This window comes from Globicephala melas, chromosome 6 (assembly GCF_963455315.2).
Source record: "Globicephala melas chromosome 6, mGloMel1.2, whole genome shotgun sequence".
NCBI classification, from domain to species: Eukaryota; Metazoa; Chordata; class Mammalia; order Artiodactyla; family Delphinidae; genus Globicephala; species Globicephala melas.
In genome coordinates, this window is record NC_083319.1 from 98,986,340 (window position 1) to 99,129,996 (window position 143,657).

Genomic DNA, 143,657 nt, shown 5'->3' on the forward strand with positions numbered 1-143,657 from the left:
TGTACCGCCTGCATGGTCATTATTTGGGTTCCTCCTTTTTTCTCCCCCATGAAGGTTAGCGGTAAACCCCTCAGAAGAAAAGGGCCTGTGTGCCTAGACCCAGAGTCAGCAAGGAGGTGAGGCAGTCAAGGTGGCCTGCCTATGAGACACACAGCCCATGGGACAGGGAGGAGAGCTCCAGGAGAGGAAAGGGAGATGGCCGAGGGCCAAGAAATATCCCCAAGGCCATCTCTCAGGACTACAGTCTCCCTCTGCATTATCTCCTCTACCAAAGTGGAGGGAGTGGTTCCTGGAGGGAGAGAAAGGACCAGAGGGATATTTTTTAAGCATCTTCTGTCTGTTTTTCTTGAACAAGGTTTAGGGGATGGGTGAGGGACATCTCTGGGTGGGTAGATAGGAATATCCATCAGAGCTCTCAGAATTCCCTGGGGCACTGGGAAGGGTGGGGTGTAGTTTGAAAATGTATATTCAAGGGCATAATAATTTCATATTTTAAAACAAAATTAAATGCCTGTCATTTTCATAATGCAAACTGTGGAAAAGAAAATCCAACAACATGCTTTTGATTGCTGGATCCGGGCATCAAATTGTGCCATGATTCTCCGCGGGATGGGAGGACCAGCCCTGTGGTGGAGCAGAGCAAGATCCCCAGGGGAAGAAGCGAGATTTTCATGCTCATCAGATTTGGACCTGGGTTTTCAAGTTTGAGAATGGTGGCACTGCATCAGGACCTTCACGGGGACAGTTTCGTTTGATTGGCTCCTTGTGGCCAAGGATGAGATTCAGCACTTTCCCAAACCTCCCGCTCGAAGGAAAACCCAGGGCTAATGGGGAACCACACATTCCCGGTGCCCACCACAGACAGGAGCCTGGGATCTGAATTAATTTTAACAAGTAATCCATAGGATTCTTAAATCAAGCTGGATTAAAGATGTTAAAAAAAAAAGAAAGAAAATTGAAATTGTATCAAGCATCTTTTCTGACCATAACGCTATGAGACTAGATATCAATTATGGGAAAAAACTGTAAAAAAATACAAACACATAGAGGCTAAACAATACACTACTAAACAACTAAGATATCAAAGAGGAAATCAAAAAATACCTAGAAACAAATGAAAATGAAAACCCAACAACCCAAAACCAATGGGATGCAGCAAAAGGAGTTCTGAGAGGTAAGTTTATAGCAATACAATCCTACCTCAGGAAACAAGAAAAATCTCAAATAAACAACCGAAACTTACTCCTAAACCAATTAGAGAAACAAGAACCAAAAACCCCGCAGTTAGCAGAAGGAAAGAAATCATAAAGATTAGATCAAAAATAAATGAAAAAGAAATGAAGGAAACAATAACAAAGATCAATAAAACTAAAAGTTGGTTCTTTGAGAAGACAAACAAAATCGATAAACCATTAGCCAGACTCATCAGGATAAAAATGGAGAAGACTCAAATCAACAGAATTAGAAATGAAAAAGGAGATGTAATGACTGACATGGCAGAAATACAAAAGATCATGAGAGACTTCTACAAGCAACTATATGCCAATAAAATGGACAACCTGGAAGAAATGGACAAATTCTTAGAAAAGTACAACCTTCCAAGACTGAACCAGGAAGAAAAAGAAAACATGAACAGACCAATTACAAGCACTGAAATTGAAACTGTGATTAAAAATCTTCCAACAAAAAAAAGTCCAGGACCAGATGGCTTTCACAGGACAATTCTACTAAACATTTAGAGAAATGCTAACACCTATCCTTCTCAAACTCTTCCAAAATATAGCAGAGGGAGGGACACTCCCAATCTCATTCTATGAGGCCACCATCACCTTGATACCAAAACCAGACAAAGATGTCACAAAGAAAGAAAACTACAATCCAATATCACTGATGAACATAGATGCAAAAATCCTCAACAGAATTCTAGCAAACAGAATCCAACAGCACATTAAAAGGATCATACACCATGGTCAAGTGGGGTTTATCCCAGGAATGCAAGGATTCTTCAATATACACAAATCAATCTATGTGATACACCATATTAACAAATTGAAGGATAAAAACCATATGATCATCTCAATAGATGCAGAAAAAGCTTTTGACAAAATTCAACACCCATTTATGATAAAAACTCTCCAGAAAGTGGGCATAGAGGGAAACTACCTCAACATAATAAAAGCCATATACGACAAACCCACAGCCAACATCATTCTCAATGGTGAAAAACTGAAAGCATTTCCTCTAAAATCAGGAACAAGACAAGGGTGCCCACTCTCACCACTATTATTCAATCTAGTTTTGGAAGTTTTAGCCATGGCAATGAGAGAAGAAAAAGAAATAAAAGGAATTCAAATTGGAAAAGAAGAAGTAAAACTGTCACTGTTTGTAGGTGACATGATATTATACATAGAGAACAATAAAGATGCCACCAGAAGACTACCAGAGCTAATCAATGAATTTGGTAAAGTAGCAGGATACAAAATTAATGCACAGAAATCTCTTACAATCCTATACACTAACAATGAAAACTCAGAAAGAGAAATTAAGGAAACACTCCCATTTACCACTGCAACAAAAAGAAAAAAATACCTAGGAATAAACCTACCTAAGGAGACAAAAGACCTGTATGCAAAAACTATGACACTGATGAAAGAAATCAAAGACGATACAAACAGATGGAAAGATACATCATGTTCTTGGATTGGAAGAGTCAACACTGTGAAAATGACTCTACTACCCAAAGCAATCTACAGATTCAGTGCAATCCCTATCAAATTACCAATGGCATATTTCACAGAACTAGGACAAAAATTTTTACAATTTGTATGGAAACACAAAAGACCCCGAATAGCAAAAGCAATCTTGAGAAAGAAAAATGGAGCTAGAGGAATCAGTCTCCCTGACTTCAGACTATACTACAAAGTGACAGTAATCAACACAATATGGTACTGGCACAAAAACAGAAATATAGATCAATGGAACAGGATAGAAAGCCCAGAGATAAACCCACACACATAAGGTCACCTTATCTTTGACAAAGCAGGCAAAAATACACAATGGAGAAAAGACAGCCTCTTCAATAAGTGGTGCAGGGAAAACTGGACAGCTGTAAAAGAACGAAGTTAGAACACTTCCTAACACCCTACACAAAAATAAACTCAAAGTGGATCAAAGACCTAAATGTAAGGCTAGACATTATAAAACTCTTAGAGGAAAACATAGGCAGAACACTCTATGACATAAATCACAGAAAGATCCTTTTCGACCCACCTCCTACAGTAATGGAAATAAAATCAAAAATAAACAAATGTGACCTAATGAAACTTAAAAGCTTTTGCACAGCAAAGGAAACCCTAAACAAGACGAAAAGAGAACCCTCAGAATGGGAGAAAATATTCATAAACGAAGCAACTGGTAAAGGATTAATCTCCAAAATTTACAAGCAGCTCATGCAGCTCAATATCAAAAAAACAAACAACCCAATCCAAAAATGGGCAGAAGACATAAATAGACATTTCCCCAACGTAGACATACAGATTGCCAACAAACACATGAAAATATGCTCAACATCACTAATCATTAGAGAAATGCAAATCAAAACCACAATAGGGTATCACCTCACACCGGTCAGAATGGCCATCATCAAAAAATCTACAAACAATAAATGCTGGAGAGGGTGTGGAGAAAAGGGAACCCTCCTGCACTGTTGGTGGGAATGTAAATTGACACAGCCACTATGGAGAACAGTATGGAGGTTCCTTAAAATACTAAAAATAGAACTACCATATGACCCAGCAATCCCACTACTGGGCATATACCCTGAGAAAACCATAATTCAAAAAGAGTCATGTACCAAGATGTTCATTGCAGCTCTATTTACATTAGCCAGGACATGGAAGCAACCTAAATATCCATCGACTGATGAATGGATAAAGAAGATGTGGCACATGTATAAAATGGAATATTACTCAGCCATAAAAAGAGACGAAATTGAGTTATTTGTAATGAGGTGGATGGACCTAGAGTCTTTCATACAGAGTGAAGTAAGTCAGAAAGAGAAAAACAAATACCGTATGCTAATGCACAATTACAGAATCTAAAAAAAATGGTGCTGATGAACCTAGTGGCAGGGCAGGAATAAAGACGCAGACGTAGAGAACAGACTTGAGGACACAGTGGGGGAAGGGGAAGCCAGGATGAAGTGAGAGCCTAGAATGGACATATATACACAACCAAATGTAAAATGGATGGCTAGTGGGAAGCTGCTGCATAGCACAGGGAGGTCAGCTGGATGCTTTATGACCACCTAGAGGGATGGGATAGGGAAGGTTGGAGGGAGGCTCAAGAGGGAGGGGATATGGGAATATATGTATACATATAGCTGATTCACTTTGTTGTACAGCAGAAACTCACACAACATTGTCAAGTAATTATATTCCAATAAAGATATTAAAAAAAAAATCTCTGCTCCACTTGGAGATTTTTCCAATGCATGGAGTGAAGTACAGAGCCATATCTGTCTTTTCCCCAAAATGGTTATTCTGTTGTCCCAATATCCTTTAACTAAACTTCATCTCTACCATATTGATTTGAGATGTCACCTGTATCATTTACTAATTTCTTATGTATGTTCTGAGCTATCTTGGGACTGTTCTGTTTCGTTGGTCTGTATATCTCTTCCAGTGCCACATGGTTTTCATTACTGAAGCTGTGGAGTATTTTCAAATTCTCTGGTAGGGCTAGTCTCTTATTGTTCTTTTTTTTTTTAAGTTATTTCTCAGGTTTTTTTGTTTATTGATTTTTCTATATAAACTTTAGAACACCTTGTCTAGTTTCAGGGGGAAAGAAAAATTTGCTGGTATATTATTGGGATTGTATTAAACATATAAATGAACCTAGGAACTATTGACCTTTTCATGATATCGAATGTTCACGTCCAAGAGCATGGCAGGGGCTGGGGTGAGGAGAGAGAATGAGTTCCAGCTGCAGGGTCTTGAGGCAGGTGTGTGACAGGTAATAAGTGTGGTGAGGGTCAAGTCTGAATTTACCGTGTTCCCCCAGCCATTCCTGCTGTGATAGTTTTGGAGCCAAAGTTCACCCCCATTGTTCCTAGTTCACTCCTATTACCTGAGATTTTATGAGAGGACATAAGAGGTACTGAAGAACTTTAGCAGGACACGACAAACATGTGATCTAATTTCAATCATCTCCTGAATATCCAATTTAGGATTTCTCAAGTGTCACTGTGGGGAGGAAAAACACAGGAAGACAAGTTACAAGATGAGTGGGTGCTTCCTACCTACTAAGACTGGGGAGTGGGCTTTACAAGGAGGGATATGTTTCCAGACACCCCAGAGCATGCAGCTGGGTTCAACAGCTTGCAACTGCTTAATACAGGGGCTGGGGTCTTATGGCACTGACACCAAAGGGAACGTGCAATATGGGTTTTAAGTTTTCAAGTTTAGAGAGAAGAGCCTTCATGGATGGTAGAGCAGGGCCTCAGCAAGACATTGAGATCCATGAAATTGCCCCTTGTCTTTCAGGTAGGCCCTTCCCTCCATCCATCTGAGCCTTCCTGCAGACATATGAACCTCCCGCTGGTGTTGGGCAGGTCATATTCCAGCCACACCAAACAACACAGGATGCTCAGAGGCAGCAATGGATCTCACCTCTCTGTGTCTCTGCGCACGCTGTTTTTTCTCCTGGGTTACCCTTTTCCCCTTGGCTGCCTAGTATCTCTTGTCCATTCTTCCAGACTCAGCTCAAGCAACCCGCCACCTCCATGAGGCCACCCTGACCCTTTCCTGTACACCAACAGTCATTAATGCTCTGCCACCCTCCTGGGAGTGCTGTGTGCTCTGTACATCCTCTACTTGCTACGCCCAGTGGTATGCTTCCAAGAAGTCCTCCCCATTAGACCCTGAGCTTCTCCAGGGTGAGGACTTCCTTCACATTTCAGTGCTGGACACATAGAAAACATACAATATCTGTTTGTGAAAATGGACAAGCTAACAAGGCAATAAGCAGGAGGCCCCGGGTTCAAATCCCAAACCTCCACCACCACCACCTACCACAACTAAGTGACCTTGGGCAAGGTATTAAACCTCTGTTAACCTCAGTTTCCATGCCTGTAAAATGGAGCAAATAATAACACCTTCTCATAGGGTTGTTATTAGGATTAAGGAAGATAACCCACGTAAAATGCCTGAAAGGAACATAACTAAAACTAGCCACTATCATTGCCGTTAATGAGATTTTAGTAAACGAGGTTTGAAGCTTGAGTTTAGTATGAAACAAGAGGATCCAGGGCCGGGCTCGGGGTCGCATTTCCTGTAGGAGAGCTCTTTCCACCTCTTCCAATAAATGTTCCTGCTGCAGCTGAGGCCAGAGTCGGTGTGCCGGGCCCCGCCAACGCAGATGGACTCAGAGTTTCCCGGGTTGAGTGTCCTTTGGAGCGGCTGCCACAGTGACAGAGAGCTCCTGAGCTCACCACAAAGGCTGGGTTGGCATCCCGGTGACACGCGGGACCCAGCAGGGCAGAAGCACAATTATAGCTCCATGGGCCTTCCGGAGCATTCAACAGAAATGCTTGCTGAACAGCAAATCCCAACTTTACATGCAGTCCCATTGGAAAACCGCTGACAAAGGCCCGGTTATGTAACTGAGATGGCAAATAATTAGCACAAACGCTCCCCAGCAGAAGCAGAAGAAACACCCTCTAAGGCCTGAGTCATTCTCCAGAAGGAGACTGCAGAGAAAGTGGCTTGCCTGGCCCAAGTATTCGGAAAGGGCTTTCCTCCCGAGAACAGACTTAATTGAAAACCTTTGGAGGACACCCTGACGAACCGAAGGCCTGGGGATCTACCCGGGGTGGGTGGGGGAGAAGGGGTGACAAGTCTTTCTTCACTTCCTGAGAAGGTGTGGGGAGAGGACAGGGGACAGGAGTTTATGGGCACCAGGCACCCACACACAGAAAGGGGACGCCCGTGCTGCTGGCCGGCCCATCAGGCACTTTTTAAGGCAGGTCCTCCTTGGGCTCCCCGTGGTCAGCACATAGCTGGCTCTGGATAAATGGGATAGAATGAATATATTTTTCCTGCATCTCAGGCTCCAGGCCCTCAGGGATTTCCAGAGGACTAGGGGAAGATGTGGGTCATCAGGGCGGAGGGGAGGGTGGCAGGCAGACCGCCTCCCCCTACAAGGTCCCACCTGCCTCCTTGACTTAGTCACCACCCCTGGCTTCCTTTGTCTGAATCCAGGAGATGTGTTTCTTCCAGCTAAGGGTTAACCCCCAGCTCTCAGCCATGTGGAGTGAGTTCCCGCACAGATTATAAATCGGTGAGGACTTCATAAAAAGCTGCTGAATAAATAGGCTATGCTTTAAAGGCCCTTAAATGTGAATTTAATTTTGTACTGCAATTCGCATTTGGAAATTTGCTAATTGCCAATCCGTGCATGTGTACAGGTGGCTGCCCTGAGTGGATGCGTGTGTAGGCATGATACAGCCTCAGGGCAAACTTCAGAGGCTTAACCGTGCACACGAGCCCCCATCCCCACCCTACCGCATTATTCATGCTGTCTTTGGCAATGCTTTCTGAGCGTTTGACTTTGAACCCAGCCCGGAGACGAATCAAGGCCTTCAGAGTTACCCCCGGTCTGCTCCTGATGCCATCAGCCCATGTAAGCCACGGGCAAAGGAGACCTCACTAAAAGGCCAGGCCCCCTCAGCTTCCACAGGCTGGATTGGTTGGGATTCAGGCTCTGACCTTCTTCAGAGCAAACTTCATGGACAGTGCCAACTGCTCGACACAGCCTCTGACGCATTTCCACCAGGCACAGCGCAAAGAACAGTGACCCAGGCTCCCAGGCTACAGTTCCTATCCCAGCCCGGTCGCTCATGGGCTGAGAGATCCCCACCCCATCATTTAACCTCTCTGGCCATCAAGCTTCTCTCAGAGAATCCAGATGAAAACCACTGCCAGCCTACTTCACAGTCCTGAGACGATGAAACAAGATCACGGCTGTGAAATAGCACTTTGGAAACACAAAGCTACATGCCTGCACCTCGGGTAACGACTGCAGCTTCAAGACAGCGCCCCGAAGCCCCGTGCTCAGAGGGCCCATAACCCCAGGCCAGGCTCAGTCTGTCCCCAACAAGGGTCTCTGCTTATGGTCAGGTGGAGCAACATGGTGACGGGGAAGGTGTCCTTGCCTGATGTCAGAAGCCCAGGGTGCCAGCCAGCCTGGCCACCCAGCACTTGTCTAGACCCCAATTTCTCGCACTGTAAAATGAAAGTCAGACCATCTGGCCTCAAAGGCCCCTCCCAGATCTCTGTGCTAAAGACACATGGAACCAGACCAGTATTTGCCTGGACACTTTTTCTAATGGTGTCAGAAGTTTATTTGGGGATTTGCAGAGCCAGCGAGCCCAGTCCCGAGCCAGGTGGTCAAGATGACCCAAGAGGAGCATCAGGCAAGGCACCTGGCTCCGGGGGCTAAAAGTCAAGTTAGAACACAGGACACATGGGGCACATCATTCACAGTACCGGAGACTTCTCTGCACTCATAAAAATTTGCTGAGCGCTTCCATCGGGCCAAGTACTCTGTTACACACTTTACTTGTGTGGTTTGGTTGCATCTTCCACAACCCCACGATGGAAATTCTATGACCTCCATTTTTATGAATCAGACAACAGAAGGTTAGATGCAAAGCAACTTGCCCAAGTTCACACAGCTGTTAAGGGACAGAGCCAGAAAATGCACATCCTGCTTCTCTCCAAAGTCTCTAGTCCTGAGCACAAGGCACTTGCCGGCTGGGCTTGGCAACGAAGGCTTTGTGGAAGAGGAATGTCGTTGTTTATTTGTTCATTGATTTATACCCCTCACCCTATGTAACTCCAACAAGCTTTAAAGTTGTGTTTGTAATAAAGGTGTGCAATAATTGTAAAAGATCAAACCCCAGAGAGTAGAAAGAGAAGATGATTGTAGCTGACATTTGAACTAAAATGTTCTATTTAATCATGTGTTCATTCATTCATCTCTCCATTCTATGAGCATTTATTGAGTATCTTGTAAGGTCCAGATCCGGATCCTGTGCAGGGCGTACTGAGCTGAAGGACACACTCTCTGACCTCAAGGAACTTAAAGGTGATGTGTGTGTGTGTGTGTGTGTGTGTGCGCGCGCGTGTTGAGAGAAAGGAAATGAGACAGTCAGCCTGATAATGTTCTGTAGAAGGAAAGCACGAACACCAGGAACACTGAAGTCAGCCTCTTTCCCAGACTTGGGGAGTCAGAGAAGTTTTCCTAGAAGGATGTGTAAGAAAGGTTGGCTAGTCCAAGTATTTCAGACATTAGAGCTCCTAAGCACACAATTTAGTTGAGTTTTCTGGCAACCAAAGCAGAAAGGGGAACTACGATCCGTTCCACAGTAGTCTAACATCAAGGGAGCCTTTATTTCCCTGTACTCAAGTCTAAGGTCACATGTATCCATATTTCAGGGACATGGCCTATAATGGGCAGTGTCTTCCAGAATGGGTCTGCAGACAGTGCAAACCTTCATCAAGTGGCCGTGACCTACAGCAATCTCCCAAGAGAGCCGAGAGTAGGATGCTGGAACGTCACCCAGTGCACAGAGTTAAACAGGGAATCAAACTAATGCAGTGCCCCTATGTGGCTTTCCAGTTCCCAAACTTGGTGCTGCAATTGAGCAGAAGAATGTAGGAGTAGGCAGTGAGAAAACCAGGAAAGGAGAAGGGAACCTATTTTTTAAGAGCCTGCTACGTACCAGCCCCTGCACTAGGCATTTCATCCAATACCTCCAACTCTTCAAAGTGGCTTCCCAAGGTCACAACGCTGGAGCTTACTGTCAAAGACCTGGAAATTGAGCTGGCCCGGGTTGAGACAGCCCATCTTCTCAAGTTGGCCACCCACAGCTCTTAGCCACTCTGCTCATTCTAGATTGCCTGACACCTGGTCCAAACCACTCACTTGATGGAAGAGGAAACTGGGGCTGACAGATGCAAGTGACCTAGACCAGGAGGAGGACCGCTTGCCTGACTCCCTTACACATTTTCCTCCCAGCCTGGCTCATCCTGGCAGATCAGCTAGGCTAGAGCCCCCACTAACTGCTACTTCTCAGTGGTGAGGAACTTTTTAGGACCCCTCTGCCCTTTGCCTGCCCTCCATCTCAAAGGCATGGCCACTTCTTACAGCTCTGAAGGCCAGACACAGAATTCTCTAAGGAAAGAACACATCCAGGACTCTATCCAAAGGAATGCAGTGTCCCAAAATCCCATCCATCTTTTATTAGGAGACAATATCCACCCAGCGCAAGGAAGCCAAGAAAAGTGAAAGGGGACATCCTTCCACCAGCCTGCTCTGTAGATGCTTCTCTCTTCCCATGCACACTTCCTCTGATTTCTCTCTGAGTTCATGTGCAAATAGCTAATGAGATTTTTAAAAGGCAAATGAGGGACTTAGCTAAATTCCTCACTAGTTGCAAATTATCACAGGAAGAATACCTTCATGGGGGCCATGGAGGGAAATGGCCCTGGGCGGGAAGGCAGGCAGACAGACAGCAGGACCCACCGGCTGAGTGGGCTTCCTCCCAGCCACTGCTAGGACAAATCGTGGTCCCCGTGGTCACCTGAGACCACAGGAAGCTGCGTGGATGGAGGACCAGGCCAAAGAGGCAGCGTTCATACAGTCGGGTCATTTCTCTGTCCACTTCCTGTGATTTGCTAGTCAGTCAGCTTCCCACGAAGGAACTCAGGGTTTGGTTCAGAGAACTGTATAAGAGGAAAAAATTCCACCCACCCTCTGTGTTCTGCCAACAAGCAACTTCTACGTGTGCACATATACATATATACCCACTTGTGTACACATATCCCAGGGGCCCTCACTGCAGAACGAGAGCATCAGAAAGAGAAAACATGTGTGACCCCGCAGTCATGAAACCGACAGAGCTGATCCACTGAGCTCCACGAAGCATCCTTTTAAGTACAAGATCGTCAGCAAATTTAGAAAACTTAAGACCCAGGGCTGGCCATTCCTGGTCCCTCCCTTTTCCTTTGTCTTCAAAAGTCAGCATCTTAACACATATATATGGAATCTTAAAAAAAAAAAAAAAAAATGGTTCTGAAGAACCTAGGGGCAGGACAGGAATAAAGACACAGACATAGAGAATGGACTTGAGGACACGGGGAGGGGGAAGGGTTAGCTGGGACGAAGTGAGAGAGTGGCATGGACATATATACACTACCAAACGTAAAATAGGTAGCTAGTGGGAAGCAGCCCCATAGCAAAGGGAGATCAGCTCGGTGCTTTGTGACCACCTAGAGGGGTGGAATGGGGGGATGGGAGGGAGACGCAAGAGGGAGGAGATATGGGGATATATGTTTATGTATAGCTGATTCACTTTGTTATAAAGCAGAAACTAACACACCCTTATAAAGCAATTATACTCCAATAAAGATGTTAAAAAAAAGTTAGCATCTTTGTGACCCCTGACCAGAGAGAGGTGGAGGAACTTTGGCCTCTGACCCCAGCCCTGGCCACTGACCAATGTTCCTCACTCTCTATCACCATTGGCCAGGAGGATGATTATCCTATAGAGGCCCTCACCCAAATGGACTTTTCATGAAGTTGTGTTTGTCCACCAGAGCACATTGGAATCTTCCCATTTTATGGTTCTCCTGAGATTGTATGTTTCCTCCCCATTTCAAGAGGCAGCTGTTGGTCTCAGTTATAATGGCTTGGTGATTTTCAACAAGCTCCCTGTCCCTTGGCTAATGGCCTTTCTCAATCACATACCTGAACAAGCAAGACTGGGTTTCCCCTTTCCTTATCAGTAGTTCCCACTTAGTAAATAACAACCCCACCCCCACCCCACTCCCCTTTCCTCCCTCTCTAACCAGCCTCCTCCTTAACCCTTCCACTCTCAGGCACGTGCCCTGGGTTGATTTTTCCTTACTAACTTCCCAGCTTATTTACCAAGACACCTGGCCGCAGTGCAGGGCAAGCATGCACTCTTGGTGCAAATTCAGAAAGAGCCTTGTAGAAGCCCGGCTTTTCTGCACTGGAATGTCATTTTTTTTTCCCCTAGGAGGTTGAGGCTGGGGAAACCAGGACATGAGGTTATTTAAAGGGACAGGATGCAGAAATCCAGATGACAGTCGGCTTCATTATGAGATAAGCTTCCCGCAGAGGAACTCAGCTGAACTTGTTTAAACAGATGTCCGAGTCTCTCTCCGCTACCAAGAAGCTCTCCCCACAGGGTTCCCTTCAACATCCTCCTCAATTCCGACCAGGCTGAGATCCACGGTGCTTTGATGGCTGAACCAAAATTCTCTTTATTCTACCCAACAGAACAGAGTTTGCTGAGCAAATTAATTCTTTTAAATGAGATTTCAGGGTATGTATGTAACCACCTAAGAGAAGAAACCAAAGGAGGATCGGACTAGGAAATAGAGTCTGGATTTCTAGCCTCAGCCTTGCTGCTGAGGACACACTGCGTGGCCTGGGATACTAGGTAGTCTCTGGACTTGCTTCAGCAAGGGAAAAGTTGTCCCAGGCTAGCACTCTCTGGGCTTCTGCTTCAATATACTAATTCCAGATTTCTGTTCCTCATTTTTTCTCAGTGTTCTGCCTGCACACTCTCCTGGGACCCACTGAAATTCCATATCTACTTTCTTTCAGTCAATCAACAAACACTTGCTGAAGTTCCTCTCTGCCAGGCACTGTAGTAGGTGCTAAGGACATGGTGCTAAAAACACAAAAGATGAAGATCCTGCCCTCTTGGAGTTTACATTGTAGTAGAAGGAAGTAGATAATAAATACCCAACACACACTCTGCACACACATGAACATATATGTGTATGTATGGTATAGTGGATCTGAAGGTGATAAACTTTGGGAAAGTAAATGTTCAAGATGAGAAGTCCTGAAGTAGGGGGCAAGGAAGCGTGCCTTGGACAACGACGATCTCTTTAATTAGCTGACATCTGAGCAGGGAACCTGAAGGAAGGAAGGGAGGGAGGGAGGTGGAACAGCCACTACAAAGACGCTAAGGTGGGAGCCAGCCTGGTGTGTTCATAGAACAGCAGGAGGCCAAGGTGGCTGGAGCAGAGTAGGGGCAGGAGGCAACAGTTGGAGAGGATGTGGGAAAGGCAGCCAGACCAGATCCCGGGGACCTCCCAGGCCATTTCAAGGCCTACTTTAGATATTAGACTATATTTGTTAAGCAAGATTCTATAGTTTCGATTTTTTATTCATTTAGATGAGTCTACCTTAACTCCCCAGTTAATTCAAATGAGAGGAACTTGGCCCCCGGTTGTAGAGGGACGCAAGAAAATGCACAGTGAAATCTGAGGAGGCTGAAACGAGGGGGGAAACGGCAATACTTGAACAAACCACAGGAGCAGAGGAGGCTGCCTAACATACTGATGTCCACCTCATAGTTTCTGCTCTCAACTCCACTCCCTGTGGAAGGGAGAGTACCCTACAAAGGGGCTGGACCAGACAATGCGGAGATGCAGACGCAACGATGGCGACAGGGAGGCCAGTTCAGGGACTTTGGGTGGATGGTCCCCCGAGATGCTGCCCAGCTGGATCCAGCCTCTGAGAGGAAGAGCAGCCTGACCGGAAGCAGAAGACTTGGAGGGAGAAAGCCTCACTTCTCCAGGGCCTGCAAATGCTGAACAAAAATGCCTGCACCAGAAGGTGACGAGGGAGCAAGCCAGCCAGGCGGAAGAAGGCTCAAAAGGAAGAGGATGAAAGACAGATTTCCTGGAAGAGAATGATTCCAAGTGTGCGCCAAGCTGAATTCCTAACAGGACACAGCCATGGGGAGTCAGCGAACCTTGGGGCACAGCCAGGGCCATACCCGGAGCCCACACCTGTGGTCTCAGAGCCCACCTGCCAAAGGTGGAGGCTCTGGAGTCGCTTCAACAGCAAGGGAAGGTGTCTGAGGCCACAGCCCAGGCCTGACAAAGAAGATGAGTGGGTGGGGGGTGGGGATGGCAAATTCTCTGGGAGAACAGCCCCCAGGGATAGAAGTCAGAGGTCCTGCAGATGATGAATAGAACCTGAGCGGGTCCCCGGGAGCACCCATCTCCCACCGGAATCAGTCACATGATCAGTTTCAGTTACAGTTATTCAGATGGAGGTGGCAACCCCAGTCCTCCCACTGTCCTGAGTGTATCAAATTTTATGCTGAGGATGTGGATTCCTGAGTCCACATGGAGATGCCCAGGACGGGGCCAGGCTGAGCTGTCCCCCTGATGCGTGGGGAAGAAAGTCCCACCCTGCTCTCTGAGTGGGGTCCCTTTCCCCCGGCAGACTCGGGCGGGTGATGGGGTGGAGTGGAGGAAGTCCCGCCAGCCGACGCCCAAAGAGGAATGCGGCCCCCAGCGCTAGCTCAGCCCCACCTCCACTCGCGGCAGGGAGGGACCCAGCAATCGTAGCTGTTCCCCAGATGGCCCAGGCTTTTTCTAGGCCTGTCCTTCCACAGCTGCCCTGGGCTGGACAGAGAGATGCCTGGGTTTGTGTGAGTTTGAGGGGCTAGTGAGGGGTCATCGCCATCCCCTGGGATGACAGCATCTCTGGACCATTTCCAATCATCAATAAAGTCAAGTCTCCTCTATTTGGGAGAGAAGGTGATTTCAGCAGCCCGCCAGGTAGAAATGCTATAACTGTACTTCTGGGAGGCAGGCCTTTTCATCCTTCATGTCACTGTGGCCTCACACTCACCCAGCTTTCTAACACAGTGAGAATTAAGAGTGATTTCAGGTTACTGGGGCCCCTGAAAGAAAAGGCATTTCATCTTCCACCGAGGATAAAAGTGAAGGATGGACTGGGCCAGTGGTGTTATCCCACAAGGATTTGTTTGGCCAACCAGGCCGGACTCTCGTTTTGAAATGGAGACGAGTGAGAGCCGCGGCCTGTATTTTAAATTGTCGAGTTCCCTCGTGTGGGTGGGCGGGGCAGGAGAGGAGAGAGGTCAGTCCACCAGGCTCAGGAAAAATTAAGGGGGAGGTTTTCCTGGAAGCCTCTCTTCTGGCTGCAAGAGCTTCAGCACCCTGAATCATGCTCACGGTGGTAACTATGCAAACTCCTCCTACAGGGACGTTAGATGAGAATTAGTCACTTCTGCCTGGCTGGTCCCAGTGGAGGAGGCTCTGTGACCTCTGACTGCCCAGCAGGATCCAGGTCAAAGTGGTGACTAGAGAGCACCCTACCCAGGGAGGGAGGCCAGGGCCGGCTCGGTGGGTGCTCCATGTGGCCGATGGGTATGAACTTTCCAGGAAACACTGTTGTCTGAAAAGAGGAAATGGGGCAAAGCATGAGGGGCACTACTGTCCGCCATAACCAGAATGAGACCCAAGGCAGCAGTCTGCAGTTCTGCATAAGACGATTGGTGAAAAATTGGAGCAGCCAAGCAGGGTGGTGGTGTTTATTGAAAGAGAGATGAATTCCGCCTCCTTCCAAGCTATTCTGTGCCAGGCTGGTGGGTTCAGAAACAGCCGGCAGTCACAGAATCACAGAATCCTACTGTGGACGGGAACCTTGGAGAGCAGCGTCTCTGACCCTTCCCTTTGTAGACGAGGAAAGTGGGGGCCGGCCAGGTTAAGTGACTTGCCGACAGCCACGCGGGGGCTCTCAGAGCCCCACTGCCCTGCTGGACCTTCTCTGCATTCACGTGTGAACTTCTCCCCTCACGCCCCTGGAGCGGCAGCTTCCCTTGCCCTGGACCACAGGTCCTTCTGATGCCTTCCTGCAGACCAGGGAATGGCACCCCCTCCTTAGGGCTCAGGTGGATACACGGATGCATGAGTTGAGAGCAGCTGAATTGCAACCTCACATGCCCTCCCGGCCCGATGCCCCTGTACAGAGGACAACTTCAAAATCACCCGTGCAGCCCTCGTGCTCCAGACCACACCTATGTTTGTATGGCCCACAGGCTACCTGGATTCTCCCTCACAGCCCCTGCCCAATGTGGGGCTTCTCCTCCCAGCGTCCTCTTCCACCAGCTCATCTGCCTTTACCTCCCTGTCGCGATGGCAACCTGACTTCTCTCTTCCTCCGACCTGTGGATGATTTCAGCCCCACCACCCGTCATTACTTCCTGCCACCAAAGCCCTATGGTCAGAGAGCCTGGGATTGAGAGCTTGGTCTCAGAGATCATCTAGAAGAGGGGGGTCAACTCCAGCCTGGGTCTGTTTTTGTAAATCCGGTTTTATTGGAACACAGCCAGGTCCCATCACTTACGTATTGCCTCTGTTTTCGAGCTACAGTGGCCGAGTTGGTAGTGGCAACCGAGACGCCATGGCCCACGAAGCCTATCGTATTTATTACCTGGCCCTTGAAAACAAATGTTTGCCAATCCCCAATCTAGAGCAACATTTCTGAGGCTCAGGGAAGTTCAGTGACTTAGCTAGGGTCACTAGCTGATGGGTGGCCAAGCCAGAGTTTGAGCCCAGGTCCCCTGACAGCCTCTCCAGGTATACCCCAGACTTCAGGAGGAGAGAATATGGACTTGAATATGTCCTCAGACTCCCGCCTCATTGCCAGCCCTTTTTCCTATAGGGAAGTCACAGGGGAGGCGGTTCTGCTCACAAAGCGTCAAGATGACTCAGAACTCATTCCCAAAAGCTTGGGTTGCGGACCTGGGGCTCCCTCCCTGCAGGGAGTTCCTCAAAACCCCTGGGGGTGAAGCTGCTCTGGTCTTGCCTTGGGCCCCACCAGGGATGCCACGCCAGCCTGCCTGCCCCAGCTCCCACGGCCAGTCGATGCGTCCTGGTCTCAGTTTTGAGCTGGCGCACCCACGGCAAAGGCACACCTTCTGCCTCCCCGAGGGGAGAGGGCGTGGCCACTCAGACAGCGGACTCCAGGGAGCGTGACATTTGGATGTTCTGTAGCCACTGTCCTCAGTGACTTGCAGATCAAATCAACTCTGCTTTACATACGGGAGGAAGTTTCCTTTTTTCCCTCACCTCCCCCCCGCCGCCCTCTTAACTCCACTTGGCCATGCTTCCAAGAGCAGAGTCCAGGGGCCTGATCATGTCTTGTTTCTGCCGCAGGGAATCCGTGAAAACATCTCAGGACACAGAGAGGAGGAGAAAGGAGGGAGAAGCTCCAAGGGCAGACCCCAGCACCGCTCCTCCCGCTGCCAGGAGGAGGAACCCTGGCCGGCCAGGCAGGAGCTAAGAATCTACAGAGGCCCAGCGTCATGTGGCCACGGGGCGAAGGGAGGGGCGTAGCTGAGTGCCAGGCACTTGGCAGGATATCCCGTTTAATCCCAACACCGTTCTCATGAGGCAGGGCTGCCGGCCCCTTTTCACAGATGAGAAGCTGAGGCTCACATTGGACATGGTCACCCAGCTGGTGATCAGCAGGTTTGGAATTCAACCCCAGGTCTGCCTCACCCCCAAATGTACCCTCTTTCCCGCCCTGGAGCTGCCACAGCCGGGCCCAGCTGGGGCCTGGGGATGAAATCCTTGGAAGGACTCATGAGAGCAGCGTTGGGCAGTCCTGGGAAACCTGTGTTGCCAAACAGGGCCTGGGGTGCAGGGAACTGAGATAACAACTCTGTGTCTGATCTCAGAACAAGGCAGGGAACCAGCCTTGCGGCCCACACACCAGGGCCACCAGGGCCAGGGAGTGGCCCGCTGGATGCCAAGTCCTCTGAGCCCCTGAACCAGCCTCTTTGGATCCCCCACTGCCGCTGTGGGTCTCTTCTAGGCCTTTAGCCCAGTCGAGTGGTCCCAGCTTCATTGAGAGGAGGGTGGCAGGGCAAGAGCCAGGCAGGAAGCTGATGTCTGGGTTCTGGGCAGAACCACAATTGCCCCAGGCTGGAAGCTTCCCCAGGGAGGGCAGAAGTATCCCCTTGGGTTTCAGTCTTGACAATATACTAGAGCTTAGAAAACAGGATAAGACAGCCTTGCAGACAGATGCATATCCCAGGTCAGCAGTCCCCATGGGGCTGGTGGCAAAAAGAAAAAGCTCATTTTACAGACTGCTGACTCTGCAGTAAAGGCACAGTGGGCCTATACTCCATGTGGACGACTCTCCCCGAAAGAACGCGAAAGTAATTTCAGATCTCCGGTGGCCCCTACCAATCTTGTCTCAATTCCTTTCCTGCTTCTCTTCACTTATCTGTCCCCCCAGCCTAACTTCAAAGTGTAGGCTCAAATGCCTTAATGTTACTAAGATTCATTCAAGCCATTAAACTACTTAGCATTAAGATAGTGAAACTTTATTCTTCCCAGTTTTATTTACATATTTTGAGAGGATCATGGAGAACAGGAATCATCTCAACCAAAGGAAGGAATATTTAATGGTAAAATTTCAGCTATGTGATACCTGGGTGGGGAGAAGTTTTAAGGCAGAGTAAAGCTGCCCAGCCTCTATTCCTCCTTCATAATGGCACCTCCATTTCATTTGGGGAAATTTTCTCTCCCCCATGATGCAAGCCAAGGGCTTACCTCCCATTAGGGATGCCAGACGTGACATACAGCCTCCTCTCCCACCCAAGTGGGGCAGGAGGTAGGCACAAGGCCCCAGCTGAGCCAGCTGAATGACAATGGTTGGTTGTCGCTCATCACAGAGACAGTGGCACGTTGACCCTGTAGATTGTTCCTTCTGTCCCTTCAAATGTCCTTTGGTTCCTGCCCGAGCCTCCCTTGGTCCTCCCATCTCCCACTGACTCTATGAGCCAACTTCTCCCAAAGCCTTCTAAGTGAGTCAGTCGTTGCTGTTTGCAAAGAACATGGATTGCCAGCTGAATGCCACAGCTGCTCTACCTTGCTCTACCCACGTAAGGCCAGCGGTGGCTGGGGAAGAGGGCAGGCTGGCTCACTGTCCCTCCATCAGAGGCTGGAACATAGCACACCAACCTGATCACCACCAGGGACCAATGTTAGTGCGTGTGCAGCCAGGAACAAGAGCCCCTGGGGGGACCCAGGATTGGGAGAGAGAAGCATCTCGTCTCCCAGGGGTGACAGGATGGGATCACGTGCAGCCCTGACGGTCATGCTGACACAAGGAACATCCCTTCTCCTGGCAGTCTTCCCTCCTCCCTGCTGCTGTGCGCATACTCACACATGCCCTGAACACACACGAGCCCACACCCACCAGCACGCATGCGCGCGCACACACACACACACACACACACACACACACACTTGGCCAGCAGGCATTCCCCTAGTATTCTCTGAAGGAGAGTCTCTCCAAGAGAATATGGCAGGCCCAATGTCCGGGCAGAGCCTGGGTGGCAAACGGAGAAAAAGAGAAAAAGGATGGACTACAACTGTCTTCCTTCTCTGCTGGGACCCAAGAGGCCAGGTCTCTGCCTTCACAATCACATACCTTAAAAAAAAAACAGGAGTCCCAGCAGGAAGATACCACCCACCCTACATAAGACAAACTGTGCCGCCTCACAGGGCCACCCAGGCAGCCTTCTAACAAAAACATCTGCAAGATGTGATGTCAGGTTGTCTCCACCCCGCCATCCCCACGGCTACTTTCATTCTCTTCCAGTTTGGGACCAACGGGCATCGGTGCTGATTGGGAAGGGAGGGAGGCGATGACAGGTGAACAGCCCGCAGGCTCAGCACAGCTGGGACCTCAGCCCCACCGTCTCCTAACAGAGTTCTATCAGCCACACCGAGGACACACGACAGACACACGTGTGCACACGCGGACACACACGCTCTCCCAAGGCCCACCAGGAGCCCCCGGGGAAGCAGCCACGAGGTTGGCACTGGGCCAAGAACAAAATAGGGACAAAGGCACACCCAGAGTGAGGCAGAAGGGCAGACCGCTTCCTAGTACGTTTATTGGAGCCTCTGCTAAGCGTGATATAGATCAGAAACCCTCTTCCGCTGCCCAGTCAACCCGACTGGGGCGGGGACACAGGGAGCCAACCACCTTCGTTTCCCATCATAGACAACATTATTAAAAAAAATAAACTTTACAGTAATACATTTTCGATCATCTGTTAGGGTATTATTTCATTAGTTTTGTTCCTTAAAAAAAAGGAAAGGAGGGGGAACCACACGATATATGTATACGGATGTGTATATACATATATGTCGAGAAAGGAGCCGTGTAATGTACATACAGTGTGCATACATCTCGGAAATGAGGAAAGAGAAGAGCGAGGCAGAGAGTAAAGAGTTGGAGAGAGCCGCAGAGACCAGAGTGTGGTGCAGGTAGACGGGCCCCGGTGGTCTTCTCTGCCCCTCTCAGCGCCAGCCCCTCCCTCCCAAGGGAGAACCACCAAATGGACCCAAGAGAAACCAAGGGAGTGGACAAAAAATCATTTCTCTTTGATTTCAAAACTCCTGCCACCAAGCAGGAAGAATCAGCCTTGAGGTGGTATCCAAGTTTTGCTCCCAACCCCCAACGGGATATCCCAGGCAGGCTGGGCTCCCAAGCCCCCTGGAACTGCCCCGCCTCCCACCCTGTGCTTCCGTGGAGGTCAAGGGGGCTCAGCACCGCAACCCTCCACAGGTCAGATCCAGCCCTCAGAGAAGGGAGGCGAGATAACCTCCATCCTTGAAGCCAGCTGGAGGTGCTGAAGGTACCCAGCTGGACCCCAAGGCGGGCAGCCTCGCTGCTCTGCTGCCTGACGTCCCCCGCCAGCCCCCGGCAGGTCCCCAGAATGGGGAGCTTGAGGAGAGCGGCAGCCATCCTGCCCCAGCCCATGTCCCTTAGGCGGTGGGGATGTCATCCTGGTCTCTCATGTCAGCAGGGTCCAGAGAGGAAAACACCAGAAGAAAGTGAAGGGCATCTCTAGACCCTTGTGCCCTCCTCAGCACTGGGCTTCCCCTGCCAGGGGACCTCTGGGCCAGCTCTTAGGCTGCCCGCCTGCTTGTCTGTTTGGTTTAGAAAAACTTCTCCAGAGAAGAAACCTGGGAGGAGACAGGTTCAGAGACAAGGTGGGAAAAGACTTTTTTTTTTTTTTTTTTTTTGCAAGGTGTGTGTGTGTCTGTGTGTGTTTCCATTTTGTCAGGCGGGTGTGCTCGTCCGTGTAGCTTTCGGAAACCTCCCAGAGTCTACAAGGCCAGCTTCAGCATCAGGAAGGAGACAGCGGTCAAGGCAGCCGATGGTCTGGCTCTGCGGGGGCCTGAGTTAGGTTTGACCACCCTTTTACTCCCTGGGATGATACTGGTCGTGAGCTGTGGCCAGGCAGAAGCGGGAACAGAAGCAGAAAGAAGGACAAACGAGTCAGTAGGGCTGGGATCAGGCAAAAAAAAAAAAAAAAGAATAAAAGACTCTGGAAGTGGAGCACTAAGGCCCCTGCCCTCCTGGTCACCCAGGGGACCCTCTTCGCAGAGCCAGGCTTCCATGGAGCTGGGCTATGCCTCAGCTGACTACTCGGGGAACAAGGCAGCAACCCCCAGGGCAACGGGCTGCTCTCCCTGCCTGGCTAATGCAGACCAGCGAGGATGGGGATGGTATAAAGATCTAAAGGAAGAAAGTCTCGGGGTCCACAGGACCTGCTTCTGGAGAGGGGAAGGGAGGGGAGGGGAGGGGTGAAGAGAGAAGCTACGTTCTCCGGGTTCCTAAGTTTGCTGGAATCCCTCCTCCACAGAGCCTCCACTGCACACCCCTGTCTGAACTCTCCCTCCTTCTGCAGACTCTTTCACTAATTTTACTTCTCCTCTAAGTTATATATACGCTATACATATACATAGTCACAGATCTACTCCTGTGCTGGGGCTCCTTCACGGAAGGGCCCACGTCCTGTGCCATCATTCCACCTCCTCAATGTCACAGAACCAGCACAGAGCAGGCTGCTGGGAACACCTGTCTTAAAGAGTCAGGAAGGCTTGCCAGGACCTCTGCTCAGAGCGGCCTCCTGCGTCTCACCCAAGAGACAAGTAAGGGCCCTGGGTGCAACATCTATACCCACCTACCCTCACCCCCAACAGAGTGAGCACCTACCAAGGTCCAGGTGGGCCAGAAGCTCAGCCAGCCCAGTCCATGCAATGGAATCTGGGAGCTTCAAGTCCAAGGCACTCCTGGAAAACAACCCACTCTGGCCCAGCCCCCGGCACCCACCCCCACTCAGGCCCTCACTCACCTCTGTGAAGCACATGCTTAACTCTTTGGAGTTATTGGCCTTCAGTCCCTGCTCCTGTGGGAGAGAAAGCGCTAGTAAGGATGGATCACTGGGGCTGGGTCTCTGGCCGGGCTTTGTCCCATGACTCAGATGAGACGACACATTCCATGGCCCTGCTGCCCACCCCTGACATCACAGTGTACACGTAAAGAGCACTGGCAGCACAGAGACCTTTGCCCTTCTCTGACACTCTCAGTGATCAGGGCTCTTGAAGAAGGGAGTTCTAACTCTGCTCTCCCACTTACAGCCTAATAAAATAATAAGCCACTCCCGGGTCTGTCTACCATACTCAGAGTTCCTCTGGATGAAGCAGGGACCATGTTTTCTTTCCTTGTATAACAGCAGCTCAATAAATGTTATACTCAGTTACTGTTTATTAACCACCATTCATTAACATATCTGTGAATGAATGAATGAATGAATGAATGCCACAGATCAGAACTAGCATCCCAGTGCCAGCTCCAGAAAAATCATGAGTCCTCATTGGGCTCATGGGGAAGAGAGCTGTGATTGATTAGTGATGTCTGCCACTGGGGCAGGTTAGGCGGACATCTGGCCATGGTGCCAGGTGTTGGCTGTTCCACCCTAAACGGTTGTGTGGCACCTGGGAGCTCTGTGGTCCAGGTGAGGAATGAGGAAGGAAAGCTGGCTTGGTGATGACTCCAGGGTTTTCCACCCCTGGCACACCACCTGGATGAGGACCAGAGGGTAGGTGTGATAAGCAGCGCTTTGCTGTCTCCATCATAATAGTGACCCATGGGAACCAGCTGGGAGATGTGATGCTTCTAAACTGGCCTCAAATGGCTCTGGTCACCAGAAGCAACTGGGAAGCCCAAGAAATTATGCCTAAACCACTGCTCTTGGCCAGAGATATGAAGGGTGCTTTGAACATCACAGGCAATCTACCACCCAGGGCATCTGGTCAGCTAAACAAGGCCCCAGCTGTCACACAAAGGCCCCAGCCAAGAGCAGAGTCACTACCGAAGGTAGAAATGTGATCATGGGGACAACGAGTGCAGTCGAGACAGAATCAGGGACTCAACCAAGGAGCATCCTGTATAATACCTCAGCACCAGTGACTCTGGGTGCCAAGATCTAGCCCGGCCAAGCCACCAACCTGCATCCCTGCAGAAGGGTGTGTGCTCGGAGGCCCTTGCGGACCCAAGGACTGGATTCCACTGCCCAGGACCAAGTGCAGCTCCAGATAGGGCTGTGGGAGGTCACTGCCTGATGGAGCCTGCCCACCCCACCTCAGAGGCTGTGCTGTCACCATTAGCTTACACCTGACTGCCCCCCACCATCCTCACTCGGTCACCTCCCTGAGCAACTCCCAGCCCCAGCTAGGTCCCCACCTATGACATCCTGTAGCCTGTCAGGGTCTGTGCCACGCAGCCCAGCACCTATATTTCCTGGCAGCCTTTCCAGCTCTAACTGTTGCAGGTACAGCAGCCGTGTCTCCGCCCCCTCCAGGGTCCCTGTCTTCTCCCTGGCGCCCCCTCCCACAGTGCTCACTAAACAGGAGGCTGTGTGGAATCACAGGCAGACAGCTGGGGATCCCGGTCCTCTCCGCTACCTCAACCAAGAAGCTCTATTTTGACTTGTTTTATATGTTGAAGTTATATACAGAATTATTTTTAAATATAGTCTGTGGTGGGCTTCCCTGGTGGCACAGCGGTTGAGAGTCCACCTGCCAATGCACGGGACACGGGTTCGTGCCCCAGTCCGGGAGGATCCCACGTGCCGCGGAGCGGCTGGGCCCGTGAGCCACAACTATTGAGCCTGTGCGTCCGGAGCCTGTGCTCCGCAACGGGAGACGCCACAGCAGTGAGAGGCCCGTGTACCGCAAAAAAAAAAAAAAAAAAATAGTCTGTGGCTTAAAAATAAATAAGGTTTGAGAAAATAGCTAAACTAGATGACCTCTTGGCCTGACCTTCTGTGACAGGATGCCAGCTCTCAGGGAACCCCGGGTCCTGGACACAGACCTGGACACAACTTAGCCTGGTCAACCACACAGAGAGGAGCCGTGGGGGGAGGAGGTGGGATCTGAACGCTCAGCTCTGGAGCCGCCTGGGACTTGATAGCCTCCTCTGAAGAGGGAAGACACAGGAGGGGGTGTTGGCAAATATTAGATAGGAAGCAAGAGGAAGAGGAGAAGGAGGAAAGGGATAGGAGTAAGAGGAAATGAGAGGAGGGATGAAGTAGAGAAAAAGGGAAAGACAGCACCCAAGGAGACAGGAGCACCAGGTAGGGAAGAGGGGGAGGGAGGGAGCATCGGGGGAGGAGAAGAAACAGGAGAGGACCCCTTCATCCCGTCCTCTGACCCATATTACCACGAGAGAGGGATGCCACCTCCCAGGACCAGGGCCAAAGGAATCTGACCCACTGTGTGGTCTCTGACAGGCCACAGGGACCTGGTTTGGGTAAGAGGACTGGGCTCTATGAATATCAGGACAGGACCCCTCCCCATGCCCCTTCAGTGACCCATCTTGGATCCGTCATCCACAGCACTTGCCCAAGCCCTTCTGAACCAATGGCATTTCCATCTGGCAGGCTCCAGGGCTGACCTGCCACACACTGAACACGTGCTGAGTGGCCAGGTGACACACTGTGCTTCCTCTCACTGTCCTCAAGTACTTCCTTCAAGTGCTACAACACCCAGCTTACAGATTTTTGTCCTCAGAGACCCATCCCAGCCTTTCCTTTTTAGACTGCGGGGTCCTAAGTGTTGGTGCCCATCCCCGTGGAACAGCCCCTTGATCCAAGGAAGGACCCCAGAGGCCAGAGGCCAGGGCTCCAGTCTTGGTTCAGCCACTGACCCCAGGCAAATCCCTTCATCTACCAGCACCTCGGTTTCCTCATCTATAAAATAGCGATAGTCAAGCGAACCTCACTGATACACCGTGAGATACATGAGACCGTGCGTATGGTGCAGTAAAGCTCTGGACAAGTATAAACGCCCCTTAATCCCCAAGCGTGATGCAGAGCGAAGCAGCGTTTGCATCCAGTAAACTCCCAGGACTGGGGCTGCAGGGTGAGACCCAGGTCAGCTGGTAGCCTGGGGCTATCCTAGCTCTACCCTGACAGCTCAGCAAGCAAAGCCAGGGAGAAGTCTGGGCCCCCGTGGGCCCCTCCACCTGACTTCCAGAAAACACAGAACAGACAGCGAAGGGGTGAAGGCTGCAGTAATCTCCCCCGACAGCAAGCCCAAGACCTCTCCCCCAGTCCTGGGCACACAGAACAGTGTGGGTGTTTGCCAGTCAGCCAACCTTTTCTGAAAGTGGCAGATGGGGGAAGTGCAGAGAGAAAGAGGTTCCACTACCTAATGCCCAAGCCTCAGGCTCAAATTCACCGTCTCCTTCACCATTAACTCCCCCCCACACCATTCCCCTGCAGGGGGTTCCAAAGATGAAAGAGTCACAGCCCTGCTCACACCCAGATGAGAGAAATAAACACCCACAAGGTCACCTCTGCCCCAGTACAGCAAATGGGAGGGGGAAGAGGCTCTATCTTCCCCAAGCCCCCCACGGTGCAGCTGTCCTCTGAGGTCACACCCCTCCCCAAGACCACCCTTGATGCCTATCTCACCTGATTATCTTGGTGGCAGGAAGGGAGGATGGCAGCAAAGACAAGGTTCATCCTTCTAGAAATTTCTCTCAGAGGGGCCCTTTGCTCAGGAAGTTAGAAGGAAATTATCGTCTTCCTCCTCTTCCTTGCCACCTCTGTCCACACTCCCGAAACTGGGTCTGGCATGCCCAGGTGCCAGGGACCAAGTCCAGTGTTGTCTCTATGGGAAAACCCCTGGCCGGGGCTGGCAGGCCCTCTCCTGTGTCCCCTGCTTCTGTCCCCGGCCCCATCCCCAAATCTCAGTGCCCTTGGGGACCTCCGTCCTGCACATGCCCACCCCCAGTAACACACCTCGCCCTCCTCCACTCCCCACCATCCACTAGTACAACCCCTCTTTTCTTTTTTTTTTTTTTTGCGGTACATGGGCCTCTCACTGTTGTGGCTTCTGCCGTTGCAGAGCACAGGCTTCGGACGCGCAGGCTCAGCAGCCATTGCTCACGGGTCCAGCCGCTCCACGGCATATGGGATCTTCCCGGCCCGGGGCACGAACTTGTGTCCCCTGCATCGGCAGGTGGACTCTCAACCACTGCGCCACCAGGGAAGCCCAACCCCTCTTTTCTTACCTCTGATGACCATTGACTATCACTGACTATTGCAAAAATCTCCTAACAGGTCCCCCAGTCACTCTCCCTCGACAACAAGTCTCCACCTGCTGTCAGATTAATTTCCCAAATCACACTTGTCATCAGACATCCCTGTTCAGAAGCCTTCAGCGGCCTCTCCACACTCACCAGTTCAACCTGAAAATTAGGTTTGACTCCCCACCCGCTCCTTCCCATATCAGAAACCTGCGTTCTCCCAAACGCATGGCCTGTGTTCCTCTAGGTCAGGGGGAGGCAAACATTTTCTGCAAAGGGCCAGAGAGTAACAATTTTAGGCTCTGCCGGCCATAGCGTCAGTCCCAACTTAACTCTGCCTGCAGCACGTGGACAATACATAACAATAGGGTATGGCCCGTGTTCCAATAAAACTTAATTTATTCAAACAGTCAGCAGGCCAGATTCAGCCGGCAGGACCCGCCCCCCTCCTCAGCTGCCCTATGCTGTCCTGACTCCCGTCTCTGCTCCCTCCTCACCCACCCCTCCCAGTTCCACATCTCTGCATCTCCGTGTCCTCAATTCTCCCTGTTCCTCCAGGCCCAGCAGCAGGGTACACCTGGTCCATGAGTCCTGTGCGTCCACTGCCAACCCAAAGCCGCCTCCCCGCTCTGCGTCCATAACGCCTTATCCAGCCCCCTGGCGCACCCATCACCTCCTGCCCCGTAATTCTCTGAGCGTGCACCCTGGCCCTCCTGCTGGTATGAGGACCAAGGTACCAGCCTCATATGCTGGTCAGCCTCAGTGCCTGGAACAGGGTGACGCGCGGTAAGAATTTACGTTGAATAAATGAGGGAATGCATTGACGGATGAATAAATGAATGAGTACAAGGGAGAGCCAGAGGGAGGGAAGAAAAGAAGGAACGCATCAGCCTCTCAAAGCTTTGAAACGAGCCGAATCTGTAAGTCAGAAACGTATGCCTAATAGGCATACGGATACACTGAACAGCCTCTGGGTCCCGGGCTCTGACAGCCACCGGCCTGCGTGCTGAGTAAGAGACCCGTCCAGGGAACAGGCAGGGGGCTGAGGAGACAGACGTGGCTGCCGGCTGCTGAGCCTGTGGCCGGCATGTGGTGAGGAGGGTTCATGGCAAGCCCTCCAAACTCATTTTTAATTCCCCCAGATGTGATGGGCACTAGCAAGGGTGAGAGCAGAAATTGGCTGGTGGAGACAAGGAAAGCAAAGGAGATTGCGTTAATAGGGCCCCGCAGCCCTGCAGAAGGTGATATGACAGGGTCCCGCAAACTGGCCCAGAGCCACCCGCCGGGAACACCAAGGACACTGGAAACAAACCAAGTCCAGGGAAAGTGGGAACCCACTGCCAGTCTGCCCTGCCCTCGCTGCACTGCCCCGGTCCAGGCCCCATCTTATGACAAAAGAGCCTTCTATCCAATCCTCCTGCATCTTCACCTTCTTTACCTACTTCTTTACCTTCATACTTCACGACACACAGAGGGCATCAGTGAGAGGGAGGAAAGCTGAATAGAGTTGCCTGCGAGCAACACAACAGACCATTTTCTAGAACAGAGAGCAGGAAGTTCCCATCAATCCAATGATCGGGAACTCTGGGCTCTTCCTCTTGACCTGTGTGGAGCGCCCACTCGATGCCAGGCACAAAGCACTCAGTTATAAGGGCTACCAAGGGGGTGATGCGGCCCCTGCCTTCCAGGGATGCTTGTCTGGTGCGGGGAGCAGAACACGTCGTGATGGGGGCTGAAGGGAGGCAAAGCGGGAGCCCTAAGCAAAGAGAAGGCAGTTCTGCCAGAGTCGAGTCAGGAGACCACCCAAGAGGTGACATCCAAGTAGGACTCAGAGGCAGAGGGCTGGAAGAGAAGGGAAGGAGACGCCCTTCGCTCAGAGGAACCGACGAGCACAAGGGCCAGCATGTTGCTCAGCCTGGCCGTTGGGCCTACACCAGGGGTGCCTGATGGGCTTCAGAAACAAAGGACCCTGGATGAGGGTGCAAGATTGATGGCCTCCTGTAGATTCCTCGCTTTAGGGACCACTGGGCAGGAGGGAGGGAATTCACACAAGGGGTGTGTGTGTTTGTGTGTGTGTGTGTGTAGCAGGGACAGAGGGGGACACTGTTCTGCAGATTCTGCCACAGTTTCTCCAAGTTCCAGAGAGCCCCAGGCTGGCAGGGCCACCCGGAGAGGGAGCCACAGCCAGGAACGGAAGCATATGAGAGCCAGACTCTAGAGAGCGTCAAGGACCACAGACACAGGGCCCACTCGGGGCCTGCCCAGCTGCCGGCTCCTCTCTGGTACCTAAGACACCCACAGTTCTGCTCAGCAGCCCCTCGGTGGAGACAACAGTCCCTCCAATTCCAGACCCCGCCCCACTGTGGGAAAGTCCTTTGGGGGAGGGGATTTGGAGGAAGAGTCAGCACAGCGCAGCCAAAAGAAAACTGTCCAGGAGCCGGGGGCCGGGGGTGCTGTGAACAAGCCACTGTCCACACTGGCCTCCCATCCTTTGGGATTTGAGAAGCAGCTCTCAGAGAGCCCACTGACGCTAACATCCAATCACTCATGTGAGGTCCCCACCTGGCTACCATCTCTGGGTCAGTGAAGGAGGTTCCTAAGGCTTCCCCCAGGGTCCACCTGTGGATAAGAAGGAGGACAGAGGTAAGTGATCTTGCCGCTCTCTCCAGGGGTGTCTGGGGTGTGCGGGCTTCCTCTCCCTCCCTCCCTCCCTCCCTCGCTCAGCTCCCTGTCTCTGCCCTCACTCGGAGACTCCCTTCTGTGGCCATGGGTTGCTGTCATTCCCAAGGGCCCCACAAGGGCCACCACAGAGCCCTTCCAAGCTAGCAGAGCTGAGGGAGGGGGCACGGGCTGGGGAGGGACAGACCACCCACACCAGCCTCCAGCCAAGCTGAGGGCAGGGTCGTGGGCTTATTCCCTCTGCACGCCCAGCACCTGGCACAGAGGAGTAGGTGCTCATTTAAAAGACCGCAATTAGGGCTTCCCTGGTGGCGCAGTGGTTGAGAGTCCGCCTGCCGATGCAGGGGACACGGGTTCGTGCCCCAGTCCGGGAAGATCCCACATGCCGCAGAGCGACTGGGCCCGTGAGCCATGGCCGCTGAGCCTGCGCGTCCGGAGCCTGTGCTCCACAACAGGAGAGGCCACAACAGTGAGAGGCCTGCATATCACATAAAAAAAAAAAAAAAACCACAAAATAAAAGACCGCAATTAGGACTTCTCTGGTGGCGCAGTGGTTAAGAATCCGCCTACCAATACGGGGGACACAGGTTCGAGCCCTGGTCCGGGAAGATCCCACATGCCACAGAGCAACTAAGCCTGTGCGCCACAACTACGGAAGCCCACGCGTGCCCTGCAACAAGAGAAGCCACCGCAATGAGAAGCCCGCGCACCGCAAGGAAGAGTAGCCGCTGTTCGCCGCAACTAGAGAAAACCCGCGCACAGCAACAAAGACCCAACGCTGCCAAAAATAAAATTAAAATAAAGAAATTTTAAAAAATGAAAGAATAAAAAAAAAAAAGACCGCAATTAAAACAGAATCAGAGGCCCTTTCCTTTCAGTTTCTGTGAGAAAGAACGGGGGTATGAGGGTGATTGTGGGTGGGTCCCTCTGAGGGTCTGCTTCTCTTCCATTCCTCCTGGGAGGTCCGCCCCTGCTGTCCCACCCAGAGTGACTTAGTCAACACATCCAAGTGGACGGACCCTGGGGCCAGGCCTGGGGGAGCCCCCTGCCAGACAGCCCTCCAGGATTCAAAACACCTATCATGTGTGTAAGGTTCCTCACATACGTCATCTCTCATACAGATCGTGTGTTAACCCCACTGGAATCAAACCAAGTGTAAGACAAGCCCCCAGATGGTGAGTCAGCAGAAAACCAGGCTGGGGCTGAAAGAAACCAGGCGATGGTTTAGCAAACCACTGGAGGGAAACAGCGGGGGGGAAAAAGGGAGTCAGAGGCATCAGGCACTGAGGGGGCTGCGGTGGGCATGAGACCAGGGCTTTGAACTTCTCCACGCCCACAGTGACTCTGTGGGAGTATTAGGAAGGGTCCACAGCCCTTGATGAGTGGGCATCTCCCCGGTGAGCCAGCCCCAAGGGGCTGGGGAGGAAGGTTGGCAGTGCCCAGAGAGACCACGCCAGAGCCTGGTCACCTGACAGGTGGCACAGCCCTGACCTGCCGAGCTGCCCGCCACTCTAGCATGAAATTGAACTGGCAACCGTCTGTGGAGTGGCCACCGAGCCCCGCCAGCAGCCGCTGAAGCGTGTTGAGTGTAATTAGAAGCCACCCAGGGGTGACACGGGCACCTCAGCCCAAATCAGGAGGGGCGGCCTAATGGAGGGGAGCGGGGCATGGAGGAGCCCATGCTGGGCCTGACCTGAAGGCACTTGGAGGTCAGCTGTTACAGCCCACCAGGAAGGGAAGGGGGAGTGGGCTTCCCAACCAGGACGGGCACCAGTAAGGGGTGCCCGGGGCAACCTGGATACCTCTGCCAGGCCCCATCCCTGCTCGGGTCTCATGCCAGCACTCTGAAAGCCCACTGCTCTTCATCTCTGGCTGTATTGAGGTTATATTGACCATCAAAAATTGTATCTATTTGCGAATTCTCTGGTGGTCCCGTGGTTAGGACTCTGCGCTTCCACTGCAGTTGCCCGGTTCGATCCCTGGTTGGGGAATTAAGATCCCTCAAGCCGAGCGGCATGGCCAGAAAAAAGTATATTTTTAAGGTGCACAATCTAATATATATAAATATTGTAAAAAAACTCACCACGAGTCAATCAACACATCCATCACTTCACACTTCTACCATCTTCTTTTTTTGCTTTTTTTTTTTTTTTTTTGCACTGAGAACACTTAAGGTCTATACAAATTTCAAGTACACAGTACAACACTGTCAACTACAGTCACATCACTGTAACCAGTTCTCCAGGACTTACTCATCTTGCAAGACTGAAACTTCGTAGTGAGTGCTCACTGGTGATCCCACGAGCCCGCCCCACTCAGACTGGCATCTTCATTGCCACACGCAACCGGGCCTGTTCCCCCAGTCCCCAAACCTATGCTCACGTTGTGCTCTCACTGGCTGGACTCCAGACCCCACCTCTCCTTAGCAATTCCAGCCCCAATTCCTGCCTGAAACATCCCCTTATCCCCACCACCACACCCTCACTGTTTCCCCCCTCCTCTGTTTTCCCTGATATTCTGCACAAGGTCTTCTTCTAAACTCTTTGTTCTATAGTATGAGTGTGTATATGAGTATATATGAGTGTGTGTGAGAGTGTGTGTGAGAGAGAGTGTGTATGAGTGTGTGGGGGGGGCACGTTCTGATTAGAACCAACATCCTAAGCAAAGAATCTACTGTAGCAAATGGTGTGACAGCATGAAGATAGCTCAGCAGAGAGAAAGGCTGAGTGGGGAGCCCTGTGGTGTGTCTCCACAATGCCACCCACGTGGTCTCCTCTTGTGGCACTGACCGCAGCCCACGTCTGGTGCTTGTTGAACTGTCTGACCCTCGACAAGACCACAAGGACCACAAAACACAGGACTGCATCAGCCTCATTCACCAGTGTCTCCCTAGCATCTCACATAAGACGTCGAACACAATGCATGCATGACACACATTGGATGGATGCATGGATAGATGCATGGATGGACGGATGGACAAACAAATGAAAATCACAGGTTTTGGAATCAGATGTAGGTTTGAAATCTTATTCCACCACTAACCAGCTGTGTGACCTTGGGTGTGTCGCCTAACACCCCTGGGCTAGTTTCCTGCGTGTACCACAAGAATTCCAACAGGTCATGGTGTGAGAATCAATGAAATAGGTAGAGTCTACTAGCACAGTACCCAGTAATTAGTAGATGGTTAATAAATGGTAACCATTCCATTTCTCCGGCACCCCCGTGGTATCTAGTACAATCCTGTGACAGAACAGGTGTCTGATACTTGCAAGGTGACAGTTAGTGAATTAATCATGGAAAACTAGCCCCCATCAGCTCTTCCTGCCTCTTGGGTCCTGATCCAAAGGGAGGAACTTGCGCGCCTCGTCCCTGGTCCCCAGGCTGTAATTTCCCACCTCGTCTCTGGCATCAGGTGCTTCTCTAAGCCCTCAGACTGTCCCGGCTCCGTTTCCCCAGCGGCAGAGCTGCATCCCCTCACCTGGACAGATGTGCAGGTAGTGATGACGCTGGTCCCCAGGCTGGTGCTATCACTGAGGTCGTCTGGCAAAGAAGGCGTTTTCTCTACCCGAGGGGCCTGCGTGGCCTGGAATGAGGGGTTTTTAGGGGACAGGTTCACATCTGTGCCATTGCCAAAGGCCTGGATGGCGTTCCCTGTGGGGAAAGAGAGCAGGAGACATAGAGAAATCAGGGGCCCCTCCATCACTCTGCCCCTTGCCATCCCAAACTTGACCTTCCCTGTGATAGCCCAGAGCTGGGGGCATGGTGGAACTCGTCCAAACGAACTTGGCTGAAGCTCCCTTTCAGATAGCTACCAAGGTCTCATATTGAGAGAAGAAAAGAGCAGGAAGGAAGTTGAAAAAGAGAAACTGGAATAAAGGAAATGTACCAGATGCGGAATGAAGAGGAAAACAGGAGGAGAAGTGGGGTGTGGGGAGCCGGGAGGCGAGGGGCAGGCTGTGTCCAGGGCGCAAGCCCACCTTCTCTGCGGCATTCAGTATTGCGGACCACCACGCTCACGTGGCCCCCGACGTAGTCCCCCTCCCCAGGTGGCCTCATCCGCCCCCCACTCAGTCAGTTACACTAACCCACTCAGGATCAACTAATGGGACCTCTTGGACAAAACTGCGTCCCCAGGCCAAGAGCCTGCATGGAGCTCCACCTCCAAGTCCCAGGTGCACTTCAAGTTCATCACGTCACCCCCTGAACTAAGCACCACTCCCTCCACCGCAACATTGCCTCCCACTGCGTTTCCAGTCCTGACGGTGACATCTTTCTCCACCCAAGTCTCCCAAGTCAGAAACCTGGGGTACTCAGGACACTTCCCTAACCACCCGCTTGCCATCAACCAAGGCCACCTCCCCACTCCACCCCCCGCCGCTGCTCTGGATCAGTGGGTGCTGTCCTCCCCCGAGAGCACCTACAACAACCTCTAGCGGACTCTGTGTTGGGTCACCTGTGCGAACCACATCCCTACCCCCACCCCCTCCACACCAGAACCAGAGAGTGAGCCTTCCGAAATCAGATCTGACCATGGTACCACCTGCCGACACCCCTTCAGCAAGCTTCACGCCACCTCTGCCACCTGCAGGACCCTAAGATCCAAACGCCTTCAGATCTGCAAGGGCCCTCACCAGGAGGACTCTTTCCACCTGTCCAGGTGACCCTGGGCATCCTTATGCAGTGCGGCAAGGCTAAGTGGTCTGCAGTTCCTGAAACCCACCTCTGCCCAGAGCGGACGAGCAGGCCCTCCCTGCCCCTTCAGCTGACCAGTGGCCAGTGACCCCCAAGTGGGTCTGAGATGCCTTCAGGGTACCCCTCCTCCAGGCTGACTTGGGCAGCCCCACCCTGGGCTTCTGCAGACCCCTCTGCAGACCTCCACCCTAGCACGGTTCCTCCCCCACCGTACTGTGATGGCTGTGACCCCCTGACAGTGCACCTCCTTCAGAGGGTGAGCTGCTCAATGACAAACACTGTGACTTCCATCTCTAAGCCCCCCGTGCTGTCAGAAAGGCAGGATGGACAGATGGACGGAAGGAAGAAAAGAGGCAGGAAAGGGGGAGGAGATCTCCAGGTGGGTGTGGATAGCGAGGGTGTCAGACTAGAAAGACCAGGCAGGCAGAGCTTGTGGCTGACCTTTCCTTCTCTCTAGCCTTCGGATTAGGAGTTTGATGACACTCCAATTCCAAGGGGAAATCGATCCTTAAAGGGAAAAGTGACAGATGCTAAGACCTCACGCCAGGGCTGTGCCTGAAGGAACCTGGCTGAGACTGTCAGGATCACAGACCAGAAACCTTCGGCCTTGACTCGACATAGGTGGAAGGCCTCCAGTGGCCTCCGGACAGCTCCGGGGTGAATCTCCGAGAGCACAAAACCCATGGTCTCCGCAGGCAACCCCCCCAGCTGGAGAAGCCCTTCAGGCGTCACTGGCCACCGCAAGGGGAAGGAGGGAATGACCAGGCAGAGCTCCAGGGCCCCCTGGGATAGGAGGGGTGGGGGGTGGCTGCTGGCTGCGGAGGACATGGCAGGACTCACGGAGGCACGGGTTCTCGGTGAAGTCCCTCAGGAACTTCTCACACTCCTCCTCCATGTTTCCGCTCCCACGACAACTGCACCAGGGGGACACCACGATGCCAGTGGGGCTGGAGTCCACGTAGTTGGGTGTTATATCAAACCCTAGGCAGGGAGAAAGGGAGGCAAAGGAGAGAGGAACAGTAAGGCTTCCCCTAGGGCCCCCAGACCCCAGGCCCATCAGAGAAGAGGCTTCAGACACCACCCTCCCTCCCATCCACCTGCCCCTCAACACACATATATCCCAGCTCACATTCCAAACCACGGGGGTCAGCAGGGGGGCATGGCATAAAGGACAGACCAGGGCGGCAGAGGGGATACCCAGGAGCCCCCCGACCCCGCACCCGAGAGCACGGGCCCTCGCTTTCTCTTTCACCAACAAGCAGAGCATGTGTCCTCCAGTCAGGGAGGCTAAGGCTCTCTCTTGGGTTTGGATCCCAGTGCCAATGTTGACCAGCAGGGTGAACCTGCACAAGTTACTTAGCTTCCCCAAGCCTCAGTTTTCCCATCTGTAAAATGGAGCCCCACCCCCGCCTAGTAAGGGCTGCCGTGAGACTTAAATAAGACAGTCCATGTAAACTGCTTAGCACAGCGTCTGGAATGTTGCACAATGAATGTTACCCTTTCTTCTTATTTGGGAAGCTCCTAAGGCCCCAGGGGCCTCCTCCCCCATGATAAACCTCTGGCTCCCATCACAGCAGAGAGGGGCCAGCTCAGGCTGTCCACCCGCTGGCCCTGAGCTGGGCCTCGGTCTCTAACTGAGCCTGGGGCAGCCAGGAGCCACCAAGAGCCCGGGTGGGGGCAGCTTACCGATCATGCCCGCGTAGGAGCCCAGACACGCCTGGTAATTGTCGGTGGGGCAGCCGGTGAGCGTCCGGTAGGAGGCACGACAGTTGGCGTGGAAGTCCGCCAGCCGGGACCTGGGGTCAAGAGAAGACCCATCGGACAGCAAGTTAGTCTGGCGGCCCTCCCGCTTCCCTGGCAGCAGAGCGGCTCCTCCACAGCCTCCCAGGGTGGGAAGAAGCCAGGAAGACAGAGAGGAGGAAGACGGAGGGAAAGAGCTTGGAGGGCTTTAGGCTAGGAGCTCCTTGAGGACAGGACTTCCTGGAGACCCAGGCACCCAGGTTAGGCAAGGCCTGCTCTGAATGGGTCTCTCCGTCGGAGGAACACAGAGGGAACCCGGGTGGGTTTGCTGAGAATGCCTGGGACCCAGGCAGGAAGGCCAGGCCCTGCTTCCTGCTCAACCCACTCCTGGTGACCTTTCCCAAGTCCTCCAACACAGCACCACTGCCACTCACAGAATGGGTACAATCATCCCTGCCCAGCCACTTCATAGAATCCGTCTGGGGGTCAAAGGGCACAGCCCCCAGGGAGGTTAAAGAAAGAGTCCCCCTAGGACGAGACATCCCCTGGGCATTCCTGACCCATCTCTTCTGCATCAATCAGAGCAAAGCCTCCCCTGCCGTCCCTCCACCAGCTTCCCCATCCTGCAAGGCAGAATCAGCCTTTTCTTCCCCGGGTGATGTAACCTGTCATCACCCGTTCCTCTCTGTCAGTGCAGATAAAGCTGCTTTGGAACCACCTGCACACAGCTCTGTGCTCCCCACTCGACCATGAGCTGCCTGAAGGCCGCTGCTGTCTGACCCAGTCTGTCTCCAGCCCCCAGTACCTGGATGCAGAGGTCACAGGGAGCCCAGGGCACCCAAGTCCAACCTGCATAGCAATTCCCGTTCCTTCTTCTTCCTGCCCTAGCACCCTGGCCCCAGGCTGTTACCATCCATCAGCCCAGGCCACCGCCCACCTCCCCACCCACCGGGGCTTCCTATAGGCGAGTGCCCTTTGCCACAAGGTCCTCGCCATCATATCCCGAGTGTCCTACAGCAGCTGCATGCAGCAAGTACCAAGGTCTTGTTCACTGGTGTTTTCCCAGTGATGGGCACATAGTAGGACCTCGAAAATACGGGCTCGGTGAGAACTACTACAGTAGCCACAGGAAGGACCAGAACCCAGGCCATCTGCCTCCCTGCCCAAGCTCTGTCCATACCGTGAGGTACCTCACAAAGCCATCCCAAAGGTCACCCCGAATTCAGCTCCCCTGCTTCTCCACTGGAACTCTGTCCATATCAGGAAGGAGCAGATAGAGAAAAAGACAAGAAGTTGAGAGAGACCAGGACAGCCTAAGAGGAACGCTCTCAACACAGAGGCGGCTCCTTGGGTCCCACCTGGTTTCCCTGGAGGCCCCACAGTCCCGGGAGAGGGGGTTTAGGAGAATGAGGAAGCTCTCCAGAGTGATTTGACCCCAAAGAGACCTTGAGTGTCCCTGGATCCCTGCAGCCCGCAGAGGCAGCGAGGTGCTGGAGATGGAAGGTGAGCTCCCAGCTGAGAGCTGGGGGCGAGGTCTCACTTCAGCTCCGCCCCATCTTGCTGCGAGACCTCAGATGAGTCCTTGCTTCTTGGGGACTCAGTTGCCTTATTTATGCAATGAATAAAAGTATTTTCACAGTCGGGGAAGATGAAAAAGTTCTGGAGACGGATGGTGGTTAATGGCTGTGCAACAATGGGAGTGCACTGAACGCCACTGAGCTGTACGTTTAAATATGGTGGAAACGGTCAATTTTCTGTTGTGTGTAATTGACCACGATAAAAACGTGACTTAAGAAGAGGTCCTTTCACATCCACCTTTTATCACGTAATCCTCACAGAAACTTTGCCAAGATCTGCCAAGCAGTTATCACCATCCTCCTTCACAGAAGAGGAAGTTGAGCCTAAGAGAAGCTGAATAACTTGCCCAAGACCCCAGAGCTTCCGAGCAGCGGAGCCAAGACTCCAGCCCAGAACCCCAACAATAAGGGCCACCCCTTCTGGCAGGTCCTCCACCCACATCCTGCTCCTCTATAAAAGTATCTCGTTCTCCATAGGAAAAGAGAAGGAAAGCTGCAGTGTCTCCGCCCTCCTTCCTGCCCGTAAATCACACCCTCTATTGCCTCACCACCCAGTCCCCAAAACAGGGAAAAGCAGCATTTCCAGCCAAGCCCCCAGCCCCTGCAGAATGACACTTGGGGGCTTCCCTGGTGGCGCAGTGGTTGAGAGTCCGCCTGCCGATGCAGGGGACGCGGGTTCGTGCCCCGGTCCGGGAAGATCCCACATGCCGCGGAGCGGCTGGGCCCGTGAGCCATGGCCGCTGAGCCTGCGCGTCCGGAGCCTGTGCTCCGCAACGGGAGAGGCCACAGCAGTGAGAGGCCCGCGTACCGCAAAAGAAAAAAAAAGGCAAGAATGACATTTGGTCTTGAATGGCCAGACCGGAGTCTGTCCTGCTCCATGAACTAGCAGATGAATGAAGGTCAATGAGAGATGGTCTCTGCCCACACCCCGGACCTCCAGAGACCTGTCAGGGGGCCAGGAGGGGACACAGACTTAATAGGTAAAGGAGATTGGGAGGCCAACAGACCAAAATCTCTCAGCAGCTATCGTGGGGTGAACTGTGTCACCCAAAGAGCTAGGTCCTCATCCTTGGTACCCGTGAACGTGACCTGACTCAGATATAAGCTCTTTGCAGATGTAACCAAGATGAGGTCACGGTGGATGTGGGTGGGCCCCCAACCCAGTGTCTGGTGTCCTTATAAGAAGAAGAGAAGAGACACAGACCCAGAGTGAGAATGCATGTGAAGATCAAGGAAGCCTTTGGAGTGAGGCGCCTACAGGTCCAGAAATGCCAGAAATTGCCAGCAACACCAGAAGCTAAGAGGAAGGCATGGAACAGGTTCTCCCTTCAAGCCTTCACAGGGAGCACAGACCTGCCAACACCTTGATTTGGGACTTCTGGCCTCCAGAACTGTGAAAAAATCAGTGCCACCCAGTTGTGGCGCTCTGCTACAGCAGCTAGGGAAATGAATACAGCACCTTCAAAGATTTCACTGTTTTGGCCAAATGTCTGCCTCCAGAAGGAGCCAAGGGGCTGTGGTCAGGCCCTGCAGTGAGGAGGACCACAGGGGTCAGCGTGAAGCCACATCCAAGCTCCTGCAGGGTGTGGGGCTGCAAGATTACAAGCAGAGCTGCTAGGTACCATCTCCTCCCTACCAAAGAGATGTTCTAATAGGATCTCTCAGCCAAAATACAGGAGTCCATTCTAATGTCATTTGATCACACAGAGAGCCCAAGCCCCTCCTACCAGCTCCCCAATGCTCACTGTCAGTCCAGCCCGTGAAGCCCTTTCTGCCCCTCCAGCCACATGGACTTCGTCCACCTCTGTATTCCAGCTACACATATAGTCTGGACCAGTCAATTTCATACTTAATTGCATACAGACTTACTGATATTGCCCTGTTCGCTCTCTCCAACTGGAACACACATTCCCAAAGTGGCAGACTCTACTGATTTCTTCACCCATATCCTCCAAACCCCTTTGGGCAAGTGGTAGATATCCATTCATCTTTTCTCCAAATACGTATTGAGGCCCTGCCATGTGGCTGACAGACTAAGGATAGGAATGGCACGCCTGTCAGTGCAATGTCAGGAAGGTAATTCCAGCTGATGGGGTCAGGGCTCCACAGAGGTCAATGCCGGCTCACCATCCCGGAGGAGCATGCCACCTGCTGCAGCAGACCTGAGAGCCCAGCTCCATCCTCCCGGAAGCTCACCTCCCTTCTGCAAGGCTGGTTCTCCAATCACTGACATTAAGAACCTCAAGGATCTTGCTGTCCTCACCATCCATGAGGCTTCTTAAAATATCACTGGGTCCCAGGCTGGAGATGGAGGGAACGTGTGAAAATGGGAGTATGATACCCTCAGAGAGAGACAAGGTCATCCAGAGAGAACGGGTGGGTAAAGGATGTAAGCCAGGACATGGAAAGTGAAAGAGTTCCAACACCAGGTGCAGTGGGCCAGTGAGACCCCTCAGTGAGGAGGGGAGGGCAGATCCAGCTGCTGGGAGAGCAGGGAGCAGCTGTCACACAACCACATTCAGTCTACCGCTCGCCTGCTGTGTGACCTTGGGCAGGCCTGGTGTGTCTCTGTGCTCAGTGTCCCCAGTTATCAAATGGGGTGGGCTGTGCCTGCCTATCTCCCTCACGGGATACGTGGGAGAGCTGGGGCACAGAGAGGAGACACTGTCCTTATCTTTCTTCTCTACCCAGCTGTCTCATCCGCAGCACCGTGCCTGCCACAGACAAACGGGGAGTAGCTTTTCCTGTGTCTGATGTAGAAGAAAAATACCTGTTCACCCCTCCGAGGCGGGTCTGGACCCCACACAAGACAATGTGAGCCTATTGGAGAGAGACAGCTCCCCCTCTCTCCCCGCCAGGCTCCAGAGTCACCCTGCTGGACCGAGGTGAACGATGGCCTCCCTGCCCCACGTCACTCTCCATGCCACGCTGAGGACACAGGAGGAGCAGCACAGGCCCCTTTGCCAGAGCTTGGGTGACCCATGGGGAAAGGCCACCTCGCTCCTGGGAGGCTACAGCCTACTTCCTTTACAGCAGCCCTGTGGCTCTCTTCAGAGCACAGGGAGGGGAGGGAGAGGAGCTAAGGGGAAGGGTGGAGGGAAGGGAAGCGGCCAGGCCTTCTGTTGCTCCATTTCTCTGTCCTCAGCATCCAGGCAGCCTTGGCAAGCCAGAGTGACAAATGGGGCCGTTTAGGAGGACGCCGTGTCCAAGCCTCCAGGAGGCCTTTGATTTCTCAAGTTCCCTCTGTCTGTCCCTTAAGTCACACCAAAGCCCATAGCAGCCGGCTCCCTCCACCGGCATGCGAGACCAGCGGGGCCAACTTCCGTCAAGCCCATGACACTCTCAACTCCAACCATGAGTGAATCAGTCCAGTCCTGGTCGGTACAGTCTCCAAGGCAAATGTTATCCTTTTTATAATGTGCGGTGAGGCAGCTGGGGATCTCGGGCCAGATACCACTCGTCCCTGCTGACGCCATGAGGTCCCCAGTCTCTTGGACTCTGCTCTCACTTCCAGGAACAGCCTTTTCCTAGACCAGCCTCATCACTTCTCAGATTTCTGCCTTGAAGAGCCCCCATAGGAGTGATGGCATAAAAGAAAGCATGAGAGACAGACAGACAGACAAAGAGAAAAAACAGAGAGCCAGCAAGAGAGCCAACAATGAACACGAGTCAAGTCCATCTCAGCAAGATGGAGTAAAGACTGCCAAATGAGCTCAGGACAGCAGGTGGGTCTGTCCAAAACACACAAACCCTCTGTGGGCTTGTTTCCTCAGCAGCTGTAGCCTATGCAATCACAGGAAAGTGGCAAGAGAGGCAGAGAGAGACATCTGACCCCCAGTTTTATTAAACAGTCACCAGATTAAATACAGGATGTCCATTTAATTTGAATTTCAGATAAACAATGAATATTTTTTTTTAGTATAAGTACATCCCATGCAGTATCTGGGATATACTTACACCAAACAGTTTTTCAATGTTTGTCTGGAATTCAAGTTTAACTGGGTAGCCTGTATTTTTATTAGATCTGGCAACCCTATTTGATGGACAGGTGTGTTCCTGAAAGGAAAAAAGAGGCAAAGCTGGAAGTGCCAAGGTCAACCCACATAAGCAGAATCATCCAGAACTGGGGGGCGGGGGTGGTGGTGATGGGAGAGGGTGGACTTCCTACAGCTCAGTGGTTCTTAAAGTGTGGTCCGCAGACCCACAGCATCAGTGTAAAACTGGGAACTTCTTAGAAATGCAAATTTTCCAGATCCCACCCCAGATAGAACAGATCTTAAATCTAGGGGCAGAGCCCAGCAATCTTCATTTTAACCAGCCCTCCAGGTGATTCTGATGCAGGCAAAAGTTGGGGGATGAAGCAAATCTGCACAGGCTTCAGAGCTGGGATTGTGGGAACCCTCCAGACTCCACTCCCTGGTCTCAGCTTTAAATATACCTACGATATAGCCCAGCCCATGGAAGAAAGTAGTGCTTCAGGCTGTAGCCCAAGAAGGTTCACAGTTACAAGACTATGCATGTTTGTACACACACGCGCACACACACGCACACGCACACACACACACACATTCCTATCCCCATACAAACACAGTTACACTTGGGTACACACCTCTCGCTTCTTTCCTTTGGCCTTAGCCAAGAAAGTACAGGTACCTGTTATCAACAAATCCCTCCCTTGGTGCAGATTGTAAACACCTTCCCAAGCACAAAGACTCTTCTCAAATCTGTCTGGCCTAGAATAATACTACAGTAAATTGCTCCCCCGAAGCCCAAAACATTCCAATGCTGGCCAATACGTGGCTTTAGGGTCTGAAGCTCTTGGCCAAGTTCCCATTTATCAGGTTATACCTGTTACGCTGCTGCCACAGAAACCCATGGGTTTCTACTGGTTTAGAATCGGAGGAGGAGTAAAGGAAGCTAATATTTACTGAGGATACACATGTGCCAGTCGTGGTTATCGCATTTAACTTTCTGAAAAATCCCACAAAGTAGACATATTTCACAGCGAGGACACGGCAGCTCCAAGAGGTAGGTCGCACGGTCACACACCCTACAGCCAGCAAAGCAGGGCCAGGCACCTGCCAGTGAGGACAGGGTCTTTCTCTGGCTCTGCTGCCATGACCCGCCCCCACTAACAATGCTTCCAGACGGCTGCCACCAGCACTGCTGCATGCTGATGAACAAGGCACTTGAATATCTTATGGAGGAGAAAAAGGGTTCCCAAGAAATGCAAATTACTCATGGTGGTCTTCAGAGACAATTTAGGGGAACACAGAGGAAATGGCTTTCATAGACCCAAGAGCCTCTGGAATGGCTTTGCGAGGTCTCCTCCGGTGGTGCAGGGCACGGTTAAGTAGGCTCAATGTTACGTGACACCGAGAAAGGGGAAAATGGATTTCCCCCGCGTGCCTGTTTTCTGACGCCTCCAGGGCTCACCGTGGACAGCCTGAGCCCCCGTCATTTCCTGCCTGTTCCCGAGGACTACCGCCACTTGTCTCATGAAATCAAGAATCCACTTGGCTTCCTTCCCTCCTGTTTATTCTTTAAGTGTACACGGATACTTATTCTTTCTGCCTAGAACAGCAGCTCCCCTTAGGGGGTGGGTTGCGGACTTCCTCCTCCGGCCAGGTAGTTCTTACAGGCTGTCAACCGTGGCACTCCACTGTCCGGGGCCACAGGTGGACACGTGACCCAGGCTTGGCCCACCACACAGCTCTCTTCCTGGCCACACTGACTAGTCTAGGTATAAGGAAGTAACACAAGCCAGGCCAAGCAGAGCCCTGCCCAGAGACTTTCCTAATGGAGCAAAGAAGAACATTCTTTTCTTTCTGGTTATAAGACACTATGGATGTGAGCCCAGATAAATTGGGACCATAGATCTAGCCTCTTGGTCACAGTAAGGATAAGCATGCAGCTAACCTGCAGAGAGAAACAGAAACTAGAGACAAGGAGAGACAGAGGGAGACCTATTTGTGTGAGTCCTGGAATACACTCCTGCCCTTTCTAGATTTTACTGGAAGCCAACAGATTCCTTTTTAATTTTTCTTAAGGTAGTTGGGTCTCTGTCACTTAAAACAGAAAAATTCTTGGGAATTCCCTGGCGGTCCAGTGGTTAGAACTCCGCACTTCCAATGCAGGGGGCCCAGGTTCTATCCCTGATCAGGGAACTGAAATCCTGCAAGCCACGCAGCACGGCCAAAAAGGAAAGAGAAAAAAAGAAAAATTCTTCACTACTGCTTAGCTTTGCTCTCTGATTTTATCTGATCTTCTTTGTCCAAGTTCAAAGCAAATAAAAAAGGCACACACTGAAAGGGACACACACCAAAAACCAAACCCACAAAGGGTCTATCTAATCCACGTGAAAGAAGCAGGATCCCAGGAACACTTCAGTGGGAGTAACTTGGAAAACAGACGATGGTACAATTCATGAAGGAAGACAGACCTGACCTTGGATTCTTCCTAGAGAGGAATGGTTCAGATGGGTAAGCCACAGAAAGCCACATCGCTATTGAAAATGACAAGGACGTAGAGGATACCAACATGTGAAAATTTAAACATGAAATCATGTTAAGGGATAAAATGCAGGAGACAATATACTTTATGCACCCTGGTTACGAACAGGGGAACATGGTGAGTGTGTGAACTGACACGATCCAGAATTAAATTTCAGAAGATGCTAATAGAATACACTGTTTATTATGTGCTCTTTTAATAAAGCTGCTTTAAGATGGTAATTATTTCCTTACATTTAATGGAATGAGGCCCCAGGAATCCTGCGTTTTTATAAACAACGATTTCTCGAAGCCTTTGGCTAGAGAAAATGTTATTGGTTCCAGAAGCATCAGCAAATGGGACTGACCCTAGATCCCAAAAGAAAGAGGCTGAGAGAGCAAAGCTACCCATCTCAGAGCACTGGCCCCTCACTCCAGGGCAGCTCCGAGTCCTAGGAGCTTGCAGGTGAGAGAATTTGATGCCACACTGGCAAATGCAGGTCAGAACCCTTCTGGACCTGACCAAGAGCTCAGGGCAGGCTACTGTAAGGAGAAATGTTTGCTCCCTTTCCCCAGGAGGTCCTGAACTCTGAGAGAACCCCACCCCTCTACAGAAGGAGGCCCACCCGTGAGGTCCAATTTCTGACATCTTGTCATCCTGGTTGGGTCTGAAATTTGGCTCAGTTCTGTGTCCTGGACAAGGTCATTAAACCTGTCCAGGTTTCCTCATCTGCAAAACAGAGGTGATAATAGTACTCACCTCCTCGTACAGTGGGGACGAGGATTGTATGAGCAAATGGGTGATGCTGCCCCCTCAACACCTGCTACACTGTTATCGAGATTAGGGGACTGCTGAGCATGGGACACCGTGTAGAAGGCATGAGCTCTCCCTTCAGGCCACAGGAGTATAATATCTGTGATCTATTAACAAGCGTCTCCTGCGTTTACCCTGAGTCACACAAAGTACTTCCACTAACACCACCACGCTTTACCCTGACAATTCTCTGAAGTTAGCATGATTACCCCTGTTTTACAGGTAAGGAAATAGCGGCATAGAGAGGTTAATTAACTCACTTAATATCACAGCAGCAAGGCACAAGACTTAGCTTCAAATCTTAGCTCCAAAGCCAGTGGGTCTTCCCCGCCACCACACTGCCCCCACCCTTACCCAGCCCTCTCTTTTCTCAACCCACTGCTCCCTCCCCTTCTCCCAGCATGTGACAGCCGCAAAAGGAGAAAGGCTTATTCCTCTTCTAGTGTCATCTGTGGGAATCAGTGAGGTGCTACTTTCCTCCTTGGCCCCCCCTTTTCCATCCAGTCTGGAGCTAACCCAGCATCCCCTCTCTCCTCCCGGTGAGCCATGAGGGCATCCAGAAGTAATGACCTGGAGATGACTGTGGTTGGAGCCATGGGACCCCAGGTGACCAGAAGCAATCAATTAGACCCAGGCCACCATCAAAAGACTGGCATGCCAACCAGAGTGGCCAACAGAAGCCTGCTTTAGGAGAGGATTGGGAGGGTCTGGATGGGACAGAAGCCAACCCGAGCCCACATGGACCTCCCACCCAGGTCCCAGAGATGGGAGCCAAGGCCACATCCTTCTTCTAGACATCACCATTGGATATAGCCCTTCGTGTTCTCTGAAAACACAGGCAGATGGGCAGATGCCCTTTTCCCCAATTTCCCCCCAATCCCTTCACCTAAGTTCCAAACCTATTATTACCTGGTAAGAGGAGAAAAGAATTAAACGTATGCATCATTTGATTTTAACTGAAGGACTGTTCTATTTCATTGAACTGCTAAGTAAGCTGAACAAGAGATTGTGTTTACATAAGCAAACCCAGAGTCACTATAGACTTGCTGTCACGTTAAGTCAATACTTATGAAGGCTGTCTATTTAATTATTCAGTGAGGATTGACTTATTATTGTGTTAAGAGTGTAGTTAGCCTTGAGCTAGGTAGCCATCCAGCTGAAAGATTTCTTTCAACTTTCTCCAAATGCTGATATGGTTCCTGCTGGTGGTATGAGGTTAGTTTCTTCTCTCTCTCCCTCCCCACTGCCACCCTCCCTCCTGCTCCAGAGCAAAAGGCTCCAGGTCCACCTCCTTTAAGTCCTTTAAGTCAGGGGTAGCAGGTGATCCTGTGGTGGCCAGGGAGCAGGCAAGATCCCCATGGCCAGTGGTCGGCCTCTCACGTGATCTTCCTAACCCCAGGGATTAGTCCTAAGATTCTGACACTTGAAGTCTCATGAGCTAAGTTCAAGCACTTTCAACCTTTATTCTTCCCATTCCAGAAGCTGAAGACCTCCCACTCAAAGACCCAGATCACTCCCCACCTTTGCAATTCCCCTCTCTCCCACCTCCACAGAGTGTTTCTCAACCTTCACAATCCATCCAAACCCTATGATTCCACGGCATGTTGTTACAGAGATTCAGATAGGCTCTGACATCAAATCACATTTCGTAAAACATAACATACAGAGGAACATCCGGCCTAAACTACAGGCCAGCACGAGGGGCACAGTGACTAAAAGCAAAACCCCAGGCCTCAAACAACCTGGGTTCGAGCCCCAGTTCTGCAGATCACAAAGGGGACAAGCTTGGGCAAGTTACCCCACTGTGAGAATCCTCAACCAGAAAAAAGGTCTAGTCATTTCTGGGAAGTGTCACCGAGATTCCCGTACAGCACCTAGAACTGTGCCCAGCACGCTGGCCTCAGCTTTTTGAGGGACTTATTCTGACTCTGGTGACTATGGCCCCACTCATGCCCCCAAAGGAGGACTTCCTGGGTTTCAGGAGCCCGTCACTTGCCACCCTGACCCTCACCCATAATCGGGACCGTGATGACCTCTCCATCTCATTTCTCCCCGTCCTCCTCTCTCTTGCCCAAACCCTCGTAGCAACAGCAAATGGCACAAGTTCCCCAACCGTGATGCTCCACAGAGCCTTACCCCACAGGCTCCTCCCACCAGGATTGCCTTCCCCCAACCACACGCTCCTCATCTCCTCTTCCAGTTCACCCTTCCAAACCCAGTTCAGGAGGTGTCGGCGCTTCCAGAAAACTTTCTGAGAATGATGCCTTGCCCCAACTCTGAACGTGTTTCACAAACACCAGTTATTATGTTTTCCCCACCAATCATGGCATAATTTATATTTTTTGTATCTGTTTCTCCCAGTAAAGTATCAATTCTTTCAGAACAGAAATGACTTTATTCATGTTTGAATCCTCAGTGCCCAGAGTAGTGCCTGACACTGAATACAGAGCCTTTTGGATGGAAGGGGGAAGGGAGGGAGGGAAGAAAGAATGGATGGATGGATGGATGGATGGATGGATGGATGGATGGATGGATGAGTGGATGGATGGATGGATGAATGGATGGATGGATGGATGGATGAATGGATGGATGGATGAGTGGATAGATGGATGGATGTGTGGATGGATGGATGAGTGGATGGATGAGTGGATGGATAGGTGGGGACTATATCTGGAGGCACAGAAGATTTTCCGCTAAGCAGGAAAAGAGTCAAGAACTCTCCAAGCACCTCCCCTTGAAAAATAAAATTACAAGCAGATTTCCAGGTGGCAGCAGGGCAAAATGCATCAGGGTCACATTAACTTTGGCACTAAGATAGGTCAGCCCCCCAAAATGCCCTTGGGTGGGTCTGTCTCCCTCCCCTCCTCAGACACTGCCTGGTGGTTGTTAGGAACTTGGAAAAGTATCTTTGCTATCTCTGATACCAGCCATTTGCTAAAGGAGGCCCCAGTGGCCTGCAAGAATTAACACACATGCTTAAGCACCACTCTTAACATGAACAAGTGCCTTGGGGACCCATAGAGGAAAATCCAATGGGTCCCTGTGGAGAAAGGCTGGGTAAACTGTCCATTCTCAAACAAGCAGAAGGGCAAAAGGAATCAGTGTCAGGGTGGAGTATTTGGATCAAAACACCCGCTGCTTATAAGCCGTAAACCCTGGAAACATCACGGTAACTCTTAGTGCCTAAATGGCTCTGACACCTATACAGAAGAGTGTGGAAATGAAACCACATATGCAAAAGTAAACAGTGAAATCACATATGCAAAAGTACCTCCGAAAGATAGAATTCACTCTGTACATGTTTTTTCTTTTTCTCCCTAGGAATGATGAAAAGAGAATAAATGCAGGGGGCCAGAGCAAGGACAGGAGGCTGGTGTGGCAGGGAGGGAGAGAAGCCTGCATACCGCAGCCTGGCCCAGCAGGACGCAGGAAGGACCGGAAGTCCGGGTCTGCTCTCACAGAGGACTGGGAGAACACACACTCCATCGGGGCCACAGAGGCTGCAGGGGACCTTGGGCCCTCAGCCTGGCCCCCCGGCGTCCTTCATCCAGGCCTTCTAGAGCCTGCTGCATAGATAAATATTTTTCCATTCAGGCAAATATCTGGGCAGCTATGCCACCACTAGGAGTATTTCTCATTATATAGACTAATGAGAACGCTGTGCTTCCTGGGAGCTATTTATCAAGGCAATATCCATTATAAATGACATTTTTCCTCAACTAACAAAGGATATGAGGCTGGGGAAGCTGGTTAAAAGGAAATGTTTAGCTGATTCCAGAAACCATTCAGAAATTAATGACCCACCCCCTTGCTGGCTGGTGCTCCCCTCTGTGCTCTGCCTTCCACTTGGACCCCTGCCCCTGGCCCCCACCGGAGCCAGCAGGTTGGGGAAGGGGAGTGACGCTGGCTCCAAGGAATATCCTGCCTTAGGAGGAGAGCCGAGTCTTAAGCAGCAGCATCACTGAAGCATATAAGACCAGATTATTTGCGGTCCCAACTTGCTGATGCAAGATGAAAAATACAGCAAACTACAGCTGCTGAACTCAGCTTTTTTCCTTTTTCTTCTTTCTCCTTCGCTGAGGTTAGTGTTTTACGAAAAAGGCTTTAAAAATAAAATCTATAAACTGAGGGACCCCAACCTGTTAGCTTAAGGTCAAGCACACAGAACACAGCATCCAGAGAGGAAAGAACTGAATCCGGGCCGTCCGTCTCACCTGCAAGCAGGATGCTCACTCACACGTGTCCCCACAGGCACGCCCAGGTGAAGGCCCTGCCACCCTGACGGATGCAGCACACGCAAGGCCACACACACCTCCAGGCAGGAAGTCCGCATCCCTCCCAATCACAGGCCCGTCCCCTAAGCCCTGATTCTAGGGCAGGTCCTTCCTGCTTCTACCCTCCAATTCCACAACAGGTGACAACTCCAGGATGACATCAGAGGGCTGGGAGCCATGCCCCTCCCGTGTGGGTGGTACTTGCACCAACGCTGATTACAGGGAGCTGCGGTCCTGCAATGGGTCCAGTGCCTCCCGTGAGGAGTGGGCTGGATGGAAATCAGAGGAGACACGGCAAACCACTCAGGGAGAGTAAGTGGTCTCAAGGTCCCAATGGATTTGTCACCAGCTCTCTGAAAACTTCTACTGTAAATCAATGAAACGTCAGAAACTTGGAGCTTATGAGATTTGAACCGGAGTTTGGCTTCATCCAAGAAGACAAAGTGTGAAGGAAGACTGTTCCATGTGACAGAAAAAACATGGTGACTTCTACGTGAAGACGTAACACCAGGCAAGGAGTGAGAAGAATCTTAAGTGCTCATCAAGTGTTTGAATGCATTTATCTCAGAATAAGCAGTTCCTCACTGCTTCTACTGAATCTCTCATGCATACCCTAAAAGGCTCTGCTAAGGCCGAGATTCAAGAGATAGGAGACAGGGCTTCCCTGGTGGTGCAGTTGTTGGGAGTCCGCCTGCCGATGCAGGGGACACGGGTTCGTGCCCCGGTCCGGGAAGATCCCACATGCCGCGGAGCGGCTGGGCCCGTGAGCCACGGCCGCTGAGCCTGCGCATCCGGAGCCTGGGCTCCGCAACGGGAGAGGCCACAACAGTGAGAGGCCCGCGTACCGAAAAAAGAAAAAACAAAAAGATAGGAGACAGAACACAGGAGTACAAGGTACAAAGGGAAGAAAAGCCTGTAAGTGGAAATCGAGACACAGGGAGGAGCAGACCCAGGAAGAGAGGAAAAGCCATCATGGCAACAGTGCAACAGAGAGGGAAGTGGACCCCGCAATGGGAAAGGATGAATGAGTAGGTTCTTGAGGCAGAAACAAGAGTAGCATTTGTTCTGGATGCAATGAACAGAAGCCTTTCCAGGACACCTGGGCAGCCCTGGGCAAAAAGATTCCCCTGAGGGGCCTGCTATAGACTGAATGTTTGGTCTCCACAAAATGTATATATTGAAACACAATCCCCAATATGATGGTTTTAGGAGGTGGGGCCTTTGGGAGGTGATTAGGTCATGATGGAAGAGCCCTCGTGAATAGGATTAGTGCCCTTATAAAAGAGATCCAGAGAGCTTGCCCCTTCCACTTTTGTTGTTATACCCCCTGTATATGGTATTTCTGATAGCAGCTCAAATGGGCTAAGACAGGGTTCACCACCAAGCCCTCATTCTCTCCAATGAGTACAAGGGGCAGGGCTCCCCAGGAGAATTCTGAAGTGAAGGTAGGTTCCCCCCAACTGCTCACTCTGTCCTCTTCCCAGTCAGCTGGAAAGTGGGTTGGCCATAACACCATTGGACATCCAGCACTTCCTGTAAAACACACTCCAGTTCCTGCATCCTGCTCCTGTGGTAGGCATCTGGGGTCAAGGTAGGAGGCAACATCTCCGTGTGTCAGCCAAGGTGGATCCCCACGGCAGCTGGCAGACGGCAGGGGTGACTCGACAGGTATGGCCCCAGTGCAGGGAGTCAAACAGGGCAGGAGAAATGAATGCTGATGGGCACAGTGGGTAGAAAGCTGCAAACCACAGACCTACCAGGACACAACAGGGGCCATGTGCCATCAGGGTCTGCTCAAAGAAAGCCACCAGAGGACACCCCAAGAGGCACAGAGCCTGAAGACAGCAGTCAACCAGGCTGATGATGTCTGAGCCCAGGCCCCAGGGAGCGGTCCTCCAGCTTCCGGCACAGGAAGGTAATGTGTCCCAGCAAGACAGCCTGACAGTGTCCCCCCATAGACGGTCTTCCATGGGGGCCTGGCATTTTGCGGTGGTCCTTCTCGTTGCCCCTTGGCCTACTAGACGTGTACTGGATGTCCTTACAGGCAACGTGAATTTCATCTGGGTATTGCTGGTGGTGATGGTGTTCAAAGGAAAGAGTAGAACCTACCATTGCACTGAAATGGGGTACAGTGGGTTTTAATATACGGAAATGAATGTGGCAAGAGGAAGGTAGACCAGTTGTATAGCTGATAGGAAGGCCATCCCTTGAATACCCAGCTGCACTCCTCTGCAGTAGTAGGTCTGCAAATAGTAGGTAGATAGACAGGCTGTTGGAAGGCCTTAAGCAGAACCTTCCAAACCAGGAGGCAAACTGGGAATGGCAATTAGAGATCAGGTGGCTGGTGATCTGCAGGGAAAGGACCTGTAACGGGTGATGACTGACATTTTAAATGAGGTATCCAGGACCCCAAGACAACGGTAAGTCCATGTGCATAGAACTGAACAGAAATGAAAAAAAAATAACTATGTTCCAGTGGACATTCAGAAGTTGTCAGAGGACGCCCCTGACCCACCCTCTAGGCTCAAATCCAAGTAGCACACATAATGGCATCACACGGAGTGTCATTCCTGGCGGAAGTCTCTGCGGGACACACTCAGTGTGTTGACCAGGCTACAATGGCCCACTGCAAAGGAGCCACAGCCCAGGTACAATCTCTGGACACCAGCCTTCCAGGCTAGGACTTTCTCCCACTCACCCTCATACAGCTGACCTTCTCAAAACCCATCACTTTTGACCCCTCCTGCTCTAAAAGGAAGCAGAGGGAGGCAGCAACAGCCATGAGAGCACACAGGATGCCACCCAAGCTTCCACATTCAGAGCAGAGCCAGCCAGCTCGGAGAAGTTGGGGAGTCAATGATTAATATCAGTTAGTTCATCCCAAAGGAGGTTTCTGAGTTTCTCCCAAAACTGAGACCTCAGAGCTGAGTCACTCCAATCCAGCTCCTGACAAAGAACAAGACCTGCAGCCTCGCTCCCACCACCAGGAAACAGGCTGCTGCCACCAGCAACGACACACTCAAGAGGCCGAGAGGCTCCAAGGCAGGCGGCCAGGTAGAAACCTTCACGGAATTCCGATGCCCAGCCCGGGGACAGCCACAAGGATGCTGAGCCAGCCCAGACACTCGAGATCTGAAATCTGCACCATGGAAACCTGGTTTTCTTTATGCAGTTTATGTTTCCTGTATTTTTATGCAGTTTATGTTTGCTATAATTATTTCTATTTCAGTCCTGTCTTTGCAATTACTGAGACCTACCAAACTAATAATAATAATAGCTAACAATTTTGAGCATTTGCTGTGTGTCCGCTAAGCACCTCTAAAAGCATTAACGTGTTTAATCCTCACAAAATCCCCCACCAGACAGAGAAGGAAACCGAGGCTTGGAGAAATGACTGTGGCATGCCTGGGAAGTGCTGCAGCTGGGACTTGAACACTGGCCTGTCTGGGGTGCAAGCCCAAGGCTGCCAGTCCTCTCAGAGCAGCAGAGGGGCCTGGGCCACTGCTCCCATGTGGAAGGGACATCGCCCTCTGGGGTTGGGTACAATGGTGGCAGCAGAATGTAAGAAAGAGGCCCCAAGGAGCGGCCACAGCCACCAGGGCAGAGCCAGTGCTGCCTGACCTTAAACACGCTCTGCCATTTTTTCCTTCCCCCTCAAGAGTCACTGGGCTTTGTTGCCACGAGGAAGGCTCGCCCCTTACAGGCCTACAGCACACCTGCTTTTCTTTTTTTTTTTTTTTTTTAATTTTTATTTCTGGTTGCATTGGATCCTTGTTGCTGCGTGCGGGCTTTCTCTAGTTGCGGCGAGTGGGGGCTACTCTTCGTTGCGGTGCGTGGGCTTCTCATTGCGGTGGCTTCTCTTGTTGTGGAGCACAGGTTCTAGGCACGTGGGCTCAGTAGTTGTGGTGCCTGGGCTCAGTAGCTGTGGCTTGCAGGCTCTAGAGCACAGGCTCAGTAGCCGTGGCGCACGGGCTTAGTTGCTCCGCAGCATGTGGGATCTTCCCGGACCAGGGCTCGAACCCGTGTCCCCTGCATTGGCAGGCGGATTCTTAACCACTGCACCACCAGGGAAGTCCCACGCCTGCTTTTCTTGATCTCTGCCCTCAAAATTGTGTCTTTCCCCAGCTCCTCTCTCTGCCTAGGAAACCATAGAACCCCTCACTCACGCCAGAACAGACCCCAGCCCATCCTCTCCCAACCAAGTGCCCTGGATCCCACCATCTTACGCCCTCTCCCCTTCCTCAGAAAGCCCCCTCCCCTTAGCATTTTCCCACCTTTCCAAGCAGCATCTGCCCATTTGAGGTCCCTCCTACCCGCCTCTCATGGGAAATCAACTGTCATGAACTTTGCCAGGGCCCACCAGCCTTGGGGGTCACAGTCTTTCTCTAGCTAGGGACGCCCCTGGAGAAGTGTGGGAGACCCTGCCTCGGTGTGTTCCTGTCCCATGGCCCCCACGGCAAGTCACCACAAATCGAGGGGCTTAAAATAAGAGAAATTAATCCTCTCTCAGTTCTGGAAGCATCAAGGTGTCAGCAGGGGCGTGCTCGCTCTGAAGGCAGCAGGAACGAAGCCTTCCTCGCCTCTTCCCACTGCTGGTGGCTCCAGGCAACCCTCAGCGTTTTTTGGCCCGAAGCTGCGTCGCTCCAGTCTCTCTGCCTCCGTCTTCCTCCCTAGATGTCTAGGCCTGCTCTCTCCTTCTTATGAGGACACCAGTCATCGCATTTAGGGCCCACTCTAATCCAGCATGGCCTCATCTTAACTAATTACATCTGCCAAGACCCTATTCAAATAAGGCCACATGCTGGGGCTCCAGGTGGACCTTCTGGAATTTGGGAAGGGAGGCTATTTAACCCACTTGCACTCGTCAATCCCCTTCCCCTTATAGCGGGCACTTGACCTTGCCGCCCCCGACCCCAGCTTGGTTCAGATGCAGGCTGAGACCCTCTGTGTCTGGCCTGAGCAGCCACTCCTCCAGGACCAGGCTTTTGTTCTCCAGGGTCTCAATCTCTGCACGGGAGAGAGACAGGGCCTCCCCTGCCCATGCTGGGGGCCTTCTCTGGGTAGGTCCTGGGAGAGAGGATTGGGGCCGCTCCAGCACAGTCCCTAGGACCTGCACCGGCAGCCATGACGCCCTGGGGGAGCGATTCCCACTGTGCTCTCCCCCTGGCAAGGACAGCTGTGGGGCCTGGGCCTCACTTCCTCTGGTTCCCAGACTCCAAGCCTGCGTCCCCCAGGGCCAGGCATGCCCCAGCGTGGGAGAGGGAGAGGCCGTGCGGGGTGCTGCATTCAGCAGCCAGACCCGTGCAGAGGCGCTCCCCACCCTTGTCTGGCCACAAGCACCGGCCTCCACGCTGGGCCGAACCCCGTCTTCAAGGCTCAGGCCCACCCCTGCATTCCATTCCCACCACAGTGGTCTCTCTGCACTGGCCTCCCACTTCCAGCGACTCTGTGGGTTCACGGCAAATACTTTGATTGTTTTCCAAAGGATAAACAGACAGGGGTCATTTTAATAGTAAAAACACGCCAGCTGGATATTAAAGCAAAAGTGTTTAGATGCTCCACGCAAGCCAATGGCAGATGAATCTGGGCCACTCTCTGGCCCAGGCACACTCCTTCCACCATCAGGAGAATTCTAGAGAACACGGAGAAGCAGAAGACATCAGAAAATAAGCTCCTCCTCACAGGTGAACCTAAAACGTGGATTTGTTTGTCAGGCCGCACATCCAGGACCTTCTCTGCAGGCCCCCGTACCAAGCCGGCTCCAGGCATGGGCCCCAGCAGCGGACCTGGCACCCGGGTGCCTGCAGGTGTCAGTTCTCAACTTTCACAGTGAAGAAAATCACCCAGGGAGCTTTGGAAATTGGATTCCTAGGGCCCCAAATCCAGGAAGCTGCCTCAATAGGTTTTAGGGAGGACCTGGGAATCAGCATTTTAATAAGGGCCGCCATTGATGGAGATGGGGGCCCACGGGCCACATCTGGAGACACTGCAGAATAACTGTGAAAACACAGCCTCTGGAGCCAGCCCTGCTTCAGGTTCCATCCTACAAGCTGTACAGTCTTGGGCAAGTCACTTAAAATCTGTGGCCCTCAGTGCTCTTATCTGAGCACAGAGAAATAATAGGAGGCTTGTATAGAGTACTTGAGGCTGCGTGTGACAATTCCTCATAGTGACAGGTACCTAACACACAGGCACGCCATCAATGCCACCTGCCTTGGAAGGCCACAGCCTTCTGGGCAAGCCTGGTCTCCCTAGGGAATGGCATTCCCAGCATCAGCTACAAGGGGAAGGGAAAGGTCCCCTCCAGCAGCCTTGCCCTCGGGGATCTGGACAACAAGGAGTCAGGCCTGTGCCCAGGGAAGCAGATGCCAAATGGTGCCTACCACGCGGGCAGCCCAAGACCAGAGTACGATGGGGATGGGGGTGGGTAGCCACAGTGGGAAAAACAGATAACCTGGGCTCCGGGTACCCTCCGTGCCTACCTCCCTTTGGCTCCCTTTATTTAAGTGTCATTAACAGCTGATCCCGGCTGTGTGTGAGGTTTTAGAAAGTGGAGAGGCATCTCCACTGGAGCCTGAGTGTTAAAGGGGATCAGGGCTGCCCCCACCCCTTCACACTCGGGAAGTGGCAGTGGTCATCCCTGAGAGAGCCCCAAGGGAACGGGCCCCAGGAGAGGACAGTGGAGCCCAGGAGATTTCCCCCTTTTCCTGTGGAGAGACTGGGTTTCGTTATTATTAAAGCAGATGGCAATTTCTTTACAGCAGTAGCGCCTACAGTGCAGAGACACTTTGAGGGAACGTGCTGATAAAGTCCACGGACCACCTCTAGAACATCCCTCTCCCTTAGGGACACACACTTTCATTCACTCAAGCACCCTCCTCTGAGTACACACTCATCCCCCAAAGAACACACACGCTTGCATCAGCCTTCCTCCCACTGCCGTCACCAAAGGGCATCCTCTGGGTGGAATCACCAGAGAATGACTCTCTCCTCTTTGCTCTTCCAGCCACCAGAATTAGGAGGACCCTGATCTGCCTGGCCCCCGTGTTTCTGAGCCTGGGAAGCCCAAATGCCACACGGCACAGCCCGCGGGCCTATGGACCGGCTCTCAGACCTGGAAAGCCTAGAATTAGAGATGCAGCACCCAGGATGCCCTGGAGAACTGATCCGACATCTGCACCCCAACCAGAGAATCCAAGGAGGGGGTGGGCCATTGGGCAGAACTCCCCACATCCTCCCTTGCCAGGAAGAGGGGAGACTGTAAAGCGTTTCTCTGGTTCTCGGTGTTTGGGGTGAAGAGGGACCTTCGAGACCAGTGAGCCCAACCACCTCACTCCAGAAGTGAGGAAGCTGCTGTCCAGAGGCCCCTGTTTCAGCTCCTACCTGCACGGCAGAGAGGCAAGAGTCTGGCCTTGCACAGGCATCGAAGTGGAACGCCCTTCCTCCAACAGCTCCACTGGTCAAGCTGCGCTTCCCTCGGTATTTCTGTCCCCGCACCTCCTAAGGCCACACACACACTGCCTGCATCTTCTCATGCAAACTTATAAATCATAAGACAAAGACACTTTTGACCTCACTGGGTGGCAGGAAGTTTATTGATGCCCTGAGCCCACAGTTCTCCTCTGTCACATACTCCCTCCTCTCCTGCCCAAATCCCAGAAATAAGGCAAGCCACCGTTGATGAAGCATAGAAGTTGGGATATCATTTCCTTCACTCCCTTTGCTTTCAGATAAAGGAGCCAAGGCTGAGAGGGTACAGAGCACCTCTGAGGTTTCCCAGACAGATGGGGCCGGTTTGGGGGCAGGACCCAGGAATTCTGGCACAGGTGCGTCCCTTCCATCAAGCTGCTGACACCACCCCAGCTCCCACGTCCCTCGTATCTGAAAAGAGGCCCTCACGAATATAAATGGGTTCAGCTACTATGGAAAACAGTATGGAGGTTTCCTAAAAAGCTAAAAATAGAGTTGCCGTATGATCCAGCAATCCCACTCCTGGGCATAAACCTGGAGAAAACTCTAATTTGAAAAGATACATGCACCCCAGGGTTCATTGCTGCACTGTTTACAACAGCCAGGACATAGAGGCAAACTAAGTGTCCATCGACAGATGAATGGATAAAGAAGATATGGTGTATACACACAATGGAATATTACTCAGCCATAAAAAAGAATGAAATAATGCCATTTGCAGCAACATGGATGGACCTAGAGACTATCATACTAAGTGAAGTAAGTCAGAAAGAGAAAGACAAATATCATACGATATCGCCTATACGTAGAATCTAAAATATGACACAGATGAACCCATTTACCAAATAGAAACAGACTCACAGACATAGAAAACAAACTTACGATTACCAAAGGGGAAAAGAGGGGAGGGATAAATGAGGAGTTTGGGAGTAACATATACACACTACTATATCTAAAATAGATAACCAAGAAGGACCTACTGTACGCAGAGGGAACTATAGTCAATATCCTGTGATAAACCATAATGGAAAAGAATATGAAATAGAATATGTGTATACATATTCTGTGTACACCAGAAACTAACACAGCCTTGTAAATCAACTATATTTCAATTAAATTTTTTTTTAATTTCTGGAAAGAGGCCCTCACCGTGCACTCTCTCGACCTGGTCCACACAGCACCCTAACTGGAGACTTACTGTCTCCACCGCTGACTCAGGTGCTTGCAGTGAGACACAGAGCAGAGGCAACAGCTCCAGGATGAGAGGATATCCCCTGCTGGTGTGACAACCCTCGCCCCTCCAAGATCCAAACCTCCCTCAACCGAATCCCCAGGCCCGCCGTCAGTGATAAAAAAGGTAGAATTGTGCCGTTACCCAAGGTCATCAGGGAAAACTACAGATGATGAAGATTCCGTGATATTCTTTGCAGAAAAAACAGAGTTCGCCTCTCCTTATCCATCTACGTAGCCAACTCTGATTCCAAAAGGCCTTAATATGCTCTCATGTCCCTTTTCCAAAGTCATCTTAAAATATATATTTTTAATCTGAAAAGTCCACCATAATAGCACTTTTGTAGGTCACTCCTCAGGCAGCCCGCCAAGAACAAGGAAGCCGCCTGCATGGGGAGTATGGAGTTTGTACACTAAAATAGATATTTTACTCCTAAGAAAATCCTTCATCTCTTTGCTTAAAGTCTAATGGTGCCTAGTGCATAGATAATCTGAACACTCAGGTAATCTGCTTTTCTGTTCCAGAGAAAACCAGTGAAAGAAAACGGATGACAGAGGGAAACTCCCAGGGGCAGACAGAACCTTCAGCGAGAAGTGACAGCAGACACAGTGAAGGAAACAGAAATACTAGAAAAGCAAAACACAATTACTCAAGATTCACGGTGTCTGAGGCTAATTAGTGTAGGGTCCAACAGTTCTCTGTAAGTCAGTAACACCTGAAGGCATCGCAGACGCCATCTGTGCGAATTAACCGGTAGTTAAGGAGAGCACTGCGTCAATAAGAAAAGGTTAAGTTACCTCCTACAATCTCTGTTTAAGGCAAGAAAGAGCATTCAAGTATCCAACAAGTGGGAAGATCCCACATGCCGTGGAGCGGCTGGGCCCGTGAGCCATGGCCGCTGAGCCTGCACGTCCAGAGCCTGTGGTCCACAAAGGGAGAGGCCGCAACAGTGAGAGGCCCGCGTACCGCAAAAAATAAAAAAAAAAAAAAGAATTCAACAAGTATTTCTTGCACCCTCCACTGTGCCAGCCCTAGGCTAGGTGCAGGGGCACGTGGACAGGCCACGTGGCAGTTGCATGCAGGATAACTTGGTGGAGAAGACACCGAAGAAGGAGAATTGAAATGATAAAAGGTGCTTTCCCTTCCTCCCCCGACACCCATGTGTCCCTTCTAGAAGGAGAACAGGATTTTGAGGCCGGGAGGCCTGAGCGTGCCTGCCGCTAAGAAGAGGCCTTATCTTCAGAAGCCCAGTGAAAGCAAGCCAGGAGCAGGAGGTGCCAGGGCTTGGTGATGGAGAGGGCAGAGAAGCCCAGTGGGGCAGGAGAGAAAACCATTCCCCAAGCTAGAGGAAACCTGGGCCCCCTGCTCTAGGGCCCACATGAGGGACCCCGGGAGCTGCTGAACAGGGAGTCCCCATGGCCTTGAGGGAAGTGCCCGGTCAGCGGGCTCCCTCTGGGCACATCTGGGGTCAGTGGAGATTACAACTGTGGGGTCTCGGGGCTGCCCAGCAGATGCTGAAGGCCCCAGCCCCACTGTAAAGCTGGCAGAGGGAGCAATGCCACAGGCGGGCAAGCAGCCTCCTCACCGCTGCAGGTTCCCATGCCCTGAGCCTGGATCCCGCATGCCACAGACAAGGGAAGCTCCATTAATGGTATTGCATTTCCTGCCGGCCAGGCTGGGGCAGGGAGAACCTGGAGCCAATTTAGAAAAATCAGGAAATGTGACCTGACCCCAGAGTGTGTTGTAGAGTGAAATCCACACATGTTACAACTGCAATGCATCCTAAGAAGACCTCTGACGGGGGTCGGGACAAGCGGTGTAGGAGCACAGGGAACAGAAAACATAACCTCCAGGAAGACAGAGAAGCTTCAAAGAGATGGTGACCTCAAAGGGTCTCCTAAGATGAACGGGAACTTTCCATTTCATTAGGAGGACGGCCCAGGCAGGGGAGCTGGTCCCTGCAGGACCCCAGAGGCAGGAAGAGCAGAGGGAAGTTACCCGTCCAGGGAGGCTGGGGCACAGGCACCTGGAAGGAGGGCCAGGAGAGGAGGCTGCAGGCGGGGGTCCGAGGCAGGCGGTCCCAGATCCCAGATTCTTCTGGAACCAGAGGCGGGAGGGCCCTGGGGTTTGAGTGCTTTGAAAAGTTCATTCTGAGGACTTATCTGATGGCTGCTCACTGCCGAGCTATTTGCTTGCAAAATCCATTTCCAAATGGCCTGCTCATCTGTGAGAAGCTACAGGGACTATATATCAGGAGCAGCCATCCTCCCGATGGTCCGCCGCTGTCTCGCAGCTTCCTTAGGCTGCAGCCCCTCCTATTCCACCAGACCCAGCCTGCGGGTCCGCACACCCACACCTCGAATCACCAGGCACCTACCCTGAGCCTAGCCCCAGGCCTGCCCGCAGCCCGAGATCAGGCAGGGGAGGGTCACTTCTCGTTAGAATGAGCAGACCACAACCCCTGCATTTATGCACGGCCCCTGGTCAGAACCAAGGGAAGACGCCCACAGGCCCACCACCGCAGCGCCCCCGCCCCAGCATCCCACACCTGAGGATGTGCCCTTTCAATCCTAGGAGAGAGGAGACAAAGGGAGAGAAAGCCCTGGCCCCTCCCTCATTTCAACCACCACCTGGCAGGTTCTCCCGGGCCCAGCAGGACTCACAGCTGCTGAGTTGGGGACCCACTGAAAACCCTGCTCTGGTTAAAATACATCTATCTGCAGCATTCAGAAAATAGCTATCTACAGTATTGCTTTCAGCTATAATGGAAAACTGATGGCTTTTATCTCCCCAACTTTATGACTATTGATGGGATAGAGGCTGAGGTTTGATGACCATTTAATAGCCGACCCTGTGCAGTTAGGAGAGCATCAGAAAGCAATGAAAGCACTGAGATGATCGTCTGGCAGAGAATTCTCTGCTGAGGTCCAGGAAGCAAAACAACCACCCTCCCCAGGCTCCGACAGGAGAAGAAAATCAGTCATCATCATTTCTGTTTCTCCCCCCTCCTTTTTGCCATTGACCTCTGAGAGGTTGATCCAGGGGGGAAGGGAGGGCAGTGGGGGACAGGAGCAATGCAGGTGTGAGCCCTTATGGAGAAAGGGAGGGTGGGAGAGGGGCTCTGGACTGCGGATTCCCAAGATGGGCACCCCACGCCCCGCCCCTTCCAGCCCAGCCTTCACTGCGCCATGGACAAACCAAATGGGATTCTCGCGCAACAACAAGGGCTCAGGACTGTCTAACGAGCTTCCTGCAAAGAGCTGGAAGGAAAAGGAAGGAAGCGGAGGTCCGGTCTAGCCCGTGATCCAAGTGGTCTTAGACCTCCTGTCCACGGCCAGAAGCCAAAAGCCACCTCCAGGGCTCTGCATGGACTCAAGCATCAAGCCTTCCCTGACAGTCCGTCCCTTCCCCCTGTGTGGGGACCTACCCGTCGCTGCCCGCCTCCCTTTCCACAGTACAGGCCAGGACCCTGTGCTGCGGAACATCACAGTTTTAAACATGGTGGGGAGGGGTGTAGGGGAGGGGGATTCTTTGCAGCATTCCAAGTACCGTCACGGCGCTTCTCTCATTTTCTGTTCTACGACAGCCCCATGAGGTGGACAGGACAGATTTGATTCTGTTTTTTTTTTTTTTTTTTTTGCAGTACGCGGGCCTCTCACTGTTGTGGCCTCTCCCGTTGCGGAGCACAGGCTCCGGACGCGCAGGCTCAGCGGCCATGGCTCACGGGCCCAGCTGCTCCGCGGCATGTTCCCACATGCCGGACCGGGGCACGAACCCGTGTCCCCTGCATCGGCAGGCGGACTCTCAACCACTGCGCCACCAGGGAAGCCCCTGTCTGTTCTTTAAATAAGGAAACTCAGAGATGTTTCAAGTCCTGAGTCTGGGACCCCAGTGTCTGACCCCCTGTCCAATTAGCCCTCCACTATGCCAAGCCTCCTCTCAGGACAGGACACTGCCCAGGGAGGCCAGACCTGACCTCTTGCCTGAGTCCTGCCACTCCCTAGCTGTGTGACTGTGGGCAAATAACTCCACCTCTCTGGGCCTCAGCTTCTTCATCTCTAAAATGAAATTTTGTGGGGATGAGCTTCAAGCCTGCCTCTAGCTGTTTTGAGGTAGAATCATGGATCCCCCAGGCTCCACCCAGAAACATTTTCAGACACAACGCTGTCCTGTTCTGCCCACAGCTGCCACCTCCTCAGACAGCACACTTTCCTCCCATCATGAATCAGCCTGAGGCACACTACAGACAGAGCAACCAAGGCCCCCCCTCACCGCTGCCAGCGCCCCCTGTTACACATCCTCGAACTAGGGGCCCTCCAAGCCACGCCTCCTTCAAGCAGTGCAGGAGGCAGGGTGCTCAGGCCAGTGGGCAGGGATCTCCAGGGCCCTCTCCTCCCCATCTAGGACCAGTGCAGGTGTTCTGGTTGGTTCTGTCTGAGGCCCCCTTACCAACTCAACCTCCTTAAAGACACAGGCCCTAATGAAAGCAACTAGAATACAATTGAGCCTGCAAAAGGAGAAACAGGCAGAAGAGGCAGCCAAGAGGTGGCCAAAGTGCCTCCTCCCGCCTGGGCGTCTGTGGATGAGTTCCCAGCAGGGGAAAGGAGGAGGCGGGGGTTCCCCAGACCTGTGCACCTGCCCAGCTTTCTTCCCGCCCTGTGCATCTTCCGGGAGGTAAGAGCCCACCTCTGCTCCAAGCACAGCTCTCCACCTCCTTCCGAGAGCAGCAGGGAGAGCTGGCAGCCTAATGACCTCTGCTGCTGCAGCCTCCATCTTCGGAGCTCACTGGTTACCACCTGGTAGCTACTAATTTTTGATTTCTTAGGGATTTCCAATCATCTTTGCTGTAACTAGGGGAGGATTAACAAGTTGCAGGCAATGATCCTTGCTTGGTTTACTTAAAACTCCCCCAGAGACACAAACACTTAGGAAAACCGAAGGGAGAAAATACGTCACCACTCCAGGCCCACCTTCCTTCCAGGCTTGGCCCACCAACCCTCTCCAACGTGGCCCGCAGCCCTGCTCTTGACATTACCAACCAGCTTATTCTTTTATGATGCCGACACACGTACAGATTCCTAAAACGTTCCACTTTGGGCATCATCCTTCCTTGTCTTTGGATGGCTGCTAAAGAGGCCTCTGCTTTTTCTGTTCTCAAATTCACTGCTTGGTACAGTCCTCACCCCGCACACCGCCCTGAGAAGTTAGAGGAAACAGACTATCCTCTCCTGAGTGGTCCCTCAGTGGAGAACAACCCAAACCCACAAATGGCAACTACCCAGAAACACGCCCACCCACTGTGGAGATCCCACTTCAATCCAGTCCCCTGTCCTCCCCTTCACCTCGAGGAAGGCCCAAGTCAGGGATCCCAGAGCTCTCTTGTTGCCTAAGTACTCCCTTCCCTCTGAGGGCCCAGAATATCTGTCCCCTACCACGTGGCAGGCTCAGATCCAAACATGAGTTTCTTACATGACAGAGTGGATGTACACGTGTAACCATAGCAAGCTCTGCGTGTCACCCACAGGGGAAACGAGACCACCACCAAAACCAGTAAACCTGCGTGTGCGGAGACGTTCAGATTGAAACATTCATATATTTAGAGGAAAAAGAGCTAACAAAACAGCATGTACCGCATGACATCAGTGTTGTTAAAAATACGTGTATGCATATGTTAAAAGCCTGGAAGTCTACATTCTCCTAAACGTTCCCTTAGTTCAGGGTTATTTCAGGGTGTTAGGGCCGCGGATGATCTCCGCTTTCTCGAGGTGACCTTCCTGTCTCGGCAGAATTACGTTTTATAGCGAGCACATACAGCTTTTGTCATCAGCAAACGCAGGAAAGTGAACTTCATTTTGAAAATCAGGAGAAAAAGAAAGAAAGGGGAAGGAGAGGAGGGGAGGGGGGCAGAGGGAGCCTCCTGGTACCCATAATCCACTCCCTTCACGTGACCCCAAGAGACAGGAGGGTCACGTTACAGCAGCTCAGAAGGGACCTGCAAAGTCCCAAACCTGACACTCATCTGAGGTCTGGCAAGAGGCCTCCAGCCTCTGCTCCATACCTCTTAGGATGGGGAACTCCCTACCTAACAAGGTGACTCGTTCCAGTTGGCAACAAGATCACAGAGTTAGTTACAGGCCGAGGTAGTACTAGGACTGCGGCAGTATTAGGATGTAGTATGACTCCTAATCCGGGACTCTTTTCACATGCCTCTATTTCTTCCATGTATTGAGCAACAAGTTTGGAGGACCCAGAGTCTGCTGGAATTGGGGACCAACAGGTGGGAGGCTGGGACAGGTCGTCCCTATCTGCCCAGTGTCTCCCCAGGGCATCTCAAAGCTCCAATCTCTCTCCCTCTCTCTCTCACACACACACACATATACACACACAAACACACACATATACACACACATACACACACATACACACACATAAACACACACATACACATAAATACCCACAAACACACATACACACACATAAACACACACACACACACTCCTCCCACCACTGGCACCTGTGCTGCGAGCAGAACATCCCTCTCTCCTGGGAGTAGCCGTGCCCAGCCCTGCTTCCCCCTCCTGCCCCCTTCTGGAAGCCTCCTTCCCTCCCCAGCTGCGGGACCCCAACTCCACACCGCCTTCCGTTGCTCTTCTGGCCACAGCGCTCCCCTTTTCTGAATGGCTGCAGCACACAGTATAATCCTTACAACACTTAATTAAGCAGGGCCTCCTCTTCATGTTAAATGTTTCCACAGGTGTGAGCCTCGTCTCCCCAAACACGCTTACAAGCTCTCTGAAGGAACTCATGTTTACCGTGCACCTGTGTGCCCAGCCCTAGGCTCACTGCTTTTCCTGCTTTATTTCACTTAACCCCATAATCTCAATCTCAAGCTCCGGCCTCTCTCCCAAACTCCCACATACACAATTCCACTTGCCTGTTCCAAAGGCTTCCCAACAAACAAGTTCGAAACCCAAACATCTCCCCTCTATGCCCAGACCCCCTCCTCCCTTCCCTCAGGTAACGGCTTCGCCAGGCGGCCGGCCACCAAGCCAGAGACTGCAGTGTCCGCCTGGACTCCTCCCCCCTCCCTCACTGTCCGTGTTCAGCAAGTCCCTGGGAACCGACCTCTGAAGGTCTCAGACCCAGCCCCTCCCCACCCACCCTCTGCCTCAGCCTCCTGATCTCAGGCCCCATCACAGTGGGTCCCCAGCAGGCCCCCCGGTCTCCAGCCGCTCCCTCCTCTGATCCATTGTACACACAGTGGCCAAAGGGACCTTTCTAAAGCACTAACTGTACTGTGTCACTCTCTTGCCTAAGACACTTCATGGCTCCCATTGTCTTCTGGAGAAAATCAGACTCCTTGGCAAAATGCACAAAGGTTTTAGGAGCTGATTCACCCTTGCCTGGCCCCCCTTTCAAGACACACATTCCCCCTGCGAGGACCAGAAGGGCTGCCTGCTAGAACAGGCCTGCCTACTCCTCCTTCAAGCTCGGCTCAGATACCTCCTCCAAGCCGCCTTGCCCAACAGCCCCTGCCAGCCTCGGGGGCCAGCCCTCCCCCTCCCAGCCGGCACAGCCTGGGGGCTGCTTGGGCAGGCCGGCAGTTTATCTCAGCATCCGGGCTGATGAGCACCTGGAAATGGAGCTCCATGGAAGTCCTGGGGAATGGGTGACCAAGCTTCCATGTGGGCGTAACCATCCTGATTTTGACAAGGAGCACAGAGGCTGCGTGACGTTAAAGAACCAGCCTGAGGTCTCACAACTGCCTACGCAAGGATCTGAAGCCGGGGCTGCGACTCAAGCCCCTCTGAAGAACATTTCTGGGGAACCTTTTCTTGAGCACGTCGCAGTGCTCAGAGACCACCCCCAGCCCACCAAAGGCTGAGTGATGGAGAACTCGCGCACTCAGGAGGACTCCTGTTGGACCAGCGCAATGCACCTTGGGCCAGGCAGGGTATGAGCAGCTCTCCCCAAATTTCCCTCTCGCTCCGTTTGAGGATCTTACTGTTCCTTGGTGCTTAATTCAACGTCCTGGTTCTACTCTAGGTGGGAGGGTGCCCATGGTGCTCCGCTATGCTTACCCACCTCAGAGACCCTGGGATAACAGAGGCATGTGCAGGTCTCCGAGCATTCCAAGAGAGCCCCCAAAAGGGCCCTGAGGAGGACAGCTGGCCCCAGAATACCAGGCTAATGATACTTAAGAAGAAGCAGGGCAGGATTCCTCACCTCTGTGGGTACCGCCCCAGGAGGTCAAAGACCACGTCCTGGCTGGCTACAGGAGAGGTCACATCCCACATCCAGCACGGAGAGGAGGTCCAGTGCAGGGAGCCTGGGGGCACCTCTCAGGCACTGCTCAGCCTGTTCTAGGAATCTCCTCAATGAAGAAGGCTGAAAAAGCAAGGCTCCTCCTGGCAGCCCCAGAGCCTTCTTCTCTGAGAGGGCGGGCCAGCTAGGTTGCTCAGAAGAGCCCAGAGCTTAGAGAAAGGTCTCTTCCCACATTGTAAAGAGTCTCTCGGCCATGGCTGGAGAAACTGAGTCTGCAGTATCCATATCGTGGTCCCTGAGAACCCAGGGAGGACATGGGAGGAGGGGATGCTGAGGTCCTCATCCCACTGCAGTGTATGCACTAGCATCCAAGACCATCAGGCACGTGTGGCCCATGCTACGGGCTGTCCCAAGGCTGCACGGCCTCAGGATCCAGACTGACCCTGGCCGAGGGTGTGCTCCCAGGACCTGCAGAGTGCCATGACGGAGCCCCTGGGTTGCCCATGCTGGCAGGACCCCCAGCCCACACTTCCCAAGGCCAAGCCAGTGTTGAGTTTTCCTCAGCTCTCTCTCCACTGAAGGGACAGATGAGCAACTTCCCCACACTGGATGGGTTCCTTTTCCATGAGGATATTTCCCAGGAAGCTCTGACCAACCAACTTACAAACATTTCTTTAGCTCTGATCAGGTTTCTTTTTTTTTCGGCCATGCCACTTGTGGGATCTTAGTTCCCCGACCAGGGGTTGAACCCAGGCCCTCGGCAGTGAAAGCACAGAGTCCTAACCACTGGCCCGCCAGGGAATTCCCTCTGGTCAGGTTTCTGTAATCACCACTTCATCCAAACTGCTTTTGAAGAGGTCACCAACGCCTTCCACTTTCCCAAATCCAACAGTTACCTGGTGTCTTTACCTTTCCAGACCTCTCAACAGCGTCGGGCACAGCTGTCCACGCCTTCTTTTTCAAAACTCTTCTTTGACTCCTGGGGCGCCATAACAACACCCCCAAACCCTTACCGGGCATTTACAGGGGAGCCAGGCACATTCTCAGGGCCTCCTCTCATGCTGGCCTCTCCCTAGGAGAACCTACATATTCCCTTGGCCTTAACAACCATAAGTATGTTAATGACCCCCAGAATGTATAACTCCAGTCAAGCTCCAGATGGGAATGTCTCAAAGGCATCTCAGAATTAACGTGCCTAGAATGGAACTCCTGATTTATCTCCCCCTCCAAGCCTTCATCATCTCAGAAAGTGGCACCATTGCCCACCAAGTGGCTCAAGCCAGAAGTCTGTGAGCTCTCCTTGAGTTCCTCTGTCTCCCTCGCTGCCACATCAAGGTACATCATGTCCATCTCCAAACTATCTCAAATTTACCCACTTATCTCACTCCACACGGCCAACCCCCTGGCCTGGGCTGCCGTCATCTCTGATCTAGTATACTGAAATAACCTCCTCCCTGGTCTCTCCGAGGTCATTCTTGCCTTCTCCCTTAATTCTCCACCCAGTAGCCAGAGTCATCTTTTTATGTCACAACTTCGATAATGTCACTAGCTGGCTTCTAAGTGTACTCAGAAGAAATCCAAACTCCTTGCCCCGGGCTACACGGTCCCGTGTGACCTGGCTCTGCCTGCATGTCTCTCCCGAGTCCCCTCTGCTCCAGCCACGCCAGCCCCGTCAATGCCAACGCCAATGCCAAGCTCCTCTCCTCCCCCCAACTCTTGGGCATGATACTGCCTCTGAGTGAGATGGTCTTTCTTCTACCTGGCTTACTTCTGGCTCCTCGTCCTTCAGGTCTCAGTTGAAATGTCATCTCCTCAGATACACTTTTCCTGACTGCTCTGCTCAAAGAGGTCCTCCCTCCTTCCCCCGTTATATTCTCTTTCTACATCCTGCTCATGTCAAAGATGTTAACCATAGGGCTTCCCTGGTGACACAGTGGTTGAGAGTCCGCCTGCCGATGCAGGGGACATGGGTTCGTGCCCCGGTCTGGGAAGATCCCACATGCCGCGGAGCGGCTGGGCACGTGAGCCATGGCCGCTGAGCCTGCGCGTCCGGAGCCTGTGCTCTGCAACGGGAGAGGCCACAACAGTGAGAGGCCCGCGTACCGCAAAAAAACAAAAAAAAAGATGTTAACCATATACTTGTCTGTTTGCTTGACTATTGTCTATCTCCCCCATCAGACATAAGATCCAAGGGGGCAAGGACCGTTTCTACTGTTTCTCCAGTAAGTATCTATATCCAGTGTTTAGCACAGTGTCTGGTACACTATAAGTATCCGTTAAATAAATTAATCAACATTATACATATATGTGGCAGTGCATATACATATTATATACATATAAGAATATTAAAAACAGAGACCTAGTTGGGAAGATAAAGTATCAAAGGAAAGCCACTTGATTAGTGCCACAGGAAGGATGCAGATGAGTTCTAGAAAGCATCATTGGAAGGAGAGGCTAAGAAAGGGCTCAGGGAGATGAGAACCAAACAGGCTTTGAATGAAGTGCAAGTCTAGGTGCTACAAACTGCATGTGTCCCCCCACTCCAAATTGATACGTTGAAACCCCATCCCCCAATGCAATGGTATTTGGAGGTGGAGTCTTTGAGAAGTAATTAGGTCATGAGGGTAGAGCCCCCGTGATGGGATTCGTGCCCTCATGAAAAGAGGAAGGAACACCCAATCCCTCTTGGCACGCATACAACAAGGAAGCCACGTGAGGAAATTACCCCAAAGAGGGCCCTCGCTGAGAACCCAACCATGCTGGCACCCTGATCTTGGACTACCAGCCTCCAGAATTGTGAGAATAACATGTTTGTTGGTTAAGCCCTCTGGTCTATGGTATTTTGTCAAAGCAGCTCCAGGGGACACCGACAGTAGCAAAGAGAAAGCCCAGGTCACTGAATGGAAGCAGAAATAATCAAGGAGCCTGGTGAACGAAGTAACGTCTGGGTAGCTGAGAGCACGCCCCACCCTGTGCGAGCAAAAACACACCCAACCCTGACCAACTTGTACTCTGATTCTCTCTGCATAAGCAGCATCCCCACAATCGGTCATTCCTCCTTCCAATCAGCCAGGGATGGAGTGGGTTCTCACACAGAACTCCACCAATGGGAGCCTTGGCTAGGCAAGGGTGCACCTCATCTCTCTGGGGTGTGAGCTTTATGGAGCCCAGGTGCCCAGAGAGCAGCCTGGCTGGTAAAAGGTAAAGGCACTCTACCCAGCCGTGCTGACCTCCCTGTAGCAGCCAGAGCAGAAAGCCATATAAACCCTATCTTGCAAACTAACTATCTAGGTTGCAGCTTCTCTCTGTGTTTATTCTCCCAGAGCTTTTAGTAATGTTCAACATTCCAGCCTTGTGTCAATTTGCCACAGGAAATTCCAAGAGGAAAAATCTAGGCACCCTTGGCACAGAGTTCAAGGGTAAACAGGGCCTCTACTGAGGCTAGTAGCAGAAGCCAACATGGAATCATCAAGGGGAAGATGGGTCTCAGGGTCTCTGGCAGGACCGAGGATCCCATGTCCCTCCCCACAGAGTCTCCCCCCACTGCAACCTGGTTAAATCTTCTTCAGGAGGATGTGACTTCTTTACCCCATGGCACTCCTGGGCACAGCTCTGCTCTGAAGACAGATAGGGCTGCTGGGTTCTGAGCTCTGTTTGAGGCCAGACGGGCCCCTGAACAAAGTTCATCTGTCTGTGCCTCATCTCCCCCAAGAAACAGCTGCTCTCTGAGCCACCAGAGTGACCCAGGGAAGGCCTGGTAGGGAGCAGAGCAGAATTGGGATTTCAAGAGAACTTGAATGGAAATGCTATCATCTGGTTCATTGTGTGGTTCCATTCCCATTGCAGAGGCAATCACCACAGTGTCCAGTCACTGGACTGGGAGTCCCCTGAGGGCAAGGGCCTCTGCCTACTTCATTAACTCTCTAATCTCAACATGAGGCCTGGTCCAGAGTGGACAATCAACAAACAGTGGTCAAATGAATAAAGGAATGGCCCCAAGACCCCCATTCCTCCTGCTACTGGTGAACCACAGGTCCCAGGAATGACTAGCTGGGTTCTAGCAGGGCACCCATTCTGCCCCTTCCATGCCAGTGGCAGACATCACTAATCAATCACAGCTCTCTTTGCTATTGAGCCAGGAGGCAGATTCACAATCCTTCAGACAGCCAGTCCAAGTTGGCCATCTAGAGATGGCAGAGATTCTTAAGTTTGGGGAGGTCAAAGAATCCTTCAAGAATCTAATGAAAGCAACAAGTTTCTCTTTAGAATATACACGCAAAACTTTACATCTGATTTCGAGATATTCAAGATCCTCTCCTTTAAAAGAAGTAAAGGCATGGAAGCCCCAAGCCTGTACTCAAATAATCATTTGCTGCCCTTTAGAGAAAATCTGCTGAAAACATCAGCCAACAGATTCTAGAGCCCAAAAGAAGCTGAGGGACAGCCCCCAGGAGCCAAGAATCAAACCCAGACCTGTCCACCCACACTGCCTACAGACACCAGACACGCCCCAAGCTAGGCAAGGGTGGGGAGGGGGCTTGCTGAAGGGATGCCTCCCCGCTCCCTGCAGACAGTTGAGAGGGGAGACACCAACCCCTCTGCCTTCCCAGCAATCCTCTCCGACAAGGACAGTGTCCATGGCACAAAGGAGCCCAGGCAGCCAGGGTAGTCCCAGGCTGGAATCTATTTATGCACATCCTCGGCACCCAAAGGTTAACATACAGCCCGAGATATGGCATAGGGCCAGCACCGAGTTATTTATATCCTCTTGGCCGACCAAGAGGAACAGGGCATTTTAGCGGGCCTCTCCAAATGAGGCCTGGAGGGACACAGTTTACAATACAACACAGTCATCACACACACACACACACACACACACACACAATCTGGACCATCCTTGCAATGAGTGTAAGCTTAGAAAGTATAAACCAAAAGATTACATTTAAAAAAGAAGTAGGTCATGGCTCACTGGGGGGCTGGGGTGCGAGAAATTAGCCAAATTCCATGGAACCATTCCAAGAGATTCTCCAGGCTTTCCAGACTCCATATCAGACGGCTTTTAAAGGAAAAGCTTCTCCTGGTCCTAAATCCACCGCCCTAAAGGCCCGTGGGATGTGAACCAGACAAAGGCAGAAGGCAGGGCATGGGCTCCCGGAGTGCAACTTCAAGAAGAATCGGACCCACGGCTTGAGCAGGAAGCTTCCACTCTCAGAGGTTCCCTGCCTTGGTCACTGACCCCAAACTGATCCTGGTCCAAAGAGCAGGAAGAGGGTTCGGAAATGCTCCCAATACCCACAAGCCCCCCCAAAAAATACCCTTCAAATCCCTCTGCAAACCCCTCTGCTTTGTGCTTAGTAACATTCGTAAGACAGCACAGCAGAGTCTGTTAAGTATCACACGGGGCTGTACAAGGCCTGCCGCTAGGTGCGCTGCACAGCACGTCAATGGGCTTGCTTTAATGGAGTGCCGTGGGGCGGGGGTCTGGCCGAGCTGTCCCCCAAGGAGTCCTGGGCCAAGATTCATTCGGGGAGAAGCCTGGGCATAGCCGGGCCAACTCCCCAAGCTGAAGGGCAAGGGGGGCCAGGCAGGCCCAGTGAGGTGCAAACTGGGCACTATAGCCCTGGAGGGTGGAGCGTGTTCTAGGAGATGCCTGCAGACAAGGGCCTCGTTCCCAAAGAGTCAGCCCAGAGAGGCTCTCCCGTGACCCCCATCAAGGCCAGCTCCATCCACTAAAGTATCCAGGACAGGAAGACTTGGGGGGGTCCCCCGTTCCTGCTCCAAACACCATGGCACTGGGTCGTCCCATTTTCACAGACAAGATTTCCACCTATGGTGGCCACCCTGGTAGGCAGAAACCTGGAGGAAACCAAGGCCAGGAGGGAAGGGAGAGTGCCCCTTCCTGGGCGTAGTGGAGAACTGCCTGTTCTCCAGAGGCCCCCTCCCCAGCCACCCATCACCTCCCGGGCTCCTCCATGGACCAGAGAGACAGGGTCCAGGCGTCAGTAAGTCAAGCCCGCAAGAGCATGGAAGGAAGTCGGCTCCTCTCCATCAAAGCTGCCCTTCCACATCATCTACCCTGACGAGGGATCTCTGGTCATTTCCTCTTGTAGCAAGGGCTCACCTCTCTAGGAATATGACCTCAAGTGGAGGCGCAGGGGAAGAAGGCAGATGGGAAAGCTGCTTGTGATAGACTCAGATCCAAAGACCGGGAAGGGGTCCTTGGAAAATGGGGAGCATCCTTGTTTGATCAGTGAAGAAGCAGCCCGGGCACACAGAATGAAATGGTCCATCCAGGATCACGCGGAAGACCAGGGGCAGGGTGAACACAGAAGGCAGCTCTTGCAGCTGCGGGGTTACCATGGCAAACACCTCCACCCACCTCCCACTCTGCATCACAGACAGAGCTTCCCAAGGACACTTGGCCACACTGTAACAAGCCCCCAGGTCCTGCCAGACTCACCCTACACTCGGGTTCTGCCCTCACCCCTCGTCTTCCCACTTGCAGGACCATACTTTAAATCTGCATGGGGATGGGAGCTGGGTGGGATGGGAGTTGGGGGAGATGCATTAGAGGAACGCCCCGGTTCTAGACCAGGAGGTCAGCCGGCCACATCCAGGATCACCTGGAACTTCCTACGCGAGACCCAACTCAATAATCCAGACACAGCACTGTCCTTGAGTCCCATGGTTGCTGTTATTTTTTTTTTTTTAAGATTTTTTTTTTGGTGTGGACCAATTTTAAAGACTTTATTGAATTTGTTACAATATTGCTTCTGTTTTATATTTTGGTTTTTTTGGCCGCGAGGCATGTGGGATCTTAGCTCCCCAACCAGGGATCGAACCCGCACCCCCTGCATTAGAAGGTGAAGTCTTAACCACTGGACTGCCAGGGAAGTCCCACTGTTGTTTAAATTTATATCAGGGTGCATGGCACTCACAGGCTTGGCTCGGTGCCTCTCAGAAAACTGTCAGCCCTTAGGTCCTGGGACGCCTCATTCTTGACGCTCCCAATACTTAGTTTTGTTTAAACACCTCTGGTTCTACCATGTGAAGCTTCTGCCCCAGCTCTCCTGTTCCTAACTCCCCCCATCTCCAAACAAACAAAAACCCCTCTGGCTCTTTGAACAGACACAGATGTTCTACAGGCCACCAAAACCACCCTGCTCCACGCTCTCCAATCTCCTTAGGAGCTGCACATGTCGTCCTCCCTTAAAACACCACTAATAAAGGGTGTTCACAAGGCTGCTCTGCTCAGGACCCCTGCAGAGACGTCCACCTGAGGTTTTGATGCTGGGCAGTGGTGCACCTGGCCTTGGTCCTGACACCCTGGCTTGTGGTCACTGAGCCTGGACTCAGGCTGGCCCTCCAGCCCCTACAGTCCCTCATCCATCCTGTCACCCCACATACACCGTTTGTTGTGCAGCCTGACCAGGTCAGTTTAGCATTTAGGACAAGGAGAAATGCATTTCCATCCAAGAATTAATAGGCTCCTTCCGTCACGTTTGGGGAGTGACATGGCCCATCCCGTCTTGGCTTTCTCTCAGCTCTCGGGAAGCTGAGCCCCAGCCCGACAGACTCCAGACTTCCTTTTGTGAGCCCTCAGTTTCTAATATTTTTTTGCCTTTTTCTTTTGGCTGCGTTGGGACTTCACTGCTGCATTCGGGCTTTCTCTAGTTGCGGTGAGTGGGGGCCACTCTTCGTTGCGGTGCACGGGCTTCTCATTGCAGTGGCTTATCTTTGTCACGGAGCACGGGCTCTAGGCAAGCAGGCTTCAATAGTTGCAGCTTGCGGGCTCAGTAGTTGCGGCACGTGGGCTCAGTAGTTGTGGCACACGGGCTCTAGAGCGCAGGCTCAGTAGTTGTGGCGCACCGGATTAGCTGCTCCACGGCATGTGGGATCTTCCCGGACTAGGGCTCGAACCCGTGTCCCTGGCAGATGGATTCTTAACCACGGCGCCACCAGGGAAGTCCCTCGGTTTCTACTTTTAACCATCCTCTTGTAGTGTGCATATTTTATTTGAAATCACTCCCATTGTTTTTGTAAGCAATAAGGTATGTTTCTTTAAGTAAGCAAAAGAGAAGAGCCCACTTTCTTCAGGCTTTCCCAGTCCTGCAGGGATCAGCCCTTCTCCGAACTCCAGCTCATTTTCCAAACCAAGGTAGTGCCTCCTCTTCAGCCACAGAGGCCCTGAGCTCCCCTCCCTCTGCAGCCCCATCCTCCAATCCCCGCCACAACCCCCAACCCCATTTCTCCACTCCAACCTCTTTACTGAGCTCCAGGCCCACAGGTCCAAATGCCCCAGACATTGCAACGGGGGTGGCAATGGTCCCCCCCGCACCACCATCTCAGATGCTGCACACCCCCAGTGCTGAATGATCCATCGCCCCAGAATTATTCACCCGGTAAACATGGTGGCCATCATTCATGTATCCATTCAAGTAATGTTCATGGAGCGCTCGCCATGCGTCAGGCTCTATGTGCAGGACCAGGTGCGGAGTAAACAAAACAGAAATGCCTCTCCCTCCAGGGAACTTTCAACCAGTCCCCAGTCCTGTCAAGTCTACTTACCAATCATCTCTGAACTGATACACTTCTCCCCATGCCCACAGCCACTATCTTAGTCCAGGCCAGTGTGCTACACTGGGAGGAAAGCACTGGAGATCGGATCCAGCTCTCAAATGCATGAGCTGTGTGACCTTGGGCAAGTTACTTTCTACAACCCTGATCATTTGACAGATAAAGACAATAACAGTACCTACCTCATAGCCTTGTTGCAAGGATTAATGAGATAAACCATACAATAGACCAGTGTCTGGGGTCCAGTAAGCAATCCCTGTCTCCCTAGCAGCTTCACCTCTGGCCTTCCCACCCCGTGGCCCACACTCCACGTGCACCCACCACCTGCAGGTGCCCAAAATCACAGGCTCTCTCCTACCCTCCAGCCTTTGCATATTCTTTCCCCACATACAAATAACACAACAAATAATTCTGTGCAAAAGATGTTTCCCGCATCCATACATCCATCTAACAGCTGCCCACCAACAACATGTGGCCCCATTACATGTTCCTTTTACTTGCATGCCAGACTCATTCCCTGGCTTTCTCCTTCTCATGTTCCGAGGTTCAGCTCAAGGCCCCGTCCTCTGGAGCCCCAGGTTGAGGCAGATGCCCTTCTCCTGTGCACCCTCCTCTGGGAGCCCACAGCCCTCAGCCCACTGCATTGGGATCCCTGCTCCCCCTGTCTGTCTCCCTTCTGGGTGCTCCTTGGAGAGCATCGTGTTCACCTCTGCATGCCTGAGCCTTAGAACCATGCACTGGATGCAAGAGAGGTTCAATAAATGGTTAATAACAAACGAGAAAAACGGAAGAATCACAGAGGCAAATTTCAACTCACTGTAACAAAACAAACCTTCCAAATAATTAGACACTTATTAAGCAATTACTTTATGCCAAACTCTGCACTAAGCTTTAACACATATGTCTTCTAATCCTCACAATAATGCTGTGCCTTGGGTATTTTTATTTCCATTTCATGGGTGAAGGGATGGACACTCAGGACATTTAAAAAGCCTGCTCAAAATCACACAGCTAGTAAGTGGAAAAGTCAGGATTCAAACCCAGGACCATCAGAGTCCCCATGCTCCACCAGCACTAGACGAGCTCAGCTGTCAGTGTGGAAGGAGCTGCCTCTGGGATGTGCAAGAGCCCTTCCATGACAGCCACAGGACCTCACTGGGATAATGGGTGGGCTTCCTTTAGAAGTGGACCTAAAGTCACTGAAGGTCCCTTCTTACTCCAGGCTCTAGGGTCTATGATGTTAAATTAGGAGCTCCTAGGGTGGTTCATCTTGGTTTCCCCCATGGTGCTTAGCCTGAAGCAGGGCACACAGCAGGCGAATGATAAACCTGTGCTGAATAAATGAATGGACAGATGAATGAACGGATGAATAGATGGATGGGTGAATGGATGGATGAATGGATGGATGGATGGATGGATGGATGGATGAATGGATGGATGGATGGATGGATGGATGGATGGATGGATGAAGGAAGGAAGGGAAGGACGAATGAATGAATGAATGACAATTTGTTTTGCACATGTCCGAGTCACCCTCTCTTCTGGGCTCAAGATCCTAACCCAGTGAACTCGGGAATGTCGAGCAGGCAGAGCACCCCAGCCGACTCCCCTCAGAGCTGCAGCGGCCCCTACCTGCAGAGGTGGTCCGTCCGGCACAGGCTGCGGAGGTCCAGGCAGTTGGGCTTCTCCTTGTCCTCGTAGGAGCAGCTGGGCAGGATGGTCTGGCGGCGGCGCTCAGCGCACGCCTGGTCCTGGCAGGAGCAGAAGAGCATGCGGTAGGTATACTCGCTGGGCACGCGGTCAAAGAACTGGCGCAGGGCCTTGTGGCACTTGCGGCGGTTGCAGCGCTCAGTGGGCGAGATCTCGCGGTTGCAGATGGAGATGTAGGAGGAGCGCAGCTTCTTGCAGTTGTCATTCAGGTTGCAGGCTTTGGCGGCATCCAGGCAGTGGTTGCTCTTGGCGCTGACTGCCGGGTCTGCCCCTGTCCCTGGAGGGAAGGAAGGAGGCAGTCAGCCAATGCTGGGGACACCCCCCAGGGTCACTGTGCTCTTGGACTCGGCTTGCTCATCTGTGAGATGGGGATCACTTAGCAGCCCTCCCGCCTAAGGCTGTGATGAAGATCAAGTGAGTTAATATGCGGGTCCACTGAGCAAGCTGTACGTACGGTGCGCTTTTAGGATGACAACTATTAAACCAAAGTCTTATTTAAAACTTATTTCAAAAACAGTATGAAGATTACTTTAAAAAGCTAAAAATAGAGCTACCAAATGATCCAGCTATCCCACTCCTGGGCATATAACCAGAGAAGACGAAAACTCCAATTTGAAAAGATACATGCACCCTAATGTTCATAGCAGTGCTATTTACAATAGCCAAGACATGGAAACAACCTAAGTGTCCATAAACAGATGAATGGATAAAGAAGATGTGGTGTATATAAACAATGGAATACTACTCAGCCATAAAAAAGAATGAAATAGTGCCATTTGCAGCAACATGGATGGACCTACAGATTATCATACTAAGTGATGAAAGTCAGAGGAAGACAAATATTATATGATATCATTTATATGTGGAATCTAAAAAATAATACAAATGAATCTGTACACAAAACAGAAACAGACACAGAAGACAAACAAGACCAGAGAGAAAAGGGGAGGGGGAGGGATAAATTAGGGGTATGGGATTAACAGACACAAACTACTATACATAAAATAGATAAGCAACAAGGATTTACTATATAGCACAGGGAACTATATTCAGTATCTTGTAATAACCTATAATGGAAAATAATCTGAAAATATATACATATGTATATAACTGAATCACTTTGCTGTACACCTGAAACTAACACAATATTGTGAATCAACTATACTTTGATTTAAGAAAAAAATTATCACAAGACCAAAAAGCAAGCAACTAGGCGTTCGTGGCCCTGTTCACAAAAGTGGGAAATGGGGAAACAAAGGGACTGGCTCAAGAGCACACAACTGGATGGCCATTGATGGGTCCCCGGGTCCCTGGGCACCCAAGGTCGCACATGTGAGCAGGGCTTCCGGTCAGGGAGCACTGCTGGCCCTTAGGAAGTTCCCACTATTGGATCTTCAGCAGCCAGGGTACCAACAGCACCACAGCCACCATCCTCACCCCCACCACTGTGACCACTGAAACTGTCCCCACACATTTCAAAAGGCCCCATGGGGTGGGACTGCTACTGCAGACACTTAGTGCAGCTGGGACCGCTGAAAGCAAGCGCTGGGCTGGGAGCCCTGCAGCGTGAGGAGGAGGCTGAAGGCCAGCCTCAGGCTCCAGCAGGGCTGAGCCCTTAATCAAGCAAAGCGCAGATGAGCTGAAGGCTGGGACCTTGGCATCAGAGCCGTGGCTTTGAGCTTCATGCCACTGCCTGTGGAGCAAAACACCTCGGTGATCCCGGGAACTGTCGGGTTCCTTCTGTGGTGTCTGCCCCAACCCCCAAGTCTCAGCTGTTCTGAGGGGAACACATGGCACAGGGACCCCCCCAGCCACCAGCCTACTCCCACCTGCAGAGCACCTCTTGTCCATCCTGATGACAGAGTAGGGAGGCAGGAATTCAGTCTGCACAGACCCCTCACCTGCCACCCCATGACATTCTGGTGAGAGCTAGGTGGGAGATCTTCTAGCACACTGGCAGCAAACCAGAGCAGGAGCCCAGATCTGGCCAGCACCGTGGTGTACCAGGGAGAGCCACCGGCTTAGGTCCTAGGATGGATGCGCCATGGTCTCTCATTCATTCCTCATCCACCCAACAAATGCTTTTCAGTATTTCTTGAGCACTACCCTATCCACGTGAGGCCCTGCCCCACAGAGGGTGGGAAAGACTAGGGTGTGGCCACGTCTACCCTCCCATGGCACTTCCAGCACAGGTCCCAGTGTTCCGATCACCTGGTCATTAATGATCTATCAAGTCCCGCCTCTGCACAGCCCTCTCCCTGCCAGGTGCTGGGCTGGACCCGTACATGTAAGAGGAGCCCCTTCTCAAAGACCTCACAAATCTAGCTAGGAAACGAAGAGGCAGAGCAGCGGAATGATTAAGACTGGGCATCCTAAAGCTGAGGCATCTGCATCGATTACTCATCCTGCTGCTTATCAGCTGTGTGGCCTTGGGCAAGTGGCTGGACCTTCCTTCGCCTCAGTCTCCCCATCTGGAAAATAGTACCTACTTCATAGCGCTGCTGTGAGCATGAATGAGCTCATTTTTCTCTCTCTCTCCCTCGTCTACTAGATCATCCCCATCTGCTATTACATTGCCCATCTTTAAGGGAAAAAAAGAACTTCTCGTGACCACATGCCCACTGCTAAGCTACCACCCTATCTTTCTGCTCCTCTTTAAAGCAAAACCCCTCAAACGAGTCATCTATATCAGTAGTCACTTTCTCCCCTCCCGTTCTCTCCTGGACCCACGGCAGCCTGGCATTTGCCTCCTTCCTTGGCAGTGATCAGAGGCCCTGGGGGTTCCTCCTCCCCTGCCCATCGGCACACTGGACACAACTGGTGGCTCCCTCAGCCCCCCTTTTCTCACAGCCTTCCTGCTGCCTCCCTTTGCTCTCCCTCCAGGCCTGCTTCGCTGGTTCCATCTTCTCCACCAGGGCTCAGCCCCCTTTCCTCTATATGCACCCACTCCCCAGGGCCTCCACTCATGCATGGCCTTACACACCATCAATACGCTGTCGACTCCCAAATTTATATCCCCAGCCAGGTGAGGGACCTGCACTCTGAACCCCAGACTCATATGTCCAGCTGCCTGCCCATCAACTCCACCCAAAAGGCTATCACCCACATCTCAAACCACACCCCACGTTCCCCCAAGGCTGCCCCCCACCCCGGGTTTTCCTCATTCCTCTGAAAACTCCAGGCTTCCAGTAGCTCAGGCCAAAATTCTTGGTCCTCCCTTGACTGCTCTCTTATCCACAGCAGAAAGACCTGGGAGAACATACCCAGAATCCAGCCACTCTCACCACCACCACCGTCCCCACCTCGGTCCAAACCATTGTCACTGTGTACTGGTAAAGGTCTCCTTCCCAGTCTCCCTGCTCTGTCCTTTTGCCTCCCACCCCACAGCAATCTTCTCTCATCACAGCTGGAGTGAACCTTCTAGAACCTAAGGCAGAGATAATGCTCCTGGGCCCCAAAGCTTCCAGTGGCTTCCCCATCTCATTCAGAGGCCTTGGCAGGGTCCACAAGGCTCTATATGTGTGCTGTCCAATATGGCAGCCATTACCTCATGTGGCCATCGAACTTGAAATGGAGCTAGCCCGAAAAGAGATGTGCACACCAGATTTTGAAATCTTAATGAGAAAAAATAATAATGTAAAGCATTTCATTTCAAACAATGTTTTACCTGATTACATGTTGAAGTGATAATATTTTGGATATATTGTGTTAAACAAAAGTATTTATTAATTTAACTTGCTTCTTTTTAACTTTTTTAATGCACCTATCAGAAATTTTAGAATTGGTGGGAGGGATAAATTGAGAGACTGGTATTTACCTATACACACTACTATATATAAAATAGATAACTAATAAGGACCTACTGTGTAGCACAGGGAACTCTGCTCAGTAGTCTCTAATGACCGATATGGGACAAGAATCTAAAAAAGAGTATGAGATTAGTTCAAGATGGAGGAGTAGAAGGACGTGCACTCACTCCCTCTTGCGAGAGCACCGGAATCACAACTAACTGCTGAACAATCATCGACAGGAAGACACTGGAACTCACCAGAAAAGATACCCCACATCCAAAGACAAAGGAGAAGTCACAATGAGATGGTAGGAGGGGCGCAATCACAATAAAATCAAATCCCATAACTGCTGGGTGGGTGACTCACAAACTGGAGAACACTTATACCACAGAAGTCCACCCACTGGAGTGAAGGTTCTGAGCCCCATGTTAGGCTTCCCAACCTGGGGGTCCGGCAATGGGAGGAGGAATTCCTAGAAAATCAGACTTTGAAGGCTAGCAGGATTTGATTGTAGGACTCTGACAGGACTGGGGTAAACAGAGACTCCACTCTTGGAGGGCACAAACAAAGTAGTGTGTGCACTGGGACCCAGGGGAAGGAGCAGTGACCCCATAGGAGACTGAACCAGACCTACCTGCTAGTGTTGGAGGGTCTCCTGCAGAGGCAGGCGGTGGCTGTGTTTCACCGTGAGGACAAGGACACTGGCAGCAGAAAGTCTCGGAAGTACTCCTTGGCAGGAGCTCTCCCAGAGTCCGCCATTAGCCCCACCAAAGAGCCTGGGTAGGCTCCAGTGTTGGGTTGCCTCAGGCCAAACAACCAACAGGGAGGGAACCCAGCCCCCAACCATCAGCAGACAAGCAGATTAAAGTTTTACTGAGCTCTGCCCACCAGAGCAACACCTAGCTCTACCCACCACCAGTCCCTCGCATCAGGAAACTTGCACAAGCCTCTTAGATAGCCTTATCCACCAGAGGGAAGACAGCAGAAGCAAGAAGAACTACAATCCTGCAGCCTGTGGAACAAAAATCACATTTACAGAAAGATAGACAAGATGAAAAGGCAGAGGACTATGTACCTCTGGCCAAGGAACAAGATGAAGGAACAAGATAAAGGAACAAGATAAAAGGAGGAACAAGATAAAACCCCAGAAAAACAACTAAATGAAGCAGAGATAGGCAACCTTCCAGAAAAAGAATTCAGAATAATGGTAGTGAAGATGATCCAGGACCTCAGAAAAAGAATGGAGGCAAAGATCGAGAAGATGCAAGAAATGTTTAACAAAGATCTAGAAGAATTAAAGAACAAACAAACAGAGATGAACAATACAATAACTGAAATGAAAAATACACTAGAAGGAATCAACAACAGAATAACTGAGGCAGAAGAATGGATAAGTGACCTGGAAGACAGAATGGTGGAATTCATTGCCATAGAACAGAATAAAGAAAAAAGAATGAAAAGAAATGAAGACAGCCTAAGAGACCTCTGGGACAACATTAAATGCAAGAACATTTGCATTATATGGGTCCCAGAAGGAGAAGAGAGAGAGAAAGGACCTGAGAAAATATTATAAGAGATTATAGTCGAAAACTTCCCTAACATGGGAAAGGAAATAGCCACCCAAGTCCAGGAAGCACAGAGAGTCCCATACAGGATAAACCCAAGGAGAAACACGCTGAGACACATGGTAATCAAATTGACAAAACTTAAAGACAAAGAAAAATTATTGAAAGCAACAAGGGAAAAATGACAAATAACACACAAGGGAACTCCCATAAGGTTAACAGCTGATTTCTCAGTAGACACTCTACAAGCCAGAAGGGAGTGGCATGATATATTTAAAGTGATGAAAGGGTAGAACCTACAATCAAGATTACTCTATCCGGCAAGGATCTCATTCAGATTCGATGGAGAAATCAGAAGCTTTACAGATGAGCAAAAGCTAAGAGAATTCGGCACCACCAAACCAGCTCTTCAACAAATGCTAAAGGAACTTCTCTAAGTGGGAAACACAAGAGAAGAAAACGACTTACAAAAACAAACCCAAAGCAATTCAGAAAATGGTAATAGGAACATACGTATCGATAATTACCTTAAACATTAATGGATTAAATGCTCCAACCAAAAGACACAGGCTCGCTGAATGGATACAAAAACAAGACCCATATATATGCTGTCTACAAGAGACCCACTTCAGACCTAGGGACACATACAGACTGAAAGTGAAGCGATGGAAAAAGATATTCCATGCAAATGGAAATCAAAAGAAAGCTGGAGTAGCAATACTCATATCAGATAAAATAGAGAATAAAGAATGTTAAATGTTTAAAATAAAGAATGTTACAAGAGACAAGGAAGGACACTACATAATGGTCAAGGGATCAATCCAAGAAGAAGATATAACAATTATAAGTATATATGAACCCACATAGGAGTACCTCGATACACAAGGCAATAGCTAACAGCTACAAAAGAGGAAATCAACAGTAACACAATAATAGTGGGGGACTTTAACACCTCACTTACACCAATGGACAGATCACCCAAACAGAAAATTAATAAGGAAACACAAGCTTTAAATGACACTATAGACCAGATAGATTTAATTGATATTCATAAGACATTCCATCCAAAAACAGCAGATTACACTTTCTTCTCAAGTGCACACGGAACATTCTCCAGGGTAGATCACATCTTGGGTCACAAATCAAGCCTCAGTAAATTTAAGAAAGTTGAGATCAAATCAAGCATCTTTTCTGACCACAATGCTATGAGATTAGAAATCAATTACAGGGGGAAAAAACGTAAAAAACACAAACACATGGAGGCTAAACAATACGTTACTAAATAACCAAAAGATCACTGAAGAAATCAAAGAGGAAATCAAAAAATATCTTGAGACCAATTACAACAAAAACACAATGATCCAAAACCTATGGGATGCAGCAAAAGCAGTTCTAAGAGGGACGTTTATAGCAATACAAGTCTACCTCAAGAAACAAGAAAAATCTCAAATAAACAATCAAATCTTATACCTAAAGGAACTAGAGAAAGAAGAAAAAACAAAACCCAAAGTTGGTACACGGAAAGAAATTATAAAGATCAGAGCAGAAGTAAATGAAATAGAAACAAAGAAAACAATAGCAAAGATCAATAAAACTAAAAACTGGTTCTTTGAGAAGATAAACAAAATTGATAAACCACTAGCCAAACTCATCAAGAAAAAGAGGGAGAGGACTCAAATCAATAAAATTAGAAAAGAAAAAGAAGTTACAGCAGACACCGCAGAAATACAAAGCATCCTAAGGGAATACTACAAGCAACTCTATGCCAATGAAATGGACAACCTGGAAGAAATGGACAAATTCTTAGAAAGGTATAACCTTACAAGACTGAACCAGGAAGAAATAGAAAATATGAACAGACCAATCACAAGTATTGAAATTGAAACTGTGATTAAAGATCCTCCAACAAACAAAAGTCCAGGACCAGATGGTTTCACAGGTGAATTCTATCAAACATTTAGAGAAGAGCTAACACCCATCCTTCGCAAACTCTTCCAAAAAATTGCAGAGGAAGGAACACTCCCAAACTCATTCTATGAGGCCACCATCACCCTGATACCAAAACCAGACAAAGACACTACAAAAAAAGAAAATTACAGACCAATATCACTGATGAATATAGATGCAAAAATCCTCAACAAAATACTACAAACAGAATCTAACAACACATTAAAAGGATCATACACCGTGATCAAGTGGGATTTATCCCAGGGATGCAAGGATTCTTCAATATAGGCAAATCAATCAACGTGATACACCATATTAACAAACTGAAGAATAAAAACCATATGAGCATCTCAATAGATGCAGAAAAAGCTTTTGACAAAATTCAACACCCATTTATGATAAAAACTCTCCAGAAAGTGGGCATAGAGGGAACCTACCTCAACATAATAAAGGCCATATATGACAAACCCACAGTAAACATCATTCTCAACAGTGAAAAACTGAAAGCATTTCCTCTAAGATCAGGAACAAGACAAGGATGTCCACTCTCACCACTATTATTCAACATAGTTTTGGAAGTCCTAGCCACAGCAATCAGAGAAGAAAAAGAAATTAAAGGAATCCAAATCCGAAAAGAAGTAAAGCTGTCACTGTTTGCAGATGACATGATACTATACACAGAGAATCCTAAAGATGCCACCAGAAAACTACTAGGGCTAATCAGTGAATTTGGTAAAGTTGCAGGATACAAAATTAATGCACAAAAATCTCTTGCATTCCTATACACTAATGATGAAAAATCTGAAAGAGAAATTAAGGAAACACTCCCATTTACCATTGCAACAAAAATACCTAGGAATAAACCTACCTAGGGAGACAAAAGATGTGTATGCAGAAAACTATAAGACACTGTTGAAAGAAATTAAAGATGATACAAACAGATGGAGAGAGATACCATGTTCTTGAATTGGAAGAATCAATATTGTGAAAATGACTATACTACCCAAAGCCATCTACAGATTCAATGCAATCCCTATCAAATTACCAATGGCATTCTTTACAGAACTAGAACAAAAAATCTTAAAATTTGTATGGAGACAGAAAGACCCTGAATAGCCAAAGCAGTCTTGAGGGAAAAAAACGGAGCTGGAGGAATCAGACTTCCTGACTTCACACACTATACTACAAAGCTACAGTAAACATGACAATATGGTACTGGCACAAAAACAGAAACATAGATCAATGGAACAGGATAGAAAGCCCAGAGATAAACCCACGCACCTATGGTCAACTAATCTATGACAAAGGAGGCAAGGATATACAATGGAGAAAAGACAGTCTCTTCAATAAGTGGTGCTGGGAAAACTGGACAGCTACATGTAAAAGAATGAAATTAGAACATGCCCTAACACCATACACAAAAATAAACTCAAAATGGATTAGAGATCTAACTGTAAGACCGGACACTATAAAACTCTTAGAGGAAAACATATGAAGAACACTCTTTGACATAAATTACAGCAAGATATTTTTTGATCCACCTCCTAGAGTAATGGAAATAAAAACAAAAATAAACAAATGGGACCTAATGAAACTTAAAAGTTTTTGCAAAACAAAGGAAACTACAAAGAAGACAAATAGACAACCCTCAGAATGGGGGAAAATATTTGTAAATGAATCAATGGATAAAGGATTAATCTCCAAAATATATAAACAGTTCATGTAGCTCAATATTAAAAAAATAAACAACCCAATCCAAAAATGGGCAGAAGACCTAAACAGACATTTCTCCAAAGAAGACATACAAGTGGCCAAGAAGCACATGAAAAGCTGCTCAACATCACTAATTATTAGAGAAATGCAAATCAAAACTACAATGAGGTATCACCTCACACCAGTGAGAATGGGCATCATTAGAAAATCTACAAACAACAAATGCTGGAGAGGGAGTGGAGAAAAGGGAACCCTCTTGCACTGTTGGTGAGAATGTAAATTGATACAGCCACTATGGAGAACAGTATGGAGGTTCCTTAAAAAACTAAAAATAGAACTACCGTATGACCCAGCAATCCCACTACTGGGTATATACCCAGAGAAAAACATAATTCAAAAAGACACATGCACCCCATTGTTCATTGCAGCACTATTTACAATAGCCAGGTCATGGAAGCAACCTAAATGCCCATCGACAGATGAATGGATAAAGAAGATGCGATATATATATACAATGGAATATTACTCAGCCATAAAAAGGAACAAAATTGGGTCATTTGTAGAGATGTGGATGAATCTAGAGACTGTCATACAGAGTGAAGTAATTCAGAAAGAGGAAAAACAAATATCATATATTAACGCATATATGTGGAACCTAGAAAAATGGTACAGATGAACCGGTTTGCAGGGCAGAAATAGAGACACAGATGTAGAGAAAAAAACGTATGGACATCAAGGGGGAAAATTGACAGGGGAGCGGGGGTGGTGTGATGAGTTGGGAGATTGGGATTGACATACAGACACTAATATGTATAAAATGGATAACTAATAAGAACCTGCTGTATAAAACAATAAGATTCTAAAATTCAAAAAAAATAAAATAAAAAAGAGTAGATTCATGTATATGTATAACTGATTCACTTTGCAGTACACCTGAAACTAACACAACACTGTAAATCAACTCTAATAAAAATTTTAAAAAAGGAAAGAAATTTTAGAATTGCATATATGTGACTCATAACATACCTCCATTAGCCAGCACTGTCATATACGACCTCACTTCCTACTCATTCCCCCTATTCACTTACTCCCTTCCAGCCACACTGGCCTCCTTACTCTTCCTGGAGCATGCCAATCATGACCCGACCTCTGGGCCTTCGCACTTGCTGATTTCTGCCTGGAAAGCTCTCCCCCACCCCCATGACCACACAGCTCCTTTCCTCAACTTCTTTCAGGTCTCTGTTCAATGTTACCTTATCTGTGAGTCCTTCATGACCACCCTACACATAATAACAAGTCACTCCCTTCACCCCCTACTCTGATCTCTTTTTCCCAGATTACACATCACCATCTGCCATCGTATACACTTATTTAGTCATTTGTATTTTTCTACCAAATGTAAGCTCCATGAAAGCAGGGGGTTTTTCAGTTGTACTCACTGCTGATTCCATAGGTGCCAGTGTCTGGTACATAGTGAATGCTGTATCCGTATTTGATGAGTGAAAAAATAAATGTATTTAGTACAGTATCTAGTTCATAATAAGTGTTCAAAAAATGTTGGCTAATATTATTAAGGAAGCCAAAAATGACACAGGACCAGCAACATCAGTCAGTACAAGACCACGTGCAGTCAAGCATCAATGCGGGGTCCAGCCCGGAAGTGTTCAGAAGTGAAACTAGGAGGGCGATCATTGAAGACTGAACCATCACCCCAATCTCCTACCCAGACAACAACAGCCCTATGAAGGCAGAAAGAGAAAAGTTCCCTACCTTCTTGTAAAAATAAAAGGGGAATTAGGGCAGAAAGGGAATCAAGGTTCGTTTTCCTACCCATTCAATTAACAAATCTTTGAGGGTCCACCGTGTGCCAGGCACTTCCCCAGACACGTGGCTGGGGTCAAGGCTGAGGGGATGCTGATGTGCTGGGGAGGTCAGGGCACTGCGTGTAGGAGCCAAGGGGAAAGCATCCCGCCCAGACCAGGGGGTCCCAGAAGCAGCAACAGCTCTCCTGCAACCTACATGATGAGGGAGAGGAAGCAAAGAGAGTGGAAAGGGGGTCCCAGGCAGAGAGAAAAACAGCAAGGTCAGAGGCTGGAAGGAGCCCACAGCAATCCAGGGTGCCTGGAGATGCAGCCTGGAAGAGGGACCACCAGAGACAACGCTGGGGAGCCATGCAAGAGCTTTCAGCCATGGGGCAGGGTGGGGGCGAGTCTCTGAGCAGCTGTCAAGCCACTCTGCCCGGGCCAGGCGAGGACGCAAGGACACCTGTCTACACGAAGGCTATTCTGGGCACCACTTCCATGGGAGGGCTCTCCTGGACCAGCCAGGGTGTTCTTTCCCATTCAGTGCACCTGTCAGGACGCTGGCTGGTGGAAGCGAACAGTCAAGCAGCCTGGGGCTGAGGTGGAGGAGAGCAAGGACATGAGGGGCCCCAGAGAGGAGCAGAGTGACAACCGCCAATGAACAGCAGCTAATTCAGGCCCACGGCGGCTCTCAGGTTCCCAGGTGCGCCTTCCCGCTCCCCTCAGTATGTTCCCGAGCTAACGTGGTGTAATTACAGCCTCAGCGGCTTCCATTTGGAACTTGAATAGTGAAAGCTTTTGCTAAGGGGGTGGGAAATGTAAACCCCTGGGCCAAAACTTGGTAAATTTCCTACGAAATACACACACGCACACGCACACGCACACACGCGCGCACGCACGCACGCACACACAAAGGGTGGCGAAAGTAACAGCAGTTGCCTAGTTACCAGGAAGATGCCCCTTCTGATCCTCCCGGAGTGGGTAGAGAGGCCAGTGGGCCGATGATGGGGCCCCGCTCCACCTGGAGAAAGGCCCAGGGCTGGCCTGCTCTGGCTCCCCCAGTAAGTGAGGAAGCCCGTGCTGGGGCAGGCAGACCTGGGACAGCCTCTTCCCAGCCCATCCACTGCCTCTGCATCTGCACTAAGGCGCCTCTCCCTCGGGTCCAGAAGCCTTTGTTATCCTTTTCAAGAGACCCCACTGGGGAGGAAGAAGGATGTGCTGGACTGCAAACACGAGCCCAGTGTGGGTCGCAGCCCCTGAACTAAAATATCCAAACAGCAGGGAGGGAGGTCCCTGCTAGCCCACCACCACCCTGCCCCATCCCTACACAGACCACACAGGACCTTTGAGGGATTCAGGAGCAAGGAATTCCTCCCAGGCCTGGGCCAGCCCGCTCTCCAGGCCTGCTGAGAAGAGCGCAGATGGGCCAAGGAGTAAATGGGAACAGCTGCTCAAAGGAGAGGGAGGTGGGATTTAACCGTGCTTGGCACTTCCCAAAACCTCCGTGGACTCATCCTCCCAGCTCCAGCCCCTGGGGACAGCTGTAGAGGGACTGCCTCACCCCAGCCAAGCTTCACCCACCTCCCTCCTTCCCTCCTGGGGTGCCGCCCAAGCCAATGACCATCTGTCTTTAAATCTTCAAAATGATATCCTTGAATATTTTCTTTTATAGAGCTAGGTTTACCAAACCGCAGTCACCCGGGTACCAGCTACATCGTTTTGGCCATGTTACCAGTACCACCTGTGCCGATATTTAATTAATTTTTTCTTTAAATCCCTTATATATTAAATGAAATGTTTAAATTTCTTCAACAGACTCACTTTTTAAATTTTTCAATACCTACCTAGATTTGTCCTGGATGATAACATCCATGCTAGCTCTGAATTTTTCCAAGACGTGTTAAAATGCACTACTATTCAAATATCTATTCCTATGCCCATTTCCCATTCTGGCAATGGTGTACATGCCCTTGAAGGGAAGTAACTGATTTAGACATGAAGTTCTTAAACTTTGGTGCATTTGTGACTCGCTCGAACTGCCTGTTACCCACAGATGCTCAGTCCCACCCAGACCCTCCCAGTCGAGAGCTCTGTGGCTGGCACCCAGGAATCTGGATTTCACAAGCTCCCCATGATTCTGAGGGTGCCTTCCAAAGATGGAGAACCAGAGCCTCAGAGGAGAAGCAGAGGTGCCCCTGGCCTGGTCTCCCAACACGCACACACCCCATCCAGCCCACAGTCAATCGACCAACCCATCCTCAGCAGAAGGGAGTTGATGGGCCTCTGCTGTCACCAGAGCAGGTCCCCTGGGGGCTTCACTACCCCACCGCCCGCCCCGAACTGAAAGGCCCATCAAGGTAGACCTTCCAACCACAGAGCAGGCCTTTCCCTGGAGGAGCAAAAATAAGATGCTTACCTTTCCACAAAACTTCCAAAGCAATAGGACTTGAATTTTTCATCTCTTCCTTCTGGCCTTCCAGGAAACTGCCACGCTTGTCGCTTGTCCCTAATCCTGCTTCTGGCCATGTCCACCCTCAAGCTGACCCTGGGCCCCTAGGCCATGCTCTGCAGCTTGGTCACTAAAGTGGAAGTCAGAAACCTGGGCCCTAATTCTGTCTCTATCTCTCCCAAGTGTGTGAAACCCCCAACAAAGACTGACCCTCTCTGGGTCTCATTTCCTCACCTGAAAAATGACAATTTTTTTTTAATAAATTTATTTATTTTATTTATTTATTTTTGGCTACGTTGGGTCTTCGTTGCTGTGCACGGGCTTTCTCTAGTTGTGGCGAGCGGAGGCTACTCTTCATTGTGGTGCGCGGGCTTCTCATTGCAGTGGCTTGTCTTGTTGCAGAGCACGGGCTCTAGGCACGCGGGCTTCAGTAGTTGTGGCACGTGGGCTCAGTAGTTGTGGCATGCGGGCTCTAGAGCACAGGCTCAGTAGTTGTGGCACACGGGCTTAGTTGCTCCACGGCACGTGGGATCTTCCTGGACCAGGGCTCGAACCCGTGTCCCCTGCATCGGCAGGCGGATTCTTAACCACTGCGCCACCAGGGAAGCCCAAAATGACAGGTTTTGAACTATATGGCTTTCTAGGAAGTTCTGTGACTCTCCTGTCTACTCCCATCCCCCCACATGCCACTGCAGGACTCTGCGAGCTGGAGGGAATAAGGGAGCTCCCCTGTCCCACCCTGCAAACTCAACAGCGCGTGTGCACACCTCAACATGCACACACACACCAGGGCTCACAAGGCACAGCTCCACATCCTGGTAGGTCAAACAGCTGTCAGCCAACGGCTGTTTTCACGTGCTGACCACATGCCCCAGAAATCCAGCCGTGAGCTGAAAAGACGGAGTCCCTGCTCTCCAGAGGCCTTTATTCTATTGAGAGGAAGACTGGTAATAAACACACAAACAAATAAATAAGGCAATGTAAAGCGCTATGAAGAAAATCAAATAAGCAGAATTCAGAAGAGAACGCGGAATGAGGGAGGGCCTGTCCTAGGAGGTGACATCCAAGCTGAGAAAGAATGAAGGGCAGAAGTGAAACATGCAAATAAAAAAATCCAAGGTAAGGGAATCCCAAGCAAAAGGAAGAGCAGGTACAGAGGTCCTGAGACAGGCATGAGCTCGGTGTGTTTATAGGCAAAAGGAAGGGAAAGTGGCTGGAGTTTCCGAAACGAAATGAGAGGAAGAGGAAGCCAGAGGGACAGTCAGCAGAGATCATGTGGGACCTTGCAGAGCAGGGTAAGAACTTCAGATTTTATTCTAAGATGCAAAGCATTTAGAGGGTTTTAAGGATGGGAGTCACCCGACCTCATGTACTTTGGCTGACGGATGGAAGACCAAGTTCCCATGAAGGGGAGGGGGCTAAAAAGGAGACTAGTTACAGGCTGTTGCCGTAGCAGGCTTGGGGAGAATGGTGACTGCAGAGATGTCAAAAAACGAGTGTATTCTGCATATTATTTAGAGATAAAGCCAACAGGATGGGTTGGATACTGAATGGGAAGAAGGAGAGAAATCACGGAAAACGCCTAGGTTTTTGGCCTGAGCACCCAGCGGATGGTGGAATCATTTGGTGAAACAGGAAAAACTTAGAGAGAAGAAGGAGGGGCAGAACAGAATGTTTTCAACTGAAGTTTGAGATGCCTGTGAGATGTCCACATGGACATGTTGAAAGGCAAGAGGATAAATGAGTCTGGAGTTCAGAAAAGAGGTCTGAGCTAGTGATAAAACTGAGCATGACTGACATTGGAGGCTATTTAAAGCCACATAACTACATGAGGTAGCTGAGGTTGAGGATGACAATGAAGAAGAGGAAGTGGGTCAGACAGAGCTCCAGGTGCCATCGTTTAGTGGAGATTGGGGAGGAGCGGACCATGACCTGATGGACAATCTGGAGATGCTGGTGTCATGGAAACCAAGACAAGAGTTTCAAAAAGGAGGACAGTCAACTGAGTCCAGATAATTAGGGGCACAAGGGTGAGCAGAGAGGCACTCAACAATGAGATGTAGACTAAACAAACTCTAAACAGGGCTGGATGAAAGGCGGGAAGGGTGAGGAGGAAGAGGGAGGGGCAAGGAGAAGAGATTCCACGTGGGGGCCCCCCGTCTTCCCTGCTGGGTTGCAGCCACCCTGACCATTACCTCCATGCTTCTTGCCCTATGGGGCCACCCATGACCAGCTCTCCCTCAAGATTCATTAACTTTTACAACAGTCAATTACTGAGCACCCAGTACATGTGGAACACTGCTGGAGAAATGAACAAAACTGACAAAACTCCTCTCTTCCTAGAGCTTACATTCCGGTGTGAACATGAGATTATAATCAAGTTAACAAACAGAAACTTTCCCTTTGGCCTGAGGCTTACCCTGCAGGCTTCACAAGCATCCCTGCCCATCCTGCTTGGGGCTGCGCTGGTGATTAAGAGCAGGGACTCCCAGCCATGTCTGGGGAGTTAGAGGACCCGGCTGGGGCACTGACTAGCAGAGCAAGCGTGCACAGGTAACACAACCTCTTTCAGCCTCATTTTACTCATCTGCAAAATGATGATACAACACCCACCCTGCCTACACACAGGACTGCACTAAAGATTACATGGGATAATGTGGACACAAATGCCACAAGCGGTTTCCAGCCTATAGCACATGTGCAATAAATGTTTGTTTAAGAATGTGGTCCCTGCTGTTGGTGGGAATGTAAATTGGTGCAGCCACTGTGGAAAATAGTATGGAGGTTTCTCAAAAAATTAAAAATAGAACCACCATATGATCCAGCAATTCCACTCCTGGGTATACATCCAAAAAAAAAGTAAAAACGCTAATTCGAAAAGATATATGTACCAATGTTCATAGCAGCATTGTTTATAATTGCCAAGATATGGAAGCAACCTAAGTGTCCATCGACATATGAGTGGCTAAAGAAGACGTGGTGTGTGTGTGTGTGTGTGTGTGTGTGTGTGTGTATACACACATACATACATACAATGGAATACTACTCAGCCATAAAAAAGAATGAAATTTTGCCATTTGCAGTAACATGGATGGACTTGGAGGACATTAAGCCAAGTGAAATAAGTCAGACAGAGAAAGACAAACACTGTATAATATCACTTATATGTGGAATCTTAAAAATACAGCAAACTATGAATATAACAAATAAGAAGCAGACTCACAGATATAGAGAACAAACTAGTGGTTATGGGGGGGAGGGGCAATAGAAGGATAGGGGAGTGAGAGGTACAAACTGTTGTGTATAAGATAGGCTCAAGGGCTTCCCTGGTGGCGCAGTGGTTGAGAGTCCGCCTGCCGATGCAGGGGACACGGGTTCGTGCCCTGGTCCGGGAAGATCCCACATGCCGCAGATCGGCTGGGCCCGTGAGCCATGGCCGTTGAGCCTGCGCATCCGGAGCCTGTGCTCCGCAACGGGAGAGGCCACAACAGTGAGAGGCCCACGTACCGCAAAAAAAAAAAAAAGATAGGCTCAAGAATGTATTGTACAACATGGGGAATATAGCCAATATTATATAATAACTGTAAATGGAAAGTAACCTTTAAAATTTGTACAAAAATATTTTTTTAAAAGAATGTGTTCCCTGGCTAGAAAAACCCTCCCCTCCATCTCTCCGTTTTCACGCGCCCTGCTAGAACTGGCCTGTCCCATGTGCCTGTCACTCCAGCCACACGCATCACATACCAAGAGCCAAAAGGGTTCCCAGTCTCCCTGTCGGTGAGCAAGAGAAGGGCTTCAGAGATCCCTCTGCTTACCCAAGAAGCCTAAGAGAGCAGGACCTCAAAGATCTTTCTCACTTCTGGGCCCCCACACCATCAGGAGCTGTGGCTGGTGTCCGGGAGCCCCACGCCATCCAGCATGAAGTGAAAGCTCAACTTCCCCGAGAGATGACCGACCAAGCCCAAAATGCCCTCCTGCCAGGGCTCTGCTGTCGCTCAAGGCCCATGGGCCCAGTGGGAGCCCAGCCCTTACCCCACTGCTCTGGTGCCCGCCCTCCTCAAACCGGCCCCAGCAGTCTTAGTCCAGGCTCCCTAACGTCCTCAACTTTCTGTCAGAACTTTCCCCTCACCTCCACCCCACATAGCACGCGGCCACCCCAGCGCTCTCCGGAGCCCCTGCATTTTTGGAAGCAGGCCAACCCACCAAAAGTCAATTTGATGAATGGCAAATTCACTGCAAATCAATTCAAAAAAAATCAGTTGCTGGGCTTCCCTGGTGGCGCAGTGGTTGAGAGTCCGCCTGCCGATGCAGGGGACACGGGTTCGTGCCCCGGTCTGGGAAGATCCCACATGCCGCGGAGCAGCTGGGCCCATGAGCCATGGCCGCTGAGCCTGCGCGTCCGGAGCCTGTGCTCCGCAACGGGAGAGGCCACAGCAGTGAGAGGCCCGCGTACCGCAAAAAAAAAAAAAAAAAAAAAAAAATCAATTGCTTTTGAATATCATTTTATATTTTGACAAATTTTAAGCACTGTCAGAATTTTCTCCAATTCCGCAAAAGGCATATGCGTCTTGATTTTGTGTTTCTAGCAATTAAAAATTAAAACTTCATTCAGTATTTCACGTTTGAAGCGACTTTGTTAGCCACTTTTGAAGGCTCTCTGTCCTTTTAAATATAGTCTTGGCGTGATTTTTTTTTTTTTATATTTAAGATTTTTACCATTCTCATACCAATTCCCACAATGGCTTATCAGCTTTAATTCTGAATTTATAACAATTAAAAACCAAAATTGAGGCATTTCATATTGATGTGGTTCACCTTAATCCTTCGTCAGCCTTTTTTTTTGTGTGTGATGAATAAAGGTAAGACTGGAAGCACCAATCGTAAGCTAATTTTTTTTACTGATTATGAAATATACTTTATTGCTCTAAGAAGTCTACATCAACTCCTGATGCTTAAATTCCAGAAAACTGCATATATCTTAAAACACAGCAGTGGAGACCATTTGCAAGAATCTTCAGAAGCCATGAAAACCATATTCAAATGTGAATTTCTAAAAGTTTTACAAATGATGAAAGGAATCAAGTTTTTGCAGATTCAGAAATCCGGTAAAATCAGAGATTTGGTCATTTAGCACACTGATTTGGGAAGAAGTGACCATTGGGCAGCTCCGGGCCCAGAGGTGGTGGGAGTCCTGCTTCCTCCGCAGGGTCATTTCCGGGCCATTTCTCCTCCTGTGGGACTCCTGACACCAGTCCACCCCCTACTCCTCCTTGGCACTGTCATCTACGGACCCCATCGTTCCCCGCTGCCCTCTCTCAAGAATGATCTCCCATCGAGCTCACTGTCCTCCCTTCCTCCTCTTCCCAAGCATCCGGCCCAGGGGCTCCCCTTCCACACTCGTCTCCCTGCCTGTGGAGCTCCCCTCCCCCCTCCCCACCACTTGGTTCCCCTTTCCTCACTGGCCCTGGTCTCAGCCCCCTTTGCTAGCGCTTCCTCTCTGTGTGAAGAGCCCCAGTCTCCCTCTCTGTCTATACTCTCCCTAGGTGACCTCATGGTTCCACGGCTGTACATACCATCTATATGCTAACGATTCTCAACCTATATATCAACCCTGACCTCTCCCAGGGCTCCAGACTTACATCCGACTGCCTACCTGGCATTTCCAGGTAGAGGTCTAACTAGCATCTCAACACCCACGTGGTTGAAAGAGAACACTGGAGCTCAGCTCCCACCCCCAACCTGCTCCTTCCCTCATCTTCTGCATCCTAGTAAACAGTGGCACCATTGTGTTCAAGCCTAAATTAGCAGAGTCATCCTTAACTCCAGCCCCACAACAGATCCCAGCTCCTCGCGTCCTCTCCTCTCCTGCCGTCGTAGGACATGGACCACTGTCACAGTTCTTAGCCACTCTCCCGGCCCCGGATCTGCTCCCCCACAGCACAAGAGCAATCTTTTCCAAAGCATAAATCACACAGTGCTACTCTAGTATCTAAAATCCTCAAAGGTTTCTCATTACTCTTAAAAAGAAACCCAAACTCCTTAAGTCGCCTGCAGCACCTCAGGGATCTGGCCCCTGCCTTCCTCTGTGGCCACCTCCCAAATCACCTCCACCTCATCACTGTCCCAGCCTGTGGCCTTCCCTAAGCCCCGCCCTCCACCACCCGCATCCCCACCTAAGGGCCTTTCCCCAGCTGTTCCCTCTGCCATTCCCAGGCCTTCCCAGGGCTGGATACTTCCCGGGAGTCATCCTTTGGCATTTCCAATCCAGAGTAGCCACCAGGCACCTCTGCCCATCATGCTATTTTAATCCTTGCTTAGCATTCATCACTATCTTACTTTTTATTTTTGACTAGTTGTTGGCTTGTGTGGTTTTTCTGTCTTAGGCTAATCGAACATAAGCTCCACTAGAGCAACAAGACTCCTCTGTCTTGTCCACTGAGGTATCCTCAGCACCTAGATCAGGGGATGGCATGCAAGGGATGCCTCGTGAATCTGAGGGATGGACTCACACACACGCCGTTTCTGCAGAGAGAGGACCTAAGCGTCCAGAGTCCAATGACATCACCTCCAGGCTGCAGGAGGCCGAGAAACACACACATAAGGTTCAGTCTGCTAATTTTTGTTGCTCAGGAGAAGGATGGCCTTCCATCCCTCAGGATTCACCCCGACCACTGTTCCCAGGGCTTCCCGAAGAGGTCAGAAAGAGGCCGAGGGCAGCGCTTGTTCCCCAAGGGAAGGGCCACACACACCCCACTTTCCCATTCAGGCCTCTCCATCCCTGCCTCCTTCCCCTCCTTCCCTCTCCACATGCAGAAGGAGGCCACTGCCAAAACCCATAAACACACATCACCTGACACACACACACCACACACATACATACACACACACACACACACACACACACACCACACACACACACACACATAACACTCCACACACACACACCACACACATACACACACACACATCACCCCACACACACATATAACACTCCACACACACACACCACACACATACACACACCACACACACACACACACCACACATCACCCCCCACACACATATAACATTCCACACACACACATACATACCACCCATGTGCGTACCACACACACTTATACTCCCCACCTACACACACATACACACTTGACCCCATTCAGATCTGTTCCTTTCTCTACACACTCACGGGCTTAAAAGAACACATTAACAGAAAGAGAAAAATAAATACCGTATGCTAACACATATATATGGAATCTAAAAAAACAAAAAGAGGTTTTGAAGAACCTAGGGGCAGGACAGGAATAAAGACGCAGACGTAGAGAATGGACTTCAGGACACGGGGAGGGGGAAGGGTAAGCTGGGATGAAGTGAGAGAGTGGCATGGACATATATACACTGCCAAACGTATAATAGACAGCTAGTGGGAAGCAGCCGCATAGCACAGGGAGATAAGCTCGGTGCTTTGTGACCACCTAGAGGGGTGGGATAGGGAGGGTGGGAGGGAGACGCAAGAGGGAGGGGATATGGGGATATATGTATATGTATAGCTGATTCACTTTGTTATACAGCAGAAACTAACACACCCTTGTAAAGCAATTATACTCCAATAAAGATGTTAAAAAAAAAAAACACGTTGACAGATCGGTTGGGAGGAGCATTCCCAGAACAGTTACTCAAATCCTACCTTCCACCCGGATAAGGTGAGCATGGCTCAGGGTAAGCCCGAGGAGCATGCCTGGGGCAGGGCCGGGGTTGGGTGGGGCCGGGGTGGGGCGGGCGGACCAGAGCCCTGCAGAGCCACCTCAGGAGCCATGAAAGAGCTGGCAGACCCAGCCCAGAACCGCCCACACACACACACAGACCCCCGCTGCTGGCAGAGCCTGTCTATCCGCCCAAGGGGAAGAAAGTAGGTGCCCCTAGAAGATGCTATTTTTTTCTCTTTGTTTTTCTTTTTTTTTTTTTTACATCTTTATTGGGGTATAATTGCTTTACAATGGTGTGTTAGTTTCTGCTTTATAACAAAGTGAATCAGCTATACGTATACATATGTTCCCATATCTCTTCCCACGCAAGAGGGAAGATGCTATTTGAAGGGAACCAGAAATACCTTTCCCCCGCCAAGACCTCACCCCAACCGTGGCACCTGAACTTCTACCATTAAAAAGCCTCTCTTTGGGGTTAAATTTTGTTCTCTCCTGGTTGTTGTTGTTGTTTTTAATCGCAATTTCTTCCTTGGACATGAAGACAACCAAACATGAAGCCACCGACACCCTGCTCACGCCTTCTGCGAGCAAACCCTTCTCCTGGCTGGGGGAGCCTGGGGAGGGGGGCACGGAGAAGAGGAAATGAAAGGGAAGAGGGGAAGCGCTTGGCGCCCCTGATGGAGTAACTGGCATCCTCCTGTGGGTTCCAACTGCTGACCAGCGCGGCCAGGGTCACGGGTCACCTGGCCTGCCCTCCCCACCTCTCCCTGTTCCCATAGTCCCTCCTCCCGCCCCACACCCTCTCCTGGGCCATCAGACAGTTCCTCCCTGAAAGGGGGGGATGTAAGAGGTGACAGAGCTGCAGCTAAGGCCCAATTTTCATTGACACTCAGAGTCTCTGACAGCTGTTAGAAGAAGAATGTGATTTTGAAATTTAAATAACATGCTTCTGCATTCAGCTCAAGGAGACAACCTGAGGATAAGCAGTTTATCGCCCGAGCCACCATGCAGGTGGCAGGGAGACAGGCTGCCTGCTTCCTCCTCTCCTCCCCTGCCCTCTGTCCCCAAAGCCCCACCACCTCCTCACAGGGGCCGCCTCAGAGTGGGGTCTCTGAGAGGCACCAGCCGACCTGCTGGACCTTGCTCGCCTTCTGCTCAGCAACCCCAGGGAAGGAGGGGCTGGGGGCACAAAGGCTCGGCAGCCCCTCAGCGGAGCCAGGGAAGGGAGGGGGGCTCCCTGGGCATCCAGCGGAGTTAAGCCAAGCCCGACCCTCTCCCGGCCCCTACATGGCCACTCAGGCAACCTTCACAGGGGACTGACTCTTGAGCCCGGGGCTAAGTTCCTCCCCACAGACCCAGCCCCAGAGCCAGGCTGTCACACTGAGCTCTGTCCCAGAGACTTCCTGGGCAGGAGTCCCAAGGGAGGAGAGCCCAGAGACGCCAATCTCCCATCTGCCACAAGGTCTCTAGTCACTGTCATCTGAGCCCACCAGGCCCAGAAGGTATGCGGTTCCTGCTGAGCCTGGCCGGGCCTCCGAGCCATGATGCTATGATGCTGCCGGGAATGTCATTCCCAGATCCCACTCTCTCCTCTTCCGAGACTTTGCTGACTTTCCCCGGGCACCTCCTATTGCTGCCTCCCTTGAGCTCTCAGGGTTACTCTACCACCATTGACAAACCACCCAGTGGGCGTCTAAGTGGTGTCCGCCTGCCCCACAAGCCAGTAAGGACACGGTCTGGTGCCTTTCAAAGCAGCATCTTACGTAGCGTCTGCACCACACGGAGATCCGGCCCCAGCTCCACCTCTTCCACGAAGCCCTCGTGAGCTTTCCTTTCCTTCTCTAAACCTCAGGGCCACCTGACAGGCGGCGCACACGGGACGCCTCAGACTTGCCTGGACCTCTTAGCCACCCTCCCTTGTGCAGCGCTAACAGCTCACACTAAACCACTAGCTCCCCCAGCCCCCGACAGCGTCACCTGTGGCCACCACCTAGGGTGCTCCTGGGCTCCGGCGCCCTGTGGGGAGCCGTGCACACGTCATCACCCATCCTTACAGGGCTCCATTTTACAGATGAGAAAAATGAGGTTCAGAGTCAAATGACCCACCCTGTGGTCAACCAGCTGGTAGGGCAGGACCAGGATTCAAACTAGGACCAGCAGGCCTCCAAGTCCACAACTGCCCTCTAGTCCAGGATCCTCCATGGATGGGGTCAGGAGCACAGCACAGCACTAGACACCCAGGGGAACACAGAGAGAGGCGTGGGTGCAGTGACACAGAGACCAACGCCCACAATCAGAGGGTGAGTGCTGTAATAAGAGCCAAGTGCAAGGGCACAGAGTGGGAGGGTGGTATCCCTCAGGGGCCATCTGCAAGGCTTCTTGGCAGGGGTAGGGTTCCCTCCTCTCCTGAGCCCCCAAAAAGGGGACCACTGGAGCCTCCAACTAGAACATCCCCGGGCCTCTCCTGGCTCCATCCAAGCAAGATGACCCACCCCAGAGGCTTGCGGCCAGCTGAGGCTGTCGCCACCCATCGCTTCTTCCTCCAACCCACAAAAGGTCCGAGCCCAGGCCTCTCGCCAGCCTCCCTGTGTCCCCACCCAGTCACAATGCAGCTAAGGCCACAGAGGCTCAGCAGTAGCCCCAGGGACCTACTGTCCCCTGCAAATCGCCCCGTCACCTCCCACTGCAGCCCCCACCCAGCACTAGCATGGGTGGAAGGCAGCCTCACGTCACCAAAAGCCATGCAACCATCTCCCGGATGCAGGCTCCAGGCCGGCCCTAGCCCAGCCGGCCAATGGCCTTTGGAGAAATCACTCCACTATCAGTTCTAAGAAGCTACGTGTTTTAGTGCAACGTGCCAGGCACCGGACCAGGCACCTACCTGCACGTTCTCATTTAGTCCTCACAAAACCCGGGCAGGTAGGTTTTGCTATCAGTCCCGTGTTGTGTAAGAAGAAACCCGGGCTCAGAGGTGAGGCCCCTGCCTGAGGTACGCACTGAGCAGGGATAGAAGCAGGACTGAATCCCGGTCTAGTCCATCCCTTCCCTTGGGGCCTCAGTTTCCCTTTTTGTCAGGTAAGGGGTGAGCTTAGATGATCTCCAAGTCCCCCTCCAGCTATAGAAAAGACAAGACATGTTTGCATAAAATACGCTCCACACCCATGTATCTCCAATGCCTGCGTCGGATGCCCAGGGCCCCGGGGGCCCCCAGCCTCACCAGAAATGCAGAGGCCGCGCTCGCTGACAGCCCGGCCCACACCACCTGCCTGTCGCTTCTCCCAGTCCCTGAGGCACAGCCCAGCGGCGACGGAAACCACTCTCTGGCCCTCCCAGGCCTTTCATCCTCACTCTGATGGTCTCACCCCACGTGGATGGAGCAGTTCCCTTCCCTCACTGCCCGCATCACCCCTCACAACCTCTCTCCGCCTGAAGATCTCTTCTTTCCCTAAGAAGCCTTTCTCTCCTCTCTCCACTTTGTTCCATCCTCTCCTGCCTCCCAGATGGGACCAGCTGGGATTCAGTATTCACGGGGTCCCAGGCGCTCGGGGAGGGAGGGACTCCACCCAAGGGACCCCTCTAGAGAAGCGTCCTCGGCAGAGGGGATGGCTGTCACTTTGCCTACATCCATCCTCATGGTCTCCTCTGTATCAACCAGACCAGTAGCCATCCCCTTCTCACTTTACAAATGTAGGCACTATAGCTCAAAAAGGCCCGACAAGGCCTCCAGAAACACTCCGTTTCCTGTTTCCAAGGGCAGTTTAAATTGCTAGAAACAGGACAAACCTCATTAACAAACTTCATTTCTTCTCCGTGAAATCTCCCTTCCCATCTATAACGCTAGGGCAGGACATCTGGATCCCTCCAACAGCCCTGTCCCCACTGTTCAGGCCAGAGTCAGACTGCTCCCCTCCCGGCCTTGGACTTGGGCTTAACTGGACACCAGGAATCCCAGACCCAGTCACTGATCCCAGCGCCTGTCTCTGAACTGAGCAGACAAGAGGGGAGGACTTGCCCTTCCCCCAGGGCCTCAGCATCAGAGAGTGTTGGGGGAGTCCCAGCAGCTTTCTTTGCCAACAGAATCCCAGCTGGGCTTTCGAAGAAGCCCAACAGAGAGAGCAGGCCAGCAGGAAAGAAGAAAACACATTCCAGGAGGCCCCGAATTCTCAGACGGTAGCAACTCGGCCCCAAAGATACAAGAGCACCCTTCTCCAAGTCCCTGGGCCCCGACTGGGGGAAGTGCGACCTAGAGGAGCCCCCATGGCCCACACCGCAGCCTCTCCACACAGAGATGGCGGCGGGGCGGGAGTGGGGGGGCATCCTGGAGCATCAGTGCGGGATCTGGGGTCCCCCAGACCAGGCTTTCCCAGGCAGCGAGCCGCAGGTGGGTGGGTGATACATGCGCCCAGATATTGACCCCTCAGCCCGCAGGGCAGCCAGGCAAGGGCCTGTGACCACCGGAGCTCCAAGCTGCTCTGCTCTTCCTAGATACCAAACAACACTGCCGTTGTCTGTGCGCCTCAATGGGGAAAAGGCTGCTCTGAGCCCACCTCCTCCTTCTTCAGAAAAGAAATGTAAGGTCCGGAGCAGGGAAGTGACCTGCCCAAGACCACCAGCTCATCTGTGGCAGAGAATGAGCTGGAATCGGGGTCCCGGCTCCCCATCCAGCCTTCTTTCAGCTGCGTGCTCCCCACCATGGCCCACTTGGTTTCTTGTGGCTGGGCCAGGGTCTCCCCACCCAGCTATGGACCAGAGTTTCCCCAGATAGAGCCGCCCGTGCAGCAACTCGAGGGCTGCTCTGGGTGGAGCAGGGTCAGCAGGGGCAATGAGGGGGAGCCTTGCCCTCACTGTGGGGAGTGGTCCCCAGAGCCCAGGGATCTACAGTCATGTGGGGCCCAGTTCCATCTGAGCAGCAGGTAAAGAATGCTGATTCAGTGAACTGCAGACCAGTAATCTCCTCATTTGTCTTGTCAACATCTTTGTCCCACAGAGTGTCAAGTCCATTATGGAAAGATTTTCTGCCGGGAAGATACTTAGTGTCAGTCCAGGAAGCAGCAGGGGCCTGAGCTCAGGTGCTGACCTCTGACCTTCAACCTTCAGGGGGCAAAAGCCAAAGCCATTTCTTCACTGGAGGTAAACCCAGTGGCTCCCGCCCAGGCAGTAGCACCTGAGCCCACGGTAGGGTGGGAAACGGTTATGTCGGGCCGCTGGGATTTCCCCATCACAGCGTCCTCGCACAAACCATCTCCTCAATCTGCTGGAGCCCCCTAGCACTGTCTCAAGAGGAGTGGCCCAAAACTAACCAGGAAATGTGAGAATCAGAATGTCTGTGCTAGGAGGGGCCTCAGTCAGTCCATCACCCAGTTCAGCCCTGTGGGATGGGCAAGGCTTGTCACTGCACCATCACAGCGCCACAGGCAGAGGCAGGATGGGAACCTCGGCCATCACCCCACTGCGGGGTATGATGATGAGAGCCCAGGGCAGGCCACTTAATGCACAGACCATCTTCGAAGTCACCATACCATCCACCAGTAACCCTGCCCACCACCAGGGCCCAAGGTATGTCCAGATGGTCACCCTTTGGCCAGTGCCTCCCTTCTCATGGGGCCCAGGATTTCTCCCACCAGTACATGCGTATCATCCTATCTCAATCCCTTAGAGCATGCTTTCTCAATGGCAGAGGAGGGTATCACCCCCAAGGGAGCAAAAACAGGCTCCTGGGTAGGCAAAAAAAAGGTAGATATAACAATGGTTTGTGGTCCTCCAAAACTCAACCCTACCTGACAAAACTTTAATACTTGGCATTTACTATGGACTAAATTGTGTCCCCTACCCAAACTTATATGCTGAAGCCCTAAACCCCCGATGTGACTGTATTTGAAGATAGGGCTTTTAGGAGGTAATTAAGGTTAAATGAGGTCATAAGGGTGGGGCCATAATCCAGTAGGACTAGTGTCCTTATAAGAAGAGGAAGAGACCTTTCTCTCTCTCTCTCTCTCTCTCTCTCTCTCTCTCTCTCTCTCTCTCTCCCCCCCCACCCCCCTCTCTCTTCTCTCTCTTCTCTCTATCTCCCCACTCCAATCCCCCACTTCCTTCCCACCCATTCCCACCCCTACCCTGTGAGGACACAGTGAGAAGGCTGATGTCTGCAAACCAGGAAGAGAGCCCTCACCAGAAACCAAACCTGCCAGACCTTGATCTTGGACTTCCAGCCTCCAGAACCGTGAGATAATAGACTTCTGTCATTTAAGCCATCCAGTCTATGGTCTTTTGTTATGGCAGCCCAAGCAGACTAAGACAGTATTTCTCTAGTTAGAGAGAATTAACTTTTCTCCTTAGAGGGGCAACAATGAAAACAAGAAAAAGTTTGAGAAACATTGTCCTAGAGAGTTCTTCATTTGAAAGGGCTTAGGGTCTCACTGGAGAATCTTTCATTTCACAGTCTAGAGTAGTTCTTCCCAACTGGCAGCAGCTGTGCCCCCAGGGGATATTTGGCAGTGTCTGGAGACACACTGGGTTGTCACATCTTGGGGGACTGCTACGAGTGTCCAGTAGGTAGAGGCCAGGGATACTGCTAAACAGCTTACAGTGCACAGGACGGCTCCTGCCACGGAGAGAATTACCCAGGTCAATGTCGATAATGTTGCTGTTGAGAAACCCTGCCTTAGAGCAAAAGAAACTTCGGAAGGTTTTACATATTGCCACAAAGTGCCTGGAAGCCTGAGGCCTGGGGCCCGCGAACAAGCCCACCCTGGCCCCCTTTAAGCAGCACTGGTGACTCCAGGAAGCTCATCCCAGCCCCAAGAGTTCCCCAAACTGGAAGGTCCTCCCTAGTGCCCGAGCAGGGGCAGGCTGCCCTGGGTCACCTGGGTCACCCAAAGGCCAGAGGGAACAAGGCCAAGAAGAAAGAACCAAAAAGCTCACTGGGCTCCTATACACAGACCACAGCAAGCAAAGCTAGAGCTCAAATGGGTCTTCTCACTCCCCAGGCAGGCCAAGGCAGGAGTGGCCAGAGAGCAGAGGCTCTCCTCAGCGGGATTCAAGAAGCAGAGCCCCCAGGGGAGAGGGGAATTTCAGAGCAGAATGGACGATGATGATAGGAACGCCGACAACCACGGCTAATGCCTCCCACGCACTCGGCAGCATGCTGAGCCCTGGACAGCCATTGGTTCACTCTGACCTCATGACCATCCAACGAGGTAGGTACTCTCGCCTCTGCACCAGAGAGGAAACTGAGGCATAGAGAGGTCGAGTAACTTGCCCAGAGTAGAACAGCTGGAAAGGACCCAGCCAGGCAGGACAGGTGACGAAATGGGAGAGCAATACCACGTTTCAGATTCAAGATCTCCTGCACGGCAAGCTCATTCTAGGCAATTCCCTAAATGCTTTATGCCACACACAACCTTGTGGGTGGGTGTTACGGTTCCCTCTTTACAGATGAAGACCCCAGGCTCAGAGGCGCTCAGGGACCTGCTGGCAAGCCGACACCTGAGCCAAGCCCCGAGGCCTGATCCACCACCCACGGGGACCAGAGCAGGTCTGGCGAGGCCCCAGCATGAGCCCACTCACCTGAGAAGATTGAAGCAAGCCTGAAGATGTCCGAGAGGCGGGCAGTCACTGGCTCGTAGGGTGAGGCTTCATAAAACTCCTCACCTAGAAGAGAGAGGAGTGTCAGGCCCAGGCTCACATCCTGCCCAAAGTGCTGCACAGGGCAGGTTAGGAATGAAATGCTGCACGTTTCACGTGAGCAAGGTACTTCTCTCCAACCAGAGCAGGTCAGAACTGCCTAACACATCTCCCTCGTGACCTCTCTGCATGTCCCGGCCTCTTCTAAGGACTTCCGAATGCTCCTGGAAAGACGGCACAGGGGAGCTGGAACCCTGTGGAAGGCCAGGTACAAATCCCAGGATCTGAAGCCAAAGGACCCTCCACAGTCGTTGAGTACAACTTCCTCATTTCACAGGGGAGGGCTCTGAGGTGGCCAGAGAGGCGAAGCAACCTGCCTGAGATCACACAGCTACTCATGGCAGAGCTTGAGCTGGACTCCAGCCTCACACCAGCATTCTCTCCCATCACACCAGGCTGGCTCTGCCCAGACTTAAGGGGACAGGATTTCCCCTTTGCTTCCCACCATGCCACCAGGAGAATCTGACTGGCTGAAGGTCTGCTGGGTGGAGGCCTGACTGCGGCTCCTGTCTTGACTGACTCCCGACCCGTCTTCCCCTCCACCTGCTGCTTCTCAGCCCTCTCCTCCAGGCTCCGGGGTGCACCAGAGGCTCGGGGAACAGACAAGCAAGCGAGTGACAGGAGATAAATGACACAAGGCTGCCCTGGAGACCCACCACCACCTCAGCGGGACTCCAGCCTCCTCTGCCAATGCCTCGGCAGCAAAGGAAATATCCTCTTGAGACATGACGGCGAGGAGAAATCAATGGATAATCACTCAGACTGTGTGTGTGTGTGTGTGTGTGTGTGTGTGTGTGTGTGTGTGTGTGTGTGTGTTGAGCAGGCGGGGGAGACAGATGATGACCACAGCCTCACACACTGATTTCCCATCCACCCGGGGCCCAGTGTCATGGGCAAGTACCCCCGCCTAAAGAGCAGCACGTGGGGCAGCACCCCTGGGGGCCACCTGCAGGAAGGAGCCGGCCCCCAGAAGAGGAGCCTTGGAATCTGCTTGCAAGGGGCTCGTTCAGCCAGGCCCCCAAAGTCACCCACAGGCTAGCCCTCAAGGCTTAACCAGCCCTCCGCTGGTCCACGGACCAGGCACCTGTCTGCTATACCAGGCAGACCCCCCAGAGAAGGGTACAGACCCCCCAGAGGACGTGGAGGAAGAGCACGCCCCCTGGAGAAGCAGCCCCGCCCTTCACTGTACCTCACAGGAGCACCTTGGGCCCTGCCACACCCAGCACACAGGGCACCTTACGCACAGGGGGTGCCCACTGGTACCGGTCAACGGACCTAATCCAAAGGTTACCCTTTCCTTCAGGCCTGTCTCCAATCCCACCTACCCCCGGGGCATGCAGGGTCCTGGCAGGCCTGCATGATCTCAGCATCCTCCACTCTACCGACCGGCACTGGAGAAACTCCCTGTGGTGGGGTTACCAGCCATGCTCTCTGCTGCAGCCAAACAGCACAAGCGTTTAGGAAGCACTTTTGCAATAAAGATGATGTTGTATTGTGCTGCCTTCGTGCCAGCACTATTAGAAGCGCTTCAGATGTACTAACTCATTTAATCCTCTTAATTTCTCTAGGGGATAGGCACTATTATTCTCCCTATTTTACTGACAAGGAACTGGGGCACAGAGACACTGAGGTACTTGCTCGAGGTCACACAGCTAGTAAGTGGCAGAGCCTGGTTTCAAACCCAGGAAGTTGGCTCCAGAGTCCAAGTTCTTAACCATTATGAATACTGTCTCCAAAAATAAAAAGTGTTATTGAAACCAAATTGTTCTTAAACAAGTACTACTGTTGCTTAACTTTTCACAGAGCAACCTTCTGTGGGCTGGACTGCTCCCCCAGAGCAGGGTCTGTCTGTCCCTATCGCATCTGGCATAGCACCGTGCCTGGGTATGGTTAGTACGATTGACTAGGAGGCGACAGGGGATGGATCTCTGGGGGAAAAGAGCCTCTTCCATGACCGCGTGGGAGGGGCCCGTCCTATTTAACTCAACTTCCATCTCCTGCTCCTGCAGCGGAATTCACCAGCAGGAAACCCAAGACCTGCCTGGCAGCCAGACTGAAGCCAAATGCAGGATACCAGATTCCGGGGCCACGACCTGGGAGAGGACACGTAGGAGAGGCCTCGGCGCTTCACGTTGGCAGGACCAGGATGACCCTGAACTTCAGCATCGCCTTTGGAGAAGGCAAGAAGCCTGGTCCCCTGGGCAGCCAACAGTGACAGCCCCACCGTGTAAATACTGGTGGTTACGGGGGTGGTGATGGCAGAGGGGAAGACGGGCCCAAGACCACAGCTCTCCCCCAGGGCAGTGGAAAGGGGTCCAGATAAGGAGTCGGGGGCCTGGTCCCACCAGCTGCTTGCTGTGTGCCCTGGGAAGCCCCTGACTCGCCTCCCTGCATCTCAGCTTCCCCGCCAGAATGATCCCGAGGCCCTTTGCGGTTGGGACTGTCTAGGAGCCTGGCGGAGGCCACAATCCTGCCACCGCCGGCTCTGCCCACACGCTGAGAGCCTCAGTCTGCACCGCGAGCTCAGCCTCAGGTAGAGGCAGAAGGTGGAGCCGAGTCTCCGGGGAATCGCAGCAGGAGAAGGCAGAATCTAAGTGCAAACCCACATGGGTCTCTCCTCTCCGTGATCCCCCACCCCGGCCCAAGCCAAGTTATTAAGAGTCTTAAGGAATAGGGAGGGTGTGCCTGCAGCCTCCCCAGGAGCCCACTCACCCCACACCAGGAATAGCCCCCTCTCAGGAAGATCCTGTCCCTCAGAGGAACACCACCTGCTGTTAAAAAGCCTCTGGGTTCCTCCAGTCAGCCCTGGATGGAAACCACCTCTAGCCCCAAGACCCAGGGGGAGGGGACTGTGCAATCTGCAAGGGGTGGGGGCCAGGGGTCTGAGGAAGGAGAAAAGCAGGGGTCTGCCTTTCTAGAGTGGGACCAGGGGAAGGGTCCCCCAGCCAGTACACACCAGCACAGGGACCACGGCTTCCCCAGTGCTTTCACCCTCTGAAGCACACAGTAGATGCTTAACAGATATTTGTTGAGTAAATGAACCAACAAGCCATCTCAAGCCTTGGAACGGGGAGAGTTTACAGTCAGGCCCTCCTGGGTTGAAAGGGCCTTGAAGACACAGCAGGAGGCAGCATAAAATGCACATTATGCTTCTTGTTATCATCAAACTGCCTCATCGTCCCGGCTCCGAGCAAGGTCCCGGGAGCCCTGATGCGGTGCCCACGGAGCCAGTCCGATGGGAAGGTTCTCAGGCGGCCCGCCCAACTCTCTAGCCGGCAGCTCTTCCATCCCTTTCCTGTCCATCCTGCAACCACAGCAAGCCCACCCACCTTCCGCCCAATCCCCCTCGGGCTGAAACCGAAGGCTGTCAGAAAGAAAGCAAAAACCTAAACAACCCAGCTGGCTGAATCGGGGCCTTTAATGTTCTGGGCACGGAGTCAGCTGGTGTGGCGGGCGGGGACACGGCTCCTTGTCTCACGGAGAACAGAGTGCCCGTCTCTGTGGCCGGCTCCCTCTCTTTGCTAACTTCTAGTTCTAGGACTCCAGCATTGCTAGCAACGGAAGAAGTGACCACCCGATTCATGAGGAATTACTTTGTTACTAATGGTGGTAACACTATTAATAATTCCATGCCCGCTTATTCCTATTTTCAGGGCACATTTGAACCCTCGAGGCCACTGCTCAGGAACCTCTCGATATCCAGGCCCCACCCCGGGCCCAGTTTCCTCCTCCCCCTCCAACAGCTGGAGGCGGTGCTGCCCCTCAGATCCTAGGCTGACGCCTCCCCGCCCCCAAGGGCACAGATCCACAGAGCACCCCTCTCTCTTCTTCCCCTCAGCCTCTCCATCACTTCTATCCTACCTTAGAATTTAAACTGCTCGACTCTCTCGCATCTTTAAAAAAAAAGTCATCCTTTGTTCTTCTCCCATCTTCACACCAAAATTCAAGAAGTTGGCCACAGTCATCACTCCCCTCTCCCCGGCTCCCAGGCACCCCCTAAGCAGGCTTCTGCTCCCAGCAGCCACCTAAGGCGCTCACCCCAAGGGCATCAGGGACCCTTTCCGAAAACCCCTCTCCTGCTGGGCCTAAAGTCTTAGAGGCTGGTGACCCTCCTTCCTCTGAGAGTGAGTCCCTCCCGAGGTATCCTACTGTCCCTCTTACCTCACCCCCAGAGCCTCCTTAGTCCTCCTTGCAGCCCATCTTTAAATGGCAGTGGTCCTGGGGGCTCTGTCCCTGACCTCCTCCCAATGTGACTGCACCCACTCCCTCGGCCCCAGTTACCACCTGCAGTCTGCTGGCGACTTCTAAATCCCTATGTCCCGTCGCTCTTCCTCATGTGACCCCCAGCCCTGCGTGCCCAGCTGTCTGTAGGGCGGGGCCGATGAGAGGCACACACCCCAGAACAAATTCACATCTCCCAGCCCTCCCCCCACTCAATACCTTCACTGTGACCAGCCCCATCACGCACCCAGCTGCCCAAGACCGAAAACTGGGAGCCCCCCGACTCCTCTGACCCTTCCCCAAGACCTGTTGCTTCTACCTCCTGGACAGCTCTTAGATCCTTCTTTCCTGCCACTGTCCTCATTCAGCCGCCAGCATTCCTGGCCTGTATCACAGCAGTGGCCTCCGAACAGTCTCTCCCATCTACTCTCTTCATTGGAACCACGTGAACTTTGTCCTGAAGCACATATCCATCGTGTAAAACCTTCCAGGGGTGCTGCCCACCAGATCCGTACCCCTCCCATCTCTCCTCCCCCATCCCCACTTGCACCCGCCTCTACCACACTGAGTTACCTGAAGGTCTGTAAGTGAGTTCCACTAACCTGAGTTACCCGCAGGCCTTTGCCCAAGCTCTCCCTCCACCTCCCATACTCTCCCCATACACCTTCCCCAGGTAACTGCAGCTCGTTCTTGAATCTCAGCCTGGAGGCTGCCTCTTCCAGGAAGGCACTTTAGATTTTGTAAGAAGGGGTTTGATGCCCCTGCTCAGTGATGCCGCAGCACCCAGTGCTTTCCACTCACATCACCAAATAACAGATAACTGTCACCAGATAACTTCTCTGCATCCCCCCCGACCAGGAGCTCCACGAAGGCAGAGGCTGCCTCAGCTGTTCTCAACTGTTGCCACAATGCCTAGCAGCTGGTAAACTCTCAATAAACAGTTGGTGCATTAATAAGTGAATGCCTGACCCCGGTGGCCAGCAAATCCTCCACACCCCAGTCTGGAGGGGGAGGAAATGGGGAAAGTGGCTGTCCGGGGAAAGGCTTACAGGTTCTGCCTTGGGCCTTGGAGGCGGGCCTGCCTAGGGCTGTGGGACCTGCTGCCTTCACGCCGCTCAGAGCTCTGTTGAAGGTGCCTAGGCCAAGCCCGGGGTCAGGAAGCCACCTGAAGGGCAGGCCTCCTGGGAGCAGGAAGGCAGGAGGGGGGCAGCAGGGAGCGGCAAGGGCTGGGTTGCTCTCGTGCAGACCTCACAGCTCCACCTTCACGCCGCCTACCCCTTCTCACTCCTCTGTCCCCACTTGTCCATCCACCTGGGTACCCTTGCCTCACCTTCTCTCGTCACAACTGCACACACACGGCCGTCCAACCAGCCCCGGTTTACTTCCCCTCCCACCACCTCACCGTCTCTCCTCCCCACCTCCTCCTTCGTCTGCCTCTCCAACAACAGCTGCCCTCCTAGGCTGGGCAGCTACCTGCTCTGGGTTCTAGGTTCCCAGGAAGGTGGAGAGAGAGAGAGAGCTGTGGCCACTCTGCCCCGTTACCAGGCCCTCCCGCTGAACCTGGGCCCCAGGAGGCCCTCCCATCACCCCACCCCCAGCGTGCCTCCCATCGCGGCCGGCGGACTTACCCTCGGTCAGCCCCAGGTGGATGCTCCAGTAGATCTGCAAGCACTGCAGCTCCTTCTTCATGCCCCGCTTGCAGCGGCAGTCGTACAGCGGGCTCTCCTGCAGCACCTCCAGGGCCGCCTGGCACTCCTTGTTGGCCAACATGGTGTTGCGGTCCCTGCCGGCCAGGCACTGGCGCAGCGTGCGGTAGCGGGAGCTGCAGTTGGATTCGGCCGCGCACAGCTCATTGGCCCGGACACAGTCCACTGGGGGGCGCCAGCCGTGAAGCTCGGGGCCCTGCGGGGAGGAAGGGCTGGCCAAAGAGCGGAGGGTCTCGTCTGGGTGGTGGGGAGGGAAGACAAGCACGAATGAGGGCCGCAGTCTCCGACCCCAGAGGCAGGCCTGGGGGCTTGGGCCCTTCTGGGAAAGTCACACCCATTCTACTCGGCACAGCAAGGCCGACTCAAGGCTGCCTTCCCCAACAGACAGCAGGTCGGAGGAAGGGCCGCTAAAGGGTCCCAAGAGTCCACCAGCTCTCCTCAGACCCAAAGGAGAAAAGCTGCCCTCTGCCCTGGTCCTACCAGACTCTCTTCTGGTTCCACTCCGTAGCCCTGGGCCCAGGAGCACAGGAAAGCCAGAGGCCCCAGCAAGACCACAGACAGTCTAAGATGCCAGGAAGCCAGAGAAGGATGCCACAGCCTCAGCAGAGAGCTGGCAGCTGCAGGGCCTCCTGGGGTGGGCCGAGGGGGCATCTCACTTTCAGAGCACCCAGACCTCCTCCCAGCAACCTCAGGTCCAGCCAGAGGTCCATCCACCACAGCCTCTTAGAGGCCGGAGTCAGCCCCTGCATTCTACCCTGGGGAAACTGAGGCCCAAAGAAGGGAGATGACAACTCAAGGTCACACGCAGGCCGAAAATGCCCCTCTAACCCCCCAGTCTACCCATTCTGAGTCCCCAGACTTCCCGAGGAGACAGGGAGAGACAAGCATGACCCCATGGTCTGAGCCCAGAAGGAGGCGCTCCTCCAGGGGGGCTCAGCCCTCCACACCCTCCTGTCCCACAGTGCAGCCAGAGACAGAAAACGTACCCTACGGACAAGTTCCACCCCAGGCCCCGCCAAAGAAAATGCTGCAGACCCAGCAACTCCTCCCACCACACCTCCCACCCCCACACACCTCCCTCTCTCCCTCTCTCCATCGGGCTGTCTCTCTCCCTTTCTCTCCCCTATTTCTTTTTCTCTTTCTTTCCTCTCCTCCCCACCCTCCCCGAAACCCTCTCCCCTCTGTCTCCCCTTTTTTTTCTTCTTTCCAGAATGGCCTCGCACACAGCCCCTCGCCTCCCCAACGATGAACAAGCAGGAATCAGCCCACCCTCCTCACCCACGGCCTCAAGTGTCCAAACCCACGGTCCTCGGAAGGGAAGAGGTCAAGTCAGGAGATTCGGAGGGGAAGGGCAGGGAAAGAAAGGGCCGCTTGGTCCTTTCAAAAGCAAGCTCCCAGAACGGCTTCCTCTGGACACAGACCTCCTCCCGGTCTCCGGGTCCTCTCCAAGCCCCTCACTCAGATCCTGCCCCACAGAAAACCATACCATGGCCCAAAGCCAACACTGGCTTTTCCGAGACCCAAGGAGTGATCTGGGGGGGTTTTCTCCACTCCATCCTGCCCCAAAACATAAAAAGATCCTAGGGAGAAGTCCCCCACCCCCACCCCCTGTCCCCAATCGCACAGAATCCCCTCCATCTCTACCCAGAACTGCCACTTCTCACTCCTTTCCCCAAGGAGGCCCAGCTCGAGGGGCAGCTACCACAGGGAGACAGCGACACCTAGAGGCAGAGTGCTGCACCGCGAGCCTGTCACTCCCGACTGAGTGCCGAGGGGAAAGGAATCAAGGAATGGGCTCCTGGAGGGCCAGGCCTACCCCACTAGGAGAGCAAGGGGTGGGCCTGGGTTGGAGAAGCCCTCAGGGTCCAGAGCAAAAGACTTCCCTTCTCCTCCTGACCACACCTCTGCCTCAGGACAGGAGGAGCTGAAGGCTATGGCCAGGCTGGGACAAGACCATTGAAGAAACCAGCATGGAATGTGGTCATGGACAGTGGGGCATCTGCCCAGGTGTGGGTGGAGACGTGTCCTCCGCCCGAGCCCAGGAAGCAGCTTTACTGCCCGGCTTCAGCAAAGTCCTGGGTCTCTGAGCAGGACTCGGCTGTATCTGGGCCACCCAGGAGCAGCTGTGTTGACCCAGCCTCACTGGTATCTGCTGCCCCACCTAGCCAGCCAGGTAGCCAGCCTGCTGGAGCCTCAAGACCGGCCCAGCCCTGGGCCTTCCACTGACTCCGCTCACCCCAGCATCCCAGCAGGCATCTCCCCTCCCCCGCTGGCGTCACCTGAGGCTGCACTGTCAGAGGTAAAATGAGAAAGGGGCATCCTACCCAGGCTTAAAGGTCAGGACCTTAGCCTAGGGAACTGGGGCAATAAGGAGCCTTCCTCCCTGCCCTACAGGTGAGGTCTAGAGCCCCAAGGGACGATCCTTATAGAATCCTGGGCTTCCCTCATCCTGCCAGCTCCCAGGCAGGGAAACGCTCTGTAGGAGGGCCGGTGCATCTTCCAACCAAACTCCCTGACTCTTCTAGTCGGAGTCATGACCCCCAGAACCAACCCAGCCAGAGAAAGAAGTCATGGCAACTCGGTGCCTTTGGCCAAGAATTCTAGGAGAGTAAAGGTTGGAAGGTATCCTGGTGATGTTTCCAAATTCTAGATCAGGAGAAAACTCAGATCCCTCAAGGAAAGCAAAGACATGTAGAAGAGCTTTTAAAGACACAGAAGGACTGAGAGGCCACACAGAACTACAGCCACCCTCGTGCATCAAATGCCCCACAAGAGCTAGAATGCCAGGGAGAGGTGGGCCCTCGGACCAGCCCTGATCCCCACCCCCAGCTCATTTTCTCCCTGAGCTTGTCAACACTGGAGGTCAGGCAGGCTGGGCCAGAAAGGCCTCTCCAGCCGCAGACCTCACTAGAACCTTGGGAGGGGCTCACCGAAGGCCCCTGCTCCTAGGAACATGCTTCACTCTACCCCCCCCCCCCACTGAAAATGCCCCCCACCTCTCAAGCTCCAGAAAAGTCTCTCCCCCAAGTGGAATTTCCAACGAACTCCCAACTATGGGTTCCTTGCCAGGAAAGGGCCCTGGTGCTGAAATGTCCTTAGCACCAACCTATCCCTTGTTCTCGACTGGCCTAACCCAGAGCCTTTCAATGCCCTGTGGTCACTCAGTTAACCTCACACCCCAGCTTCGGAAAGGGGCTTCTCATGGGAAGGGAACTGAAAGGCTGTGACCAAAGAGGATGCCGACAGCACCCTGCTCTTTTCCTGCTCTCAACTCCCCACACGCTAGGGTCACGGACACCTGGGAGGACATCTCTGAACGGGCCCCCTACACATACACAGGAGAACAGTCTCTCCTCAGGCTCCTCAGCTGGGACAAGCCTGCCTGCAGCCTGGGGGGCTGGGCCTGGAGGTGACTGCCGGGCCGGCACTGCTCTCCTCCACCGGGGGACGGAGATCTGGAAGACCTGCCGGCCCAGGGTGTGCGCAGCTCAGGAGCAAGCAATCTGGCTGCTTTTCCTGAAATACAATTTTCTTTTCTTCTTGGCCCTGCTCATTCTTGGCCCCAAAAAGCTGCGTTTTTTAACCAGCAGTAGGAGAAAAGGTCAGGTTTCGTAACAGCCCCTTCAGAGAGAGAGGATTGCCAGGAAAGGCCGCAGGAGCACAGTAGGCCAGGAGCACCGACCCAGCCTCCTCCCTCAGCCCCTCCCACCCCGAGAAAGCTGCCCGGAGAAAAGCCACCTCTGGCTCAGGAGGCTGGACCGTGAAGGCCACACCCTAGAGCTCAGCCTGGCCCCCTGGGGAACTCATGCCTGTGGGAGGGGGAAGAGGAGGGAACTGGCAAAGGGCCCAGGCCCCAACCAACATCGATGGGACTGGAAGCCCCCGTCCTAGTCAGGATACTTCTTAGACACCCCCCAGCAAGTGTTTCCGGGATCGGCACCTACCTCCCCAGGCCTTCCCCTCTCCCCTCCTCCAGGAGGGAAAGGGTGCCCTCGTGACCCATCTGGGCAACCTGGCTCACCGCTGGCTACACAGCAGCCCAGGGTGGCAGGAGCAGTACCCACAATGAAGCAGATGTGTGCTCCTTCAGAGCGCGCGTGCGCGCGCGCGCGCACACACACACACACACATACCGTTAGCCTGCTCCCTCTCTGGAGCACCTACTGGGGCAGCAGCCTTGCCTGGGACTCCTGGTTAGCACACAGCCTTGCAAACACCCACTTTTCTTCACCTCCACCCCCAAGAATGCTCCCTCTATACCCCTGTTTCCCAAGCAGCTGAGATTTTGTGTAGCATAAAAAGGGGATGCGGGGTTGGTAATTCGGGGTGCAAAAGACACTGCCGGGGTTCAGGGGCACCAGGCAGCCCCTGCTCGCTGCCCTTGGGGGAGTGGGCTTACAGAATGAGCAGTGGTCTTTGTTCAGTCCAGGATTCTCCCCTCACCCCTCTCCTTCTTCACCCAAGGAAGCAAACTTTGGCCTCCCTCCCATCTCTTCCCACCAGCTATGGGGTCCCCTGCCCCAGAGGTGGCCAAGGGAACACACTGAACAGCGGCTAGAAACACTCCACTCCCGCCCACCCACCTGGCTCGGGTCTGGGCGGGAGGGAGGGCAAACGGTGGGGAGAAACTTGAAAAGTGTTCCAGGGAGTGGAGCCGCTAGGAAGGGGTTCGGAGAGTGGGAAGCGGGGTGCATTTTCCAGAGGTTGATTGGCAGGTGGGGGATGGCTGCCAGGGCTGCCCCCACAGATGTCCAACCGGGAGCTCCTGGAGAAACCCATGTCCTCTACCACGATCGACTCAGGGAACCGCCGGGAAAGGTGGGACTGGCATGATTTTCCTTTCCACGACACTGAGCCTCTCCCCTCCCTTCTCTCTTCCAGATCAAGAGTTGGATTTTATTTTTTTTCCTTAAGTTGCCGCAATTTGAACCCATTATTTTGAGGGAAATGAGCGCTATCACTGCGTGTGAGTGAGCGAGTGTGTGTCTGCGTGCGTGTGCGCGGGGATCGTCTGGGTGTTATAAGTCTCCTTGCCAATCCCCCGCGTAACCAGCCAGCCGCGGCTCCCGTCCCTCCGCCCGCATCCTCGCCGCCAGCTCCCGTCCCTCCGCCCGCATCCTCGCCGCCGGCCCTGCTCGGTTCCCCTACGCCCGGGCCCGGCTCGCCCCGCCGCGCGCTCTCCCCGCCGGTCCGTCCCCCGCCAGCGCCCCGCTCGCCCCCCGCGTTCCCGGCTGCTCTCCAGCGCTCTAACGCACTGCCCGCGTAGCCCCCGAGGCTCCGGCGGACACGCTGCCCTCGCCACCCGCAGATACTCACCTAAAAAGAAGAACAGGCAGAAGGCGTTTGCCAAGATCATGTTAAATAAATCCCACAGTTTTGTTTTGTTTTGTTTTTAGTCTTTCTCCCGTGGATTAAAAAATAACAACAATAATAATAATAATAATAGCCAAGCAGTGATAATCGGCCCCAAATCCAATGCGGAGATCCCAGCTAGTCCACCCGATGAAGATCCTGAGTCCTGCGATTCTCGCCTCTGGCTGGAGGAGGTAGTGGAACGGAGGGCGGTGGGCGGCCTCTCGACGCCCCCCTTGCCCACTAAAATCAAATATACACGTATTCGGATGTATGTCTGCTTTCCAAGCCGACAGCCGGTCCTCAAGTCTGCCCCCCCCTCAGCTCATCCGGGAAGGCGCGAGTCCCCACGGGTCCGATTCCCCTGCGCTTCCCGGGAGGGGACTGGGGAGGTGGGGGAGAAGCGATCTGAGAGCGTAGGGCTGGAAGGAAGCGGCGAGGGTGGGGGTCAGAATAAAGCGCAAATAAGAAAGAAATCCACCGACGGGTGTTAGCGCCTAGGAACAAACCAGCGGGAGCTTCGAGGACCAGAGACCGGAGTCGCTTCTTTCTCACAAGACGACGGAAAGATTTAAAAAAATCTTCTCCCGCTAACCCTTTGCTCGTGTCACTTTTTTCTAATATAATTCCAGTGACCGTGTGTCTCTGCGTGCGTGTGTCTTTCTCTCTCCTCTCCCTCCCTCTCCTCTCCCCAGCTCTCGCTCTTTGCTCCCGCTCTCTCCGGCTCTCCCTCGCTCTCCTCTCCCTCCCCCTTCTCCCTCTCCCTGCTCCTCCCTCCGCCCGCCCCCTTCCCCCTTCTCGGCTCCTTCGCCGGGGCTGTCGCACCCAAGCCCCTCTCCTCCGCCCGGGGCTCGGCGCTCGGGCTCCCAGGCGCTGGCGGCGCGAGGCGCGGGCGCGCAGCGGAGCAGCGACACTCTGCAGCGGCGGCGGCGGCGACAAGGCGGTGGCGGTGGCGCCGGGGAACGTGGGCCGAGAGGAGAGCTCCGCCGCTGTCTCCCTCTGGTCTGCCGCCCGCCCTTCCCCGGATTGACCTGCAGCCTTGCCAGAAACTGACCGGCTCCCCCGGCAAAGGCTCGGGCTCCAGCCCAAACCCACCAAAGCCTCCGCACCCTCCTCCTCCCCCGCCGCGCGCCAATTCCCCCACTGCCCCCGCCCCCGCGCCCCGGCCACCGGCTCACTGAGGCCTGGGGAGGCTCAGCGGAGGCCCAAGGGCGTGGAGTGCCGGGCGCCCGAGCCATCCCGGGGCCGTGGGGGAAGGGCGCTAGAAAAAACACCCTGCTTGGTGGCTAGGGTCTGGGCAGGGGGCTGCACTATCCGCGGGCGGATGCGTCCTTCGGCCAGCGAGCCGAGGCAGAGCGTCTTCCCGAAGGTGCTAGGGAGAAGAAGGATCCCCTCCGGAGCCAGCCCCCAGCGTCCCCGCGCAGCCCGCCTGCCCCGGTCGAGCCCCGCGTACGCATACACGTGTGCTCTCCGCGCGGAGCTCGAGAACTTTCCCCGCACGCCCGCGGCGCGCTCGCCGCCTATACGCCCCAGCGTCGCAGCCCTTCGAGACTGCCCTTCCCCACTTGTCTCCCTCCTCCGGTGCGGGAAGAAGTCTGCCGAGCCGTGACGGCCTGACCTCCTCATCAGAGGCCGGCGAACCTGCCCGAACTGCGCTGGAGGGATCGGGGAAGGGGACTCGCACCCCACCCCGGCGGGAGCGCCCCGGGACCGACCCGGGCCAGGTCTCCGCGCCAGGCTCGGCGGCCGGCGCTAGGCTGCGAGCTGGGCTCCGGGGGGCTCTCCCGAGGCAGCAGGCAGCTACCCGCTTCCTAGGCTCTGGGTGGGGTCCCCTCCCCCTTCCGGGAAGGGGGCGATTGATCCATCTGTCAACGGGCCGGGCTCACCAGCGTGCGTTAGTCACGGCATTTACAGTAAACGCTCAGAAGCACCAAAAAGGAAGCGTCTGGCTGGGATAGGGCTGAAGGAGAGGTGAGACTGCTGACACGTTCCGACAAGAGGGGGCGAGACGGTGGGCTGTGGACACGCGCGGGCACACCCACGCACCCCGGGTACCCCAGTTTCACTTTGCCATCTGACACGTCCTCAGCTGCGTTAGAGCTGCCCAGCATCCCTCGGCTCCCGCGCACACATTCAGCTCTGCGCGCGCACCCGAAGTGCCGGGGCGTGGTACACACAGTGCCTCGTAAAGTTTACGCGATACCCAAAACCGGATCTGGGCTGGATCGAAGGTGTAGGTGGTAGTGCATTTTAAGATGCGTTTTTAAATGAACAAAACTCTGGAAAAGAGTAAATGCTAGAAATGGACCTGGGCGCGAAGGGAGGGGTCACTTACAAAACCTGCAGCCTAGCCTTCGCTAGTGGAAAAGCTAGAGGGAGCAACTTCCATCTTGCGGATTCAGGCGGGAACGCGGCTTCTCCAGCCTTGGAAGCGCAGAGCTGAGGGTCTCCTCCGAACGCCTCACATCTGCCCCATCCTGGGGCATCAGCCCTCGCTCCATCCTGTCACCCTGCCATTGAGTGGTGCCCGCTTGGAGGCGTGGCCCTAGACAGTGAGTGGAGAACCTGGGGCAAGAAGGCTTGGGGATTGGAGCTGGGGAAAGTCCCCTCGGGGCTGCCCTCCCTGCCATTCCAACGGGCCTCTTCAGTTCTAGGAAAGGACTTCACATTTTCACTCCAAAAGCTGGGAGACTTAAGGAACCGGCTTCAGAAAAGTTTAGGTTAAGGGTTGAAAACCTGATAGGAATTATACTCTTGGATCAGAGGCTGGGGGCTGGGAGACTGGTATGAATAAATTTTCCCCCTCTCCTCTCCTACTTCCTGGGCCTTCTGGCTGCCCACATGCCCTCCACCACATTTCCGTATCCCACCTCGGATTTTCCCTCTCCTAAGGCCCTACTCCAGGCTCCAAAATTGGTGCTAGGCACATCTCTCTACCTCCCCCACCTCAAAAACAATTTCTATAACTTTCTTTTAATCCTGGCTGGGCATAAGAAGGAAAATTCTCTGAAGCATGTATGGGAGCTTTGCTGAGAAAGCAGTGATGAACACCCAGGGGTGGTGCCCACTGATTTCCCATGGTGGCAGTGGGGGAATCTAGTAGCAGGAGGTGAGTGGCTGAGATCCTTCAGGGACTCCAGATCACAGAGTCGTCACAAGGACAATGGACAACACCAGCCAGGCCAACATTCACCTTGCTGTGTCCATAAGGCCCTCTGACCTTGGGCCCTTTCTTCCCTCCTGTCTATACAAGCATCTCCCACTACATCTCAGTCTCTGCTGACCCACCTTCCACCTGAACTGCCCTTAGACATGGCAGAGTCCAAGTGTCACCCCATGATTTCCCAAGAATCTCCCATATGCACGCACCCCTGCCCCATGCCAGGATCTGCAGAGGAAACACAGATGGACATGTGCTAGCCATAGGCAATTTAATCTCTCTGAACCTCAGTTCTCTCATCTATAAAATGGGGATTTTTTTTTAAAAAAACCCAACCTTGTCCAGATGAGATACTGTACACAGAGCAGCTAGTCAAATGCCTGACTCTTAGAAAGTTGCTCGTAAAATGTCACCCCTTTCCTCCAGGATCCAGAAGAATTCGGAACCTATGACAAGGCATAAACACCAAAGTGGCAAATGAAAACCAGAGATAAAAGGCTATGGGGCTTCAAGGGAAATAGAGACAGCTTTGTAGAGGGTCAAGAGAGAGACTCTCAGGAGGTGTAAACAGCTGCCCTTAGGTTCACGGATACACGTTCACACACCCTTTCTCAGACTTTAAGGGCCCATCCCAGCTGAGCTCATGGGTAGATGAGCCCACCCAAGATGGCCCGTCCACCATCACAGATCTGGGAGTTATAATGTGCAGGGAGAGGGAGAAAGGGCACTCGGGCCGTTAGTTTCTTCCCCTTCCCTCTTCTCTCTAGGTCTAGTCGTCTAGTGGAGTGGATTCTCTGGAGGGGAAGAACAGTAGGGAAGCAGAAGGACTGGTGGAAGGGGGGAGGGTTGCAGGCCTACCCGAGGATGCACGCATGCGCACACACACTCTCATTAGCCACACGGCTCAACAGACCAGACTTGTGCTACTCCCAGCAGAATCTCATCCCCTCTTTTCCTTCTGTGGAGCAAAGAACGCTGAGGATTCCCTTGCCCCAGAGAGAAAAATCCAACCAGGAATAAAAAGAAGGAGGTGCAACTAAGATGTGTCAGAAACCATGGAGCTGGCAAGCGGAGGTGCCCTCAGCCATGGGACAGCAGCTGACCCAGGGCCTCCCACAAGCCATCAACCAGCACAAACTTACTGGATCACGCACCACAGTGCCAAGGGCTGTGGGGAATACGGTCCTGAGCAGGACTGCCCCTGCCACGGAAGCGTGCACAGGTAGAGTTAGATCGGGGACCCATGAAAAGAGTGAACAGCCCAAAGGCACACTGGGGCCAAGTGAGAGGAAGGAGAGGTTAGTACCCGTGGGCTTCAGGAGGACTCACAGGGGGACGTAGGATTCGAGATGGACCTGGAAGGATGGTAGAGTCTGGGAGAGCACAGAGGAGGGCACTCTGGGGAGGGGACAGCATAGGTCAAGCACAGTGGTAGGAAAGGTTTGAGGAACAGTCCAAGCGTTGGGAGGAACAAAGGGCACAGGTGGGGAGGGGCCTGACAGAGAAGACCTGGAGGGTCCGATCGGGAGGTACGGTGGAGGACAAGCATAGAAGGCTTAGCCCTTGTTCCCCTAGGAGCCACTGAAGGTGTTCGAGCAGGCCAGTGGCATGAGAACAGTGTTCTAGAAGATTGATCTGACAGCTCCATGAAGGATGGAGACAAGAGATGGGGTAGGAAGCGATTTTAACAGCCTCAGCCTGAAATAATGAGGGTCCAAAACAGGAAGTAGTGCTGGCCTGAACACGAGGAGAGGGTTGTCAGAGGCTCTATAAAGATGAATCGGCAAGATGTGATAGTTTCAACACAGGGGACAAGGAAGAGGGGAATTACCTTCTACTCACACAGTGACCAGCCAGGGGACAGTCCTGACTTCTCAGACTTTGTCATTGGAAAAAATAATTAAGGTAGCCAACTTTATGGCAAGATACATGTGGATATTCCTTTAATTTTTATAATAACTCTATGGGGTAGTTACTATTAATAGCCCCAATCTACAAATGAGAAAACTAAGGCAAAAAAAAAAAAGGTGATATAACTTGCCTAAGGTCATATTTTAAGTGGCAGAACCAGGATTTGATCCAAGCCCCCACCCTGCTAACCTCTATGCCCTGAATAAATAAGCAAAGTAACAGCTCTCCAGGCTATAAATTTTCATGTCCCAATTCAGAACATCTTAGATACCCCCTTTCTCCCTGCCCTGTCCGGCAACAGAGTAAAGAAATCATGAGAATTGAAATTTCTTTTTTATCTTTCCTGTGGCCTCGTCTGGCCTAATCCTTGGAGTTCAAATCTAAAGCCTAGAAAGGATCCTGTCTTACCATGGCACGTGCCACAGTGTCCAACTCAGTGCCCTGGGCCTGAGTCATGATCATCCATGAGCTTTCCCAGGCCCGTTCCAGCCCTGTCCCCCCTCCTAATGGCAGGCTGACCCACTCACCAACCTTCCCTCCCCACAGGGGCCACTCCAGATCCCTGAGGCCCAGCCTGGCCAGAGTGAACTAGTCTGGGGATGGAGAGCAGCAGGGATTTAACTAAGGCTTCTGATTCCCAAAGAGTGAACAGGGCTGCTGGGGCGGGGTGGGTGGGACCAGGCTAGGAGGAAAGCAATGCATACCGCAGTCAGGGGCATAGATTTCTCTAATTGATTTCGGTCTGTGCTCCCGGGTTTCATCATTCTCTTTAGAGGTAGGCACCAGCAAGAGGTGGGAATCTGGCTTTACTTAGCCTCTCCCCAGGGCCTCAGAGACCTCTCTGCAGCTGCACCCATGCCAGAGAGGCCCCCCTAGCCCCAGGGTAGGGGATGAAGGGATGCAGACGGGGAGTCACTCGGTCAGGAAGCTGTCAGTACCACCTCAGGTAGATATAGCACCTCACAGTTTCACAACTTCTTTCTCCCAGATCTTGAAGCCCTTACACCATCCTCCCTCCCTCTGGGAAGAAGGCGTGGCCAAATCAGCATCCCTTCCAAGTGAACAAACTCAGGCTTGAAGATGGCCTATGACGAGGCCCAGGTTACAGTGCAGCCAGCAAGTGGCAGAGCCAGGACTGGAGAGTAGGTCCTCCCACACCCTGGTCTAGTAAGCTTTCACCTTCGGACAGAGAAACCGAGCATCCAGCCAGCCAGGGCTCCAGGGCTCTCTGCTGCTTTCTCCCATGCAGGAGATCACGGAGGAAAGGGAGAAGGCACCCAGCAGTTTTGGGCTCTTCTTTTCATCTGGGATGGGTCTGGGAAGGGCTTTTTCTCTAAACTCCTCTTCCCCCAAAAGTCACAGGCGTCCTGAGAAAACTGAAGCCCCACACCTCCCCTGCCACCTTCACAACTCCCCAGTGGCAGCAGGAGCTGAGCTGGTAAACATCCCTTCTGATGAGCTACTGTCAGCTTAAAATATCCCAGCTGTCGAAGCCTCCTCCCCACTGGCACTGGCTACGCTGCCCTCAGCTGATGCTGGCCCCATCCCGGCCGCGCCCCAGCATTTGTCCTCATGCCAACCCTGCACTTGGCAGACCCCAACTGCCTTCTCTCCTGAGCATGCCACCCACCCCAGCTCTCAGGCGCTGGTGATCTGCCAGGTTACCCAAGGTCAGAGGCAGAAGCCAGGGAGAGGGGCAGTGATTGCTCCTGCTAAGCTGTGGGGAGCCGGCTCCTGCTGCCTGGAGCCCCCCGAGAGAGCTCTCAGCCCCAGCGGCTCCCCACAGGCCTGGCAGGGTGGGTGGAGCCTCAGAGCTGGGTCTGAGATGGACTGTCACTTGAAGGGCCCAGCTTGGTCTCCAGGGCCTGGAAGGCAGCTCACATGGGGCTCTGGACAGAAAATGGGGACCAGAATGTCCCTCTTGGAGCAGACATGCCTTCCTTAGGCCCACCCTAGAGTTTGGCCAGAGGAGCACATTTACCTGCGTGCCCACCTCCCTCACCCCAATCTCTTGTCCTGGGAACTTCTTTTCCCATCATCCAGAAGGTTGTTTCCCTATCCTCACTGTCCCCAGGTACTAGCGCTTTCCTGTTATCCTATCTCTCTTACTGCTCCCAGGGGGAGGGGTAATGTTTAACCAGAAAGAATGAATTCCAATCATCATCAGCCCTCAGGCTCTTAGAGTTGGAAGGAACCTTCCTTGACAACAATAATAAACAGTCAACAAGTGCAGAGCACTCAACAACTCACAAAGTTTTTTTCTATAAATTCATCTCTCTTAGGCCTCCCAAACAGCCTCTTGAGGTGGGCATTTTTCAGACGAGAAAACCTAAAGCCAAGGCACCCAGTGACTTGTCCGTGATCACAGTGAGTGGCTGACCTAGGACCTGAACCCAGTCCTGACGGATTTCAAACTCCCTTATTTGGGAAGTGGTCTTTGCTTAAACGGTTCAGTAAAATAAAATCAAAATAAAATCCTTGTAATTACAAAAACTAAGACAATGTCACAGAAACACTTCCCAGGACAGGGTACTCCCGGGGCCCCCATTCCCTGATTCCAGACAGCTTTGGATATGTGAGTTGTCCCTTTGCCTCCCATAACTCCATGTCCACACAGATGGGAAGCCTGAGGGAGTCTCCCAGAAGTCCCTCAGACCGCACACGTCCCTGGACAGCCAGCTGCCCGTCGGCCTCCCTGGTGGCAGGCCTGCGTGGATGGTGTCTGCCTGCAGCAGAGCAGGCCGAGTCCGCTTCTGTCAAAGCCATCAGGTGCAGTCCCCACCTCCTACTCCACAGCCCAAGTCACCACACCCCCAAAGCAGGGGCCACTCCCCGGGGTCCAGGCACCCGCTGCCTCCCTATTCCAAAATGGGTGAGTCCCTGCTCCTTGGAGGGTCCGGGGCTGGCTTCACTAGAGGGTCTGCCCTGCTGAGAGCAGTGTGCGCTCCACGATTCTGCAATCATCCTGGACCTGGGGTGGGTCCCATTTTATCATATTCTTGCTACCTGACTCCTGGGATGATACCCCAACTGGCAAGTGTGGCATTTTGGGGTTTTTTTGGGGGGGTTGGGTATTTTTGGGGTTTTTTTTAACATCTTTATTAGAGTATAATTGCTTTACAATGGTGTATTAGTTTCTGCTTTATAACAAAGTGAATCAGTTATACATATACATATGTTCCCATATCTCTTCCCTCTTGCGTCTCCCTCCCTCCCACCCTCCCTATCCCACCCCTCTTGGTGGTCACAAAGCACAGAGTTGGTCTCCCTGTGCTATGCGGCTGCTTCCCACTAGCTATCTATTTTACGTTTGGAAGTGTATATATGTCCCTGACACTCTCTCGCTTTGTCCCAGCTTCCCCTTCCCCCTCCCTGTATCCTCAAGTCCATTCTCTAGTAGGTCTGCATCTTTATTCCCATCTTGCCCCTAAGTTCTTCTGACCTTTTTTTTTCTTTTTTAGATTCCATATATATGTGTTAGCATACAGTATTTGATTTTCTCTTTCTGACTTATTCACTCTGTATGACAGTCTCTAAGCCCATCCACCTCACTACAAATAACTCAGTTTCGTTTCTTTTTATGGCTGAGTAATATTCCATTGTATGTATGTGCCACATCTTCTTTATCCATTCATCCGATGATGGACACTTAGGTTGCTTCCATCTCCTGGCTATTGTAAATAGAGCTGCAATGGATATTTTGGTACATGACTCTTTTTGAATTATGGTTTTCCCAGGGTATATGCCCAGTAGTGGGATTGCTGGGTCATATGATAGTTCTATTTTCAGTTTTTTAAGGAACCTCCATACTGTTCTCCATAGTGGCTGTATCAATTTACATTCCCACCAACAGTGCAAGAGGGTTCCCTTTTCTAAGTGTGGCATTTTGGAATGAGGGTCCAACTAGGGTTCAAGTTCCACTTTTGACCTGGGCTTGCTGGCAGCCCAGGAAGGAGTTCAGTACTGTAGCACCATGCACGTAGTCAATGCTCAGTAAGGCTTTCCACGTTGCAAGAAAGAACAAAAGGAAGAGGAAGGCTGAGCTATGTACTATTGGAATCTCTGTCCTCTCCTCGTCTCCGTCTCCATGTTAACTCCCCAACTCATCTTCCACCAGTGCACCCCATGGAATGAGGGAGCAAAGTGTCCTCGGGTTCTAGCCTCCAGCTCTGCCCCCAGCTACACATGTGACTTTAGGTCCCCTGGAATGATGATTCCAGCCTCACAAGGAAGAAGGAAGATCAAATGAGATGCTGAACAAGGCAGTGCTTGGAAATGTATGTGGTGCGGCGCTCTGCAGGTGCAGGCAGCAGCCATTCTGTTTGGGGGCAGCCCACACCCCAGGGGGATGTCTGGGGTCACCCTCTCCCACCTGCTTCAGGGACCAGCAGCCCACGCCCCAAGCACTACTGGGACAGCTCTTGCTGCTCTAGTGACTTGGAGACAAGATAAAGAGGAACATTCCCATTTCACAGATGGGAAAACTGAGGCCTCCAGATCTCGGCACCTACCACACTCTGTCAAAAATGCCTACTTCTTGTCTATACTCCTCATTGACCCAAGCTCTGTGTAGACAGGACCTATGTCTTCTTCATCCATATATCATCAGAGGCTGGCACAGGAAGTGCTTGTTGAATGAATGAATGGATGGATGAACCAATGATTCCTCTCACCTGACATAACCTTAGTACAGAGACTCGGGCCGGCATCGCTGACCCGGTTCAAAGCACTTATCCCCTGTCACTGGACTCACTGGGCTAAATGACCCATATATTAATATTTCTCTTTCCTCCTATTCTGTTCTTCTTAGAAAAAAATTGATAAATCTGACCAGAGGATTTTTTGACCATTTAAGTTCTTTTCATTCACACTAGATTGGCTTATACTCTTCAAAGTCTAATTCTGCAAAGACTTAGTACATTAATGGAAGTCGGACTCGTTAGAATTCCCGATCTACACAGTGAACTGCCTGGCTCTTACTCGAGTGCGTGTGAGTCCCCCACCCCCTGACACGCTGCCCAGTGACCCCAGTAATTGTTCAGTCTGAAAACTAAACCTTGGTCCTCCCCCAACCTGACCCCTCTGAAGCGGGTGGCAGGGGTACAGCCCACAGAGAACAGACCACAGTGCTGGGAACACGGGGCTCCCCCAAGAAGGAGTTTCGGAACAGAAGAAAGAGTAAAGCTGAGCTCGTGTGCCCGCACCCCAGGTGGTCAGTGCCCCTCGTCACCTCTGGCTCCCTGGTGTCCCTGTTGCAGGGCGAACCCTGATGGGGGAGCCCCAGTGTCCAAGCTTGCCTTCCGCCACATCCAACTAGTTTCCCGTTTCCTCTCAGCCGGCTGCCACTTTGCAAGGCCGTCTGATAACCCATCCTAAGCCAAAACATAATCTACGTATTTGAAGAGTTGCCAGTGCATCCTTGCATCTTCCAGACCGAGCAAAACTGATAATGATCTGTTTTGGGTCATCAGTCCCAATCAATCAATCACTGAATTCTTTAATACATTCTCGGTACTCCTCTCTGACGCATATGCATTTTAAAGAAATGTGAACAGAGACAGGCCTTAACGCGAAGTAAAGGCTCTCTAATAGCAGAAATGAGGCACCAGGAGAAGGAGGTTCAAATGAGAATCCGAGAAGATGAATCTGCATCTGTGGCATGTCAGCCGCTCCCCTCTCTCCACTGGGGCAGATGCCGTTGATTGATTACAGCTAAGACTTCTCAGCGCAACGCACCAGGCAACCATAACCAGTCACTTGAGCCGGCACATGAGTCCAGCGAATCCACCTGCAAGTGTGGCTCCATGAATTCTGAATGCCCTCCGGTTCTAAGATCTGGGGTTTGGGCAGGTACCTGGGAAGCTGTTTCCGCCGCCCTTCAAATCACACTCAGGGCTGAGCCCCATGTATGCCCAGCCATGCCAGGAGTGTCCCATGGGAGTGTCCAGAAGGCTTTTCAAAAGAGAGAAAACTTCCTACTCCCTGAAGGAAGACAGGGAAGGGGTGTGTTGGAGCAGACCTATTGTTCCGAGAAAAACCATCAGTCCCTGTTGGAATCTGATCCCTGCTACAAAAGTGCTTCCAACCTCCCATCAGTCCTGAGGGAGGGGGCATTTCTCCCTGAGGTGCTGCTCAGTCCCTACCGGACCACCACACCCAGAAGCTCCATCCATCTCTCTCCTGGCTCCTGGGTGTGACTCAGGCCGCCTGAAGATGAGAAAGGGCCTCCCCTCCGGCCTCCCCGACAGGAGGAGCCAGGAGTCGGGGAGGCCACAGGGCGCGCCTGATGTTGTGTCTGTTAACGAGTGATGGAGAGCGCTTAAACGGGCTGCACAAGTGCCACACCAGAGCCGGCCGCCCCAGTCCCGGGGGCAGGAGACAGGGGATGCAGGCAGGCAGAGGGCACACATTCCCCACCTCACGCACTCCATCCCAGACCCCTGCTTTCAGAATTCAAGTTACAGTTTCCTTTCTTGCCTCCCCACACCTGCTTTTTCCTTCCCGTTGGTTCAAGAGGACGCTGTATGGAGCACCTGCTCTGCTCCCGGTACCATCCTGCTGCTGAGGGTAGAGCAGACAAGCCTCCTCACCCGGGAGCCCCACCCAGTCCTCTCCTGGACACACTACCTTGGGCCAGCCAGGCCCTTCTCCGGTTAGGACACCACCACGTGGGCCTCCTTACTGGCCTTTGGAAATAGGAAATGCAAAAGTAGTGGAATGCCTTACAAGGCACCCTGGCCCATACGATCTCATTTGATCCTCAAAACAGCCTGTGCACAAACAGGCAGGTCAGGCTCTCCAGTCAGAAGGAGGCTGGTTGGCTCTGCCACTTACCAGCTGTGTGACCTTGGGAAAGTCCTTTAACCGATATGCGCCTCCAGAGGGGGACAGTAGGGCCTCCCTGTCTCCCTCACACAACCATAAGCCATCATTAAAGCACCTGCTGCAATAGACACAGGCAAACCAAATCAACGAGGCGCTGCCTCTGTCTTAGATAAGACGGTATCAAAGAGCTTCCAGCCTGGCTGGGGGAGGCAGATGGACAAGCAATTAAGTGCAACAGAGTTTGGAAGCTACGGCGTAAAATTAGGGTATAGTGGGGAGAGGGGTTGATTTAAAACTGGATATGTATAGAAATGGGGATTTTAGAGCAGTCAATGCATAAAGAAATAACACTAAGCTCTTAGCAGGGGCATTCCCATATATGTAATTGTTCCAAGGATCAAAAACGATGGTAGGTGTGAGCCTGCTCTGTAATCAGCTGCAGAAAGCTGTCCAGTGCAAGGTATTATACTACTAATGTAAAATGTCATACCTCACCCAACCAAGATGGGTTGTATTGGTTAAGCGAGGCTACGCTACAGCAAAAAAAAAAACAGCTGCAGAGTCTCTGAGGGTTACACCATCAAGGTTTATTTCTTCTTCATGCAACATGCTCCGTGTAGGTTGACAAGGGGCTCTGCTCCACACAGCTGCTCAGGGATCCAGGCTGACTGACGGGCTGTCATCTTCCATCTCCCGGAACACAAGGCATTCTCAGTCACTGAGGCTGGAGAAGAGAGAGCTGGAGTGTGGAGAGCCAGAAAGAGTGATAGGTGTCCCTTTCACCCACAACCCATTGGCCAGAACCAATTACGTGGTACTGTCTAACAGCACTGGGACTTGTAGATGTGGGGGAACAGATGGGATGTCTAGTGGCCATCAATGTCCTTATCACAGGGGCCAAAGGAAACCTCTCTCCATCTTGGGTGTTGGGCTAATCAGAGAGTCCTTTAGGGAACTCTGTGTCTGGTCCCCTGGGGGCCAAGAAGTCTCAGGGGGATGGGACTGGACCTGAATTCTACCCATCTCCAGAGTGACTAGCCATGGCAGAGAACTCAGGGACAACCACAATATTTGAGTTATGTCGGTGACTCAGATAAGCCCAGAGTTAATAATAATCATAGTTAACATTTATTGAGCAACTACTATGCTCTAAGTCTATAGCACCTAAGTTTTTTTCATTTAAGCCTCACAATAACCCAGGAAGGTAAACGGTATTGTTAGCCCCAGTTGATATATGAAGATAATAGAGAAGTCCAGAGTTCTTCATACTCTTCAGTGAGTAAAATAACAGAGCAGGAAGTTGAATGCAGAACTACTCTGTCTCCAAAAACCATTCACTTTACCACCAAGCTATACTGTCTCCCACTGTAGTCCCAAGATCCGGATTCTCACTGGGTGTATGACCTCTGGTAAGTCAGTTCACCTCTCTGAACCTCAACTTCCTCATCTGTAAAACGGGATTAATAGAAATACATTATCTCATGGAATTGTTGAGAAACTCAAAAGATTATCTCTTAATTATCTTACAGAAAAGAGTTTTTGTCAACTATACACTTCTCTGCTGTTACATGACCAAAAAATAGCTGTGGATTAGACATCTCTGAGGGACCAGGCAAGAGTCTGAAGAAAGATCACACCTGCTGGATGGGGGCAAAGCAGGACAGATCCCTTATTCCCCGAGGAATCTTGCTGACACACTCGAAAGTGCCCCAGCCAACCAGCCAACTACAACTAGGTATAGACCTTCCTTGCCTCTTCCTCTGGCCCCAGGCTCCCTTTGGCAACTCTGTTACAGCTTCATATTCGTTTATTTTTCCTGCAGAGGTTTCTGCAATATTTCTCCCGAGTGGGACAGCTACATCAATAAGTTCCATTGCATCACGAATGTAATGAAGAGCAGAGTGTCTGGCTTGCTGGCTGGGGCTTCTGGTCCAGTGCACAAGGCACTGTATCACACACCCCTCCCCCCTCGACAGTTTGGCCCCTTATGCCCTCGCCGGCCCTTTTCCCCTTCTCCAGCCTCTAATTCCATTCTGCCCCAGGACCCCGGCTCCAGCCTGCTTGGTCCACACATCCATCCCCCAAAGTGCTGACCACAGATCCTACCCTTCCCAGCCCGGAGCTTTCTGTCAAGACACTTCCTCCACCTAGAATATCCTCCCATCATCTCTGCCTGTCAGATCCTCCCCGATACACACAAAAGAGTCAACAGCGGTTATCTCTGGCTGATGAGATTACAGATTATCTTTATATTTTTCTTTCCAATTTTCTCTCTTCGGAGATTTGGGGGAATGAGCACATGTTATTTTTACACTCAGAAAAGCACAATGAAGTCATGCTTCAAGTCCCTGCCCTCCTGCAAGGCACACCCCTCACCCTAGCACACAGTCATCTTTCTCCTCTGAAATACTATAGCTCTCAGCTCTATCACAAATTGTTTTGTACTCGAGTTAATTTACTGCCTGTGAATGTCTGATACCCTCAACCAAATCGTAAACGCTGTGAACACAGGGACACGTCATCCGCATCTGCCCTCCCCTGCATAGCCCTTTGCATACATCAGGGCCCCAGGCACACACGAAGTTGTGAATGAGACTTAGCGATTTCCAGTAACAGGGACAGCCCTGGTATACTTTACATTGGCTTGGGCTGGGGCGGGGGAGGCGGGTGAGATCATTGGAAGTTAGAATGAAGGGGCATTGGAGTGTGTATAACCCAATGGCCTGAATTTATACAGACTTTCTGACATTGAATTTGCCCACTAATAGGGCTTTATTACTCCCACCACATGAGCAGCAAAAGCTAAGGCCTGGAGAGTTAAAGCCATTTGGCCCAAGAGTCTAGAACCCACATATCCTGTCGCCCAGCCCATGCCTTAACCACTAAACCACAGCTGCCACTCCAAGATCTTATTAATAGCCATTTCTCCCCCCAGTCAGCAGCTGGACATGGCTTGCCAGGTTAATAATTCGTTCATTAGGTGCCTAATGAATTACTTGTTAATTGCTAACTTGATGCACAGCCAGCAGTCCCCATCTGCCTGGAGAAATGGCAGCAAATAACCATAGAAGGGCCGCCCAAGCTCCGGGTTCTGGAGAGCAGGAGTTTTCAGCCTGAGAGGCTGGTGGCAGTGGTTCCCAGGGAAAAAGCCTCTCTCGGCCAGTCGCCTGGAGCACTGAGAAGTCCGCAGGGAGTGGCACTTTCCGGGTGAGCCAGCACAGACAGGGCACCTCTTGCTGGACCGATAAGTTCCCTACAAATGTTCAGGGCTGCCCAGATCTTCATCCCCCATCTTTCAAGCCTCCTCTCCACAAGACTTCCTCTAATGATTTTCTTATATTTTCATTTTCTCTGAGCTTCCACCACTTGAAGTCAGCACCATTCAATTTAAACGTCACATCGTGTTTTCTCTTGAGTATCGGTCTTGTCTCCCCATCTTGAAGGCTGCTGCAATACCCCTAGTGGACTCCAAGCTTCCTGAGAGCAGAAACCACATATTTCTTGTTTGTCTTCATATCTCCTGTCCCAATAGTGCCCAACTTAATAAGTATTTATTAAAGGAGTGAATAATTTACACCTTCCTGGATAAATGTGTACTAGTCTGCTAAGGCTGCCATGACAAAATACCACACACTGGGTGGCTTCAACAACAGAAATTTATTGCCTCACAATTCTGGAGGCTGGAGGTCCACGATCAAGGTGTTGGCAGGTTTGGGTTCTCCTGGGGCCCCTCTCCTTGGCTTGTAAACGGCCGCCTTCTCACTGTGTCCTCACGTGGCCTTTCCTCTGTGTGTGAGCATCCCTGGTGTCTCTCTGTGTGTCCAAATTTCTTCTCATAAGGACACCCTTACAAGATTGGATTAAGGCCCACCCTAACAGCCTCATTTTAACTTAATTACTTCTTTGAAGGTAATTATCTCCAAATACAGTCACATTCTGAGACAGTGGGGGTCAGGACTCCAACACAGGAATTTGGAGATGGACACAATTCAGCCCAAAACAATTTCCCACCCCACAATGCCTACCTCAGTGCTAGGCATGTATTAAAGAGTCATTACATGCTCCAAAGTTGATAAGCCTTCCATTTTCTCTGCAGGAAGGGCTCACCTTTGTGACCTGGGTTCGCAGTCCTGCTCAGGTGCCAGAAAAACTCCATGGTGGAATATTTAAGGCAACCCTCTTGGTCATGTTGGCTCCCAAATCCTAATAGCTCTGTTATTTTTGAAATCATTTTAGAGGAGCCCTGAATAAAGATGATGATTTTTCACATTTGCATAGCAATTTTTCTTATCAGAGCAAGTACCCGTGTTATCCTTCCAGCATTGCTATGAGGGAGGAAGAAGAGGGTTACGACGTCCATCTTACTGACAAATAATTGAAATGGGAAGGAATTAATAAACTTTCCCAAGTCGTGACTTTCACTCCCAGGTCCCTTCCTAGGAACCCCTGTAGGACGGGCCTCGGTCATTTCCTTCTCTGTGTCTCAACGCCCGGCCTGGTGCCAGGCACGGAGAGGATGCTCAGGGGGTGTTTGGCATTAACAACAGTGGAGCTGCCAGTAGAGCCTTGATCCACAGCGGAAAGAGGCTGACGAATCAGTACTGACTACCACCACCCACCCCCACCCAAGCACCCTCAGGAGAAACCAGCTTGAGGGGCAGGTAGATGGCCAGCTTCAGTGTCTGAGGTTCCCATGCCAGCCTGCTTTTCAGATAAGACCCTGAAGGCCAAGGTTAAATCGAACATGATTCTGGGAAATAATATATCTATTATCACTTTCACACTGCTCCCAGCGACGATAAGGAAAACGTGTTTATGGTACAATCGCAAAATGATTTCACGTATTATTTATTTTTATCCCTTTATATCGCAGGTGTTTTTAGAAGTTCTCTCAAATTCGTTGCGGAGTGAAGCAGGGGATACATTTTAAAAATGCACTATCTCATTTCGTCCTCAGAACAAAGCTTCAAAGAGGATGAGAAGGATATTATTATACCCATTTGGCAGAGAAGTAAAGCAAGGCAGAGAGAGGTCAAGTATTTGCCCAAAGTTGAACAAGGAGCAGCGGGCCTGACTCAAACTATCTGTCCTTTCCTTGGTATCACTGGATTGATGTGGGAAGAACTCTGAGGAAATGGACCAGGAGACGCCCCTTCTGAGGGCAGGAGGCAAAGAGAAAACTTTGCACCAGCAGGTACCAGATTCTATCTGCAGATGTATCATCTTTGGCAGACATAGAGTTTTTAAGCATTTTGAATGATCTCAGCTGAGGTGCAGACTCCCCACCCCCACACAGGCCGCACCACATCAATCCCCACTGTCCACAGTCATGTTGCCATCCGGATGCTGATGGCTTTTGAGTTTGCAACCCGTTTAGCCTGTGAACAGCAGCCTTGCAGTGGGCTTCCTTGGGCAGCCCAGTGGATGTTTGGGATGGGAGAGATCTTTAGGTACGAGACTCAGGAAGGGGAGTGGGGGAACAGCCAATGCAAACTGCACCCCCCGTCACCCAGCAACAGAATTCTGCCACAGTCTGGCAGACCCTGAACCAGGTGATGAGCTCTGGAGGCTTAAAGCCCCCAGAGGCTGCTTACCCCTACAGTCCTGGGCATAACTGAACCACATTTTTTACCCTCCTTGATCATCCTCCAACACATGGTGTGACATAGGCAACAAAACAAACCAGCCGAGGTCTCCCATCAGCTCAGCCAACCAGGAGAAGTTGTGAGCCTCACAATTTCCATTAAAAAACCAATACAAGGGGCTTCCCTGGTGGCGCAGTGGTTGGGAGTCCGCCTGCCGATGCAGCAGACGCGGGTTCGTGTCCTGGTCCAGGAAGATCCCACATGCTGCGGAGCGGCTGAGTCCGTGAGCCGTGGCCACTGGGCCTGCGCGTCCAGAGCCTGTGCTCCGCGGCGGGGGATGCCACAGCAGTGAGAGGCCCGCGTATCACAAGGGAAAAAAAAAAAAAAAAACCAATACAAGAAGCACATAGCCGATGACACAACAGTCCCACTGCTGCCTCCCTGCTGGCTTTTTCTCTGATGAACACAGGTGCCCCAAACCCAGACAGGCTCCCTGCTGCTGTGTATAACTCTGGACTCCTGTGTAAATGACCTAAAACATACAGTCCTTCTCCACCCCTCTTCACAAGGGACGTCTGTCTCCAGCTTGGGTGTGGTCGGCCTCCCTCCCTCTCCCCTCCTCCCTTAATTGGTCTGGAGCTTTAGAGTTGCTCCTTTGTGTCATACTGATGTTCCCAATCTCTTCAAGCCCTTCCCTTCCCCAGGCAGAGGCCATCCTAAGCATTTGCTGCCAGCATAGGTCAAACTCTATGACCACTTGGTGCCAACTCCTTGGCACACTGAGGATGCAAAAGGAGTGGCCTGGGGGTGGGGCGGGAGCATGACAGGTCCCAGCGGGATAGGGGGAAAGGGAGGCATCAAAGGGGCTGCCACTCAGAGACCCCCTCTCAGCAGCACTGCAGCACTGCCAAGGACCCAGGAGAATGGCATCGGGAGAGTGGGCTGCGGGCATCCAGTGGAGCCGATGGTGTTGGCGGGAATGTCAGCTACAGAGGCCGAATTCTCTGGGACTCTGTGGCACGAAGAGGAGGCGGTGCAGGACCAAGGCCCCGGCTCCTGGAAAGGGGCCCCAGGAATGAGGTGAGAGATGCACTCAGACACGCCTCGTACTTCTTGTGCCCTGGGTACCAGTCTCGGTGGGATTGGGGGGATCTCCCAGCAACCAGGCAACCCCCGTGGAGAAGGGGAACCTGGAAAGCACCTGGCTCTGCCAGGACCTCAGGGGAGGGGGCTGCCCCTTGATGGCCTTGCAGAAATATTGGACACTTCTGCCCTTTCCAGAAAATCCATTTTCAAATCCCACGGTCTTGGGAACAGGACAGTGGCTGCACTGGCCTCTCAAGCCCCCAGGAGAGAGGGTGGCAGCGTGCAGAGAGCAGGACAGACCCAAACCCCCAAGCTGGGCCAGGACGGAACATGCACTTGCAGCCACCTCCTTGGAGGCCACCAGGGCCCCTGTGGAGTGTCCCTCTGCTCTCTCTGCCTCATGTCTGCCCTGGAACAGAAGGCAGAGCTGGCCTCCCTCTGAGGCAGCATCACAGCTGGTCCACAGCCCAGCCAGTGCTGCAGGAGGTCCCAACCGAGGCAGGGTCTTCCCTGCAGCTATAACCCCTTCTAAATTCCCAAGCCAGGAGACCTTAACTGTCCGCTTTTCCCTCTGTTAGAGAGCTTGGGGCGGGTTTCCCCAGGCTGGATCAGCCAGATAATTGAGTGTTCCTCCCAGGACTAAACCCCAAAGAATGTCTCCACTAACCAAACTCTAAGCAAACTCATGGGCGGGGCCCGAGCGTGTGGAGTCTCCTCAGTCCCCTGTCCAGCTGGGGTGAGTGGTGGGCTCAGCAGTCCTTTATATTCCCAAAGTCCCGGGCCCCTTGTCACACGTTCTTCAGTTGCCAGAAATCCTGGGGTCCTCCTGCATACAAAGCCTCCCCCTCCACATGCCCCCAAAGGCTGTCCTAACAGCTCCCTTCCAGGAGTGAACGGAGATCTGCCCCTCCACTCCCACCCCTAGGACACTCATTGCAGAGTCTGCCTTAGCTTCTTTTGTTTTCTTTCACTTTTAAAAAAATTTAATTACAGATTCACAGGAAGTTGTAAAAAATAGTTCAGACCCTTCATGCAGTTTCCCCTCAGGATTACCGTTTACATAACTCTCTTACAGTATCAAAACCAGGAAACTGACTCAGTACAACTACAGTGCATGCCATTTTCTCACAGGTGCAGATTCACGCAACCACCACTGCAACCAAGATACAGAACCATTCTGTTGCCACAAAGGTCCCCCCTCTCCCTCCTCCCCCTCACCTCCCCAGCTCCAGGCTGTCACCAATGGTTTTCTGTCTCTGTTAAGTGTATCACTTCCGGTCTTTGCCCCACTGAGCTAGTGCCCATTGGGAAACACCTCAGACACCAGGCAGACCCCAGCTGAGAAGAGGACTGACCAGAGCAGGCAGGCCCAGGACAGAAGTGGCCCAAGGCATTGGGAGCCCAGCCTCACTTGGATTCAGACACCCCACAGACCTGGAGCCTGTGTGCCACAAACCCGTCCTCACCTGCCCGTGTCGGGCCTGCCCAGTCACTCCTGTCCCATTCAGCCTCCAGGCCTCTTGCTGCCCTAGACAGGGTCCCTCACCTGCCTGGTCCACTCCCCCACAGGTGAGTTCTCCAAAGCAGCTGCTCTCTGTTGCCCCCATCAGGCAGTCTGCCACTCAAGTGTCCCAGCCCCAGGATTTTAATTTGAAATTCTCCCAAGTCACGCTTCCCCATACTGTACCGACATAATTCATTTTTATTACCTAAATATAGAGCTTAATATTTGTCCCTGTTAAATTTCATCTTGTTTGTTTCAGGCATCATTTAAGCCTATCAGGATGTTTTCAAACCCTCAGCTATCTCTCTGGACCTCAATTATCCCTTCTAACTGTCATCTAAAAATTTAATAATCCTGCTCTCTGTGTCTTCACCCACGTCATAGATGAAATGGTTGAACTGAACAGGGTTTAGAACTGAGTTCTGTGGCACAATACTAGGAACCCCCTTCTAAACTGAGATTTGAGATTTAATCAATCCCCTTTAGGGAACAATTTTTCAGCATCTGTAGGTCCCCCCAAGTGCATATCAACTGCACTTCATTTTTTCATTTATTCACAAGGCTGCCACGGATGATTTTACACTGTCTGCTCAAGGGCTGACCAACCCAAGTAGCTAAGCCTCATCAGCCCCTCAGTATAAAACGTGTGCTCACGTTTCCTTTCATACCCAAGTTAGGACGCCTTTTGAGTCCTTACTCACTTAACTAAGGTTCTGATTCCCAAATATTCCCAAGAATACCCAGGATTGTGTGCACTTATCGAAAACACAGCCCTCCTCAAGGCTACCTGGCTGCTTTATCTGCAAAGAAACTGGAAACCCAGAGACCAGCTCCCTGGCCTTGTTGTAGACCTCTGCCTGATTTGTGGAGGCAAAGATGGCTTTCTAAGGTGGGAGGGAGGACATCCAATCTGCTCAGGACCCAAGTTTTGCCCCTGTAATTGGAAGTATGCAGCTTTTCCCCAGAATCACCAGGGTCCTGGGCCACTAGGGCTCCAGAGCTGTCCCCCACATCCCTGACTGAGGGTCCTGGAGGCCTGGCCCCAGGCCTGATTCCCCCTGCCTTACTGGTGAGTTTCCACCCGTGGAGCCATGCTATTCTTTCCTGCCTGCTGGCCTCAGCGGCAGCCATCCAATACATCGGTGTGGACATGGGGTCCCATTCCCCCTGTCTGTGAGCACCCCTCTGCTCCTGTGTATGTTCAGGATAAAAATAGAGACTTAAGAGAGGTACCATCGACAAGGCCAACCCAAACCTAAGTCCCAGGTGCACATGGACAATGTCAGGAGAAGGGTGACCCCCACCCATCACCCTCGGCTGAGCAGAAGCGCCCTGGGCCACACTGCCGATCAAGCTAACAGCTGTCAAAAAGAGGAAAGAAGGTGGGTTGATCTACTTTGTTCCAAGTGAACTCACGCTGGCTTCTAGCAATCACCTTTCTTTTCTAAGAACTCACAAATCAAAAATGTCAGGTATCGGGCTTCCCTGGTGGCGCAGTGGTTGAGAGTCCGCCTGCCGATGCAGGGGACACGGGTTCGTGCCCTGGTCCAGGAAGATCCCACATGCCGCGGAGCGGCTGGGCCCGTGAGCCATGGCTGCTGCGCCTGCGCATTCGGAGCCTGTGCTCCGCAACGGGAGAGGCCACAGCAGTGAGGGGCCCGCGTACCGCAAAAAAAAAAGAATTTCAGGTATCTGTTTTAGAATTTTGCCAGGAATCCACACTGAAATTACTGAATAATCATTTCCAGAATCAGGAAAGGTTTCAGGCTATCTGGGGCCTGATGAATAAGATCCTTAAGTGGAAGCCAGGCTTCCCCAAGCCCTGACAGTTGTTCCTTCCCCTCTCACTCGCCATCATGATCACATGATCACACACACGCACACGTGCACACACGCATGCGCACACACGCACATGCACCTGTGAGGCACCCCCCACACCAGACTACACTCCCCCACACCAGACTACACTCAGAGGACAGACAGTCAACTTTCCTGATTCTTCCCCATCTTTTCATCTCACTCAGAATTGCTTTGTCCTCTGTCCATCACCCCCGCCCCCCCACACACAGGTGGTAATAAACATCTTCATATCTCTGTAATTGTGACTGTGGCTAAGGAGCCGTATGATGGCAGGGAAAGGGGAACCAGGTGCACGGGAAAGTGCTCAGGCGGGCTCTGACCCGTGCCGCGCACACACCTCCATCTGTCAGTGGCCGCCCTCCCTGCGTGGGGAGTTGGTGGAGCGTTGGGGAGTTGATGGAGCGTTGACTGCCAGTTCACTAATGTCCTTGTCTGCGGACGCTGCAAAGACATAGTTTTCCGTGGAGGAATTCTAAGTCTTAGACTCAAGTCTTCTCAGAATGATAGTAATTAAAGCTGAGAAGAGCAGCATGCCAGGGCCCCTCCTTAACCTGTCATTTCTGGGCTGATGACGGGGATCCGACTTCAAGGTCACTCTGTCCTCCTCCCAGATGTCCTCTCTCTTTCCTTCTTGCCCCTCTCTCCTCTCCAAGCCAGGCCTCAGACAGCCAAGGGCCCAGCCTTCCCCGGTCACCGATGAGAGGCCAACCAGGTCCCCTAGAATGGCAGGAGCCTTCAAAAAGCAGCTCTTGGGAGGCCGCTGAGTCTTCCTGGGCTGGTCTCTTGGGGTCTGGGGCTGTGTCAGAGACAATGTCAGAACTGAAAGAGACCTCAGTACCATCAGAACCTGCTAATTCCACAAAGGAGGAAACTGAGGCTCCAAAGAGAGAAGTAACTTGCTCAAGTTCATCTGAATAGTCACAGGGTCAGAAGGAGGGCTCAATTCTCCTGACTCTTGGTTTATTCCACTACCTCAGGGCCATTGATTGAAGCCAGGCACTGTGCTAGGGGCTTTAGATAAATTATTTCTAATTTTGAGAAAATGGAGTGATTTGCCCAAGGTCACATAGATGGAAAATGGTAGATGAGAAATTCAAGCTCATTACCCCATTCTTTTCTTTTTTTTTTTTGCGGTACGCGGACCTCTCACTGTGGTGGCCTCTCCCGTTGCGGAGCACGGGCTCCGGACGTGCAGGCTCAGTGGCCATGGCTCACGGGCCCAGCCGCTCCGCGGCATGTGGGATCTTCCCGGACAGGGGCACGAACCCGTGTCCCCTGCATCGGCAGGCGGACTCTCAACCACTGCACCACCAGGGAAGCCCTACCCCATTCTTTCTCATAAATAGCTATCAAGAGAAGACAGAAGCAAGTCTAAGTAGGTTTGTGAACATAAGAGTGTTTCTCTCTCTCCAATGGGAGAAGTCCCGAAGGCTATGCCCCGACTATGAGGCTCCACTGATAACATTCAACTCAACATGTCCCTCACAGTAAGGACCACATGTGGCCAAATGTCATCAAAGGTGGGGTCAGGAAGGAGAGATGCACCTGAATACAAGAGACGAGAAAGGACGCATGGGAGAAGGTGTGCCCGGAGGTTGACCTTCCACGAGGAGGATCTGGAATGTCAGATGGAAGCAGGGAGAACCCTGGAATTGATGGAATCTCAAGGCAGACCTAGTAAGACCATAAGCCTCCCTTGGGTATGGTGGCTCTTCGTAAAGGAAACAGAAGGAACACAGATTCCCAGTCTAGCTCCCAGATGTCTGCCCACCCCCTCCCCGTTTACCATCCCCTGCCTCCTGGATTGACAGGAGGACTGATCAGACCTCAGAGAAAGTGCTGGGATCGTTTTGCTTCTGGGGCACTGGATCCGTACACCACACGCCTACCCAAGCTCTTGGGAAGTTAAGAGGTTTTGCAGAAAGAAGTCAGAGGAGAGGGAGTAGAGGGGAGGGAGCAGAAAGTGGCTGTTTGTGAGCCCGACACAACTTGGGGATGGCCCGAGGGGATGACCACCCCCTTCAGGGACTTAGGCACGCCCCCCGAAACTTTCGCGGGTGCTGGGGCACTGCTTTCTTAGCTCTCTCCATGAGATGAAACAGTTGCCATGTCATCAGCAGTTGAGTTATACCAACCTTCTCATCGTTTTTCTTTGCAAAATGAGGATGATAATAGCATGCACCACACAGGTTGGATTAAATAAGACGCAGAGCACCAGCTATAGTGGCTGGCACATAATCGGCACACAATAAATGTTAGATCTTTATTATTGTCTTTATTTCTAGCTTGATGAAAAAAGTATTATTTTTACACTGTTATAAAACTAAGAAAACCACAAGTCAGGTCCCACAAATTTCATTGCCAAAATCATGTATTTGGACAGTTCCATTACATTTGTGTTATTTAAACAAAAATTTACCTTCTCGAGCAAGTGGAGAGGAAAGTGTTCCCTCTACCACCCCAGGGCAGTGCCTATGCCCATAAAATACACTTCTTCATTTCAAGGTGATTTCTGACTGCTCGTCATCATATGCTCACAGTATAATGCTGAGGTCAGTGGGGCAGACATTGTTACACTTCCTTTATTAGATGCTGAAACTCATGGTAAAGAAAGTTTGTTGCTGGACCTAAAGCCAGGTCCCTGATGTCCCGCTCAGCCCACAGTCCAAAAACACTGAACACAGGTAGCTCAGCAGACTGCTTGCCTGTCCACCGCAGCAGGCAGAGGGGGCTCTATTTATGACCTGCCCCTGCCCTTTGCTGAGTCCTGCAGCTGTCTCAGGCTTCAGCCCAATCCAACGGGACCCTCACCTGGAAATGAGATGTTCAGAATCTTGAGGAGTCTAGAATCGTACGCAAAGATGCTAAGACTGCTCTTTTAAAAGGAGCATAATACAGATCCCACAGGGGCTTCTGGTTCCAACCCTGCCATTGCCAGCTCCACCACCAGCCCCTGCCCCTGTTCACAACTAATCCTTTTCCTTGCCTAGCCTGTTTCCAGAAAGATGGCCAGGCTTACACTGGTATTATTGCTTTGAGGGGGGTCACAGCTGGTACATGTTCTGATTGGTGAAAGCCCATGTTCCTCCAGGTATCAGAGCTATTCCAGGTATTAGCTATTTTGAATATCACCCCTGCCTGTTTCCATATTTCCCATTATTCCCTTTTGCCCACTCTCCAACAGGTAGGCTGACCACCATTCACCAAACATCCAGGCTCATCCTCCAAGGCTTTGCTCAACCTTCTTTCCTAGAAAGACCTTCCCTTACTAATCCAGCTCCTGTCCACCCTCATGGATTCCAGTCAAGGGCCTTTTCCTACGGGAAGCCCTCCTAGACCATCCCAGCCCACAGTGTTTACCACCACTTTCTAGCTCCCTAAAGGCTCTATTGCATAGGCTGTTTTGTTTTTTTTTCCAAACTGCAGGTTTTATATCCTTAAGGGTCATGGAAATCAATTCTGTGGGTCACAATGAGCATTCTTTAACAAAATATCAGAATATATTGCCAGTGATAGGTATTGAAGCTGGCATACCCATGCAAGTTTACATATATATATGTGTTGCATACGGATGTAATGTAAGATCTGTTTCTCAGGGGAAGGTGCAAGTAAGGACACGGCGCCCGGGGACACTGCCCAGCTGCTCCTGCCCAAGAGCGTGCTCCCCAGCCTGGGCTCACAGGCTCTGGGACCCCGGTGGAGGCAGCAGCAGAAAAAAAAATGTTTCACTCTGAGTTGCAGTCAAAACTTTTTTTTAAATATTGGATATTAATGCTTTTCATCCTCAATAGAACCACAAACCTATAATCTGCCTAACTTCTCCACCAAAGATGCCAGGAGTGAGGCCGTCAAGAAGGGAAGGGGTGGGGAGCTTCCCTGGTGGTGCAGTGGTTGAGAGTCCACCTGCCGATGCAGGGGACACGGGTTCATGCCCCGGTCCGGGAAGATCCCACATGCCGCGGAGCGGATAGGCCCGTGAGCCATGGTCGCTGAGCCTGTGCATCCGGAGGCTGTGCTCCGCAACGGGAGAGGCCACAACAGTGAGAGGCCTGCGTACCGCCAAAAAAAAAAAAAAAAAAAAAAAAAAGAAGGGAAGAGGGGGAGCTAAGCTGGAGCCTCTCCCACCTGGGAGAGAAAACATGAACTGGAAAAACACAGTCAGAACTGTCCACGACCTGGCATGAGTGACCTGACGACATGCTAAAGAGGGTAGGGCCTCGGCACCCCCAACTTACCTCTCTCCCTAGCACCTAGAACCAAAGAGCAGGAGTTCAAAAGTAAGCGTTAGTGAATAGATGGTGCAGGTGAGGCTAGATCACTCTGGTAACAAAAGAAGAAACTCCATGGCTTGATGTGGTTTGTTTCCCACTCATGAAAAGTCTGTTCTGGGTAGCTGTCCTCCAAACAGGAGCTCAGATATCTGGGCTGCTTGCATCATATCACACTGCCTGCTGCATCAACGCATGGATTCCAGGTAACTGTGGCAGGAAAGAGAGAGCTGGAGGGCTGCACACAGTGACACGTCACTTCCCCTCCCAGCCATTGGCCGGGCCTTGTCATATAGCTCCCACCGAACTGCCAGGAGGATGGAAAATACAGAGAAGCACGCAGACATCTGGTGAGCAGTCAACGTCTCTACCACGACACCGTGTGACCCCCCTTTGCCTTGTTGCTTAACTACGCTTCACTCTGTGTATAGACCTATCCTCCCCATCTGTCCCATTATTCATTCCACTGGGCTCTAGATGTCTGCTCTCAAGTAAGCACTGTGCCGACCTCTGGAAATACAGAGATGACTAAGATGATGCTCTAGTTTGGATCACCCCAGAAGCAGACCCGGAGCCAGGGACCAGAGCACACCTGGCCAACTTGAGGGGATGCAGGAAACACCAGCTGTGAAGAGGGAAGTGACCCAGGAGATGCATTTTATTAAGCCAGCTACCTGGGTGGGTGTCTGAGGTCAATTCCATGGAGAAGCTCTGGAAAACAGAGTGACGCCCATCTCAAAATGGTCCCCACTTGAGGGTTAGGGAGCTCAGCTACTTCTCAACCCATTCCCATAAGCCAGTTATGAAATCCTCATCCCCTTGCCGGATTCTTGGTCTTCTAGGCTCTCCTGCACCTAGCAGTGGTCATGTAACCCCGTTCTGGCCAGTGGGAAGTAAAAGGAGATCTGCTGGCAAGCGTTCTGGGGCAGCATCTGCTCTCTCGCACCAAAGAACAGATGGATTTGCTTCTGGCCCTTCCTCTCCTCTTGCCCTGAAGGCAAATGTGATGCCTTAAGCCACCATAGGCAGCTTGCTACCATCAGGAGTTGAGAAGAAGGACAAAACGCTGACAAGCAAAGCATGGCGGTGCGGAAAGGGAGAAGGGACTTGGAACTCGGACAGCATCACTGAACAGCCAAAATGTCTGGCAACTGCCTGTCTTCTTGCATTGTGAAGGATAACGTCCTCCAGACTTAAGCCCCATCTACCCCAACACCCTCTACTTGCAGCCCAACGCAATCCTAACCAACCCAAGTGGGAGACTTCAGACAGAGGGAACTTTGTGCACATCTCAGTCACGCGTGGGGCTGGTGAGAGGTCTGGTTTGGCTGGAGGATGGCATGTGTGTTACAGACTGGAGGGAAAGAGGCTGCAGAGGAAGGTTAAGAATAGCATATCAAAGGTCCACTTTGCCACACAAAGGGATTCAGTGGAGAGGTTTACAGGGCCCCGCACAATGACGTGAGATGACCATTTGTGTTTTAGAAAATAACTGTATCAATCATACAAAGGGGAAAGGACTAAATTAGGAGTTGGCGATTAACGTATACACACTACTATATATAAAATAGATAATCTACAAGGACCTACGTAGAGCACAGGGAACTCTACTCAATACTCTGCAATAACCTAAATGGGAAAAGAATCTGAAAAAGAATGGATATATGTATATGTATAT

General features: G+C 51.9%; 1 protein-coding gene across 3 annotated transcripts; it reads right to left on the reverse strand.

The window, feature by feature from the left end:
- Window positions 1-19,814: 19,814 nt before the first annotated feature.
- Window positions 19,815-116,520, reverse strand: GFRA2 (GDNF family receptor alpha 2). Of its 3 annotated transcripts, none has more exons than XM_060301227.1 (9): window positions 115,745-116,520; window positions 110,351-110,624; window positions 104,385-104,468; window positions 75,771-76,125; window positions 35,386-35,495; window positions 34,540-34,680; window positions 32,486-32,658; window positions 22,088-22,141; window positions 19,815-21,179 (listed from the first exon to the last, which is right to left on the reverse strand). In XM_060301227.1, exons 2-9 carry the CDS (start codon window positions 110,490-110,492, stop codon window positions 21,057-21,059), a joined length of 1,182 nt encoding a protein of 393 aa, XP_060157210.1. In that variant the 5' UTR covers window positions 110,493-110,624; window positions 115,745-116,520; the 3' UTR covers window positions 19,815-21,056. The 3 variants fall into 3 exon arrangements, with proteins under 3 accessions (XP_060157210.1, XP_030688508.1, XP_060157211.1); XM_030832648.2 differs by having other exon boundaries at window positions 110,351-110,665; window positions 115,745-116,519; XM_060301228.1 differs by lacking the exon at window positions 115,745-116,520 and adding an exon at window positions 114,373-114,507 and having other exon boundaries at window positions 110,351-110,665.
- Window positions 116,521-143,657: the final 27,137 nt, after the last annotated feature.

Bases quoted from the DNA above. Each gene is read 5' to 3' on its own strand.
- GFRA2 (XM_030832648.2), bottom strand. From the start codon at position 115,784: ATGATCTTGGCAAACGCCTTCTGCCTGTTCTTCTTTTTAG. The intron at 34,681-35,385 runs GTAAGCTGCCCC...CTCCCTGCCTAG, and splicing joins CTCCTACGCGGGCATGATCG to GGTTTGATATAACACCCAAC. The intron at 21,180-22,087 runs GTGAGTGAGGGC...GCCTGGCCACAG, and splicing joins TAAGCATGTGCTTCACAGAG to CTCACGACCAGTATCATCCC.